The 135,000-nt window shown below is 38.8% G+C and overlaps 2 protein-coding genes across 2 annotated transcripts in view; both read right to left on the reverse strand.

The window, feature by feature from the left end:
* Positions 1-2,659: 2,659 nt before the first annotated feature.
* On the reverse strand, positions 2,660-120,480 carry adcy5 (adenylate cyclase 5). Its single transcript, XM_028435489.1, is given in 22 exon segments — positions 2,660-4,159; positions 7,181-7,305; positions 9,997-10,201; positions 10,658-10,921; positions 19,561-19,693; positions 19,786-19,806; positions 19,886-20,070; positions 21,194-21,352; positions 21,450-21,566; positions 23,332-23,419; positions 24,860-24,957; positions 27,190-27,349; positions 30,877-30,899; positions 32,477-32,614; positions 35,113-35,254; positions 35,354-35,512; positions 37,492-37,619; positions 40,760-40,796; positions 40,798-40,869; positions 51,271-51,392; positions 54,009-54,158; positions 118,806-120,480. Coding segments are annotated over 22 exon segments (3,561 nt in total). The 5' UTR covers positions 119,712-120,480; the 3' UTR covers positions 2,660-4,030.
* Positions 120,481-127,957: 7,477 nt separating this feature from the next.
* Positions 127,958-135,000, reverse strand: part of hacd2 (3-hydroxyacyl-CoA dehydratase 2) — a 10,470-nt gene continuing 3,427 nt past the window's right edge. The window contains exons 3-7 of the mRNA XM_028435517.1: positions 134,584-134,602; positions 131,016-131,104; positions 130,484-130,605; positions 130,084-130,262; positions 127,958-128,372 (exon numbers count right to left, since the gene is read on the reverse strand). Coding sequence (XP_028291318.1) covers positions 128,290-128,372; positions 130,084-130,262; positions 130,484-130,605; positions 131,016-131,104; positions 134,584-134,602 — 492 coding nt within the window. The 3' untranslated portion in view covers positions 127,958-128,289. The remainder of the gene's footprint in view (positions 128,373-130,083; positions 130,263-130,483; positions 130,606-131,015; positions 131,105-134,583; positions 134,603-135,000) is intronic.

Genomic DNA, 135,000 nt, shown 5'->3' on the forward strand with positions numbered 1-135,000 from the left:
TGCAAACACAACACATCAGCCCGGCATAATATTACACAGCAGTGTTACTAATATTTAATCACTGCTGCAAGGATTTAGGCTGGTTTTTGACAAAAAAAAATAAATAAAAAATAGAGAAAAATGATCGTACTTGTTTTTAATAACTGGGATTAAAAACAATATTCATATATTCATTGCAGTTTCTAAATCCACCCAGTAAAGTAAGCCCTTAAAATGGTTTATTTGTAAGTGCTTGATTGGAGAGATATTATAGAATAATTAATGGGTTTTCATTTATAGGGAGGAATAAATACTGACATAATAAATCACTGAGCATCTTAATGAGATATGGCATGTGTGCTGTTTTTTTCCAGCTTGTCAGCAGTATTCCATGATTATTATTATTATTATTATTTAAATCTAAGTATCACGTGACTGAAATACAGAAGCCATTAAGTAGCCTTATGGTAATACAAACATAAACTGGTTTAAAGACAATTACTCTTTCATATTTAGCCGTTTCATTCTAACAAATAAGTGGTTTCAAACGGACTACTTGTTTATGAATGTTTAATTTTTATTTTTCATATCTATTTATCAAACCTGTGGCGTATTTTATCTTAACCTGGGAGGAAGCAATCTTTTTGTCAGAGTGTTCTAGAAACCCAGAGGATGTCTTAACCTTATTCAGAACAATGTTCTAACTCTGTTTAGGCTAACATTTATAAAGTTCTTACAACTAAAATGAAGACTGTTTACAACTTAACATGGTAGCCAGATGATAGAAAACACCACCGTATAAAAATGCAACTAAACTAGTAACTAAAAGTTAAAAGAACCGGTGAACGTTTAGATCCTTTGGTTTTCACCAACACACAGAAAATATAGAGGAATTGTTAAAAAAAAATTAAATAAACCTTATTATTTAAAAATAGGTGTTTAATTTCAGTGGGAGGAATTCTCCTAGCTAATGTTAGCAGCTTAGCTTAGCCTAATATGTGCTCGGGTTTATTTCTTCACTGACCTAAATAATGTTGCAAAAAGCATCAGTTATTGGCTTTAATTTTTTTTTCTTTTTACAATGAACTTCCTAATGCCCATGTTGTCTACTTAAAAAGATATATTTACTAGTTGTATAAACGTTAGCAAAACAGTGCTAGTACGCTAGTTTTGTCCATGTGACTTGGCTAATTTAAGATTAAAGGGTTTATTCCATAACAGGAACATCCTTTAACTAATGTATCATACCTAGATTAGTTTAAAAAAAGATATGTATAGGTTTAAATCAGTTTAAATAAAGATATGTATAGGTTTAAATCAGTTTAAATAAAGGTAAGGTATGTATAGGTTTAAATCAGTTTAAAGAAAGGTATGTATAGGTTTAAATCAGTTTAAAGAAAGGTATGTATAGGTTTAAATCAGTTTAAATAAAGGTATGTATAGGTTTAAATCAGTTTAAAGAAAGGTATGTATAGGTTTAAATCAGTTTAAAGAAAGGTATGTATAGGTTTAAATCAGTTTAAATAAAGGTATGTATAGGTTTAAATCAGTTTAAATAAAGGTATGTATAGGTTTAAATCAGTTTAAATAAAGGTATGTATAGGTTTAAATCAGTTTAAATAAAGGTATGTATAGGTTTAAATCAGTTTAAAGAAAGGTATGTATAGGTTTAAATCAGTTTAAATAAAGGTATGTATAGGTTTAAATCAGTTTAAAGAAAGGTATGTATAGGTTTAAATCAGTTTAAAGAAAGGTATGTATAGGTTTAAATCAGTTCAAAGAAAGGTATGTATAGGTTTAAATCAGTTTAAATAAAGGTAAGGTATGTATAGGATAGTGCTCGCTCTTACATCTAATTTTACGTTATACATATAATTTTATGTACTGATAAATGCTGTAGTATTTGAAATATGTTGTTATATTCCTGGCTCACTATCACTGACGCTTGTTGATTTTTACTTCATATGTTATAACCAATAATAAGTACTACATTTTGACAACCAGTACTTCTTATTGGGTATGTTGTATTGGGTTGAATGCCCTGTTAAATATGCACGCTTTATGTGTGGCAAGAAATTAGCAATTAGCATGAGTTATCAAATTCAAGTTACTTTTTGTAGCCTTTCAAATACATGCTTCATACACACATGACACACAATATTCTTTACATAACATTGTGTTCATGTAAACTGAGATGCGCAAGAATTTGAAGATGCAAGATACTGTTTTGTTATTTCTTGATGTTATTTTACTTTATTTTAAACTGTTTTAAAGTTGCCATTTACATGATCAAATGAAATCAAACATTATTATATATACTTTTAACAGCATAGAATTGAATACACTGTATTGTCTTCATTGAGATTGAGAAAGTATTTTTTTGGCTCCAGGAGGACTTTAATCCAGGTAAGATGAGGCAAAGGTTGCAGACCCATGTTCTAGGCTTATATCGATAATAATAATTTATATCATTAAGATTTGGGAGGACGGAAAAGATTCAATGTAAATTGGCTGTATGGATTGTTTCTCCCAGGGTGCAAATGGAACAGATTGAAGAGATGAAAGAAGGAAATTGAAATAGTAGCGTTTTCATGTCCAAAGTGTATTTCTGCCTTGTACCCAGAAATGTAGAGTAAAAAAAAAAAACAGGAACAACACCATTTTTGGCCTTAATCCCACATGAACACTTTATCCTCTTTGACATCAGTTTCTGGAAATAAAACATATGACTTATTACTGGACTGTGCACCAGAGCCAAGCACTCTGGTTGTGTTTGGTGAAAACGTCACAGAAACAAAACACGCAGGTCAGTTTCTCTTATGTGTGCAAAGTGGTGATGAAATACTGAGGAAACCCGGCTCTGTTGAAAAGACGTTACATTTCAAAGAGGGCTCATCCGTCCTGGTCCACAGGATGAGCACCGTTGCCATTGTCAGTAAGGAGTCGGCGTTAAAGGCCTCGTGGGGGGAAATCACTGGACATTCATTGGGTCGTACCATCTGATTGAGCAAGCAAGGACGGGACTGTGGAGCAGTGCACGACGAGGCGGACGGCGGAGAGCACTGCAGTGCAAAATGGCTTTTTAAGCACCAACCCTGAAGCATCTCCATCACTTGGACGGGATGGTCTCTCCTCATCAGACACTCGCTGAACATCGTAGGTTTCAAACATGTCACAACAAAAGCAAAGCATCGTCGACATCTGATTTTTTACTTCCAGCAGAACAAAGTGGAAAGTTTGAAGTGTTGACCTGCTGAAGCTAAATGGTACATTAGCTGTAGTGCAATGCAAAGACCAGGCAACACCAGTGAAGACGACCGACATCCCAACATGAGACTCACACAGTGTGCACGTCTGAATACACACCGTTTATAGATCACTTTGATATACTAAAATATAGCATCCTAAAATATCTCTTTAGGTCGTCGTCTCAATGTTAAAATACAAAAACCTTTGCAGATTAGAAAAAATCTCTTTGTTTGTGTTGTTGTGTGATTTGAGCCTTTGTGTAAACACTGCAAAGTTTTCACTCTGCTCTTACAAAAATAATCAAATAGTTTCAAAGGGACTTCCTTTAACGTTCAGCAATAAAGCAAACGTTAATGTGACTCCAATGGTTAATTACCAGTGTGGATATTGATCCCGGTGCTGCCTTGGTGTCTACAAGTCAGTCTCGTACCTGTGTCACAATCACGTGGTACATATACAGTACATATATTTCATGCACATAAAACTCGTTTTGTCAGGTTAGGGATATACTTCAGCTGGAGAAAGGCAGAGCGAAAGCGAGGAGGTGACGGAGCTCGTGTTGTCCTCCTGGTTTGTCTAATTGAAGCAAATCAAATGTCCTCCAGAACATTTTCCTTCTCACAGAAATGTTTCTTCATGGTCTGATTGGACTTCTTTGGTCTCGACGGCAGATTCAAGCTTGCGTGGCGTCTCGTGCTCCCCGGCTCCAGGATGAGAGTCTCCTCCATCCTCAGGGAACGTTTCTCAGTGCTTCCAGATGAGTCTGTTAAGCTCAGTGCTGTGCTGCTTAGTGAGTGTTGGGTTAACTGTTCGAGGGTCCACTAGTGAGGAAGTACGTCATCATTTCTCCTTTGCCCTTGACTGTGACCAAACCTCGGTATTCCAGTGTGTAGTTATAGGAGCTCAGGACTTGGTACAGATCTGCTGTCACCTGCAGGGGAGGAGGTTCAAAAACGGTTAGCTCTTTAAGGAAACGTCATCGACACACAACATTTTGTGTGGTGAGATTAAAACATGAAGCTCTCGTTTAATTTTAAAACAATAAAAAGGCCTCTTTTTTGGTTTTTCCGTTTTTCTGTTTCTGGTTTTAAATGAATAAAACAAAAAAAAAAAAAAACAGTTTTTTCAATTTTTCATTTTTGTCGTTAAATGCACATTTACTATTAATTTAACTTCTATCTTTCACCCCTGCTGCACACTGTGCACATAACGCTGAACACTCTAATGCTATTTCACTACATGTCATAAGGTACTAGGGGTGGGAACCTCTGGTTACCTCACAATATGATACGCGATACAAAGCTCACGATAACGATTATATGACGATACTGCGATTATCGATATATTGGTCAGAAATCAATCTACGAAAATCTATGACATAACAAGAAAAAAAAAGATTAAGTGAAAAAATACAATATTTATTTTAGTGCAACATTTTTGTAAATGAGTGTCAGCATACCAATGAAAATGAATGAGTATCTCCAATAGTGCTTTCTGTAAACAAAAAAGAGGATCTTTCTTACCAGTGACACCATTATAGTGCAATATTCCAGTAAACAATATATTGGTTCCTTCAACAAACAGTGACAACATTTCTGTGAAGACGTACTTGCACATTTTAATGAAAAAGCAGAAAAGGTTTTGGAAATTTTTTTTTTTTAAAAAAAACGATACTTAGCGGGAGCATATCGATAATCAATCGTGGTGAAAAATATCGCGATATATGTTTGTATGTGACAAACAAACCTCATGTATCTTTGACTGTCAGGCTAACGTCGTTAGGATGTTTAGCATGTTTGTTTACATTATAGCCGTTACTGCTGAGGAGGTTGTGGACCCACCCACTCACAAAAAAGTTCTATGCCTCCCTACTTTTATACGCTTTCATGTGCTGTAGTAGGGTCATGTTTAAATGTTGAATGGTGTTTATTTATTTGAACTGTTGGTTTAGGCTACAGTGCCAACAAAACAACAAAATACACAATACTAACAATGAGGCTATTAACGTCATAGTAAAATATCCACAATTTAGCCACAAACAAACAGAGTAATGGGGGTCATCTAGAGTTTTAAACACTACATAATAGGTTTCCACATGCTGTGAAATGTATGTAGGTTCCCTGACACTTCAAGTTTGGTGTTTAGTTTGTTCTTTCCTTTTTAGGGAGTGTTTTTGATTTCCTGCATTGATAATCTTTGATTTAATACATTTTGGTATTTATCTATTGGTTTCAATTGTTTTGCTTTAATCCTGGTCTTTATTTCATTATTGTTACGTACCTTAAAACCAGTGTTTGGAATAACGGCGTTTAAAATAACGGCATTAGATTACGGCGTTTTATTTTTCAGTAACGGGGTAATCTAACTAATTACTTTTTACGCCGTTACAACGCTGTTAACGTTACTGAACGTTAAATGCATTGATTGAATAAACTGTGATCTGAAAGCAACCCTGGCTTCATACGCAGCTGTAGTGAGGAGGTGGGTTAAAAACAATGTGAGCGATTATGATTGGCTAAGGCTGCGTCATGTGTCATGGTAGCCAATCAGAGACAGTGTTTTTACACATGTGCCAGCACACGCGTCACACACGCACACACAACCACTACAGATTTGATGGAGCAGCAGTGATGGTGAGCGTGGAGCAGTCTGATGAGAAGATGGCGATACAAACACTACTTTATATTAATTGTGGTCAGAGGCAAAAACGTGTATGTGAAGTGTTCATTATATCCAGGTAGAGATGTAACGATTAATCGTAAGGCAGTTAAAAATCGATTCATAGGTATAACGATTCACATCGATGCTGTGAAAATTGAATCGCAGTACTTTTTTTAACCAGCAGAGGGCGCTACACCAAAGTGTTGGCAGCGAGCGAAATCTGCTAATACTTTCTTTCTGGCCGCCTTCTACTCTTAAACATATTCATAAATGATTCATTACCCCTTTAGCACCGAAAGAATATTTGTAATATTACGTGAATATCTGTAAAAGTCACATTTTTCTATTAGCTCTGTCTGCTAGCATAGCATCTCTTCTTCACTGCAAAATATCTGCATGCCAACCGACCACTGGGTTACCAGCGCCCTCTGCTGGTTCAAACAAATATCTGACCTAAATACAGTAAAAAAAAATTTTTTGTTTTGTTTTTTTAGTCCAATTGTTAAGGCACAAAATACATTTTCAGTTGCACTTTTAAAAAGAAAAATAACTATTATGCAGTTTTGTATTGTTTACTATAGAACCAGAATTTAAATAATAAGCTTCTTCTTCATTTGTATTATTACTTTATTTATTTCATTCAAGATTTATTTTTAGTTAAATTGCATTGTTTTGAATAGTTTATCAAGGAATTCTTTTGACAATGAAAAATAGTATAGTATTTTCCCAAAAAAAATAAAGGAATATTTTTCAGTCATTTATATACAGTCCCATTTTGTAAAATAAATCGTGAGAGAATCGTATCGTGAACCCAGTATCGTGAATCAAATCGTATCGGGAGTTGCGTGAATCGTTACATCCCTATATCCAGGAGTGAAGACTTTGTCAACATCTGTTGTAAATAAGTCCAATTTAATGAAGCACCTCACGACACACACATCTAAAAAATTAGAATTTTTGACATATAGCAACTTTTTTTTTTTTAACAGTAACGCAAATAGTTACTTTCCTTGGTAATGAGTTACTTTTATTATAGAGTAATTCAATTGCTCAGTTTCTTTTTGGATCAAGTAGTGAGTAACTATAACTAATGACTTTTTTAAAGTAACGTTCCCAACACTGCTTTTGACAGCATCTCCTCAACAAGCAATAGGCTGTTACACTACATGGTTTTCTTCCAATATTTTTTCTTTTCTTGATATTTTTTTAAAAATGTATCAGTCATTTTATGATAACTGGAAATGGTAAAAATCAATACTAACAGGTATGTTGACATATGGTTTGACATTACCTGGATCCTCTCTGGCACGCCCGTACTGTCCATGCGACTCGCCACGTTCACCGTGTTCCCCCAGATGTCATACTGAGGCTTCCTGGCTCCAATCACACCTGCAACCACTGGGCCAATGTTTAGACCTATGAGAAAAACACAGGTGTTGGTGGTTATGATTAAGATCACAATAAGAGATGGAAGAAGTGGCATTTTGTTTTGGTCATGGATGCACTGGCACATGTGGGATAAACTCGTACTGGGCTTAACCTTAGACATGTTGATCCCAAATACCAGTTTTAGGCATAACCACTCACTCCTTCCCTCTGTTCACGGCCACCACCATTATACTTAAGCTGGGTGCTGTGTCACCCACTTCAATTTCTCCACACTTGTCACCAGACTGGCTGAACTGATTTCACAACACATTATGCACAATATGCACAACTACAACATCACATTTCACTCTCACTTTAAAGGTGCGTTCACACCAAACGTGACTGAAGTGACTGATGCGACTAGATTACAATATAATCGCAACCTCAAGTTATCTCTCAATCGAAGTGATGTGAGTGAATTGAACGACGAGGTCGCGCTTGACCTCGTCGCTCGGGGTTGAAGAATTTGAACTTTTCAAGTGACAACTCTCCCGTCCTTCACTGTCTGTAGAGCGGAGGCTGCAGCCCATCCCTGCTCCCTCCCACTACAGTGCAGACGGCTGCAGCGGAGGGCTGTGCAACTTCCTCAATCTATCAGAGCAAAAAACACCTTAAAACAGTCAGCTCTTCCTCACCCCTTCCATTTCCTACCCTGACACCCTCTTCCCTGTTAAAAAATTACACTTCTTGTAGTGTTGACCTTAGACAGCGAATGCAGATAAAGTAGAAAAGAAAAAATAAAATAAAGTTCAAAAAATTGAAAATTAACAACAAATCAACCATTTGTGCTACAGATTTGCAACTTTCAACAAAATCTACCAAAACTGAAGAAACTTTTGTACTTTCAACCCAATAGAAAATCATAAAATCCATCACTCTGCTTCCCCCCCCCAAAAACTGTAAAACTTATCAACACAATCTCCTATCACAATTTTTGCTCAATTGAATCCAAACTTGCTAAAGTACATCTTCAGACTGTCCTGTACAAACACTCCACACCTGATTTATCAAAAAAATGTAGCCTACAATGCATCAAAATAGATTAGATTAGATAGACTTGATTAATCCCTTAGGTGGGGTTCCGTCAGGGAAATTACATTTCCACTAGCACTACAGAAAGAAAAGAAAAGCAACACACAAAGTTGAAATAATACATAAATACAGAAACACAAAACATAGAGATTATACGAGAAGAAACCAGAATGTACAGAAATACTGTAAATAATAAATAAACAAACAAGGTTGACTGTAAACGGTAATGTAAACTTGCAAATTCTTGCTAAATACATTTTCAATGTTTTGTAGTTTTTCTTAAATGTATAAAATTTTGGAGTCATGGTAAATATCAGACTTTTATCTCAAAAATGTAAATTTTTTTACATTTTGAATTTTGCTCTTGTGCGAACAACTGGAGTCAATGCACAAATGGCTTTTTCAAACATTAATTTTTCACTTAAAAACATAGTACCAACATCTCCATGCTGTCTAGGTGCAATATGCGTATTTTCAGATTTGAACTACCTTCACACCAGTGACGTGCAGTCAGGGTAGGCAAGGTAGGCAGTGCCTACCCAAGGGTGAATTGATATTTTTATTATTTGTTTTAATTATAATATAATTATAAATTATTTATTTTTCCATTTCCAATAGCCTACAGTACCTATAAGTTTGAGAGTGTCAGCATTTTGTGCGTTTCATTGACCAAATTACTAAACATCGTTATTTCCTGGAACAGCTGCACACACTCTGCTGTAAGGCAGCAGGAGGCCACACCCCCTCCCAAAAGCATGTGCAGTCAGTTCCCCAAGATGAAAACCATTTAAGTAAAAAGGCAGCTGTCTACGCTGCCTTTGGACGTAACCACGCTATGCTAAATGCTATACGAAAGTTCACAGTGCATTAGTGAATTGATACAGCGTGGCCGCTGTTGCTACGTTCTCTAGCTAGAAGCGGGATAATAGTACAGGAAGGATGACAGCGTTAGAGACGATAGAGAAACTTTTTTTTGAGGAAAAACAAGCTTTTAAAAGATGGAGACCAACACCTGAGTTACCAGAGCTTCAGCAAAGGTAAGGTCAGGACATTGTTGGTATTTTCTACAGTGAAAGGTAAGATTGGCTTTGAGGATGCTCCTCACTGAGGCTGTTTTGCGTTGTTGTTGTTGTTGTCTTTTTCTCCGTGTTTCTGTGTTTCCAACACAAACAACAGATGTGCTGCCGTGTCATGAGATATATCTTGTTGGGAGAATTGTTTATGTTTCTTTAATGGTGTTTACGATGTTGATTTTGTTAGATGGCTAAATGTTTGTTCATGTGGATCTTGTTGGGTTTTTTCTTTCTTATTATGATTTATTTATTTTGATAAGAGCATTGAGATGACTTTGTTGGAAATTGCTTTATACAAATAAAATTGAATGGAATTGAATTAACACTTGACAGCAGAAACATATGAAATTGTCATCGGTGGTCTCGAATTGCAACGTGCCTACCCAACCCTAGTGGTCACGGCACGTCACTGCTTCACACGCTAACAGCTGCTGTCTCGTTTTGCCTAAAATTGCCTGGCCCTGACCATTGCTTTGCATCAGCTATAATTAATAACCTTTATTTATCCTGGTAGTGCCATTGAGACGACCATTGCTCATCCGGCGGGGATGCTTCTTGCTTTGCTGCTGCTCACCTATCTTCATCTTGAAGTTGTTGAAGGAGTGCTCATTGATGTACTTCATCTGGTCCATCAGCCTCATGGCATAGTCGGCCAGAGCGCGGATGTGCGAACGTCCGGCCTTGTCGTAGGTGGAGTCGTTCAGGCCGGAGGCCGCCATGTAGGTGGAGCCGATGGTCTTAATCTTCTCCAGCTGGCGAAACTGGTCTTCGCTGATGATCTAGGGATAGCAGACGATAGGACATTTAATCCACAAGGTGATTCATTTAGCAGCGTTCAGGGTAGATTTATAGGATCTGACGCTATCGATGGGTTTCTTGCTAAACACTGGTTTATTGATTTTATCATATTTCTGCTATCTTGCTTCAGACACACAAAATATTCTAGCTTGTTGAAACTTATGATGCAGTTGAAGCTTATGATGTAGTTTAAATGAAATATAACAACTAGAGCAGGGATTGTAAACCCTACATAGTAGGACCAAACCTGGATTTAATGCCACACAAGCCATTTACCAAGGAAAACACTTTTTTTTAACCTCTTATATAAAAAGTAATAAATAGCAGGTTGCCTATCATGTTTCTTTTTTTTTCCCTCCAAATGACAACATTCTTTAAAGATGTTTTATTAAATCCACTTTTTACACAAATTGTGTCTCCCAGCCGACTCACCCTACCTCGTCAAAGTCTGCGATGATTTCGTTGAGCAGCCGCAGACATTCCACCCCTTCATTGTTGCCCTCCAGCTCGATGTAGAACTCTGAGAAGTTGCTGATGGAGGCAAACATCACAGCGACGCACTCACACGACTGGTAGTAGAGCTCATCGTTACGTCGTTCCCGCTGTAGAAAGTGTGCGGCCACGTCTTTGGGCAGAATGTTGTGTAGCAGGCGGCGGTTGTAGGCCTGCAGTTCCTCCATTTCCTCCTTCTCCTCAGTCGCCTGGAGAGGATGGAGTGCCAGGAGTGCATACAGGATGAAACTCAAAGAAACAATAAGTGACAGCCTTGGTGCCAATGTCCACATGTGAAAACTTACAACACGAGAGAGTTTTAGTATTACCTACTCATTAACTCTGAACTTAACCTTTTAAACTAAAACCTTAAATATGGAACAGGTTATAAATGGGTTTTGCATTTGAGACCGAGACCTACAGGATTTAAACTGCCTTCATTATGTTGACCCAGATACAGGAACCTCTAAAAGATTATACAGACTCAAAAATTAGGAAGTGAAATCGTTTAACAACAGATATTATAATTTGCTTAAAGGGCATATATCATGCAAATCAACTTTTTTGAGCTTTTAACCTTGTAACAATGTGAATTCCTTATGAAAAACACCCCCAAAGTAATATCGGGCTTCCTTCCTGCATCTCTGAGAAATCCTCCAAAATCCTGCTCTCTGAGCTGCTTCTCTGCCCTCTTCTAAAAAACGAGCGGTTCAAATGCTAGTGACGTCACTAGAATTATGAACCGCCCCCTCCAGGAAGTGCCTGCTGCCGGTGCCGCACCTCCATGGTGAACCCTCCAGTGTAGGCACCCAGGTAGTAGACATTGTATCGCCTTTGACTTGATCTGACGAGTTTGGGACCCAATGCGATGCAACGGTTGACGTGATAAACAAAAGATTATTACTTTAAATGCACTATTCCTGTATTTAATAAAGATGAGGTGGAGAAGAAAGTGAATTAGCAGCTTAACACTGGTGAGTGTTTGAAGCTGCTCCTGGATGAACACAGCGTGGAGATGGACTCACACAATAGCCGCTTAAATATCCATGTGTTTTACTGTAAAGTCCAGTTTTTGGCTGAAAACAATAACAGTGTGTGGATAGCAAGAGAAAATCACTTTGGTGGTCACTGATCTGCCTCAGAGTGCGTCATGCAGGAGCCTCGCAGGCAAGTCAGTATATAGACACGCCCACTCATGAATATGCATAAGCAGGCAGCAAACAGCCAGTTGGTCAGAAAGTCACTTTTTTGAGGCTAAAACTCTGGAAAAATAAACCTCAAATACTATGTTTTTGGGGTTCTTTGAACAAATGGAGATGGGTGATAAATGCATGATATGGGATCTTTAAGAACTAGCTGTTTTATCTCCTTTGTCAGCTATTGTGTGTTAAAAAATCAACACAAATATATATTTTGGCAGTGTAAAGAGTGTTTTATATGGGGTAAGGTTACTGTCAAAAATGTGTGTGTGCACATGTAAAGTGTGTGCACCCAAATCACGGTTGCATTTGTGGGGCGCCGTTTATAAAGTACCGCATGCTCGCAACATTTAGCAACAAACGACGTTTTAAAAAAAAGATATTTTTAACGTTACTTTTGACCAGAATTACAGAAATATTTGTGAAATTTGTAATATTTACTTTTCTCGTAAAAATATTACGTCAAAATTAAAATTAAATTTAAATCTAAATGTTAAATGTTCACGTCAATGAGCTTTTATTTTAAAATTTGCATATTAGCTAAATATTTAGTTTCAACCGTGACATTTAGGGTCCTTTTACACATACAGTCCAGTGGACTCGATGTGGTTCAGGTGGTGAATCTGCAACATTGTTGCATTTTAATTTAGTCCGGCCCACTTTCACACATGCTCTTTGCACAGCGCACCAAACTTTCTGAACAACAGGCAAAACGGTCAGTCGCCTATTGGATAGAACACTTCAGCAGCCATAGACGAAAAACAACATTTCTGTCAGAAAAATGCATTTTCCAAAGGAAATCTTCAAATAATCCCCCCAGAATTGTAATTAATAATGATTCAAAATAACCCATAAACACAATGAGTGTGGAAATGTTTGTGTCGTGTATGTACGTGTGTTGCTACGAATATTTCGATTTACATTTCATATTTCAAATTAACATTTAATATTTAGATTCAACATTTAGATTTAGATTTCACATATATGTTCTAATGTAACATTTAGATTTAACATTTAGATTGCTGGTTGAAACAAGAAATTAAGTCATTTTACGTGCACACATGAATCTTTTGACAGTAACCTTACGCCATAGTTTTAACAGTCAATGTGTTTATTCACTTTAAGTCACTCCTCTGATGTCATTCAGGGTTTGTGTGTTATAGCTGATGTGTGCTCTGGTGCTTCTGATTGGATGTTCTGTCACTTAATGGTAAAAGTAAAGCTGTAAACATCTGGATGGATGGACTCTATTACTGTGTGAAAAGGATACTTGAGGGCAAAATGGTAAAGAATGTGAGGTCCATTATTACATCTATTTATCACTGATTCACTGAACTGTGGTTTGAGACTCTTTTTGTGATTTTTGTTTTTAACAAATTTGAGAGCTGAAAATAAAAACCTGGGGCAGGTAAAAGTTGCATCTGTCAAACTCTGTCCATTGAACCGAATTATCAACCCAAGGCTTTGTCGTCTGCTCCACTACCTCCATGGAGTCAAGAAAGCCGTGAGCGTCTCTAACAGGAACGTTATATAAAATAATAAATGACACAACCAAAATAGCCTCTGAGAGGTTTGTAGTTGAAGTCCTCACCTTAAAACCAGAAACATGAAAAGTAATTAGATAGCTACACAGAGGAATTTATTTACTAAACATGAACTTTTTCTTCTGAGAAATGATACGATACCTCAACATCAAACTATCATTTACCATCTGACTCTGGCTCTGAGGTAATCATCTACTGCTTTTTTATTTGCTGGCTCAACTGGAAAGCTAAGTAGCAAGCTAGCTAGCTACAAGTAGCAAGCTAACTAGCAGAAGAATGGCTCTTTCCACAACAGAATACAGCAGTCTCCTCCAAAAGATTACTGAACTGGAGACTACAGTGCGAGGAATACAAGTAAACATTGAGGTTAATGGACACTGTGGATATGATAATGATACGACTGTGCCGCTGTTTCAAAACAGCGGAGTGGATAAAGCTAACTCGCTACCAGCCCGTGCTAACAAAGCTATCAGGCCTAGGGAGGATCCTGTTCCCGTTGATAAGCCAACAGGTGCGAGTCCTCCCTGGAATACTCTGGGAGCTAAGCCTAAGAAAAAGTCATATCCACTTCAAAGGCTAACGGGCCGAGCAAAGCGCCCTGATATCAATAATGAGACGGACTGGCCTGCACTGGCTTCGCAGACTGCAGCCTCAACATCAACTCCCTTGTCTGCCCAGGCACAAAAGTGGACATCTGCTAAAGGCAGGAGTATCACCAAGTCACAAACCCAGTTTCATGTAGAACTGGGTAATCGATTCGCCCCACTGCTGAATGACCAAGGATCTGGCTCTAATGAGGTCAACACACAACCTTCTGGAACTGCGAAGACTGAAAGTGCTTCAGGAAAACAAAAGCGACAGGGTAGGCCAAAGCAACAACCTCACACACTGATAGTGGGAGACGTTTCTGTTAAAGATGCTCAGAAGATGTTTAGCAGCAACGTGAAAGTGATCTGCTTACCTAATGACACAGTATCAGACCTGGCTGACAAAATCTTGCATATCGTTGCAGATTACCCACATTTGAAAAATGTTGTGATTCATTGTGGGTTAAATGATTTAGCCAAGGAGGAGTCTGAGGTGTTAAAGCAGGATTTCACCCATCTGCTAAAAACTGTGAGCTGTTTACAGCCTAAAGTGTTCATCAGTGGCCCGATACCTCCAGTCCGCAAAGGAGATCTGAAATTCTCAAGGATTTACTCTTTGAATAAATTTCTGTCTTCGGCTTGTGCTGCCCTTTCACTAAATTTTATAGAAAATTTTCCTATTTTTTGGGAACGTCGTCATCTTTTTAGAGCAGATGGACTGTGTCTAAACAAGGCTGGAGTAAAACTCTTCACATCCAACTTGTTTTACTTCACCAGTCACACTGCTATCAGTTCTGATAAAGACAGAGGACAACATGTACCATCGGAGAACAAAACAACAAGGAAAGAACATGGAGTCAATGAGCTTCCAGCAAGAAATAAAAATCGCCAAAATGAAGAGGTCAACCCAACCCCCGCATCTCAGGACCCACCTGCTTCACCCCAAAATTCACCTACTTCCACCTCATCCAGCTTCTCTCCTACCCCTGCCTTCTTGGATTTAACTGCCCAGATGAACGAGCTGGTTCTGGCTGGCACAAGACTAACACCCCACCCTTTACCCCACCATGGTCAATCTGCACCACCCATCCCTCCTCGACGATACCAGGCTCAGGATCACTCTTCTCCTCAGGCCAGCTGTGTTCAACTTAGAGCGACACAGGCCTGATGTGTGCTGGGTCCGGACTGCAATAGCTCTATTTTTAGGAACAACCAGAAAAAGTCAGGGCCCTATGGAGTTAATGCAGCTTCTTTAATTCCTGTGGTGACAGGTAACACAGGTAAAATTGTGAAATTAAAGAAAAGCAAAAAGCTTTATAGAGATAAAAATTTGACTCCTATAACATGTCATCCAAAAAGTCCACCAGTGTCTCCAGTAAAGTCTTTAAAATTAGCTCTTCTTAATGTTAGATCTCTTGTTAACAAGTCACTACTAATTAATGATATTATTTTGACACATCACTTGGACTTTTTATTTCTCAATGAAACATGGTTGAATGATGGTATCAGTAATACTATTCTCAATGAAAGTTCACCACAAGACTTTATTTATTTAAATAAGTGTCGTACTTGCAGGAAAGGTGGTGGAGTTGCTGCCATTTTTAAATCAATATTTCAGTGCAAAGAAATAACATTTGGTGATTTTATCTCCTTTGAATATATGTCATTCTTACTGAAGGGTGATTCAAGAGTTCTGTTTTTAGTCGTTTATAGGCCCCCAAAATATTCTGGAGAATTCATGGATGAGTTTGCTGAACTGCTGTCAGTTGTATGCACTGAATACAACTTTTTAATAATAACAGGTGACTTAAATATTCATGTAGACAATAACATGGACAATACTGCCAAAGAACTGTATGCTTTAATGGATACTTTTGGTCTTACACAACATGTGACTGGTCCGACACACACTCAAGGTCACACTTTGGATCTGGTTATCTCTAAAGGTGTTGATATCTCTGCTGTTGATGTAAGAGACTTAGCTCTATCTGATCATTTCTGTGTCTTTTTTGACCTAGAGACTGTAACATCTGTTCCCCCTAGTTATGTGTGTTTAAAGAAAAGGTACATAAATGAGAACACAAGTGCACAGTTTATGGAAGCCATAGCAATGACACCAACATTGAGTGCTGAGACAGTTGATGATCTTCTGGATGAGTATAATAGAAACGTCTGTAATGTCATAGATGTGGTGGCTCCAATCAAAACTAAGAGAAAACCAAACACACAGAAAACACCTTGGAGGAGGACTGAGATAATGCAGAATTTGAAATCTGACTGTAGAAGAGCTGAGCGTAAATGGAGATCAACAAAACTCCAAATTCATCTAGAACTGTACAAAATAAGTCTGCGAAAATTCAATGATGGCTTGTTCAAAGCAAGGCAGCAATACTTTTCTGAAATTATTGCCAAAAATGTCAACAACTCTCGCATGTTGTTTTCTGTAATTGAAAAGCTCACAACCCCCCCAGATCAGATAGCCCCTGAATTACTGTCAGCTGGAAAATGCAATGAATTTGCTGTATATTTCAATGAAAAAATACAATCAATAAGGTCAAACATCAGAACAAACCAGCAAAATCACAAAAATCTTGAACAGCTTCAACCACTGAGGGATGAGTCAACTACAATGTTAGAGTTTATTACAGTGAACCCAAAAACAATAGAGGAGACTGTTCAGCAGCTGAATCCATCAACGTGTTGCCTTGACACAATACCCTCAAACTTCTTTAAAACTGTTGTAAAGTCAATTGTCACTGATTTGTGTCAGATAATTAACTGCTCATTCCAATCAGGCACCGTACCAAAATCCCTGAAAGTAGCTGCTGTGAAACCGCTGTTAAAAAAGAGAACACTGGATGCCTCTATACTGGCTAACTATAGACCAATCAGCAACCTTCCATTCATGGCCAAGATCATTGAGAAGGTGGTCTCCAACCAACTGAGTCAATTCTTAACATTCAACAAAATATTTGATAAATTTCAGTCAGGTTTTCGTTCTCATCACAGCACTGAAACTGCTCTTATCAAAGTGATCAATGACATAAGGTTGAACACTGATTCAGGAAAAGTATCTGTTCTCATTCTGTTGGATCTAAGTGCTGCATTTGACACTGTAGATCACACAATTTTGTTGCACAGATTGCAAACATGGGTTGGACTAAATGGAAAAGTAATGCAATGGTTTAAGTCATACTTGGAGGAGCGAAGCTATTTTGTAAGCATTGGAAACTTTGAATCTGACAGATTACCAATGTCCTGTGGGGTTCCTCAGGGATCTGTTCTTGGACCCCTTCTGTTTAACCTTTACATGCTTCCTTTAGGACAAATTTTACAGAACTGTAAGGTTGATTATCAGAGCTATGCAGATGACACACAACTATATCTATCACTGAACCCAGATGACCATGGTCCCATTGAGGTGTTGTGTGACTGTTTAGAAAAAGTAAACTGCTGGATGAGTGAAAACTTCCTTCAACTAAACCATGACAAGACGGAGGTGATTGTCTTTGGTAACAAGGAAAAGAGGACTGCTGTCAGCAATTATCTTGAGTCTCGATCTTTAAAAGCTAAAGACCAAGTCAAAAACCTTGGTGTTCTGATTGACTCAGATCTTACATTCAGCAGTCAGATCAAATCAATCACAAAAACAGCCTTCTACCACCTAAAGAACATCTCCAGAGTGAAAGGTTTAATGGCTCAGAAAGACCAGGAGAAACTGGTCCATGCTTTTATCTCCAGCAGACTGGACTATTGTAATGGTCTTCTGACAGGAATCCCCCAAAAGAGCATCAAACAGCTACAGCTGGTTCAGAACGCTGCAGCTCGGGTCTTAACCAGAACAAAGAGGTCAGAGCACATTACTCCAGTTTTAAAGTCTTTACACTGGCTCCCAGTCAGCCTCAGAATAGACTTTAAAGTTCTGCTGCTGGTGTATAAATCTGTGAATGGGTTTGGTCCAGAATACATCAGTGACATGTTAGTCAGGTATGAACCCAGCAGGTCTCTCAGATCTATGGACACAGATCAGATAGTGGAGCCCAGAGTTCACAGTAAACATGGTGATGCTGCTTTTAGTTGTTATGCTGCAAAGAAGTGGAACAAACTGCCAGCGGAGCTGAAGTCAGCATCCAATGTGAACATTTTTAAATCAAAGTTAAAGGCACTTTTTTTCTCTACTGCATATGATTGAGAGAGAGATTTTTTGTCATGTTGTTGATGTAATGATGATTTTACTGATGATTTTAATTGATTTTACTGATGATTTTAAATGTTCTTATTGATTTAAATGTTCTTATTGATTTTAAACAATTGAATGTTTTATCATGTAAAGCACATTGAGTTGCCTTGAGTATGAAATGCGCTATATAAATAAATTTGCCTTGCCTTGCCTAGCTATTGTTAGGCAATTCTATTTCATGAATTCATTGTGACCTTTTTCCCCCAAGTATCTACAGTTGCTTGAAAAACTATTCATTCACCTACACATTTCGACACACTACAACCACAAATGTGTTTTATTAAGATTGATTTATGTAATCAAACCAACACACAAAAGCTGCATCATTGTAAATTGGAGGGAATATGATACATTTTTACAAGTTATTTTGGGTGGTAAAGCAATGCTGCTCTTAAACTCAAATTCAGTGTGTTTTGAATGCTCCATTTTAATCTGAATGTAGCTCTGCAGAAAAGCTCAAGTGTAATAAAGTCTGTCCTACAGTCGTGTGTCAGAAGATATTAAAAACAAGCTATTGTTGCCCTGTTTAGAAACTGTCTGCACCCTTAAAGTGAGCTTAAAGCAACAACAACAACAAGACAGTCATCAACATCACCCACCAGATTGGTTGTCATTATACAACCTTTCACAACCTTTTCCTATATGTCCCACATCTACGAACTTAGATGTATATGTAAGAAAATATTATCACATCAGAATACGAAATTACTAACTATCTATATATAGAAAAGCTGTCTCCTTGAACAGAGTCCAAAAACGGAACAAAGGCAATAACTCTGGAAAAAATAAACATGTGATTCTCATTTTCAAACTCCATCAAGGTATTGATACCCTGAAGCCACACACCAAATTTGGTTATCTTATCTTCAATGGTTTCTGAGAAAAGCTGTCCACTTTGACTCGGACGGAGCTCAAACCTATAACCCCCTTCTACACTTTGTGGCTAGGGATAATAAGACCACCTAGAGAGTACAAACCTCCACCAAGAAACAAATATCCTCTTTACCAGATATTCACAGTTATCTGGATTAGTGATCCTGATTATGGAACCATGATCATTCACACTTTAAAGGCCTGAAATACATTTCTATCCACATTACTAACAATACACTAGGTTCAAATGTATGCGCGATAAAATGCACGATGCATTTCATAAAGATAGATCAATTACAAACATCTATGACACAATGAAAGGATCAGATCAGGCTGTGCAGCAGGAAGAACACCATTAGTCCACTTCAATATCCCCCCCAACCACACACACGCACACACACTGACCTGCAGCTTCCAGAGGAAGTCCAACCGGGCTGTAGATTCTACCTGCTGGGCATGAAGGTACAGGGCCAGCACAAAGACTGTGATAACCACTGGGGTCATGATCTTCAGAGGAACCTTGGTGTCCACCACACAGCTGGAGGTCACACACACGCGCACACACGTTTTTAAAGTGCTAGTGTTGCATTAAACTGTTGACAGGCTGTGTTCTGCTCCCATCAGTCTCACCTTGTTCCATTCAGCAGCTCCCTGCAAAGCAAAAGAAAAAGGAAATAAAATGAGAAACATGAACACGGCCACACACGCAGCCTGTGTTACTGACACTCACGTAGTGTTGATGGCGTTTGCCATCACCAGCAGGTCCTGGTTGTCGAAGAGGCTCACTTTGGCCACCTCCATGATGAGGAGGTAGAGCAGCTCGATGAAGAGCATGAGGGAGAGTTTCCCGATGCTGCTGATCTGCAGGAAGACGGAGCAGGCCAGGAGGCTGAGCAGCACGCACGATGAGAAGTACTGAGGCCACAGAGACAGACAGTTTGGAGAAGGGACATTAGCTTTTATGTCTGCTAGTCAAGCTTTACATGGTGCAACGGCTCTGAAGAGTCATAAAACGCATGATCGACCGTCTTTGTAACCGTACAGCTGCCACTAAACAAAGATTAGGATTTATTTCTGCAGTTTACTCAATGAGCATCTGGACTTGGCTGTGATTTACAATAAATAAGGATTTCATGGGTGTAAAATACTGAACAATGCACTTTACATTACAGCAGGGGTCACCAATCTTTCTGAAACTGTAAACTACTTCAGAGGTGTTGTATAGACCGAAGGGCTACCAGTTATAAAAGCACTTATTAGAGGGTAAGATAGTAAAAAAGGCTTGCAGTAATTAAAAAGGTGGGAAATGTTGAGGTTTCAACATCAAACATGTTATTTCTCCTCATTTATGCAATTGTTTCATTTTCATTTTATATCATAGAAAATTGACCCTGCATTTTTTAAAAAATATTTCTTATATACAGTTTATATCATATTATATATAACATACCACTGACCATACACCAGATCTGTAACACTTACATACATTTGTCACATAAAGATGTATCAGCAGTACCAACTACATCTCTTATATGTACGGAACAAGGGCAATAACTCCGGAAAAAATAATTGTGCACTTCTCATTTTCGAACTCCATGAAGGTATTTATACCCTGACGCCACACACCTAATTTGGTTATCGTATCTTAAACTGTTTCCAAGAAAAGCCCGTTTGACTCGGAAAGTAAATCAGATTTTAGATGGAGGTCATTGGTGACTAGAGCTCCTGAGGGCCCCTCGCATGGTCCATGCAGGCCACCTGGTACCCTTGCATTAGAGTAACTGCATTTAACCTCACGCATAATTTGCAAGGTTACATTATAAAGACATTACAGTAATAACAACAATATCTTCACGTTTTCAAAACAATATTATTTTTCACACTTTCTTCTTTTATTGTGTTTGTATTGAAGCATGTTTATTAATCATTAAATAAATCAAACCAACAAGAAGCTAAAAACACAACACTGCACCTAATCAGGAAACCATGTGATATTCAACTCTTCATTCAATCTTAAACATGCAGAGCTGAAGCAAACCTCAGGAAAACTGCAGATGAGGGCGTGGCCTCCACATGGGATGTGTTGTGTATCCAGTGTGTAGTTGAGGATGTGAGCGTGACAGGGATTCACATCCTCCACGCTGATGTTCAGCTCTGCTGTGATGCAGCTCCGCAGGTCCAGGCTGCTGCAGGTGAACTGAACATTCCATCAGATATAATAGGATTAGGAAAACTGAGGCTGGAGAACGGACTCATTTGGAGTCTGTAGGAAGTTTGCTTGTTTCTGAACTTACAATGTTGATGAAAGCTGAGAGAAAGACGATGATGATGGTGAAGACTCCCACCAAGGTGCTGTTTAATCTGGACTGCACAATCCTCCTGGACAGAGTCTGCAGTGGGACTGGGAAGAGCTGCAAGCATGAGAGGGAGGATTCAGTTCTGACTCCATAATACACGTGTCAACTCAAGGCCCAGGGGCCAAATCCGGCCCTTTATAACATCCAAATCCGCCCGCAGGGGAAAGTAAAAATGGCTGAGAAAACATGAATCATTGTGAAAATGACTAAATAATTTAGTTGTGGATATCTCAGTAAGATTGCAAAGGGGCGTAAAATTCCTGAGTTTAAGTTCCACAGGAACTTAAAGGGGCAGTATTATGGAAAATTCACTTTAAAATGGTTTTGCTACAGTGATATACTTTCCCTTAGCCTCATTCAGAGGGCCAAAGTTGAAAAAGTTCTGTTTCCTCCCTCCCTTGTTAGTCCACATTTTGTAAAAAGTCAGCTCCAAACGGGCGAGTTGGATTTTTCTCATGTTGTGACGTCACAACATGGAAACTCCTCCTCCTGACAATCCTGGTTCCACCAACCCTATACAAGAATGTGAGCTCCTCCCTCTCAAACTGCCTCCCAGCTAAAACTAACACTGCAGTTTAATATAGAATATATTTTACATTTTATTGTCATATGTAAAGCTACATAAATGAAATGTGTTCTCTGCATTTAACCCCTCCCTGAGGACCAGTGTTTGAAGCAGCTGACTCAGCTGATTGATTCTGCTGCTGCTGCCACACGGCCTACACACCCTGAAACAGTGTTTGCCTGACTCACAATCACAATAGCCACTTAAATAGCCATGAGTTTTACTGTAATGTGCAGTTTTTGGCAGAAAACAATAGCAAGAGTGAGTGGATGGCAAAAAAAAATTGATCAGCTGTTGTGTGGAGTTAGCGTCTACAGACACGCCTTCTCTTGAATATGCATAAGTAGGCCCCAAAACACCCTGTTTTTAGAACTGCTCACTTTTCCGAGGGCGAAAACTCTGGAAAACAGGCGAGTTTGGGAAAATAAACCTTAAATACTATGTTCTTGGGGTTCTTAGAACAAATGGAGATGAATGAAAATACTGGACATTTAAGCTCAGGAATTATGGCAAGATTAAAAAAACTGAAACTTTTAATGGGAATTATTTATTTAAATTTAGCAGAAATTGGGAATAATTTTACATGACTGTATCATATCCAAACGTAAATGTATTCAAAGTGGAGTTTCATTGAATTAGTCACAAATTCAATGAAACTACAATATTTGCAGGGGGTTTACAGTTTTTCCATGCTTGTATAACACAATGGAAGTCATTTTTACTCTCAAAGTGTAAAAAAAAAAAAAAAAAAATTCTAAAATCCTTCTCAATCCTCAAACTATTTGATAACATTTCCCCAAATTAAGTAAATATAGTCACTACCTGTCACCTATTCCTTGGATATTTTCGTTGCCTTATACATACATAGAAATGCAAAATAGCACTAATGTTGGAATTGTTCAATTCCCCATCTCTGCGGCCCACTTGAGATCAAACTTATCCGTATTTGACCCCTGAACTAAAATGAGTTTAACACCCCTGCCATAATATGTTTACAATCCATTTCCTGGTTTTAAAAAACCCAAGATGTTTACAATACTAAAAGTAGTTTAATAAAGCTAAATTAAACACATTATTGTACTTTAAGTACAAATACTGATTCCCACACAATCCAATGGATCAACCAATAACAGTAGCTCCTCATAGGCCGACTGGATTTCCTCTTTTTGCTCATGGACGTCATAACGACACCCACTGACTCTTGATATTTGTTCAAATGTTTATACTCAGAATGATATTTTAAAGGCTTCTCACCCCAAAACAGCAGTACACAGTGGAGACAAACATGACAGCCGTCAGGATGATGAGGCAGGTGACGAAGAAGCCGATCATCATCGTGGAGCTGCAGAAAACACAGCGGTGGTTAAATAAACACATTCTTTAGCTCTGTCCCCATCAAAGGCTTTACTTTGAGATTGTGTCTGTGTTGTGGCTGCAGGCTTCTTATGCTGCTGCTGTAAGTTCTCTGCAGTCTGGTTCTGATGGTAAATAGTCTGTGGGTGTGACAGGAGCTCATTACAGCGAGGAAGGAAAAGGGAAACGGAAAAAATATAGAGGAAATAATGAGAAAACGCAGTGAATAATTAGGATGATAGGTTTGTATCCTGCAGAAACTGAAAGCCCAGACAGACTCACTCACACCCAGTAATATCTGAAATAAATAAGAAGCTTTTTTTAAGCTGTGAACTAGGGTTGGGGTTAATTACAATTTGAAATTACAATTACGTCTTCTATTATCCATGTTCAATTACAACTCAATTACCATTACGTTGACCTGCGGTTTTTCAAATTCCAATTATTATTTCCCCCTGAAAGTCAATTACTAAAGTTCAATTACAATTAATCACAATTACTTAACCTTTAATAAATAAGCTTATAAAACTTAACCTCCTTTTGTGTTAGCTTTCTGTTAGCATCTCTTATTATAACAGGTCAGTTTTTACCCATGTCTTAAATCAGCTGTAAAATATGTCAAAAAATGTCATCTCATTTGTTTTTCATCTCTTGGTTACCTCGTTAGGCATCCTAATCAATGAAAAATATTGGTATTATTAATTTTGGTGTGGGTGTTGCTGAGCCTTTCTTTGTGAGTATACCCCTAAATTTAAATGTTTATAATAATATCAAACATATCCTCAAGAGAACCAACAGTTAAACTTGATATGAAACACATTTAAATAATTAACTACGTCGGCCTATGTGTATGCCATAGAACTGTCACATGGTGTCCCAGTTTTGCATCTAATTACATTGCAAATGAAAGTTTTCATAGAACATTCATGCCAATTATAATTACGTCAATTATCTAAACCCAATTAGAAATACATTACGATTACAACAGCAACATGTTTTTTCAATTACAATTGCCTCTGTGGGTTAAAGCTACAGAGCTCCATTGTCTGCCTCTGTAACTTTGACACTCCGATAAACCAGGAATCCCTCATCTTTGTCTCTACAAACACCCACAGCAACAACAGCGGAGGGAAGCTAAATCTGTAGCCACAGCTACCCTGGAACAATCACACATGAGCAATGCGGTCATGAATTGGTCAGAAAAAATATTGTTTTGAATGCGCTCACAGGAGAATCTGCTGCAATTTTAGTTAAGAGAGCGATAAAGTAAAGATTAAATGAACCCTAAAGTAATGGGATATAGTTAATAATAACTCTTAAGAGTTTCTACAGTGTGTAAATCATCCACAGCTCATTTAGAGAATCAGTTTGATCTAATGTTGATGACGTGAAAATGAATAAACTGTGTGTCTAAGTTGTTTTCACTCACGGTGGCATGATGACAATCTGAATGATACAGATGAAGACAAAGACGAGGGAAGCGCAGGCCACGTACGCTCCGTACCTGGAGTCCACCTGTTTGGAGTACTGCAGACAAAGCAGAACCACAGCGCATGTTTCAATATTCCAGAAAAAAAGACGTCAAATATGCCTTGTTTATTTTACAAGAAAATAATAGGTGCCAAAAAGTAAAGGGACATTTCTTTTTCCATTCAGAACCAGAATGCCTTTATTGTCATTATACAATTGTACAACAAAATGATGTGGCTTAACCTTAAAGTGCATACAGCTAAAAAGAAAAACAACAGAAGAAGAAGAACTCTAATTAAGGTAAGATGGGCTATGTATGGTAGGAGTTATTTACAGGTAGCAGCATAGTCAATTATGAATAGATATTGCAGAAATATAAAATAAATATCTGCACAGTATGAAATGTAAACTAATGCAGAAATGTAAATATTGCACAGTATGAAATGTAAACTGTGTGCGGGTGTGTGTGGTAAGGGTGGGATGGTCAAAGCATGTCCAGGTTCAGTGTGGTTATAGCACTGAGGAAGAAGCTGTCATTGAATCTGTTTGTCCGAGCTCTGACAGACCTGGAGCATCTGCCAGAGGGCAGATAAAAATAAATAATAATATAAATGAAACTTTGAACCTTAAACCAGAGACAAAAGGAAAGAACAAGAAGACCATGCACAAAGTTTGAGGCATCACTTGTTTACATGTGAGAAATAGGATTAAATCTTCTGCTGAAAAGCAAAAATCTAAAGTTGCTCGATGGATGTCAAAGACATGTTTCTCTATCTGACTCCCTCATTCTTCAGAGTTTTTATATATATATATATATAAAAACTCTTCCTCACCCACTCTTTTTTCTTCCAAGCTTGGGTCCTCTACCAGAGGCCTGGGAGCTTGAGGGTTCTACGCAGTATCTTTGCTGTTCCTAGCACTGCACTTTTCTGGACCGAGATGTCTGATGTATTTCCTGGGATCTTCTGTAGCCACTCCTCCAGTTTGGGGGTCACTGCCCCGAGTGCCCCGGGCACTACTGATGCCTTCACCCTCTGGGCCTTCTCAAGCTCTTCTCTGAGTCCCTGGTATTTTTTACAGTTTCTCATGTTCCTTTTTCCTGATGTTGCTGTCACTCGTTATTGCTATGTGGACCACAACGGCTTTCCTCTGCTCTTTGTCCACCACCACAATGTCTGGTTGGTTAGTCATTACCATTCTGTCCGTCTGTATCTGGAAGTCCCACAGGATCTTAGCTCAGTCATTCTCTACCACCTTTGGAGGTGTTTCCCACTTTGACCTTGGGGTTTCCAGCCCATACTCTGCACAGATGTTTCTGTACACTATACCAGTCACTTGGTTATGGCGCTCCATGTAAGCTTTCCCTGCCAGCATCTTACACTCTGCAGTTATGTGCTGGATTGTCTCATTGGCCTCTTTGCACAGTCTACACCTGGGGTCTTGTCTGGTGTGATAGATCTGGGCCTCTATTGCTCTGGTGCTCAAGGCCTGCTCCTGTGCAGCCATGATGAGTGCCTCTATGCTGTCCTTTAGTCCGGCTCTGTCTAGCCATTGGTTGGATTTCCTGATATCCAGTTATGTTTCGGTGGTACATCCCGTGTAGGGGCTTGTCCTCCCATGACGGAACCTCCGGAACCTCATCTTCTGTTCCCCATTGTCTGAGACATTCACTGAGCACATCATCTGTTGGAGCCTTGTCCTTGATGTACTTATGGATCTTGGATATTTCATTCTGGATAGTGGCTCTCACGCTCACTAGACCACGGCCTCCTTCTTTACGGCTAGCGTACAGTCTCAGGGTGCTGGATTTGGGGTGGAACCCCTCCGTGCATGGTTAGGAGCTTTTGTGTCTTAACATCTGTGGTCTGTATCTCATCATTTGGCCAGCTTATTATTCCTGCAGGGTATCTGATTACTGGCAGGGCGTAGCTGTTTATTGCCCGGGACTTGTTCTTGCCATTGAGCTGGCTTCTTAGGACATGCCTTACTCGTTGGAGGTATTTGGCCGTAGTCGCTACTTTAACTCCTGTGACCCTTCCGTCTTCTCTCTGCCTGTCCTTCACTGTCTCACACACTTTACTCTCCCTTTCCTACAACAGCATCCTCATCCCAATCTGAGCCCAGTTCCTCCTTTTCTCTGCTGGGCTTTGTTCTGATGGACTTCTTCCAGGGACAGGAACAGAAAGCTTTTCACGCAGGGAAGATTGCTTGTCAGAGCCAATTATTATCTCTATATCGGCCATTTGTGTGTGTGTGTGTGTGTGTGTGTGTGTGTGTGTGTGGTCTGACCTTTTTCTCCAGGTCGGGCTCTCTGAAGGTGAGCAGGAACTTCTTGACGTGCTCGGAGCGCAGACGGTCGATGCTACGTGCGTCGATGGCTCGTCCCAGGAACTCGTCCACCTCGTCCTCTGGGTTCAGGTTCTCCTGCGTGTTTCTGTAAATGAAATGCCTGAAAAAAAGTGTCGCCATTGAGGTTCCTAATAGCTGAGAAGGTTTTATTTTTAGTTCTTCTAACCCAAATCTAGCCTCACTAATGTTGATTTCCAAGTCAAAGCCAACGTTGCTGCGCATTGACAGTAGTTTATTCCAATTAAAACAAACTTCAGCAGATGAACCGGCTCATTTTTAACTCCTTACTAAATCTGCACGGATTCCGCCAGCATTAATTTGCAGAAGGTGTCACGCTGTGACAAATGCAGTGATTAATCGTGTGTGTGTGTGTGTGCTTGCGTTATCAACCAGAATATTAGCATAAATTATCAATGAGGTATGTACATAGACATCATGTAAAACAAGAAGACAAAGTAATCAACATCCCCCGCCAGATTGGTTCTCATTATAACTCACAACTTTTTCCTAAATGTCCTAAATCTAAGAACTTAGTTGTATACATTAGAAAATATTATCACATCAGAATATAAAATTACTATCTATCTTTAATGTTTTCTAAGAAAAGCTGTGTCATCGAAGAGAGTTAAAAAACGACACATGGGCAATAACTCCAGAAGAAATAATTGCGCACTTCTCATTTTCAAACTCCATCAAGGTATTGATGCCCTAAAGCCACACACTGAATTTGGTTATCTTATCTTAAATGGTTTCTGAGAAAAGCTGTCCTCTTTAACTCGGACGGACGGATCTCAAACCTACATTCCCCTTCTGCACTTTGTGACAGGGGATAATAAACACTTTAGGGAGTTGAGAGTTGGATGAAAAACATATCAATAAGGGTAGAAAAATAAAACCGAAGTAGGGGAAAATGGAAACAAAAAGCAAAACATTGAATAAAATCAAGATTACAGTGTATTATTGTGATTTTGTTGGATATATATATATATTAAGAGATATAACTAAAGTATATAGTTTTTGATTATGGCGTCAACTTCCTGTGTGATAAATCAATTACTTAAAAAAAAGAAAATAAATACATCTGCTTTTTCTATTCCTTAGTAATTAGGTGTATAGCCTTGTATATGCGTTATACACTTGTAATTACACATCTAAACATCCTGTAATAACTTTAAAAAGCTTAATAAATAAGAATTGAAAGATAGAATTGAAATGTTGTTCTAATAGCCACTAATATTGATTAGTTACTAGCTAACTGGAGTAGTAGTGCACCAAGGAATAAGGTGAATGTGTATTTATTTACACAAAACCTGACAGTGACTCAAGTTGCACAAGTTTCTAAAGCTCAGTTTCCTAAAAGTGTGTATATACTGTATCTGTGTATGTGTATAGATCTATTGGACCTTTTTGGTTTGGTAAATGTCATGTGACTCGTGAATATTTTACAATATGATAACAACACACCCACAAAACAGTGTTGTTTCCTCAGTTTCACCCAGGCTTTCCACATGACACACATGTCGTCAAGTGTCCATGTGTATGGTGTGATCAATCAATAACGAGTATTCACTGGTATTGACTATTGGTATTAGTATTAAACTAGTACAGTGCCCGTTGGAAGTATGTATTCATATAGATGGAGGAGCTTAAGTACAGTTATCAATTATGGCCAAATGAGTATGTGTTTGAAGGTTGGATGTACAAAGAGGTGTACATACTCTGTACTCTGTAGTGTTATAAAGGGGTATATTTGTGGGTACAAAGTTAAAATAGCGTGAGCGATTTCCCTGGTTTAATTCTATGGGACATGTCCATGATAAATGTGTTTTTTTTACTCATTTTTATATTTTTTGGAGCCATTATGTGTATTTTTGTATCTTTCTGTTGTGTTTTTGTGCATTTTTTGTATAATTTAGGTTTTTTGTTGCCATTGTAGTGATTCTGGAGTCCTTTTGTGTATTTTTGTATCTTTTTTGGTGTATTGTGCATTTCTGAGATCATTTTGTGCATTTTTGTATAAATATTTAGTTTTGTGTATTTTGAGTCATTTTCATATTTTTGTTGTTGTTTGGTGTATTTTTCTGTAATGTGTGTTTTTCGGAGTCATTTTGTATGGTGGCTGGGAAGTGTCAGGTGAATGCAAAAAGGTCACAACACAAATGCAAAATGGCCACAACGGAAGTGTTTGCGACGGACTGGTTTTATGATATGATAGCCGGTATTATGATATGATAGCCGGTATTATATATGATAGCCTAATATGAAAAATATAAGAGTATCCTAATCAACTTTCACTTACTTTCATACGTGTTTCGATGTCTTCTTCTCTGTTCTTCTCTGTTCTGGCAGGTTAAAAACATCCACCAGAAACGCGTCCGTCTGTAATACCGGTCCGTCGGAAACACTTCCGTTGCAGAAACACTTCCGTTGTGGCAAAATGGCCACAACACAAATGCAAAAAGTGTTTCCGACGGAAGTGTTTCCGACGGACCGGTATTACAGACGGACGCGTTTCTGGTGGATGTTTTTAACCTGCCAGAACAGAGAAGAACAGAGAAGAAGACATCGAAACACGTATGAAAGTAAGTGAAAGTTGATTAGGATACTCTTATATTTTTCATATTAGGCTATCATATCATAATACCGGTCCGTCGCAAACACTTCCGTTGCGGAAACACTTCCGTTGTGACCTTGTTGCATTCGTGTTTTTCTGTAAATGCATTCACCTGACACTTCCCAGCCACCGTAATTTGGTATATTTTTGTGCATTTCTGTTGTCGTTTTGTGTACTTTTTGTCTAAATATTTAGTTTTTTTTGTTTTAGATTACTCATTTAGTATATTTTTTATTACAAATACCTTATGTGTGGTTAAGATAGGTTTCACTTCTGGGTGAACATGAATGTGCCGCTCGGGTGAAATAAAAGAAATAATTAAAATAAACTCCAAAACAACGGATGCACACCTAGGGTGTTTGGAAGCCGTTGACAAAGTTTCAGGTTGAACAGGCACCGTGTTGGGGAGATATTCGCTCCACAACACACACACATACGCACACACACAGACCTTTCTTGCATTGTAGATAGATAGAAGATGACATGATACTCCACAGCTCACAGGTTGGCAATCTCACCCCTTATAGTTTTCCACACATCTATTTCCCCTGCTCCAGATCAAATCTTATGTTTTCAAAAAAAATAAACATTTACACAAAGACACAAGGTCTTTGTGCAAAAACACACCAGTGAATGAGTTAAAGCAATAGATCGGGCTGTGCAAGGGGGAAAACACTGTCTCTACAAGTCCAAACGAGGAACTGTCAATTTTTTAAGAGAGCAACACTGGATCCTATGCACAGATTGAAAAAACGAAAATCTGAAATCAATATAGAGCTGGACTAGAGTGTCCACGTATAATATAAATATAAAAAAACTAGAATAGAAACACTTTGTGTTTGTGTCCCTCAGTGTCACATTTATCTTTCAGCTCATCCTTCTTTGAACTTTTTCTGTTTATTGTCAAAGCAACTTGTGTTCAAATTAGAAATGCACAGGCTGATGGAAAAGAAGGAAAAAAAACAATCAAAGATAAAATCTATAATGGCTGAAAAAGCACAAGGACTACTCACTTGTCCTTGGGGTCTTCAAAGCCCTGTGGGAGAAAACGACAGCAGACCAAAGGAAGAAAGCAGTGAGTCACAATGCATTATTTTATATATATATATATATATATATATATATATATATATATATAATCCAGACTCTTTGTTCTTTACTCACCAAAAAACAAACAATAAGACCGATTTACAGGAAGTTTACACAAACAAGAAGAACACAATAAATGTTTATTTTATAACTACAGTTTCCAGCACTTGTTCAACTTTAACATGTGTGTTTTTTTTATCTTCTTTAAACAATTTACTATGTAAATGTAGTTTTAAATACAAAGTCCACTGAAAATGAAGCGTAAAAATAATAGCAATACTGACCCTTTGAATAACAGTGCACACTAAATAATACGTCACAGGGCAGAGGTTTAAAATCACTCTTATACATGTTGGGTCAAATAAACCAATGTAACTGAACAGGGTGAATGTTTTTAAGGCTGTTAACAGGAACTATTTTATTTGAAAAAATTATGCATATTATCATAATTATTATTATTATTATCATAATTATTATTATTTCATATTAAGAAAATGTGTTGATGTCCACCTCTTTTGGACTTTTCTTTTGTCTGAAATTGTACTAAAAAACGAACTTGTAAAAACAGCCCATTCACTTTTAGAGTAAAAACCATTGATTTAAATAATAGATCATAATAACGATCATTATTATAAGTAGTATGACGTATTTATCCTTATTCCAGTCCTGCAGAGCCAGCTAGTATATCTTATTAGCTCCCTCTTGTGGACAAAAGCATGGAGAGCGCTGACAGAATTAAGTGTTTGTTTTGGTGCCTTAAACTAAAAATACCTTCTGGGAAATAATAAAAAAAAACTAGAAAAAAACGTTTTTTCTCATTGGACCTTGGATTAAAGTGTTGCATGGTTAATAATTTGCTCTCATGCTGTGTGTCCCTTTCTGTGCAGCACTGTTCCAACCAGCGCTGTTATCTCTTGTGTCTGCAGGGTGAGTAATGAGTGGTCCAAAGATAATTATGGAGAACAGGTAGAAGAGGAAGGAGAACGCATGGGTTTTTATCCGAGGCTGAAGCTGAAGGAAAGATAAAATGCACTTAAGCACCATTTTTAGGGAACTAAATACGAGTTTCATATGTATCACCATTAATCATCATTACCTCAAGCAATGCTCTAAAGAGAAGGTCCCCAACTTGTGGGTCGCAACCCAAACGTAGGTTGTAGGCATTTTAAAATGAGGGAAAACACTGCATTTATTTTGAAGGGGATTTCAGACAGGATGATGTCCTGTCACGTGTCCAACACTAGAGGACAGTCAATGGTTGGATTTCTTTGAAAGAAAGGATTTCCAGCATCAACTGAAAAGCTAATAGATAATAGTAGATTTTGATGGATGAATAGAAACTGCTGCTGAATGTCATCCATCGTCTAGTGTTGGCTGTTAAATGAGAGTAAAACCATCATTTGAGCCTTTAAAAGTATTTTAGTGTGTGTGTGTGTGTATATATATATATATATATATATATATATATATATATATATATATATATATATATATACATATATTGCTGGTATTCATTGTGCTCACCATCCTCTTCATCTCTTTGGAGACCTGGTTTCCACCCAGGTGGTTGTAGAAAGGCCGGTCGGTCCAGTGACCACTGTTGTGGGTGACGGAGTTGGTTCTCTGTCGGCTCATTTTAGCAATCATGGCCTTTTCTTCTTTCTGCAGGAGACAGAAAATACCATTGAAATTAGGGATGTGAATCTTTGGGTGTCACACGATTCGATTCGATTCCGATTGTTAGGGTCACGATTCCATTCAAAATCGATTCTCGTTTGAACCAATTTTCGATTCAAACGATTCTCAATTCAAAAATTGATACACTGCATAGTGCGTTAACCGTACCGTGGCCCCCTCGTGTCTGCTGGGTCGGGCCCCTCAGCCTCTTAGGGCGCTGGGGCTGCCGGCTGAGTCAATGTAGAATTTTTATTATTATCATTATTATTATTATATCTTATTTTGTTATTAATATACATTGTTCCTCGCTTCATTGCATTGTTCTCTGGGTGTTTGCTGTCAGGTTATCACAAGGTTAGAGAGGGACCGGAGAGGGTCCCATTCCTCTCTCAAACACTCCCTCTATGTCTGCTTCTTCCCTTGTGTGTTTGCTCCTGTACTCCTTCTGGCTTTTGTCTTGCAGGTCCGTGGGATCCTTAGTGTGGAGTTACAGAGTCTCAACAACTCTGTCTCCACCCTTTCCTCTGCACACACCCAACACAGCATAACGTGGATGGCTGTTCATCATAGGAATGGGATCCACACAAGGTTCCTGCTGCTTAACAGAAGGTTTTCCTTGCCGCCATGATGAATTCATGTTGGGTGTGGGATACATATGTATGTGTATATACGTATATATGCATGTGTGTGTATCCATAAAATGAAGAGTCCGTCCCTAAGACTGCTCTACTGTAAAGTGTCTTGAGATACCATTGGTTATGATTTGACGCTATACAAATAAAGATTGATTGATTGATTGATTGAATGTTGTTTGTCCCTGTTTTTTGTCTTGTGTGTTGCAAAGTAAAACAAATATATATATAGATATTTATTTTATTGATTTTTGAAGTTTATGAATCGATTCAGAATCGTGGAGGAGTAGAATCGCGATTCTTATGTGACTCATTCATTCCCCACCCCTAAGTGAAATACAGAAAAACGAGTCGACAAAAAGAAAAAAGGGCATTTGTTATGAAAGTTGAACAGCTTTGCAAAGTTCAAGATCGTTCAACTGTTCAATCAGTAAAGTGATAAAAACTCTACTGGCCAACATTTTCATGTAATCAAATGCATTAAAGGCAATTTTAAGTCCAGAGACTGAGACAATGAGCTTCATCAATGTCTTATTTTCCTGTTTGAATGGGAAATCTTCTATAGTCTGTGAAAGTGGAGATTAGCCACTTCAGATACATTATAGTTTTAACAAGGCCGTGAAACACCTTTGAATCAACAATAAACTGGTCATAAATAAATCTAAAGATACATGAAAGACAGTTAGAAGAGGATACATTCCTATTTTTTGATTACACCACTTATTAAGGCAAAGCAAATGCTTTATTTGAAGTGTTTCCCAAACTGTATTGCCCCATGTACCCATAACCTTTATTTCTTATCACAAGTACCCCTTAGTTCATATTATACATTATTTATTTGTGTCTGCAGGCTCGTCTGAACTCTTTGCTTTGTCTCACACTGACATTAACCTTGAATTTTTGGTTTTCTATTCATTTATTTCTGATGTTTTGCTTGTTTTAGAATTTGAACTTGACCTTTTGGTGTATTTTAAAGAGTTGTGACAAAAATTATTATTGATGGATTTGCAAGAAAAGTATGTGTGCATATATATAAAAAAAAAATCTATAATGTTAAAAAATAAACTGACAAATGTTTCTGTGTACCTCCTGAGAGGTGTTCAAGTACCCCGTACCCCAGTTTGGGAACAGCTAGTATAGTGCAAATATATACACAAGGGAATTCAATGTGCTTTACAAGATTTAAGGTGCAAAAAAAAAAAAAAACTATTTAATTTAATTAATAAATAAGATTAAAATGCATAAGCCATTGTTGGGTGAATGGGCTTTAAAAGAGCTGTACTAACTAAGATGATTACACAACAGTTTTTAGATCTTCTTAACACACTGTCCACTACTTTACAGCAGAAGGTAAAGCTTTCCCATAATAACAAACAAGTCTGGTTTCAGTCAAAACTAGATTCCAATGATAAGGTCCAACATTACTGTATTATAGAGCAGTGATTCTCAACTGGTGGGTCGCGACCCACTACTGGGTGAGTTGCGGACAGCTGCTCAAAATTAAATAAATGCTTAATGTCTCTCATGTTGTATTTTATTTTGAAAGAAACTTTTCTTTTGATAGGCATGCTGTGAAATGCAATGTTACACAGGAAAATATTTAGATTTTTGTTGGAAAAAATATTATGTATGTGTGTTTTCAACAGCTATTTTTGAAAAACTAAATTTTGTTGGCTGAATTCTAAAAAAAAAAAAAAAAAAGAAAAAAAAAAAAAAATAGTGGGTCGCGATTTAATGTCCGTGGCAATATGTGGGTCCCAGGGTGGGACTGGTTGAGAACCACTGTTATAGAGAGTCAGTCGTACACACTGCTGAAACTAAGGTAAACCCAGGCCTGTCTGGGAGTCGTACCCTTTTCTGGCTGCAGCCCACGATGAGGTAGGTTTCTATGTTGTGTCTCTTTAAGAAGGCGTTTCTCTCTCCACCGGATCCTGCCTCCACATCATAATCCCCATTCAGGTACTTCAGCGTGGCCTTGGTGATATGGATTCGCCTGAAATAACAACACACATGTGTCTGATGATCAGATATTATCCACATGTTATATGTTTAACACTAAAATGCCACTCAGCATTTTTCCACTCAATCATACCCAGCTTGGCCTCCGGCTTCCATCTGGTTTGCTAGAGTGACGTCATTAGACCAGACATCAAACTGCCACTTCCTGAGTCCCAGCACCCCACAGTGCACCCTGCCGCTGTGGATGCCCACTCTCATGTTCACATTGACCCCCGTCACCTCCCGTACCAGCCTGCAGGACACACAGCACAGAGCTCATACCAACGTCAGCTGCAAACGGCTGATTAGAGACAGTTTTGGGTTTGACTTGCTAAATATGATGGGCAGTGGTTGCCTAATGCCTGTAACTGGAGGGTTGCTGGTTTGAAACCATTCAATTTTACAGCCATCACTGTGGGACCATAAGCAAGTCCCTTAATGCTAACTACTTTAACGTCTCTCCTGATGAAGAGATTCTTAACCTCAATGAGACTTGGTCCTGGTTAAATAAAGGTAAAAGATTCTTTAATAATATTATTTTAAGAAGTATTAATACTTTTAATACAATCACTGCTGAAGGGAGAAATGTTTCCTCATGACATCAAATAGCATCGTTGTTAAAAAGTTAATATCAATGGGAATCACAGAACTTCACTGACTGCAAACATGAACTCTTTGCAGGAAGCACTTTATTCTGCTTTTATTCTGCACATTGTTCTCACCATTAAGAGAGAAAACGCTGGTTGTGTTTGACGTCTATACATTTTCTTATCATTTGTTCCACTTATAAGATAAGATAACCTTTATTAGTCTCACAAGACGACATTTACACAATTTCAGCAGCAGATAAATAAAATAAAATTAAACAAAACAGCATAATAGAAAAATAGAAGATATATACACATATGGGCCTGTACACGGTACAGAGAGAAAGAGGGAAGACACGTGGAAAAAAAGGACTTTATACAATAAAAAAATCTGAATATACTGTATACACAGAATATATACATATACATACTAAACTAGCTGACTGATTCCTCTGTGCACAGGTAGTCAGGAACCTTGCCTTTAGCTTTAGAGACTAGCAGGTTTAATGCCATCCTAGAGGAAGACCAAGTTTGTTTACTTTGTGATCTAAATGAAAGTGAAAATGAGATTCACTTTTTGTTTTACTGTTTATTGTATAATAACACAAGATATGTTCTTTTTTTAAAAAAATGTCTTCAATTTACACTGATTTTTTTTTTGGTTAGTTGATGACAAAAAACTTGTTGTGTTTCAAGAAGGAAACCTTTGTTTTATCAGATTTTATTTCAAAAGCCTGGGAAAAAAGACAAAAAATGTTAGATTAAAAAAATAAGACAGAACACATTATTCAAGATTGAACTGTGCCAGGAGCCTGCAACTTTGTAATGTTATGAAATGTTATGGTAAACCACTGCAACTGAACTATCCAGTGCCGTTTAAGCCCATGAGGGTTGGGCACATTGTGTGCATGACACAAAAATAAATTAAATCAATCAATCAATCAATCTTATAAGGGTTTGGATTCCTCTCCACTAAAGGGCAATCTTAATGGTTCAACATACCAAGACATTACTATTAATGCTATGCTTCCAAATTAGTGGGAACAGTTTGGGGAAGGCCTTTGTTATTCCAACATGACGGAATCCCAGTGCACAAAGCCAAGAGGACCCTAAACACCAGCTTTGATCAGCACTAACCCCCATCGAGAACTTTGGAGATAAACCGGAACAGAGATTGCAGTCTAGGCCTTCTTGTCCAACATCAGTGCCTGAACTAATGCTGTACAGCCTGATAAATGCTCTACAAATGAATGGGCTGAAATTCCCATTGAAATCCTCCAACATCTTAAAGAAAACCTTGTCATTACACTTTGCCCAAATACTTTTATCCATCTAGTGTATCCATGTAGAGCAAAAACAGGAAGAAGTCTGTCACACTAATGTGACAACATAATCAGTGTGGTGATTTAGCCACTTAAGCACAGATGGGATGCATTCAAAGCAACAAATACTTCCCACCTGTGCATGAAAAGCATCCACGTGATTTTCAGCAGCGGCAAGTGTTAATATATTCTGACATAGCACAGTCGTACGAGCAGCTGAAGGAGAACATTCAGAAAACGACAGCATAGATCTGGGAATGTTGTTGCATGAGCCTCTGAGTTTTGATACTTGATGACGTTTTGTTGACCTGACGGTAACTTACGAGATAGCTTCGATCATATCTAAACCCATCTCCACACAGCAGTGGGCGTGGTCGGCCCTGGCCTCTGGCAGACCCGACACACAGTAGTAGCAGTCACCCAGGATCTTTATCCGCAGACAGTGGTTCTCCTGTGGTGGAAAACACAAAGGAAAAGGATCATCCAGCATTAAATCAATCAATTCACTGAAATAGATATATATTTTTAACCCTTTTTCCATAAGTCTTTATTATCTATTTACTTGTCTTTAGTTCATGTTTGGATTCCTTGTGTTAACTCTACTTTCTTTGTATTCCCAGGTGTTCCTGCTCATGTCTCCGCCTCCCAGTGATGTCAGTGTGTTTAGGTTGTGAGTGATTATCTCCCTCCTGTTTGACACTCAGGTGTGGCTCATTCCTAATCAAGCCTCCCACACTATTTAGCTGAGTGTTTGGACCACGGACTGTAATGGTACGTTCACACTAAACGCATTTCGGGGGTCACGCCTCTAGTTGGATGCTTGTGCTCATCAAATCAGACGCTCTGGACACGCGTCCAAACAAGTTGGGAAGAGAGCGCGTTTAGGGTGTTACCGGTGGTGTTCATACAATGGATGATATTGTGGCGATCAGTTACGTTCATAATTCACCCAGTGACTGTGAAGTGGTGGGGAATATTATTGTGTTGAGAAGGCTGTGTTTCCGGTCGGATGTATTTTGGTGTGACTCAGAATGTGCACTGTGATGTCAGAGGGCTATAGAGTAGTGTGGTTGAATGAAGAATAAAATTTGGAGTTCCTTGCTGAACACGCCGCCTCCGACCCCTGTTCATCAGCTCTACATTATCCAGAGAGTGGCTTGGCGGGAGGAAGTGATGCTGTTTAGGGCGGGACATCGAGACGTTTCTCAGAAACTCCGGATAGCAGCTTTAAGGTCTTGGTGTAGCTGGGCTGCGTAAATCATCAGGGCAGTACGCTAAATGGGCGGGGCGTGTTACCAGGGCTCCTCCTGCCAAACCCTACTACGCAGACGGAAGAGCCCCTAAGCGCCGTATTTTGGCTTCAAGAACATTGAGTGGGAACAGCTACAGTGCACTCCCACTGGTTTGGACACAGAATGGTTCTGTTCCATTATTGTATCATGTCTCACTCCTGCTCTCATCCACTGGTCTTTTCCCTTTCTCCAGTTTTCCCTGTGCCTGCTTTCTTTTGAACGTATTGGTTTTGTTTTGAGTTTAATTAAATGGACTACTGTAATCCTGCCTCTGCCTACTCGTCTGCAAAAAGAAAAATAAGCTTTAGGAATTTAAATATTTAAGGTGGGATACAGTGCACAATCTTGTTCAGAAACAGTTTTTGTTAAACTGGGTGAAATGTCCTTTCATCTTGAGAATAATCAGTACATTATCTACCAGTAATGGGAAAAAGGAAAAAAGCTTGGACGTCTTGCTAGCTCAAATCTTGCTAGCTTAAGTTTCATTCAGTTTAACATTGCAGACTGAATCTTTAGGCAATAATATTATTACTGGAATATACACATTTGTAATGTCGATGTACAAATAGAGTGTGCAGTTGCAGTTGGTTCGTGTACAACATGTGCACAAATATTGACCAGTCTCCTGTCCATGGTGTGAGGGAGTGTGAGTGCTGTTTGTTCATCAGACTGACTGCTGTTGGACAATAATTATTTCACACTTTAGTATCTCCTGCCAGATGGGAAAAGTGAGAGAAGTTGGTTCTGGATAAAACAGCTGGTTTTCGCTTGAGGATGTCCCGCTGATCTCACTCTTCACTTCCTTCTGTAAGTTCTTAACGATCATGTAAAGCTTTGAAACACCATGGTGATGCAGCTGGTCAAGACTCTCTCTTTAATGCAGCTCTAGAGCTCTAGAAGATCCTGAGGATCTTTGGAAATGCATCCAGCTGCCCCTAAGTTGCTACAGACAGCTCTTGGCCAGCGAGGAGCTGTTTTATTTGAAACCAATTATTCTGTGAAGTGTTTTTAATACAACAATCCTCTCTATGGTTGCACCTGATATCAGCTGGGATAGACACAAGGACAAGTGTTCCTAGTAGTCACAGCATGTCGTTTATATACCAATATAAAAAGTATAGTGTACATATACTTGTGTTTTATATATTTCCAGATGTAGCTATAACCTCTGCTTCTTCTACTATTACTGAGAGCTGAATTGGCAGTGTCTAGGTGCAAACTTTCTTAAAAACCTGTGGAATAAAGCAGGTTCAACCATCTTTACTAGTATCAGTAGTGAAGGAAACATGTAGCAGACACTACCAGCCTTTAAACCTGTGCCCTTGATCATCACACTACCTGCCTGTAGTCAGCTCACCCTGTAAATTATAAATGTCCTGTTATCTAATATTTATTTTACAAGACTCTCAATCTAAAAAGATGAAACTAACCAATCTATCTAATCTGAACAAATCCAAATCAGCTTCAGCATTACAGAGGCCTCATGCTGCTAAAGTGATTAATGTTGTAATCGAATAATTACTAATGTTCCCCTAAAAACAATTAGGTAATACTAATAATACATCAATTTTAGCGCTTTTTTGGACACTGAGTCGCTTTACAGAATGAAGGATTATTCTTTCACTCCACACTTGGATATCATTTATTCATCCTTGATACTATTAGCACTGCTGTCAGAGTTGACAGTTACTAATTTCTAATTAAACTGGTCCCCCTGGTCTCATTTTGGATGTCAGTGGCCAAAGAAACATCTTACATATGTTGTAATCACAGTAAGCTAATAGAGATCCATCTATACACCAAGTCAAAACCAACCAGAACAAGTATCTTGTATATATAACAAAGGTGAAATGTGTCAATGTAACTAATATTGCAAATATATAATAATTGTGCTAAATGTTAGCTGGAGAAAAGTGAACACTATTTACTTGCGTAGAATAAGGATGAATATATATTTATATGGATATATGAACAAAAATATAAACGCAACACTGAGCTGAACTCAAAGATCTAAAACATTTTCTCTATACACAAAAGATCTATTTCTCTCAAATATTGTTCACAATCTGTCTAAATCTGTGTTAGTGAGCACTTCTCTTGCAAAGACAATCCATCCCACCTCACAGGTGTGGCATATCAAGATGCGGACTAGACAGCATGATTATTACACAGGTGTGCCTTAGGCTGGCCACAATAAAAGGCCACTCTAAAAATGTTCAGTTTAATCACACAGCATATATACATATACCTTAAATATGTTCAAACAGTGCAATGTAACAGGATGTGTCTGCAGCCTTACCGCCGCTAGCTTGTCAAAGCGAGCAAACAATTCGTTGAGTCATCACCAACTCCTGCGCCGTGCACTGAGATGCCAGACTGGTGAAACCCTCGATGTCAGCGAATAGGATACTGCAGAAACACAAAGACACGAAACACTAAGATCAACCTCCTAATTCCAATACCTAACCTCAGAAATTTGGTTTAAAAAGAAAAAAAACTACACTCGAAAACTAAATATTTAATGGCAAAAAAAAAGGTTCACGGAAAATTAAATAAGTTAGCAAAAAGTGGAAAGTGTAACAAAATGTACAGAAAAATTTAAAGCCTTTCTTTGCTGCTGTTACTGCTAGATTTATCTGAGCTGCAATTAGACGGATGGATGGATGGATGGATGGATGGTTGGATGGATGGCCTGTGCTCATGAACCTACATTCAATTACCATTTCATTACTATTATTATATAATAAAAAACCTTTTATTTTTGAGGCTCCTGACTGTGCTGCTATACTGTATATAACAGACACATCCAGCATACGTGTGAGAGAGGAGTAGGATTTACCTTTGGCTGGGACGCAGCTTCTTCAAACGCCTTTATAAATGCTGATTATTAAGTATAATTGCATTACAAAAGATTTAAATGAAAAACTATTTCAGAAATGATCTCTCAACTAGAAATATTATTACAAAAAGATGAATTAAATAACAAATAATTGATAGATATTATATAATAGATGAATATAGCAGCTAATATATGATTATATTTATAGATATGTTAGGGATCTTTGAAAAAAAATGCATAAATGTACCATTGATAGCAATGTAAAAAGGACCTGAAGAAAAGAATTTAATGTTACCAGAAAACAAATTGGAAAATCCTATATAACACTAGAATTAATAGTGTTAAGCAGGAGAGCATGAAAAACCAACACAACACACTGGCAAATTACAACTACTAGGGAGAGGTTGACAAATGGCACTTTTCTGGGTCTTCAAAGTTGCTTTACAATGAATGGAGCAGTGTTGGGGATCGGTGTCTTGCTCAAGAGCACCTCTCCAGCTACCAGAACTTCTTGAACCGTTGACCCTCCGGTTCTCATATTTGTCTTCAATAATGTGACTGCTATGAACCAGCTGACAAAGACACTGTTGGGAGTTTAAATGGTGTTAGTTTCCAATTTACCTACAAAACAGTAATAACGAGCACTCAGAGAGCGCAAACCTCCGCCAAGCGCCAAATATGCTCTTTGGCAGATAATGGCAGTTATCTGGATCAGTGATCTTGGTTATGGTAACATAATCATTCACACTTTAAAGAATTATAGGAAATTTACATCTCCATTAATAACAATACAGTAGGTCCAAATGTATGGAAACTCCCAATTTTTACATAGAAATTATGATTAAATGCACAATCTGCATTCAATCTTAATGAAACTGTAGGGTAATGGAGGAACGAACCTGACTTTGTCACAAGACGGAACTGAGGCTCAAGCGCAGACAGCACAACAGGAGGCACAGATACAATTAACTGATTTATTCCACAAAACAGAATTCAACAGAAAACCTACCAGCGCCCTAAGTGGGGTGGTGGAGAAACTAAGGAAGTGCTGAGCAAACTGAGGGAGACCTAATACTAAGATTAAATAAAAAAACGATCAGGAAACTACTGACGAAAAAACCCTCGTCCTAAAGGCATAAAATAAGAATGGGCTAACTAACAGAGGAAAACCTCAAAACCCCAAATGGGCAGGAACCCAGAGACGCTCGAGCTGCAGCCAACGCGGACGAACGAAGGAGCCTGGCACAGGAGTGGGGAAGAACCGGCTGAAGGGTGGAGTGAGCTGAGGGATTCCAGAGGTGATGGTGGTTCCAGGTGGGAAGGAGGCAGGAAGGATCACAGCGGCGGAGAGGGTCAGAGTAAGCAGTGTTTACGGTTTGGCGTCGGTTTGTGGCCTGCCGGTGTCTTATGTAGTGGTGTGAATACTTGCAGGTGGGGAGACCACTCCCCGCCGCAGCTGGAGGCCATCCTGAAGATTAGAGGTGAGTAGTCCGGACAGTGAGGCATGGAGACCACCAGATGGTGCCAATGGACCAATTCAGGAGATGCCAGAGGTAGAGGGCATGACAGTACCCCCCCTCCTGCGTGCGCCTCCAGGCACATGACCAAAACGTTCAGGACGCCGCCGCTTGAGGTCCCTGATCAGGTCAGGGCAAAGGATTCGACTGGAGGGGACCCAGCTCCTCTCCTCAGGCCCGTAACCCTCCCAGTCCACGAGAAACTGGAGGCCGCGACCCCTGCGGCGGACATTCAGTAAGCGCCGAACCGAGTAGGCGGGCGAGTCATCCACCATCCTGGGAGGAGGGGGGGGGGGGGGGGGGGGGGAAACAGGAGGAGCCAGGGGGGAGTCCCTGGCGGGCCTGACCTGCGAGACATGGAACGTGGGGTGGATCTTCAAAGTTCGGGGAAGGGTGAGACGTACCGCTGTCGGACTGATGATCCTCTGCACGGGGAAGGGACCGATGAACCGGGGTGCTAGCTTTCTGGATTCAACCTTCAGAGGGAGGTCCTTGGCCCTCAGCCAGACTCGTTGGCCCACAGAGTAGGTTGGTGCCGGGCAGCGACGGCGGTTGGCCTGCCGCTCCATCCTCTCAGTTGATTGTATCAATCTGGCCCTGGCCCTGTCCCAGACCCTTTTGATCTGGCTGACGAAGGTTTGTACAGAGGGAACGGAGAGTTCTTGTTCCTGGGAGGGGAACAGCGGAGGTTGATAGCCGAGGGAGCACTGAAAAGGAGACATCCCCAGAGAAGAGTTTATCTGTGAATTGTGTGCATACTCCACCCAGGCCAGATGCTCACCCCAGGCAGTGGGGTAAGAGGAGACCAGACACCGGAGGTACGTCTCCAGGGACTGATTGGCCCGCTCCGCTTGGCCATTAGACTGAGGGTGAAAGCCAGAGGTGAGACTGAGAGTGAATAGGGCAGTGCAGAAGGCCTTCCAGACTCCGGAGATGAACTGTGGACCCCGGTCCGAGACAATGTCTGCTGGTATCCCGTGCAACCGGAAGACGTGGTCAACTAGGAGGGATGCCGTCTCCCTGGCTGAGGGGAGTTTGGGAAGGGCGACGAAGTGTGCTGCTTTGGACAAACGATCAACAATGGTGAGGATGGCCGTGTTACCTCCAGAGGGGGGTAGCCCCGTGACGAAATCCACTGCGATGTGTGACCAAGGCCGAGTGGGCACCGGGAGTGGTTGAAGGAGACCCGAGCTGGGTCTGTAAGGGGTCTTGCCTCGGGAGCAGGTGGGGCAAGCGGCGACAAAGTCCCGAGTGTCCCTCTCGAGAGAGGGCCACCAAAACCTCTGCCGAAGGATGGCTGTGGTCCGGAAGCCCCCAGGGTGGCAGGCGAAGCGAGAGGTATGAGCCCACTGGAGCACCTGGGTACGCACAGACTCAGGAACATAGAGAACATTAGGCGGGCAGTTACCTGGGATTGGCTGTTGGGACTGCGCTTGACGGACTTGATCCTCCACTTGCCAGGTTAGAGAGGCGACAAGACGAACAGGGGGAAGGATAGATTCAGGGTCACCAGAGGGTTCGTCGCAGGAGAACTGACGAGACAGGGCATCCGGCTTGATGTTACGAGACCCCGGGCGATACGTGAGGGAAAACTGGAAGCGACCAAAAAACAGCGCCCAGCGGGCCTGCCGAGAGTTCAATCTCCTGGCTGAACGAATGTACTCCAAGTTCTTATGGTCGGTCCAGACAATGAATGGGTGCTCTGCCCCCTCCAGCCAGTGACGCCACTCCTCTAGAGCGAGCTTGACCGCCAGCAGTTCCCGGTTCCCCACATCGTAGTTCCGTTCTGCTGGGGTCAGACGGCGAGAGAAGAAGGCACAGGGATGCAGTTTTTGGTCAGATGGGGTCCTCTGGGAGAGTACGGCCCCAACCCCGGAGTCAGAGGCATCCACCTCGACCACAAACTGAAGGTGGGGATCTGGCTGAACAAGGATAGGAGCAGAGGTAAAGCGTACCTTGAGGGACTGGAATGCTTGCTCGGCCTTGGGGGTCCACTGGAAGGGAATTGAGGTGGAGGTCAGGGCTGTGAGAGGGGCTGCCACCCTACTATAATCACGGATGAAGCGGCGGTAAAAGTTAGCGAAGCCCAAAAAACGCTGTAACTGTTTCCGGGTCTCTGGCTGGGGCCACTCGGAGACAGGCGATAGCTTGGCCGGATCCATCATAACACGTCCTGGGGAGATGACAAAACCTAAGAATGATACAGTAGTATTGTGAAACTCACACTTCTCCGCTTTAGCAAAAAGGCGGTTCTTCCACAGGCGCTCCAAAACCAAGCGGACATGGCTTACGTGTTCCTCCTGGTCTCTGGAATAAATCAGGATATCGTCTAGGTAGACAAACACAAAGCGGTTGATCATATCCCGGAGCACATCGTTAACTAAGTTCTGGAAGACGGCGGGGGCATTCGTGAGCCCAAAGGGCATTACTGCAGCCAACGCGGACGAACGAAGGAGCCTGGCACAGGAGTGGGGAAGAACCGGCTGAAGGGTGGAGTGAGCTGAGGGATTCCAGAGGTGATGGTGGTTCCAGGTGGGAAGGAGGCAGGAAGGATCACAGCGGCGGAGAGGGTCAGAGTAAGCAGTGTTTACGGTTTGGCGTCGGTTTGTGGTCTGCCGGTGTCTTATGTAGTGGTGTGAATACTTGCAGGTGGGGAGACCACTCCCCGCCGCAGCTGGAGGCCATCCTGAAGATTAGAGGTGAGTAGTCCGGACAGTGAGGCATGAAGACCACCAGATGGTGCCAATGGACCAATTCAGGAGATGCCAGAGCATGACAGACTTTCTGAATAAAATTTCTTAAAGATCGGTCAATTACCAACTGAGATAATTTTTAAAATTTTGCCCATGATGCAACGTTCTGTCATAATCCTGCAATCAGTTAGTTAGCTGATTGGTTAGTAACAATCTGATGTTTTAGTGAGAGAATAAACGTAGATCTAGAATCTATTCCAGCTGTACATATTTGTTCATCTATGCATTTGTTTATGTATGGACTTTGTTAGTCTATTATCTGTTCAATCATTCAATACAAACAGTGTGAGAGTAGAACAGATTGGGACTAAAGGAAACGTTGCAAATTGCAATATAATATTTTTCCCTCTCTCTTCAGTCTCTTGTTCAAGTCAGTCATTTTTACTCTTAACTCGTAACACGTAGCCCAACCTGCAACATTTTTCTGATCTGAAGAGAAACCAATAGATAAATTGATGTTTTGGAGCAAACACACTCACATGAATCTCACAGGGTGTGCGCCTGGTCCAGAGCTAAAAGGACATGAGACGACTGCAGGCGGGTGGTCACGCTGCACAGAGGAGCCACTCTGTCCTCTGACTTTGTGACATTCACACAAGTCTGTGAATGGTGCTGCTTTTTCCCCCCTCCCATTTCTGCTCACATGTCAAGAGCACTAACACGCTCTAATGAGGCCGGGTTTTGAAAGGCCAAAATTTACTCAATTTGAGTCTCAGGCTGGAGAGGATTAAGAGTCCCCACTACAGGGTGCGAGTTTCTCAGAAGCATTGATTGCCTTCTGCGAGCTGTTGCACAGGAGGCCAAGCCAAACGAGACACTTGAACGATGAGCTGGAGCTGATTTGAAGAAGCTGTGATGGTTGAGGAGAGAACAGATCCTTCAGAGACTAAAGAAAGAGACCATTGATTTATTAAAATTTCAATTCAACACATACGTGTACACATTGTTTTTAACTTTGCATATACATAGTTGATATTTCAGAAGTATCCTAGCTACTGTATACTAAAAAGGTATTTAATTAATTCATCATCCACTTTTCCTTTCCTGTCTTATTTAGTTATTTTTGGGGCCCATCACAAGATGCCAGCCGGTCTAAATTCCCTCTTTCATTTATTGACAGCAGACTGTGCTTTCTTCCTGTTTATATGCTTGGTTGGCTTTAGATGAGAGAACGGACTGGACAGTCCTTTAATGTCAAGGTCAACAGCTCTATTCCTAACTCCAAAGCCCCTAGACCAGGCCTTGAACCCCCTGTGTGAGCATGAGTCAGTCTGTGAGTGGATGTGGGACTACATGCTGGGCTGTAAGATCACAATTTCATAGTATTTATAGTAAGGTTTTACAGTATATGTATGTATGACCCCCGCCCCCCCACCCCCTGCACAACTGGTTGTTAACTAGGGGTGGGAACCTCTGGGTACCTCACGATATGATACGCAATACAAAGCTCACGATAACGATTTCTGTGAAGACTTACCTGCACATTTTAGTGGAAAAGCAGAAAAGGTTTTGAAAAATTAAAACAAATTTAAAAATAAAATAAAATCGATACTTGGCGCGAGCATATCAATCGATTTTGCGAAAAAAATAAATATTGCAATATATCGCCGTATGGAGATATCGTCACACTCCTATTGTTAACCACATTTTCTAATGATTTGGAGGATTACTGCAGTACATTTGATATAGAATGACCTTTGTAATTGTCATGAAGAGTGAATATTATAGAAAAACATTGTTCACACAAGTATAAATACAGGCTACGACACTGTTTACAATGAGGTGTCACTCATTAATCTACAGATTGATTCATAAATAAATCCATGTGCCTGTGGTTGGTAATTAGTTACAGTTTTAAATCAATGTTTACGTTAACGTATCGTCTCTTTATAATGGCTGTTGAACACAAATACATCAACATGAAACATCTCCCCAGCCTCACACACCATCCGACTTGCAGTTCAGAGCAGCACCATGTTACTAAGCAGCGGCTAACCCCCATGCTAACAGCTGAGAGTGGGCGTGGATAGCGGAAAAAAAAAAGCTGAGCTGGTACACTAATACAGCTGTGTACTCCACATATCAGACCAAAGATTTTTCTTAAAGAATATTTATCTATTCAGACTTAAAAAAAAGACAATATAAAGGAAAAACGACCAATGAGTTGTTGGGATGGAAATGAAAGCTGATAAGCACAAGCTGAACACACACACACAGTGCATGCTAGATGTGGATCATGAGCTGCAATTTCAAAACCATTGAACTACAGTATAACAGAACCTATCCATTCATCCATCCATGCCTCATTTATAAATATCCCTTTTCTTCCATCTTCTTTCTATATGCAGAGTGGTTAAACTACGAGGCTGGTGCATGTTGCTGGTTTTATTCATGTTTGCACATAATAGACTTTAAAATTAAAGACTGAGCCCAGGCTAGTTGATAAAAACCATCTGAGGGACCTCCTCTTTCCTCTGTTTTCCTCCCATACTTTTGCTGAAGCTGTAGGAACCGTCACTCCTCCTCCCGATGTTACTCTGGCTCTCAGTAGAGCCCCAATTACCCAGAGACAAACCAGTGTGGTCACACCTGCTTAGCTTACCATTGGCACATAATTATAACCACAGACAGGGCTTGTTCCAGTTCAGCAGTTGCTACAGACAGACACAAAGAGAAGGTCAGGTGAAAGGAGGGTGAAGATTTGGTTTGTGTTTCTCTTCTTTGGAAGTTAAAAACATATTTTATTAATTGAAATAACAACCTCCTAATTGCCAGATACAGGTCACATGATTTAAAGGCTGATCACATCCTTTGTAAAGACCCTGTGACTTCAGCAGTTGATACGGCCGTGCTTTGATAACCATGAATGCAATGCTTATTCTCGTAGGCAGAGATGTGTGACCCAGTGAAACTTCTACAAAATATATAGACTTTTCCATTAAAAGCTAAAGTTTCTGAAACAATGTGACCTGATGCCACAAACCAAAGGGTTTAACATTCTATACAGTTTTGTTTAAAGCAGGTTTTCTTAACCATAGGGTCTTGAGTGGTGCTCAGGGGCAGTGAAAGTAGGGATGTCCCGATACAGCTTTTTAATTTTCCGATATATCGATATCGCAGCCTTGAGTATCGGCCGATACCGATATTGATCCGATATCAGCATGAATCATACATACATATATATATATATATATATATATATATATATACATTTTTTTTTCTCTCTCTCTCTCTCTCTTTTTTTTTTTTAATTAAAAATGGAATAAAATCAATAAAAAGAACTAATAAAAGAAAAAAAATCAGAAAATTTGAATCCGATATCCGATATTTGTTTCAGGCTCATATTGGACCGATATCCAATATTGATATCGGATCAGGACACCCCTAAGTGAAAGCACATCTGTTTTGCACTTATGTATATATCAGAGGTGCACAATACGTCAATCACAATCTACCAGTCGATCACAGAGGCATTTTGTGTCAAAGAACACAATGAGCTACAAATACTGAAACGCTCTGTGTGCTACTGACTGGCACCACTAAATGTGCTTTTTATTGTGAGTCTTTCTTTGACGAAGTGAGCAGCTGTGTTTGGTGCTTTGCATTTTCAAAATATTTTTCTTCATTGTATTTTTTTGGAATATATTTTAATCAAACTCATTTTTTAAGTGTTACCGTTTCCATATTATTTTTGTATTTTAATACAAAGAAGTGGAACAAACTGCAGCAGAGCTCAAGTCAGCTCTTTAAATCATATTAAAATCCAAGTTAAAGACTCTTTTATTTCTCTACTGCGTATGATTGAGAGGGAGATTTTTAATGTTTTTACTGTTGATTTAATATTCTCATTTATTTTAAAACTGTTGAATGTTTTCTGATGCAATTTTTGATTTGATTTGATATAATTTCATTTCGAACATGAACACAACAGCAGTGTATCTACCACAATGAAGAAAAAAAATAATAATAATTTTTAAAAAAATGAAAATAAATCAAGCAAAGCAAGGAGAGAACAAATGGTGCAAAATCCTGCTCGTGAAACCTGCAAAGGAGTAGGAGAAAGTATAAACGTATATGATCCGACCCCTTGTAATATCTAGTACTATAGATTTTTAATCATGTAAGGCACATTGAGTGCTGCTCACTGTGTGATCTAGACCATAATAGTTTAATACGTGCATCACTGTGCAACGTATACAAATAATATATCTATACATCAAAGGGCGGATTCACAAAGACCTGAAATAAAGGGTCGTAAAACAGGTGTGTTTCTAAATCCTTTGGTGGTGCTGTTTCCTCACCTGCTGTGAGGAATGAACTGACATTGCAGCACTAATAGCTGCATGTATAGACGTCTCGTTCAACATAGAGAGGTGAGTGCACAAAAGCACAAAATTACATTTGAAGAAGTTCAATTGGAGGCTGGTGGATTTCTCTGTCTTTCTGTGCAAACATTTAATAATGTAGAAAACAAATAATGATATTTTTCCCCCCTAATTTAATGTGGCTGTTCGTCAGTTCCTGTAACTTTGCTCTGTTCAGTCCATGAAAAACAGGCAGATTTGGACAGAAGTTTGTCAATCAGTTGATCAGCACCATTTGAAGATGATCTACTGAGCATCATCCAGCAGGTCTGAGGCCCTGAGCAGCACTCAGCTGATTCTGGACTGACGCTCCTGACATCAACGCAACACAAGAGTTTTACGATCAAAACATGGAGAGAAAGACACAGGAGTTCATTGGAGCGGTGCATACGGAGCGACATCCATGGAGCTCCATGCACAGCATCATCTACACCGCAGCCACACCAGACTCCACATCGAGTGTCCAGCTTTTTCTCTCCCTCACACACACTCTGCATTTTCTTATTCAGTGGCTGTTAATATTAACTATTGTTTTATTTAAATAATTTTCTTATCCTAGTTTTTTTTTTCCATCTTCGCTGTATTTTGTGTAAACATTTACTGCAGCTGATCTCTGCGTGTGTGTCTGCATCTGCTTGTCAGTCGTACTATTTTCCGGTGCTAAAACAATCACCGCAAACAGTTCAAGGTTTGTTGAGATACTGTACATTGCGCCCATTGCATTCATTTATTTGCATTTCCTCTGCCCATTTTTTTGCTTCCCTGATGAGATCTGCCTACTTTATATATTCATCAGAGTGAAACGCTAAATGGATTGTAGGCGCATTGTGTGCAGAAGATGCGCAGTCCTGATTCCCTGGGGTTTGTAAACCTTATTAATGCATGGAGTGACATTTGCACACGTTTTAATACCACTAAACCTTTAGTGAGTTTGCCCCCAACTGCCTTAGATCATGTGGTTTGAGATGTTCAAACTACAAAATGCAAGCATCAGTTTATCAGACAAAACATCTTCATCTGCAAGTGCCAAAACAAGCCTTTGCCATTTGTCAAACAAGCAGTGGAATTTAAAGCACCTAAAACTTTGCTCAATGCTTGGTGACACCCGTTACTGACTCACACATACCGTACATTTCTCCCAAAAACTTGGAAAACCTTACAATCACTCAGCAGGATACTGTGAAAACATAATGGATAATTTAATTTTATTTAGTTAAACCTGTGTTTAAAGCATGAGAGGAAGCTGGCAGTTTGGTGAGATGAATTGTTTGACGGATTCTTCATCACTCTTCTGTACACCTTGTTAGCAATAGCAGCAGGAAGCCCTCGGTTATTACCTGACATTGTCGTGCTTCTGGATGTAGATCTTGTGAAACATCATGTCTTCCTGCTTTGCGTTTATGTCAGCCTTCATCTCCATGGCAACATGACGAGGAAGCACAGAGAGCAGGAGACGTTCCTGCAGGAGAGAGCAAGCGGGGGGAAAAGTATGTTTAATGGAAACGTAAGTGAGTTAAGAGCTGCAGACCATCATGGTCAGCGTGACTAACACATGTGAGTAATGGCAGTGACTAAAGACATACATTTCTATACCATTACATTAGCATGCCTTAAATTTGCACAGTTAAAACGACTGAAGCCATTGAAAAGTAATCCACAGGTTTTAATACAATAAGAAAAACTAAGAGGGTGACTCAGACATGACTCAATGAATCCAGTTTGTAATACTGGTGTCACTGTGCGAATTATAAATACCTGGCTCTTTGTGAGACAACTCAATCTCTTGTAACATGTTAAGAGATGAGTGTAGGAGTGAAACATGCCTGCTTTGATGACCCCCCATTAAGTGCCGACACCTGCAGCTAGAATTTTAAAGTGATTTCTATCTCACAGCTGTTTAGAAATTAGTATGAATCACTGATGATGTGAAAGCTCTTTTGGGACAAAATGTACTTAAGTTGGGCCAAAATAATTTTTCTAGTATATTTTGTTGTATTTGTTTTGTACAGGAAATGATCAGTGAAATTGCTAATGCTGAAGTAAAATGAGAGTAAATGAATGAAAAGCTGTCACCACCGTCTCATAAAGATGAGTTTTTACCCTTTACAATGCGACTAGGTCAACATTGGAGGATTCTGACAAACACTTTAGAGGACTAAAATCACTGATGTTGATGAATCCGTGTACCCTTCGTTCTTTGGTTAATCCATTTTAAAACCAAATCAAAATGACAAATAAATGGTGTGGTTATTTCGTTTTACTGATTTAAAACCAAATCAGAAATATAGAAACATCAAAAACCAGATAAGCAGTGTTTTTTCTATTTGTTTTTTGTTTTTATTTATTTAATTTTTTAAAACTTGTTCGGAAAATTAGAGAAAGAGCTGAAGTCCGCTGCACCTCATTTCTCCTCAAACAATAGGACTGTTTAGGATTCATTTCAGCTCCTCTTTTCATGCAGTCTGTGAATGTTTTAAAAAGCTAATCATGCTGTAGTTTTGTTTTATAGTGTTACGATCCAAATATTATCGCCTGTGAGGCTGGTGTGAAGAACAATAAATGTTACAACTTATACATTTTGACACTTTTGCAAAAACAATTACACAGCTTTTTTGAGGGCAGTAAAACTGTTTTTTTTTTTACACGTTATAATGCCGCTAGCCACTAACGGGCAGCCGTCAACACACACGGAAGTTGATCACAAGAAACGAGTAGCACCAGTAGATTCATTACACCACCACTGGTTCCTTTAATCACATATCACGTACATGTTTTACATAACATCCATTTTTTGTTTGATTTATTAATGTATTAATAATGTATCAATTCACCAGTTTATCAGTAATGGATTTTCCAGGAGTAAAAGTCCATCTGTGGGTCCCCTCTGTGTGGTGAGATTTAAACATGAAGCACTCATCAAAGTTTCCCGTAAATATCCAAACATCTCACAAACAGAACAAGATTTAATTTTAAAACGGAAAAACGCTGCTTATCTGATTTTTAGTTTTTCTGTTTTGATTTTAATTCAGGAAAACAAAATAACCACACCGTTCATTCATCATTTTGATTCGGTTTTAAAAGTAAATAAACGAAGGGTACACAAATTTTGATGAACTCAAACTAGACTAAAACTATACCATTACTGTAAAATGACTAAAAAATTAGGAAAAAGTTTAAAAGGTACGTGAATACATTGTATGTGGGAATGCATTCAAAGAAACTTAATTTAAAAAATATATTTCTAAAACATATTACGTTGAATTCCCAATGATTCATAATGGCTCTTTATCCGAATAAACATAAATTTAGTAAAGCAGAAGGTAATTTTATTGATTTCAGCTCATTGAAATGCATGTATTGCTAAAATTGGAAAAATATGAACAAACCTAGCACCTCCCAAAGGTTAAAACAAACGTTGCCTCGCTTACATTTGGAGAAGATAACATCCGTCGAAGCAATGTATTTTCAAAAAGATATGGGGGCCATTTATTGACTTTATTAAGAAATTGGATGTTTATGATGACTTAACTATTTTTTTAATTTCTTGCAGTTATGTACAATATGTAGATATGTATACCTATATATATATACCTATATATTTATATATATATAAATATATACATGTATAAGAGAAGGTATGTTCTTTAAAAAGGCCCTGTGTGTCTTTTTTTAAATTATTATTATTAATGTGTTATTTTTGGGTTATTCAAATTTTGTTATTGCTTTTACTTTTTATATTTCTTTTCTATATTTGTAAAAAAAAAAAACAAGTGATACTGAATTGCTTTGTAAGTATGAGTATAATTGAAAATCTTATCACTTTGAAAAAGCCCATAATAAAAATATTTATGGAAAAAAAATAAATAAGCAAAGACTAAATAAAGATTTGTTGGAAAATTTAATGCCAGTGCAGTGTACGACAGGGACAGACAAAGTCTGTGAATTCATACACACCCACTCCTCCCAGACTGTTTAACTTTAGGTGTAGCCTATCAAAGCTATTTTCTAAACCCATGCAGTATTTAAATCTAAATGAAGCCGTCTTTACACAGAGGAGTCATCAGCTGTGCCTCACCTGCTGCTGGTTTTCTCTCTGTGAGTGGAGGCGAGCCTGGATGCATTCCCTGGTCTCCTGGAAGGCTTGCCTCTGGGAGCCTTCAGCGGGGTAATGGGTGCAAACTCCCACGATGTTCGTGCAGGAGAAGATCAAAACATTGGAAACTATCTGTGGCAGAGGGTATGAAAAAAAGAAGGAAATTGTGAGTAAAAGAATGGAAAGGGTTTCATCCTTGAATTCGTCATTTTTGGAGTTTACTGCAATTATCAGAAAGGTGAGTACATTTTACTAACAAAAAGAAAATGACAGTTTTACCTTTGAAAGGTTTCCATTAAAAAAATGCATTAACGTCAATTCGACAAAACAAAAAAGATTAAATAAAAAAGGAAAGCAGTTTTGTTTATTTATTTTACACATACATTGGCTTAAAAACATTAAAGGTCCTATATCATGCGAATCAACTTTTGTGAGCTTTTAACCTTGTTACAATGTTAATTCTTTATCAAAAACACGCTATATGTTCATGTTTGTGTTTTCAGCAATATTTTGCCTTTGCGCTGACACCTAATTTTTCCTGTTCAGTTGAAGTTCACGTGTGTGGCGTTCTGTAACAGTCTGTGTTCTCCAAATTTAGAACCTTGGACCTTTTTTCCGTTTTCATTACAGCAACTCTCACAGGTGTAGATTCATTATTCAACACATGATCTCATGAACTCAGATCTGCACAGTAAGCCGAGTGCCAATCCCAGTCCATTACCTGATGACACATCACTGAGTAGAATTTAGATGCATGCAGTAAAACCCATTGTGATCCATAGGTGGAGGATCGTCAGCTGATGCTTGTGTAACGAGATGGCGTTTCAGTGAAAGTCAGGTGAAGGTGAGGTCAGAGGATGTTGATGTGATGCTGTCAATATTCGAGTTCAGGACTGATGGTTCTGCTATCGGTCAGGAGAAGTAAATGCATGTACCTGCTGATGTGAGTCACACAAAGGTCAAAGCAAGTTTGTGGAATCTGAACAGCATTGGATGGAAACTCTGTGGGCAACGTAGGTGCTTTTAAAAGACTCAGAGAGGACACCAAAGAATTCCCTACTGGGAACCAGTCCATTCCTTGCTGTTTCTAAAACCTAATCGGTCTGAGGGCAGGTTTTCTTAATTCCTCAATCTAAAATGTGCTTTTTCAGGTTTATGAACCCTATATTCTGTATATACGTGTCTCTGATTGATTGCTTCTGCATTTGACCAACTTATTGTTTTGTACTAATCCACCGGAGCGTCATAAGGGGAAGTAAATAGCTCCTCAATAGCTATGACACGTTGACATGGCACTCTTCTTCTTTACTGCTGAAAATCCGCAACGGTCACAGATTTTTTCGGGTCACAACACCGGCTTCGGTGAAGGAAGCCGAATGTACTGTAAAAACAGTTCAAACAAAGTCTAAAACCCGGCTCTGTGGAAGCCTCAGGAATTAACAGTTACTGTAGACTCATGGTAGGCGAAGCAGCAGTGTTCCTGGGTTTACTTAGCTTCTATAGCATGTCCGGTGTCCCTGTCGATGTCTGTGACCCGAAAAAATCTGTGACCGCTGTGGCTTCTCGGCGGTAGAGAAGAAGAGTGCTATGTCAACTGCGTAAACATCTTCGTAGCTATTAAGGAGCTATTTACTCCTCCTTATACATGACGCTCCGGTGGGTGAAGTAAATGCAGAATGGAGAAGAATTACAAACGTGTTTAAGGAGGAGTAAATGTCCACCGAGAAGCCTCAGGGGTTGGAAATGTTGCCACCTGTGGTCACAGATTTTTTCGGGTCACAGATTTTGACACAACGGCTCGGCTTCAGCTCTTGGTGACGTCATTGACTAGTCGACGTCGACTCGACTAGTATACACATGAAGTCGACCTTTTAAATTATGAAGTTGTTCAATCTCTAGTACATACTGGGTACAGATTTTCCTGTACACTATCCCAGACACTTGGTTGTGCTTCTCTATGCCATCTGATACTGCCTTCATCATACACCCTGTTACTATGTGCTGGACCGTCTCAGAGGCATCTTTACACATGCTGCACCTTGAGCCTGATCTGCTGTGATAAAGGCAGGCCTCTACGGCTTTAGAGCTGCAATATTTAGTACTTCTATGCTGTCTGTTAGTCCAGCCTTTTCAAGCCACTGGTAGGTCTTCCTGATATCAACCACTTCCTCTATCTGACAGTGGTGTACTCCATGTAGGGGCTTGCTGAACCATGTTGCTTGCTCTTCTACCATGTTGCCCTCGTCTGGTGATAATCTGAGGCATTCACTGATGATGTCCTCCTGGAGTTTGGATGTTTCATTTCGGATAGTGGATCTGATGCTCACTCTTTCTGCTTTAGTGTATAATCACAGGGTGCTGGTGCTTCTCTGGATATCTGTGGCTTTAATCTCCTCCTTTGGCCAGCTTATGATCTTGTCGCGAAAGATATCATCCGACCTCAAAAAAATAGATGTATTTTTTTACAAAACTCTGGTGGTTTATAGCCACAGATCAGACATCTTGACATGAAAACAATCCCACAAGTGCATCAGAGTACAAAGACACCTTTGGGGTAAATTAAGCTGAAGACTTCTTGTCCGACTTAAATACGCCTGCCCAGAAGAACTGAAAGATGAGCAGTTGATTGAGTATATACTGTATAAGCACATTGAGTGTGTATCATTTAATGGATATCCACTGATAGTTGAATGTAGAGCTGGAGCTTTAAAATAAATAACATGTACAGTAGCTGGCGATATGTACCTATTAAAGTTGGTTGCAACATTAATAACCAAGAAGAAGAAGAAGAGTTGAAAGTTTCAAAAGATGCCACACTAAACTATAAGGTTCAGAATTAACGCTTACTTAAAGCTGCGGTATGAAAAATCCTCTCTCTGCTCCCTGTTTCGAATCCAAAACTTAACTTCCCTTATTTTACAGACTCTGACATGAATACACGTATCACTTTCTAGTTACTGCCCTGAACAGCAGCTGCTGGCATCAGGTCGTCCCCCCACACAGCTCACATAAGCGGCTGTGAGCCCAGTGACAACCACCACACAGCATCCTGACTGTAAAATGAATTGCATCTGGTCTCTCTGCCAAGGATAAGCTTCTCTTAGGTTTACATACGAAGTATCCCGTCTGTTCTTACTCTTTCTCACTCTGACACCAGTGTGTGGGGCAGACCCTGCGCAGTCACGGTGGTCCTTTCCTCCCGAACACGTTTGTGTCTTTAAGTTTTCGCCACATTGGTCTTCCTTGCTTTGCTGTGTATCATTACACTTTCCCTTCTCAGATCATGAATGCGGGTAGACTTGACGAACAGCTCACAGATCACTGTGTTTGTAGAAAGATCTCTGATTGGCTGACATCCGGCGTCACGCTCCTGGATTTCTAAACCTTTTATACAGGACCAAGAGAAGGAGAAGCGATTGTCTGAAGGCCGTTATATAAATGTAAATGCCCAGCGTATACTTACATTACACTAGACACTGCATTCCTACCCTTTAAGCAATACTTTTCATACTTCTGGTACTGATGTCAAACTCCCTAAGAAACCAGCTCCTTTTTCCTCAATTTACTTTAAGTCCCCAAAAAAAACCAAAAGCATCCTATCTTTGAATAGAGGTTTACCTATATATTAATTTAGGTCAGTTGTTTAAAAACCAAAAAGTCTTGGACTGTTTTCATATAGAGAGTCAAGATGAAGTGAGCCTTTACCCTTTTGCTCCATGGGAGGTTTCTGTCCACTCTGATCTCCTCTCAGGACATCCATTTCACTGGTCAAACTAGACACCTGAAACTGTCCCCAGAGCGAGTAGTTTTAGTGATTAACAATTAGGTGCAAAGTCAGAAGCTCTGGATATGTGTTTACATTATTGCTAAATGTTGGAGACAGGTAGGTAGATAGGCTGAGATTCCTGAAGTTTAGTAGCTTAAGCCATCGATTGGGTGCATCAACAGAGTTTCACTGATAAGGGCAGAAACTACTCTGCCCTGTTCATGGATATAACCAGGGGCGGATCTACTGGGGTGGCATAGGGTGGCAGATGCCACCCCAAAACAAAGCCTCGCCACCCTAATTTGTACACACGGGCACGGAACTATACATCAGCGGTCCGCAGACCGGTAATGCCGCGCTGCCACTTCCTGACTGCAGAGCGAACCTTCTAAAACGCCAACTAAAAAGATGCGGAAGTATCAGTATCTGTATCAGAAACAAAGTCGTTCCAAAATGGAGGAACAACCCTGAACACTCTCTCCCCTCCCTCCCTCCCTCCCTCCGTGAGTGACGTTCCACTGCCTTGGGACATCGGTGAGTGTTTGTGCACAGGTTTTGCTCGTTTGAGTGTGTTTGGTTCGCTGCAGCTTGTGTTCACAGAGTGTGTAGGTTTGAGTGCGTGTGAGGCAATGTGCACTGACGTGAGTGTGTTCGGTGTGTGCTGAATGTTCACACGTTTGGGGAGCATATGTATATGTAGCATCATGATCCATGTACCCTTCGTTATTTGGTTATTCCATTTTAAAACCAAATCAAAATAACAAATAAACGGTGTGGTTATTTTTTATTTTACACAAATTCATCATATGCCCCTTAAAATACGTTTTTATACTTAGTTATATAACAGTGTGGCATCAAACATAATAATAGTAATAACAACATGGCAGTGACACTTTTTCCCCATCTGGTTACAGTTTGTTCCAGTGAAAACAACTGTTTTAAAGCCATATTTTTGTAAAATTAAAAACATATTGCACCGTAATAATTTAAATAAAACTACTAGACACTTTTAATCACTCACACAATTCCAAGTCTTACACTTTGTTATATGTTACAGAATGGCTCTTCAATGTGATGGATGTGACAATTGTCCTGTTCATTTTCATGGACAGAAGCTGTTTTTCTGTGTGGATGTTAGTCTCCACTACAGTAAATATTAACAGTGTCCAGCTATTGGCTAGTCTAGGGGTCCGCAACCTGCGGCTCTGGAGCCTCATGTGGCTCTTTTTTGTGATGGCTCCCTATAGTTTTCAAAAATATATTAAAATAAAGAATTGTTATTTCTTACAGTGGGTATTGATGATTAATGACATTAACTTCACATATAATTATGATAAAACCATTTGTTAACCTAAAGATAAATCATATTGTGCAATAACTCAGCCACCTTCCTACTTCACCTCCTGCAACATCTACAGACCGTCAATTTTTCTTGCACCTGTGGCTAACCTTAAAGGGGGCATATCATGCTAAATCCACTTTTTTAGTCCTTAAATGCATTTTGTTGTATATTTAGAGTGCTTAGAAGTACAGAAAAAATCAAATTAGTCTCTTCAGGTGCTCCGTAGATATCGTTATATTCTGTTTTGCTCATATTTTTTAATCTGTTTCGATTTTTCTATTCTCTATTACGTTTTTTGAACTATTACGTCACAGTATTTGCAGCGGAACTGCCAAATTAGGACATCAACTCCAGGTCCAACACTTCGAGCAATCCGCCATTTTTATTTCTCGCTTTTATTTTATAGTCCAAGCTCAAGGATGCCGAAGTTACGAGAGGTGAAATCAAAATGTTTGGTTGTTGGATGTAGTAACCCACACACTTCATTACACCGTCTCCCAGCATCAGAACCTTTTCGAAGTGCCTGGTTGAGTTTTATTTTTCGCGGAAATGTACCCACATCTGTGGGTAAGGTCATTTTTGTGTGCGTAAAGCACTTCAAGGATGACTGCTTCTGCAACCTCCACCAGTATAAAGAAGGATTTGCCAAAGACTTTGTCTGATTGAGGGTTAAATTCCTTCTATCTTTGAACAGAGCACTTCAGTAAGCTGTAAATAACGCTAAAAAGTGTGATGATACGACGTCCCTGTCATTATTTTGTTAGCATTAGCAGTTGCACCGTCTTCATATGTTAGCGCTGTGTGCTCGTTTTAGATCCTTGATGATATGGCCTACGTGATTTAATTTAAGTCTAAAGTTTTCATTAGTCATTTCTTTTTGCCGTTTTTGAATATCGTGGATACATTTTCCTGCAGTAAATTGATTATCGCGATAATATCGTTATCGCAGGCAAAAAATAAATAAATATTGTGATATATCGCATCGTGAGGTACCTGGCAATACCTGGCCCTATAATTCAGTATGCTTTATGTACGTCTGCTATATGTTGTCTCCTCTAAAAAATTCCTAACCCCCTCTTGCCACCCCATTGATTTTTTTCTAGATCCACCCCTGGATATAACCATAGTAGAGAGAAACAATAATAGACTTTTCTCTTTGACACGAGTCTCACTGTCATAAAGGAACATTGATTGATATTATAGAATCGAAGAAGAACGGTAGAGACCCTGCTGTAAAGTGGTGTGTGTGCACGTGTGTGTGTGTGTGTGTCTCTGACCTAACAAAGAGTGCTTCAGTTTCAAGAAGTGGGAAAAACAGCTGCAGGCCTGAAAAAAACAACATAAAACATCTTGCCTAGCTTTTTCCTTTTTTGTAAAGCTATTCATATCTCTTCTTAATGTGCACCTAGTATATAGTATACATTATTCATTATTTTTTTTACTGTAGCGACCTTGCTGGAACAAAGAAAGACACACAAAAGCAACAGTGAAAATCAGAGGCAAGGCAAAGTGCTTTAAGAAAACTAATTCTTCACAGCCTCCTTTAATCAATGTTTACGAACAGATAGCTCGCTATCTTGTAATTAAAACCAACAAATACAAACAGATCTGCATCACCAACATGTTTCGCAAATCCTGCAAGTGTACACTTTGAACAGGTTTTCTCGATCTTCCACGTTTGAATTCAAACAAATACATCTGAAAGGGTGTTGAGTATTGAAGTGGTTGTTAAGCAGAAGAAACAAAAATCTGGAAGATTTGAAACGCTTTGCACCATCTTTATACATTATATCACTGTGTCAACAGCTTGATGGCATAAAAGAAAAAATTACACATACAGATGAACGTCTCAATATTAAACTGAATTACAGTTGCTTTTTGATGTCACACAGACACAGATCCTTAGGTTGTGACAAAGTAAGAGGGTAATGCCTTTAAAATAAGGTACAAATCAAGGAGAAAACTGATCGCTGACCTGCTCCATATTCACAGGCTGAAGACATAACACAATTTGCTGAGTAACTTGGGTCCATGTGTGCATGCACCCATTACATAAATCAAAAACATCAAGGGGGATGATGATTTATGGGAAATGTTGAATCAGGGTACCCTTAAAGATATCATTTCACTTGTTGAAAAGCCTTAACACGGTAATGTGACCAATGTACAAGTGCAACAAAACATTGTTTCTATAATTCCAGTAGTAGTCAAGAACAATCAGCAGCAGAACCAAGCCAGCAGCTCATTGTTCTCAAGGAGTCATTAAATGGACCAAATCAGCAAATTGAATCACATTAACACCATGGGTCACACTGTTGCCAGAACAAATTGAACAGACACATGACACATCTTCATCAAGTCAAAAACTCCTTGGCACGCTCAGGGGACGCAGCTGGCAAAGGACCAACGTGCAAGTGATGCACGACCAACACAGAAAAAGGAAAGGAGGTGTCAGACAGGGAGAACAGAGGCCAGAATTAACTATTTTTGAACAAAGCTGAAGCATATCTATGTTTTTACAGTTACAGATGGGCACCAGCATGCTACAGTAGAGTCAGTGTGACAGCTACAGCTGCACTTTAAGCCCTCATACCGTCCCGCCTCCACACTGCCATAGAAACAGCATGCATCAGATAATGTCTTTCAGCCAGTCAATACAAATATTCCCAGGCAGCAGTCTTGTTCTATTATTATTGCCACACACGGGTCTTTCCAGGAAACCATTGTGCATCATTCCGCACCAAAGGCAAATACAGCTAGAAGTCAAGACTACATCTCAAGGGTATGAATTCATGTTTACAATTAAATATCTACAGAGGTATAAAGATAAGGTCTGTGCTTGTCATCGGTAGGCCGTTTCCTTTAAGCGGTTTGGAGGAACAGAGTAGAGCTAAGGCCACGTTTTCAGGTGCAGACCAAAGTGTATTTATTAATGACTTCCATGTAGAAAAAGTATTTACAAAGAAATAGGCAAAAAACAAGGTTAAAACATGTGCAGAGCTCCAAACATAGCTCCCATCATGCAGCACTCTTCTCCAACAATGCAGCTGAGCAGCTTTTATAGGCCGACAGCTGATTAAGTCCCAGCCTATTCTGCAGCACAGGAAAGTTCTTAAAAACAATAATTTTATTCTTCAACACTATACATTACAAATCTAACAATGTAAAAACATTTCATTACCTCTACCAAATATATATATTTTATTAAGTTAACAATATCTATATTAAAAACAAACAACTAATTTATCACAACATTTAAATCAAACACCCCTCCTGCTCCTCACACAATGGTCCCTCCTGGAACCTTCTTAAGGTGCTCCGGCTCTCTGGGGAATCTTTTAGCCGGAACACCTGGGACCAGACCAGAGATACAAAGTAACTTCATTTGTCAGACAATTATACATTTTATATTTAGTTTCACTCATACTTTACTCTCTGTTGCAGGTCCACAACCATGGGAAAAGACAATCAATAAACATCTGTTTTACAAAGATAATATGCATGCGTCTTTTGTATACAAGTAATGGACTTGCTTCATTACATTTCCTCCCCCCTCTCCTAGGTCACAGTACCTCTAGTCTTCATGAACCCTGGACAGACAGTCAGCCACAGTATTGGTTTTCCCTGCTTTGTAGCAGACAGTAAAGTCGTATGGTTGTAGGGCCAGGTACCAACCAGCGATTCTGGTATTGGCATCTTTCATCTTGTGAAGCCATTGGAGAGCGCGATGGTCAGTCTCGAGATCAAAGTGCCGACCCAACAGGTAGTACCGTAGAGACTCTATCGCCCACTTCATAGCCAAGCATTCTTTTTCTACTGTAGAATACCTGGTCTCTCTGTCCAGTAGTTTTCTGCTCAAAAAGGCGACCGGCCTCCTCTCACCGTCCATCTCCTGCAGCAGTACTCCACCTAGGCCCACTCCAGATGCATCAGTTTGTAAAATGAACGGTTTGTTGAAGTCAGGCGTCTGCAGCAGCGTGTGTTGGTTCATTGCCTTCTTTAGATCTCTGAAAGCAAGGTCACATTGATCCGTCCATTTTACCTTTTTAGGGGCTGAGGATTTAGTAAGGTCATTGAGCACTGCTGAGCGGTCTGCAAAGTGAGGAATGAATTTCCTATACCAGCCAATCAGACCTAGGAAACTCCTAACCCTCTTCTTTGTAGTCGGAATAGGGTAGGAATGAATGGCCTCCATTTTCCCCACCTGAGGCCTGAGTTTGCCATGCCCAATCACAAACCCCAGGTATGCCACCTCTCTTTGAGCCAGACAGCACTTTTTCGGGTTGATGGTTAGGCCAGCTGAGTGGATGCACTGTAGGGTTTTTCCCAAATGAGCCATGTGTTCCTCCCATGTTCGGCTGTAGATCACCACATCATCCAAATATGCAGCCGAGAAATCTGAAACATCTCTCAGAACGTAGTCCATCAGTCTTTGAAAAGTGGCTGGTGCCCCCTGGAGTCCGAACGGCATAACTCGAAATTGGTACATACCAAATGGAGTCTTAAATGCTGTCAACTCCTGAGCGTCTGGAGCAAGTGCCACTTGCCAATAACCTTTGCTCAGGTCGAGGGTGGTGATGTATCTGGCTTGTCCCACTCTCTCCACCAGCTCGTCAATCCTGGGCATTGGATAAGGGTCACACAATGAAACAGCATTCAAATAACGAAAGTCAATGCAAAATCGTAGTGAGCCATCCTTCTTTGGTACCAGAACCACCGGACTGCACCATTCACTGCTGGAAACCTCAATTATGCCCAATTCCAACATTAGTTTTATTTCCTCTTTCAAAGTTGGCACCAACCGCTCTGGTATTCTGTAGCTCTTTTGACGTGGAGGTGCCTCGTTTTTCAGCCGTATACGGTGCTGTACCCAGTCCGTATAGCCAGGAGTGTCCTTAAAAAGCTCTGGGTTTATGAGAGCATCCACCTGCTTCTGCTCAGAGATAGACAGACGTGACATGACCACAACAGATGACTCACCCCGACTTCCAGGAATGAATTTCTCTTTGGTTTCTTCATCCTGTACAGCACGGATCAACAGCTGAGGGACAGATTCCTGGCGAGACTGAAAATCCTTCAACGGGTTAACGTGAAACGTCTGGTGCTTTCTGGTTCTGTCGGGCATAAATAGTTCATATGTGAGCTTACCCACTCTCCTGGTGATTTCATAGGGACCATTCCACTTTGAGAGAAGTTTGCTGTCTGAGGTGGGAAGAAGTAATAGCACCTTTTGGCCTGGTTCAAAACTCCTTTCTCTTGCCTTGCGATCGTACCACATCTTTTGATTCTTTTGTGCAGTTTTCATGGATTCCTGAGCCAGTGCAGACATTTCCTCAAGCCTTTCCCTCATCTTTACAACATAGGCCACTACATTGTCTCCTGATGGGGATGGATTCTCCCAATAATCTTTGAGGAGATCAAGCGGCCCTCTTACTTGCCGTCCATAGAGTAACTCAAAAGGTGAGAACCCCGTAGAGGCTTGTGGCACTTCACGATAGGCAAACAGTAGATACAGCAACCACTAGTCCCAGTCTGCTCCTGTGTGCGACACAAACTTCCGCAGCATGTTTTTTAATGTTTGATTATATCTTTCCACTAGCCCGTCCGTCTGGGGGTGGTATGGGGTGGTCTTAATACCCCTAATTCCCAACAGCTTGTAAACCTGCTTTAATAACTTTGACATAAAGTTGGTCCCACAGTCTTGTTAACACCTCCTTTGGTATTCCCACCCTGGAGAAAAGCTGTAATAGACAGTTGGCTATATTTCTGGCTTTTATTGTCTTTAGGGGGAAAGCTTCCGGATACCTTGTTGCGTAGTCACACAGCACTAAGATGTATCTATAGCCTGAGCTGCTTCGTTCTAATGGCCCTACTATGTCCATACCAATTCTATCAAATGGTGTTCCAATAATAGGTAGGGGTTGCAACATAGCGCGTGGAACTTGACGCGATGAGGTAAGTTGACATGTTTCACATGAACTACAAAATTTTGAGATTTGATTGTACATGCCTGGCCAAACAAATCGGCTCGCAATTCTGCACAAGGTCTTTTGGAAAGCCATATGCCCTGCCCATGGCACTGAGTGTCCAAGCTCCATTACTTTTGATCTAAATTGCTGGGGTAATACTAGTGCTTCTACAGTTCCTTTGCATTGGTAAAGAATACCCCCTTTAATGATATACCTGGCTCCCTCCAGACACCCTGGGTTTCCCTGTTTAACCCCATCAACTTCTGTCACTTTCTGAAACCAGGATTGAAGAGTTGGATCATTCTTTTGTAAATTTGTAACATCTGATGGGATTTCAAAGTCTATTGGTTGAGTAGGTTGAGTTGTTTTTTCCTCAAATCTACTTAGAGTAACTCTGAATTTCTCCCTTCTTTTCTGAGCTTTAGATTTAAAAGCTTTTACGTTTACAGGTTCAAGATCTTCCCCAAAGAATGGCAACTGTTTTAGGGCCTCTTTTGAACTCTGGGCCCTAGTCATAACCATGCTATACGCTGTAGGTGGGGCATTTTGTATCTCAGTTTCATCAGGTAAATTAACAGGTATATTTTGAGATAGATTTGTTGACAAGTTTTCAGGTAAACTTTCACTTTCTTGTACCAAATCTAACAGAATGGGCAAATCATTTCCAAGGATTACATCAAACGGTAACTTTGGAGCTAAAGCCACTTGCATTAAAAATGTCTGCCCTCCCACAGTTAAATACACCTCTGCTGTAGGATACAGATGTTCATCACCATGGACACAGCTAATGCTGGCCTTATCCTCACTCCACTTATCTCTGGATACTAAGCTGGACAAAACTACAGACTGAAATCCCCCCGTATCTAAAAGTGCTGTTGTACGCTGGACATTTACCAAAACAGGTGAAGTGCAGGCACCCCAAGTTTGAATAGTATGATTGGGTATAGCAGGTCTTGGCACTACACAGTAAAGAGAGGGTTTTGTCTTATTGTTTAAAGGACAAGAATACTGGGTGTGACCTATCCCATTACACAGGTAACATCTAACTTCTTTACCCGAGTTAAATGAACTGTTAGCTGGGTTTGACTGTTGAAACCGGCTAGATGTAAACTGTCTATTTTTAAAAGGAGCCCTATCTTGACCAAAACCCCATTCACCCCCATTGGACTTACTTTGGGTTTTGTCTCTATGTCCATGCTCTTTGTCCCGGCTTCTCTGGACATGGAATGTGTCATGTCCAAATGTGGGGTACTCGGATCCTTTCCTGGCTGTGATGAAAACCTCCGCCAGCTGCGCTGCATGCTCTGCGGTGTGGGGGTCATGCTCCCGAATCCAAACTTCCAGTTCTGGATGAACCATCCTCAAAAACTGTTCCAAAATCATTTTCTCTGTGATTTCTTGTTTTGTTGATTTTTCAGGTTTCACCCATTTCGAAAAATAGTCTTTTAGTCGCACATAGAGCTCCTTTGGGGTTTCATCTGGCAGGATATCTGTGGATCTGAATCTTCAACGGTAAGTCTCTGATGTTATTTCATATTTTGTAAGTATCGCGGCTTTCACTTTCTCATAATCTTCAGAATCAGCAATGTCCATGAGAACATAAGCACTACGAGCTTTCCCAGTGAGCAACGTTACTCGGCGGAGAGCCCACTCATCTCTTGGCCACCTACATATTTGAGCCATTCTTTCAAATGTAGTCAGAAAATGTTCAATGTCATCATCTGGTGCCAAAGGTAGAAGCTTTGGTTCTCTGTAACTCACATGCTCTCTGTAAACTCTAGCATGGCCACGAGGATTTGGATCCTCCTCTTCATCCCCATCTTGGTCTACAGAGGGAGCAGTGTCCTGCTCTTGCTGCTGCTTACTTTGTACTATTTGATTGACTTGTAACTGTATTTGTTGAAATTGGTGCTGCATGTTTTTCCATCTAATTTCTTGTTGACTTGCCTCTTTTTCCAGACGCTGGTCTCTTACTGCTTGAGACTTTGCGAGTGACTTCACCAATCCAGCCAGCTCATCAAACTTGTCCCCAACGTTGCTGGATGTCATGGTCTCCTGCTTCCCGGATGCACATGTCCCCTCGTCTGGCTCTTCCTGGCACACCTGCAGTCGCTCTGTTTTTCTTGTATTCATCCTTCTCAGTTACTCTGTGACATGGGGCCCAGCTTCTGACACCACTTGTCATCGGTAGGCCGTTTCCTTTAAGCGGTTTGGAGGAACAGAGTAGAGCTAAGGCCACGTTTTCAGGTGCAGACCAAAGTGTATTTATTAATGACTTCCATGTAGAAAAAGTATTTACAAAGAAATAGGCAAAAAGCAAGGTTAAAACATGTGCAGAGCTCCAAACATAGCTCCCATCATGCAGCACTCTTCTCCAACAATGCAGCTGAGCAGCTTTTATAGGCCGACAGCTGATTAAGTCCCAGCCTATTCTGCAGCACAGGAAAGTTCTTAAAAACAATAATTTTATTCTTCAACACTATACATTACAAATCTAACAATGTAAAAACATTTCATTACCTCTACCAAATATATATATTTTATTAAGTTAACAATATCTATATTAAAAACAAACAACTAATTTATCACAACATTTAAATCAAACACCCCTCCTGCTCCTCACACAATGGTCCCTCCTGGAACCTTCTTAAGGTGCTCCGGCTCTCTGGGGAATCTTTTAGCCGGAACACCTGGGACCAGACCAGAGATACAAAGTAACTTCATTTGTCAGACAATTATACATTTTATATTTAGTTTCACTCATACTTTACTCTCTGTTGCAGGTCCACAACCATGGGAAAAGACAATCAATAAACATCTGTTTTACAAAGATAATATGCATGCGTCTTTTGTATACAAGTAATGGACTTGCTTCATTACAGTGCTGAATATCAGTGTAAATGAATGAGTATGAATCATAAGCTTTTCAAAAGCAACAACAGGTACAGAAGGACATTTGTGTTTGTAATTATTTTAAGTGACTCATGCATGATAATCAGGTTGTGTCTTTCTTTTAAAATAGTTTGAGGTATTATGCTGCATCTGTTGGTTTGATAAATGGTTTACACCAGGGGAACATTATGATGCAGAAATGCTTAGCGGTAGTGTAGGAAATGTAAGTAAGGTTTTTTCGGGATTGCAGGACACTGTAAGCTATCAATAGCTTATATAATGAGTCTGACTTTCACTGGAAAACTCAACAAAACTTGACAGCCAACTTCTTCATATTTACACCACAGTCTTTTTACATCTTCCTACATCTCCTTCACACTTCATTTGTCACACTTTATGAAATGAGTGTTTTGTTGGAAGGTGCCATCACTCCGCTTTACTCCACAGCTCAAACTACACTTTTCTATACCATTTTTTAGACCAATATGCAGTTTCCTCACATTTGCAATATTGCCATGCTTTTTTATTTAAAGCCAATGTCCTAACAGGATGCCATTCAGATATTTCATGTTTACAGCATCTGGTGCCCCCGCAGGGTGATTAGGATTAGGAATTTATTCATGTGCAGAGGTATAAAGCCTGTGAGGAAAGGTATTATAAGTATGCTACAGAGTCAGAGTTACTAAGTTCTCTCCGGTTCACATGGTGAAACAAAAATAGTCAGACTTGTGCAGGTATATCTAGGAATATCTAAAATATCTAGGAATACACATCAGTGGGTGCTAGCTACATCAGCTTGTGCATTGATACCACCAAGTACTGCAAAACATACACCAATCCCCAGACGCCTTGGATGAACTGTGATGTTAGATCCATGCAGCATGCGCATTCTACTGCATTTGCCTCTGATGATGCAGAGATCTACAAAAAGGCCAGATATGACTTACGTAGGTCTATCAAGGCAACCAATAGGCAGTGCATTTCAGACTCCCATAGCATGATGCAGAGCCTGCAACCCATCACCCTCTTTCATCAAAGGAGCAGCAGGGTCATGGACTGCAACAAAGCCCTACCTGATGAGCTGAATGAATTCCACGCTCAATTCAATGCCCTCAACACCAACCAACACAGAGGAACTCCACCACAGGGCCGCACAGAGCTCTTCAGTAACCATAACTTCAACTGAGGCAAGGTTCTGAGGAAGTCTAATACCCAAAAAGCACCTGTCCCTGACACCATCCCTAGCCATGCTCTTCTGAGCTGGCCAAGGTTCTCATGGACATCTTCAACCTTGAAGCATGTAGGTGCAAGGTTGGACTTCGGGTACTTCAAGTCCACCACAATAGTTTGCCTAAGGCCCAAACAAACTCGGGTCAAATGTACGCGGAACGGATTCCACGCAGAAGGTCCGTAGTCAGAGCTTTCACAGTTGAGCACACTTGGAGTGCACTGCCACTGGGAAATTTCCTTGAAATCCTACATTTTTCACAATCCTTCCCCACAAACCTACAGTTAAGATTTAAGTAATTTCCCTCTGGTATTATTCAAGTATTTCTGATTCTGATTCCCACAATCCTTTGTGTTGTTTATATTTTTCAGTCTTTTTGGGACATGTTTTTGGTGCTTTCGATCGTCGTCAGCCAGTCTTTACTCAAAGCTCATCTCCATCTCTCCTGCTCTGACGTGGGTGAAATGCAGGTCGGTGTTATATTTAATACAGGTCAATGTGAAAAATACATGCCAAGCACTGTGTTTTGGGTGACAACAGGTATGCGGCGGTACGTTTTGCCTGAGTATGTTTGGGCCTTAAGAAAAACTAAATAATCAGTATGAATAACTATCGTCCCATCGCAGTCACTTCTATTGTAAGGAAGAGCCTTGAGTGGATGACCATGTCCCGCATAAAAGATACAATCCTGGACACTTAAGACCCCCTGCTATTTTGACACAAAGAAAAAGCCTATAGAAAACAGGTGGCTCAGCTGGTGTCCTGGTGCCAAAAAATCTCTCTTTAAATAATGAAAAGACTAAGGAGATGATTATCAAGCAAAGAAAGAGGATGCCAGCATGACAAACTGCACATCAACAGGACTCAGGTGGAGAGGGTGATGAAGACCTTCAAATTCCTCAGCATCAGCAATGATCTCATGAGCACATGGTCAAGAAGGCTCACCAGAGACTCTTCTTCCTAAGAAAGTTGATGACATTTGGATTATCCCCAAAACTCCTCAGCAACTTCTACAGATGCACAGTGGAGAGCATCCTGACACCCTGACACATGCTATTATGTTGTGGTATGTAAGATGCACGATCCAGATTAGGAATGCTCTCTCCAGAGCATTATTAAAACAGCACAGTACTTCTGTGGAGCAGTCTTCCCACCACTACAGGACATCTACACCAGCCGGGGCACAAAACATCATTAAGGACCATTCCCACCCACAGCACACACTGTTTACCCTCCTGCCGTCTGGTCCACGCAGCAGGAGTCTGAAAGGAAAGCAAAGATAACCGGACTGAAGAATAGCTTTAATCCACAGGCTCCTGAACCACTGACTGACTGGAACCGGATGTGTAGATTTATTGCACGTAATGACACATTACCACCGACTGACTGACTAGCTGACTTAGACTATATTTATACTTGTATATTCATTGAATGACATATTGACACAATCCTTGTGCTATTTTATTACATTTTAGTGTATTTATTTTTAGTTTAACTTGTTTGTTATTGTTACAGTTGTCAAGTGTCTTCTTCGCAATGTAAGATTTTTTTTGTAACTTACAATTTTATTGGGTATATCTGAAACACTACTACACAAGCAAATAAAAAGAACAAAATAATATATACTGTTTGAGAGTTTGTCTCAGTTCCTGCAATCTGCCAGTTTTCACACGGTTCCTTTCCAGTTTCTTCTTTCAGTCTTTAAGTTCTTCTTCAGTGTTTAGCCTTTAATAGCATCCACCTCTCCCATTTAATTTTCATCTGTGCTTCTTTTAGTCTCGCATAGTGTACCCACAGGCACTGTCACATCCAGGAAGGTGATCTGACGGGCTGGGGTGGGGTTCACGAGGGCTGGTCTGTGAGGGACTGCTGGAATGCGGACCTCCAGCGCCCTCACATAAATTATTTGGAGCTCTCAGCGGTGTTCCTGGTGTACATGGGACATCATGTCCTGGTGAGGACGGACATTACCACGACTGTGGCGTTCGTCAACCGCCAGGGTGGGTTGTGTTCCTGTCGGTGGCATATGCTGGCACACAAACTGATCCTGTGGAGCTGTGGTCGTCTCCTCTCACTGAGGGCGAGACACATCCCGGGGGTCCTGAACACGGGCGCAGACCTGGTGTACGGGGAATAGATGTTACACCCAGGGATGGTGGAACAGTTGTGAGCCCGTTATGGAAGGGTTGAGGTGGACCTGTTCACCGTGGGGGAAAACACGCAGTGCACAATGTTTTACTCCCTGCACAGCACGGATGCTCCCCTCGGCGTAGACGTACTAGCGCATGATTGGGCACGCATGCTTCTTTACGCATTCTGCCCATTGGCCCTGACACCCTCCACTTTGTCCAGGGTGAGGGAGCATGGCCATTCAGTGATCCTGGTGGCTCCGCATTGGCCTGCCATGCACTGGCTTTATCAGTTGCCATACGCTTGTCCCTGGCAGCTCCTGCTGCGCAGGAACCTGCTGTCGCAGGCGAGATGCTCGATTTTCCACCTGCACCTGGAGCGCCCGGTGCTGAGGGCCTGGCCCCTGAGTGGCTCAAACTGTCAGCCGTGGGACTCTCACAGAGTGTGATTTCCACTATACATACTGTAGTGCTCGAGTCCCCTCCACTAGATCTCTTTATGATTGCAAGTGGAGGGTATATGAGGGTCTGGAGAGGGAATACATCCCCTTTCAGTGCCCAATGGCAGTGATTTTTTCATTCCTGCAGGATCTGATTGACAAGAGCAAAGCCTTTTCCATTGTGAAAGTGTATTTGGCTGCGATCGCCGCCAGTCATGTAGGCTTTAGGGAGAAAGCAGCGAGTCAGCACCCACTGATCTGCAGGTTTATGAAGGGAGCACAAAGGCTCCTCCCCGTGTCCAGACCACTGGTGCCACCATTAGATCTGGCTGTGGTCTGGAGGGACTTAATCATCCTCTCTTCGAACCCCTGGGGGTGACAGGCCTAAAGTTTGCCTCTCTGAAGGCTGTTTTGTTACTGGCTCTGGCATCAGCTAAGAGGGTCAGTGACATCCATGTCCTCTTGGTGCACCCGTCATGCGCTCAGCTCTTCCCGGGCGATGTGAGGATGATTCTGAAGCCCAATCTGGCCTTTGTGCTGAAGGTGGTGGGCTCATGTTCTCCTATTGACCTGTTTGCCTTTTCTGCCTCACAAGGTGAGCAGCGCCCTCATGTCCTGTGTCCGATTCGTGTGATACGCACATACATGGACATGACAAGGAGCCTCAGGAGGAGCGATCAGCTGTTCCTCTCCTGGGATAATCACCATAAGGGGAAGCCTGTTACAAAGCAATGCTTGTCAAACTGGGTTGTGGAGGCAATTGCTTTGGCTTTTGGCCACAAATCAGGGTCTGTGTGCACACTCTACTCTGGGTCTCACCACAATCTTGGCTTTGTTCATGGGAGTGTCTGTTCAGGTCGTCTGCGGTGTCGAGTTGGACCTCGTCTCTCACGTTGGTCTGCTTTTACATGCTGAACGTCTCCACTTTGTGAGTGTCACATTCGGTTTTACTGTCCTGATGTGTACAGACTTCTGCCCTGCGGACTGGTGTACGCTTGATAAGCATGTATGCAATATGGGAGCTACCATATCCCATAGTGAGACATCTCACAAAATATTACAAAATAGAATATAATAATATTAATATATAGAACATAACCCCGGTTCTATGAGTAATATGAGTGAGATGTCTCACCAGACAACCCTTCTTGCTTGGGAAAGCGAGAAGAGGTTCTTATTTTGAATGATGTGTATCGTCCGCCTCCTCCTCTTATAGGAGGTGAGAGTGTCCCTGGCGGATGGACAAGTTTCACCAGCCAATCAGGATTGGCAGATTGAGAAAAATGTTTCTGAGGGCTGCAGATGGAGCGTGTATCCCATAGTGAGACATCTCACTCATATTACTCATAGAACCGGAGTTATGTAAATTACCTAAAGTTTTTCCATGATGTAGATTTCCTCTATTGTGTCTAACCATTGATCCTGAATAGGAAGATCCACTCTACGCCACTTCCTCGTGATAGATTTCTTTGCCGCTATCATAAGGATTTATACCAAATACCTGTCTCTTATTCCGATATGTCCATGAGGATAATTAAAATGACCAAGATAAAGAGTCATGAAGCTCAATGGAATATCATATCCCAGAATTGTTTGCATGCTACAGAGCCCAGTTTAAAAAAAAAAAAAAAACTTTTTTTGACACTTCCAGAAAATGTGTGAATGATCTGCGTCTTGAACCCCACATTCTCTCCAACATGGTAGACTCTTATTGAGATATTTACTCTTAACCTTGGGTGTAATACAAAAACGGACCAAATTCTTCCAAGAGAATTCCCTCCAAATCAGAGAGTTAGTGGATGTTTGCAATTTAAGATTTTAATTGCTCAGCACTGCTTTGCACATGACGATAAACTTCTTGAACCCTGAATCTACTGAAAAATTACAACAAACATGCATGTGAATTTAACACAATCCCACAAAACTCCAAATAATAAAAGTCAACTGAGCAAGTGCTTTAAAATGTAAAATACAGTGGCGTTTTTTTCAGATTACAGCCCCAAAGGAAACAATGTTTTGGAGTTACATATATAATCATTTAAGGTAACAAACATGCAAGGTTAGGTGACTAATTAGGAAATAAAAGACTTATTAATCTTAATCACAAAAAGTGTGTAGTTCATTTTACACTAAATATAGAGCATGGAAAATAGTTTGAACAGTTTTCAGGGGCAAAAACTAACCCTATATCATTGAAGTTGGTTTGTACTCATCATATAAAAGTAGTAAATTTGACTTTTCCAATTTTTTTTTCACACAATGCGCCCACAATCTATTTATGCAGGGGACGCAATGTAATTCATCAACCCAGGAACTGTTTGCGGTGACTGTTTTATGAGCCGAAACTAGTACAACCCACAGATCATCGCTGCACTGAATGTTGACACAAAACATAGCGGAAGTGGAAAAAAAGACTCCAGTTAACCTTTCTAGTATAAGAAAATAATTTGAAAAAAACAATAGTCAATAATAACAGCCACTGAATAAGAAAATGCAGAGTAAAGTGTGAGGGAGAGAAAAAGCTGAACACCCAAGGTGGCACGAGTGGAGTCTGGTGTGGCTGCGGTATAGAGGATGCTGTGCGCGGAGATCCATGAATGTCGCTTCGGACACTAGTGTCGCGTTATTGACAGGAGCATCAGGCCAGAATCAGCTGCTCAGCTGCGTAATTTACAATGTTCACAAATGACAGTGTGCGTAAGCTGTTCGGGAGCTCAGACCTGTTGGATGATGCTCAGTAGATTTTTATTTGTTTTCTACATTATTCAATGTTTGTGCAGAAAGACAGAGAAATCCACCAGACTCCAATTGAACTTCTTCAAATGTAATTTTGTGCTTCTGTGCACTCACCTCTCCATGTTCAACGAGCAAAATGTTCATTTAAATAGGGCGGTCTCAAAGACGTCTATACACGCACCAATTTGCGCCGCAGCAGGTGAGGAAACAGCGCCATCAAAGGATTGTGTGACGCACCTGGTTTACCACCCATTATTTCAGATCTTAGTGAATCTGCTCCTGAGAGCATTGAGGTCATCCCTGTCTAGCCTACACAGAGCACTGGGTCCTAATTGTATTGACACATAATCACCAACAGAAGCTTAAAGTATTTTATATACAAGAGGAAACCTAAGGTAATGGTCATTTTACGAGTAAATGTAAAACCACCTTTTAAAATGTTCCATAGGAATGATGGACTTAATACACATGCACCAAATGGAAAGAAAAATACTGAACAACTGACAAAAATGATCAATTCTTTCAATCCCTTATTCACATGCTGTGATAGTGGCTTCACTGTGAATAAAGAAATCCAGACTTTAAAGTCCCGAGTACCTCGCTTAATCTAATCATGAGAAATAACAAGTTATTCCCAGATGCCAATGTCAAAATGTGTCGGGTGATTTTTCAGCAAGTCTGAGTAGGTCTGGCTAGCTAGCCTCCATACAAAGACAATTGCGAGAATCTAAACCACTTGAATTGGTTCCACTTGATGTCAAGGTGTAGCAGCTTCACATTGAGCTCCTCCATATTCTCTGTATTCCTTAAATTGGCTTTTTTTATTGTCTCTTTTACTACTGATACCAGGGTGCTCCAAAAACTTTGCCAAAGAGACCTTTCTGGTGTTTTTACAGATTGAAAGTTGTTGACAAAACAATGGCGGATGTTGATATTTAGGCTTTCCACGTAAACACCCAAAGACGGCCAAAATCAGAGAGATTGACCACATGGGGAACACTATAAAAACAGCACAGAAACGACAGTAAATCATTGTCTTGTCTGGCTAAGAAACGCAAGAAATCACGAAAAGAATTTAGTAAAAACACTTTGTAAAGAAAGTTTTTCGCTTCTGCAGCATCTTTGCATTATAATGCGGGACTCAAAAATCCCACAATGCATAGCGCAAATCTTTTCTAAAGGTAAGGTCACATGACTATTTGTCAACAAACCGATTGTTAAGAATGGAGTCAACATTAATCTTTCGAACCGCAATTTCCACCTTTGTGAGTAAATTCTTCCAGTTTTCGGAAGAAATACCTTTGATTTTTTAATTTACAACACATATACTTAGTTTTTATCTGCATTATAAGAATGTTTTTTTGTAACAGATTTAAAATGTAAAACTATTCTGAAAAAAGGTTGAAAGAACAGACTTTTGCAAAGGCAGCTTGTCATTTCTTGGACAATCATAGAAAATAAATATTTAAGTACATCTAAGAAATAAAAGATTACATGAGCATTTGACAACCCACAGGACAGTAGTGCACATTGTAATAACAGCCAAACACTCTAAATTCTGGTGAAGTGCTCAATTTAGTCAACACTACATTTACCCAAAAAAAGACCTCAAAATACCATATTCCATGAAAAAGTGCCTGAATATAAGATTTTTTTTTAAGGGGACAAATTATACCCTTTTTAAACACTTCCCTGTGGTCTAAATGACATATCTGTGCTGAGGTTTGGTCAAAACATAACACAAATCAAGCAACAGAGGAGGTTTAAGACCCGGTATAAAACAGCTCCGTTTTCCCCCTCCCCATCGCCCTCTCTTCCGCGGGGTGTCCCGAAACGAGTTATGAGGTTATGGAAACAGTCGGGAGTGAAGTGATTGGCACACACAAACAAGTATTGTGTGGAAAATTGCCATTAAGAATGAAATCCAGCCACTTCCTTCTTGTGTCTTCGGCAGCTGGAGTTCAAAGCAAAGCCTGATTCAACTTGTGACGTCACAAACTCAGAAAATTTGAAATGGAGCACTTTTCTCTGTGTTGTAAGACTTAAACAGACCACAAACAAAGGACTGGATGGATATATTTCACATTGTGTGCGCCGGTGGACACTAGTTACCTCATATGTGTTCAAAGACACTGCAAAAGTGTTTTTTTCATAATATATCCCCTTTAACAACAAAAAAGAATGATTAAAAAAACAACATATAGCCTTCTCAGACTACCAGCTTTAATTGAAGCAACAATTTTATGTATGAACTTTGTGGTGCTTTCCAGCAAACGGCCTATATGAAGACCCTAATGAGTGACACCAAATGCAAATAATTGGTACAAAAAAAGACAACGAAAAGCCTTCCTTATTAGTGTTTGTCTCCATCTGTTAATGATTGTCGTCCTACTTTCATTACGTTGCCATGGCACCCCTACACTGACTTTGCTATGGCTCAATTGTAAGGAAGTAAACTTCTTTCCAAACTAAGATGACTTCTGTGGTTCTGAACCAATCATTTTTAGCCCAGTCTAAAAACGCTGGTCAAATCAAAGTTTGGTTCCCTCCCTGTCAGCATGAAATCACATATAGAAGCTTCTAGCAACTGAAATCCCATGTCAATGCCTTTTTTTTTTTTTTTTTTTTTAAAGCAAAAAAAAAAGCTTTTAGTTCCAACTCGGATTATATTATTTAATCAATCACCAGTCACATGTCCTCAGCGAACACAGTGAGGCACATTGTGCACTTGAGCTATGAATAGAGGTCATGTGCAGCATGAATGGGGCCGAGTATAGCCTTGTTCTGCAGAGCAGTGTACGACAGCATGCGTTTCTCTCACGTGAAGGTCTGCAGTTATTTGCTGCCAGATTTTACGTTAAAAGCCATCAGCTGCATTAAATCTTATCCAGAAAACAAATATGCTCAAAATAAAGGCAAACTTTATTTTAAAAGTTCTTAAAGTGTTCATCATATAAATTCATCATTAGAATTTCCAATATCTTTGATTTCTTAACTTGCAATGTGTAAACAGGAACAGATGTACAGAGACTATACAGAAATATTTAATAGTGAAGTAATAAAGTGTAACAAATCAAGTGCCTCTATTGGTAGCAAAGAAAGGGAAATGGCAATGTTTAGTTAATAAGCTATTTAACCTGTCAAAATTATTATTTCTGTCTTTTAATGAATTAAACATTATTGATACAGCTATGTCCAATGTTACCAAATTTGCTTTAAAGCTGTCCCTGAAGCCTTGCAGGAAATGTTAAAGCTCTGAAAACTAAAAGGTCATTTGATGGTTCATTGCTTTGAAGAAGAAAGCCAAGCCCCCTCCTAATTTCTGGGTCCAGGCTTCAAAAGAAAAGAGACGAAGAGGTGGATACACTAACCGGAAACTCCCTCAAATATGGAGCTATTTGCGGAAAATGAGAAATTCCCATTTTGAAATGGAATTCACCTTCTGAAACGAAAAAAGCAATCAGAGCCTTTTTTGTGAATCTAAAATCAGGCTCCAAATATCACTAAAATAGCTCACATACACGTTTTGGGACAATATCACACATTTATAAGCTATTTTTCTTCGGAAAACAAATAACTGAATGTCTAGTAAACGTACCAAGTCATCCGTAAGTCATCCAAAGCATATAAATATGAAACTAATACCAGTAGTTTACAACATTAATCATACATATCATGTTTAGTACAAAGTTGGAAAGTTTAATAACCAGTACAGTCATCTAAAGAGGGAAAGACGATCAAACGATAACGAAACAAAAAAGGGTAAACTGATGCAGACATGACGCTGAAATGGGTAAACTCTGAAATGTCTTTGGACCCATAAAGTCATATTACATGTCACGCCTGATGATTTGTCAAGGATAAACATTTAATCAACACTTCATACACCAGTTTATTCTGATAGATTTATAACCCGGTCTTTGTGTGTGGTGATCAGCATCTTTGAGTCCTTGATTTTACTCCCACAGTCCAAAAACCATGACTTGTATGTTGGATCAAAGTAAATAAAAGAGTGTTAGACCACATGTTTACTGTGTGACCTAAATGATAGTGGTATTTTGGTCCTGCAATAGTGGTATTAGGGCAGGTCCATTCAGTGGAATCAAAGAGATGAACAGTACTGCAGCACATACACACCAGTCATGGCTTTACCATGTGAAATGTGTATGTTTTACTTACACAAGTAGGAATTTTCTTCTTGTACTTAGGGTTTTTCCCCAGAGTACAAAGATATGTAAGTAACATTGACTGTAATCAATCACTAGACCTCATGTATCAAACATGAGGGCCGTGGGCAAAACTCTGTTCTTTTTTAGTTACCAATATGGTCAACAGCATGACTTTTCACAGGGAAAAAAATATCACATGAAAATCATTGATAGGCTATAATTCATTCCTTATGTCCTGTAGTATTTTAGAACTATTATCTTATTCCCATACAAAAAGGCTGGATTTGTTTCTGGTCTGGACTGCTTAAAATAAAAGGTGCTGGACTGGTGACCTTTCTAGGTTGGTACTGCCAACAGTGAGCAACAGTGAGCAACAGTAAGTAACAGTGAGCAACAGTAAGCAACAGTGAACAACAGTAAGCAACAGTAAGTAACAGTGAGCAACAGTAAGCAACAGTGAGCAACAGTAAGCAACAGTGAGCAACAGTAAGGAACAGTGAGCAACAGTAAGGAACAGTGAGCAACAGTAAGGAACAGTGAGCAACAGTAAGCAACAGTGAACAACAGTGAGCAACAGTAAGCAACAGTGAGCAACAGTAAGCAACACTGAACAACAGTAAGCAACAGTAAACAACAGTGAGTAACAGTGAGCAACAGTGAGCAACAGTAAGCAACAGTGAACAACAGTAAGCAACAGTAAACAACAGTAAACAACAGTGAGCAACAGTGAGCAACAGTAAGCAACAGTGAACAACAGTAAGTAACAGTGAGCAACAGTAAGCAACAGTGAGCAACAGTAAGGAACAGTGAGCAACAGTAAGCAACAGTGAACAACAGTGAGCAACAGTAAGCAACACTGAACAACAGTAAGCAACAGTAAACAACAGTAAACAACAGTGAGTAACAGTGAGCAACAGTGAGCAACAGTAAGCAACAGTGAACAACAGTAAGCAACAGTAAACAACAGTAAACAACAGTAAACAACAGTGAGCAACAGTGAGCAACAGTGAACAACAGTAAGCAACAGTGAACAACAGTAAGGAACAGTGAGCAACAGTAAGCAGCAGTGAACAACAGTAAGCAACAGTGAGCAACAGTAAGCAGCAGTGAACAACAGTAAGCAACAGTGAGCAACAGTAAGCAACAGTAAGCAACAGTGAACAACAGTAAGCAACAGTGAACAACAGTAAGCAACAGCAAGCAACAGTAAGCAACAGTGAACAACCGTAAGCAGCAGTGAACAACAGTAAGCAACAGTGAACAACAGTGAACAACAGTAAGCAACAGTAAGCAACAGTAAGCAACAGTGAACAACAGTAAGTAACAGTGAGCAACAGTGAGCAACAGTAAGCAACAGTAAACAACAGTGAACAACAGTAAGTAACAGTGAGCAACAGTAAGCAACAGTGAGCAACAGTAAGCAACAGTGAACAACAGTAAGCAGCAGTGAACAACAGTAAGCAACAGTGAGCAACAGTAAGCAACAGTGAACAACAGTAAGCAACAGTAAGCAACAGTAAGCAACAGTAAGCAACAGTGAACAACCGTAAGCAGCAGTGAACAACAGTAAGCAACAGTGAACAACAGTGAACAACAGTAAGCAACAGTGAGCAACAGTAAGCAACAGTGAACAACAGTAAGCAACAGTGAACAACAGTAAGTAACAGTGAGCAACAGTAAGCAACAGTGAACAACAGTAAGCAACAGTGAACAACAGTAAGTAACAGTGAGCAACAGTGAGCAACAGTAAGCAACAGTAAGCAACAGTAAGCAACAGTGAACAACAGTGAACAACAGTAAGGAACAGTGAGCAACAGTAAGCAGCAGTGAACAACCGTAAGCAGCAGTGAACAACAGTAAGCAACAGTGAACAACAGTAAGCAACAGTGAGCAACAGTAAGCAACAGTGAACAACAGTAAGCAACAGTGAACAACAGTGAGCAACAGTAAGCAACAGTGAACAACAGTAAGCAGCAGTGAACAACAGTAAGCAGCAGTGAACAACAGTAAGCAACAGTGAGCAACAGTAAGCAACAGTGAACAACAGTAAGCAACAGTGAACAACAGTAAGCAACAGTGAGCAACAGTAAGCAACAGTGAACAATAATGAACAACAGTGAACAATAATGAACAACAGTAAGCAACAGTGGACAACAGTGAACAATAGTGAGCAACAGTAAACAATAGTGAGCAACAGTGAGCAATAGTGAACAACAGTAAGTAACAGTAAGCAACAGTGAACAATAATGAACAACAGTGAACAATAATGAACAACAGTAAACAACAGTGAACAATAGTGAACAACAGTAAACATCAGTAAACAACAGTGAACATCAGTGAACAACAGTGAGCAACAGTGAGCAACAGTAAACAACAGTGAGCAACAGTGAGCAACAGTAAACCACAGTGAGCAACAGTAAACCACAGTGAGCAACAGTAAACAATAGTGAGCAACAGTGAGCAATAGTGAACAACAGTAAGTAACAGTAAGCAACAGTGAACAATAATGAACAACAGTGAACAATAATGAACAACAGTAAACATCAGTAAACAACAGTAAACAACAGTGAACATCAGTGAACAACAGTGAGCAACAGTAAACAACAGTGAACAATAGTGAACAACAGTAAACATCAGTAAACAACAGTAAACAACAGTGAACATCAGTGAACAACAGTGAGCAACAGTAAACAACAGTGAGCAACAGTAAACAACAGTGAGCAACAGTGAGCAACAGTAAACCACAGTGAGCAACAGTGAGCCAAAGTAGCTACGGTGTCACCACAAAGGAGGTTGGGTGTAGAAGCTGGATATGTGTATGTCTAGTTTAAGCAGCGATGTTCACACAAAATGAAAACAAAGACATACTAAATGAGAGAAAAACACACAAGATCACTACAAAATACAAAAAAAAAAAAACAGAGAAACATATAAAATGACAGAAACCACCACATGACACCAAAAACACACACAGAGAAAGAATAATTTAAATAATACCAATAACACAAAAAACAAAAACAAAAAACACAAAATAAGAGAAAAATATACTGAATAATAAACAGAACAGATAAACAACAAAAATTGACATGAAATGACAAAAAACACACAAAGTAATGATAGAAATGATCTTGATGAGAACATGAACTGAAAATACAATGGTCAGTCTCTTGGTCGAACATCAGGAGGGAGGTGACCGTAAAATATGAAAACTATAGAAATAATTATATTCAGGAGGCACTCAATACTTTCATTCCACTTATTTAAAAAATGAAATTATTTAAAATGTGTGTTATCACTCATTCAGTCCATCATTATACTCCATAGTTGCTTTTAAATAGTTTTCTGAGCAAAGTGCATTAGTTGGACATAAGGGGTACTTGCATTCAAAACTAAGAGAAAAGAGGTACTTGAGCCAAAACGTTTAAGAACCACTGGTGTAAATTGTACTGATGTATCTACTAAAGTAGAAGTACTGTTACTTGATAGAAATTGTACTCAAGTACAAGTACAAGTAAATAAGTCATACGTAAAATACTCAAGTAAAAAGTAGCTCAATTAAATAGTACTCAAAGTATAAGTTACTAGTTACTTCCACCCCAATGTTTAATGTTGGTAATAACTCTTGCCACAGTTCCCTTGTATACAGTAAACATTTCATGTGTAAACTTAAAGAGAAAGGCGAAGTTTACATTGCATTGTGTTTAAATGCAATTATGTCAGAAAGATGTGGCCAGGTATTTGCATTATCACCATCCTTACTTAGAAATGGTCTGGTGTAGAAATGTAACAAATTACTTCTTTTAAAATGCACTTAAGTACAAGTAAAATTACATATTTAGAAATATTGCTAAAATAGTACAAGTACACATCAAAACAACTCAATTACAGTAACGTGAGTACTCTACTCTGTTACTTTCATTTCTAAGTTTCAGTGAGAAGATTAAGGTGGTTTCTGCAGCTCAACTTAAAGTGTGGAAACGTCAAATTCATGACAGTCTAACAGGTGATAAAAGACTGAATAAAGTGTGTGATTTAAGTGAGAAAGTCGAACATACCAATTTGGCGAATCCACCTTCATGCGTATTTTTTCCTGGTATATACCAGTTTATACTTTTACTTTTGAATCCAAGTACTCACTTTGTTCAATTATTACATTTAGCTAAGAATTATGTGGAAAAACAACTATAGAGCATGATGATGATGAATGAGTGATAACACATTTTAAATAATCTCATTTTGTAAATAAGTGGAATAGTTATTTCTTCAATTTTTATCATTTTTATTTTGTATGTTCTAATCAAGATAATTTCTGTCATCATTTTGTGTGTGTGTCATTTTGCATATTTTTTTGTCGTTTGCCTGTTCTTTTTATTATTCAGTATATTTTTCTCTTATTTTGTGTGTTTTTGTTGTTGTTTTTGTGTGTTGTTGGTATTATTTTAAATATGCTCTGTGTGTGTGTGTGTTTTTGGTGTCGTGCGGTTGTTTCTTATGTCGTTTTATACGTTTCGCTGTCATTTTTGTATATTTTGTAGTGATCTGTGTATATGTGTATTTTTCACTCATTTAGCGTGTCTTTTTAATGCGTTTATTTGTTAATTTCTCTCTCTCTCTCTCTCTCTCTCAAGTATCCCCTATAGTGCCATCACGTACTCCCATTTGAGAAACACTGGTATACAGTATATTATCAATACGATCACCATGGGTTCATGGCAAAAAATATAAACTGAACCAATTTAATAAATAATAAATGTGTCCAATCAGTGGATTATTTTGAGGTAGAGAGTTAGTGTGAATCGGAAGTACTGTAGTCTCTGTATGGGGGGGTCAAGACCTGTAAAATACTATAGACCAGGGGTCGCCATCCTTTTTGAAACTGTGAGCTACTTCGGTTTGAAAAGCACTTTCTAAAAACCAAATTTTTTTTTAAAAGAAAGGCTAGCAGTAACTTTAAAAAGGTAGGAAATGTTTAAGTTTCAACACTTTATTTCTCCTAATTTATGCAATTATTTAATTTTCATTACAGTTCATAGAAAATTATCATCTTCCCATTTTCCTAGCAATTGGTTTACATAATATGATTGTAAAATGGAACAAATGTTTCATAATTTATGAAAATCCACCTTGGATTTAAAAATATATCTTATATATCATATATAACATACCACAACCCATACACCCAATGCAGCACTTAAAAACATTTGTCACAGTGTTTCAGTGAAAATAAACATTTAAAGATGGTTAATTTTGACCGCGTTGGTGACCCCTGTTATAGGCAACAGTGACGTGCCGTGAGCACTAGGGTTGGGTGGGCAGGCCATTGCAAATCGAGACCACCAATGTCAACACCATTGGCAACTCCATATGTTTCTGCTGGCAAGTGTTAATTCAATCCAATAGCCTCCGTACTCTTCCAACAAAATATATCTCATGACACAGCAGCAGATTCATTGTCTGTGTTGGAAACACAGAAACATGAAGAAAATGACAACAACAACAACAACAACACAGAACAGCCTCAGTGAGGCGCATCCACAAAGTCAATCCTTCCATTCACTGTAGAAAATACGAACAATTTTCTAACCTTACCTTTGCTGAAGCTCTGGTAGCTCAGCTGTTGGTCTCCCATCTTTTAAAAGCTGTTGCTTTTCCTCAAAAAAAAGTTTCTTTATTGTCTCTAACGCTTTCATCCTTTCTGTAATGTTATCCCGCCCACTAGCTAGAGAACGTAGCAGCAGCGGTCACGCTGCATCAATTTACTAATGCACTGTGAACTTACGTAAAGCATTTAGCATTGCACGGTTACGTCCAAAGGCAGCGTAGAGAGCTGCCTTTTTACGTAAATGGTTTTCATCTTGGGGAATTGACTGCACATGCGCAAACACATAAAAACCCGTTATGGGAACAGAGGCAAAGCAGTAATGTGCTTTTGGGAGGGGGTGTGGCCTCCAGCGGAGTGAGACTGCGCAGCGTCTCTGCCGTACCAGGAAATAGCGATGTTTAGTCATTTGGGCTATGAAAAGCACAAAATGCTGACACTTTCAAACTTATAGGTATCGTAGGCCATTGGAAATGGAAAAATAATTTATAATTATAGTATAATTAAAACAAATAATCAGAATATCAGTTCACCATTGGGTAGGCACTGCCTACCCTGACTGCACATCACTGATAGGCAATAATAACTTTTTTCAACTAGATCAGTAGTTCTTAACCTTGTTGGAGGTAATGAACACTGAAAGCTTCATTGGTGCATTCACAGAACCCTTCGTAATTGGAAAAATGGAATGTGTATTCTTTAAAACAGGTATTGTATTTGGACACACAAGCCTGGGCCCATTTTTTTGCTTTGTTCAAAATGCTTTTCTTTTTTTATGAATTGAACGTCTGCCTAACAGCAAGAAGGTCCTGGGTTCAAGCCCTGGGGTGGACACTTGGGTCCTTTCTGTGTGGAGTTTGCATGTTCTCCCTGTGCTCCGTGGGTTTTCTCCAGGTACTTCCTCTCACTTTCCAAAAACACAATTGTTAGGTTGAATGGAGTTTTTAAATTGCCCGTAGGATGAAATGTGACTGTGAGTGGTTGTCTGCCTAGGGCCTAGTGCCCAGTGTGACCTGGAGTGAGGCACCGGCAGACCCCCCCCCAACCCTGATATAGGACAAAGGCGGGTCTGAAAATGAATGGATGGTTTTTTATTGATATTTATTTTGTGAGAGACTGACTCAACGATACCCTGGGGTTTGATTGAAGCACTGAACTAGATCCTGTGCAGAATTCTATGACTAAAGTCATTTTTAATCATGAATAAAACCAGACAAACCCAAAAATAAATCTTTCAGAATAACATTAACCATTAGAATGAACTATTTGAGTTTATTCAAATCTAAACAGCTTCCACTCTCCTGACAGTTTTATCCACACGGGCCGAGTGATGTTCAGCGTCTGTCCATCTGTTGTGTTTGGTCACGGTCTGAGAACTGGCAGACGGTTCTGTCTGGGTGATCAAACACGCCCACGTTGTGATCTCCACAGCAGTGAGCTAAAACAGGCAAGAGACCCTCAAAGAATATCTTCTTCAAAAGGCACTTTACCACAAGGTGTGAGTTTCTGTGTTTCCAAAACACACAGAGCTCACCCAGAGTCAACGCAAAGAATGTAACAACTTGACCAAAATGACCTGAAGAAGCCTTTGGATCAGTGATGAAACAAGCTCAAGTTCAGTCGCCCTTGCTTCGCCTGATTTAAATTTGTGACACAAATAGTGCAAATAAAGTTAGGTTTGTGGACAGTGGGTTTCATGAGTTCTTGTCTGCTCACAAGAAAAATGCTATTAAGGTCTGTTCAGATACTGTAAAAATGAGTTATTCTCTTGCAAACTTGAGATATCATATCTTTTTTTTTTTTTTTTTTTTTTTTTTTTTTAAGGATTTTTTTGGCTCTAGTGGCCTTTATATGACAGTTGCTTGACAGGAAAGGGGGTCAGAGAGAGCAGGGAATGACACGCAGGAAAGGGTCCCAGGCCGGGAATCGAACCTGGACCCGCTGCAGGTGAGGAGCTGTAGCCTCTGTACATGGGGCGGGCGCTCTACCCACTGAGCTAAACACCGCCCCGAGATATCATATCTTTGAGCCTTTTCCTAGACTAGGAGTGCCAGGTCTAATGTAATTGTTACAATTATTACAATATACATGTACATTTTGCATCCCATCATATAATAGTTCAGGCCTATTCTTCTCTACTGCAAGTTTGGAGGAGATGTAGGAAATCACTGCATCCTGGGCCTGTCCAACATTGTTGTTTGTGCCTAAACTGCTTAAAGTTTTCAGATAACCACCTGTAGTCTTTGCTAGTGTGATAACCAAAAAATAATCAAATAAATTGTCAATGTAGGGCTGGGCAAAAAAAAAAAAAAAAAATCGATTTATCGAATTTGTAGATAAAAACAATTTAAATTTTGCAAATTTGAGCTAAATTATTACAATTTTTTTTTTTAAAGAAAATAATAAAAAAATAAAAAAATAAATCCCACCACAGTTTTTTTCAGACTTTTTTGCATTTCGTCCTTGCGGGTTACCGTAGCGCAATGTGAGCCAGCCCCCTCTTTGTTTACCTTTTGAGTAGGCTATATGTGTGCATGTTTAATTTTTTATTCACTCTATGCTGAGATGCTAAGAGAAGAGTTTATTATTTTTTTAATTGTAATGTTATATGTTATAAAATATGTAGTTATTTGATTTCTTAATCAGAAAATTGAAGCTACTGTGAAGTTGTTGTTGCAGTTTTGCTTAAACCTGGGTTAAAGTTTGAAATAGATGAATGACAGAGCAACATTTACTTTTTTATGGGATTGTTTTATTCATTGTAACTCTTGAGGACTATCACAGTAATAAAGTTGCACTTTTGACAATATATCTGATGTCTGCAGTCATTTTTAAGTGCATTGAAAAAATAAAAATAAAAAATCGAATCAAAACTCAAATTTTTCTTTAAAAAAATCTGAGATTTTGTTTTTAGGCAAAATCACCCAGCCCTATGTCAAAGACACACAAAATTAACACATCAAATACTAAGAACTTTACCATTACTGGGCATCTCAAACTGAGGAACTAATGCAAATATCGTTCAGTCTCACTTTACTTAGTATTTGGATAATCCTGCAGTCTATCTAGGGCTGCGAGCAATATATTGAGATTTAAGATATATCGAGATTTCTATTTTGGCGATATAGAAAATTATAATACAATTCTGATTTCATATATCTTATTTTGTATTAAAATACTCCTCTTAGGAGTCACTGTTTTTACTACTTCTCAGAACAGCATTATAAGCCCCTAAATAAGCCACACAACAGATTTCACTCACATGTGCTGTCTCTTCCAGGAGAAAAAGCCAAAACTTGCACATATTGTGCAGCAGTTTGTTAATAAATGTGCCTGTGTGGCACTTTTTATCATAACCTAGAAATGTCTTCCTGGTAAGATTTTATTAAGTTAAAAATATTGAGATTTATATCGAATATCAAGTTTTGAGAAAAAATGTCGAGATATGAATCTTGGTCCATATCACCCAGCACTACTTCTATCCATTAAAACTTTCTTTTTCATTGGAGAAACTGCAACAGAGATCAAACCTTAAAAATGCAGCGTTTAGATGCCTGATTGAAACCTCTGCACTTTTCTATAAATGCATCTGAATAAACAGCATCTTAAACCGTGGGTGAATATCTATCCACCTACTTATCAGTGATCATCTTCCCCATGTTACATTTTTTAGCTTTACATTGACATTGTTCCTTTTCCTGTTGCATTGTGATGTTTTATTCCCCAATCCCTGATCTGCTGCTGAATGCAGACGTGCTTGTGAAGCAGCCAAGGTTCAAACGCCATCCTTATAAGGCCGGGTGGGGAGCTGACGCTGGGCCTTATCACACTCTGTGTTGCCTTTATTCCTCCGCCTTGCAGTCATAACACGTGTGTGAAGCATCGCTGGAGAAGGATGTGAGGAGCATGGCTTTAGGTTTGGCTCTGAGCCACAGAATAATGATAGCCTAAAGGCCCAAAAATGGCTCCATCTGTAATTATGAGAGCCAATTTTAGAACAACCGTGAACCATTTAGAACAAACACCAATGTTCTTGTTTATTTGTAATGGATCAGCAAAAATCTAAACATCAGAAAATTCCATTTAAAATAGAAACTTGTACAGGGCAACTTAATTAGAATTTAAGAAATATCTAAATTTAATGTCTTTTTTGACGCCACATGTTTTCAACACCATTTTATTCTACGAAGGGAATCATGTTGACATGCGGTAATAAAAGTGAATAGCAGTGAAGGAAACAGTGCAAACATTTTACATTAAGAGGGACAAAATATGATGTAGAACACTTTGTGAAAACACTATTTAGGGCTCATATGTCAGAGAAAACATGAATCATTGTGTAAATGAAACTCAACAATATCTGCAGGAGCTCGCAGTTTTCCAGGTGCTTATATCACATGATGGCAGTCACTTTTTAATGTTAAACTTTTGAAAAAACCTAAAAATTCTTACAAAATTTCTCAATTTTTATGTTGGAAATCTAAAGACCCTGCAGACCCTGTTGAGACTGATATTTATCACTTATTGCTTTGATATTGTCGGTTTCTTATATACATTGTATTTCATGTATACGTACGAGTGCAAACTAGGGAACAATGATGTTGAAATTACTCGTTTTCTCGCATTACCATGAAAAATGGTGACAGGGACTTCAAGAAAATCTGTAATATGTTTTGGCAAAATCTTGCAAATAATCCCCAAAAACTGTCAGCGAATTAAATCGAAACCATTAATAAAATTAGCAACAAATGTACAAACTTTTTTGCTCTAAGTCATATTTAAATTATTTGCAGTCCTACAGTCAATTTCACCTTTTTCCAAACATTGTTAAATCCCATTTTTTAATTGTCTGAAACATTTGGTTTTGACTGCAATCTGTTGATGTCAGTTTATTTTTCCCCCCCAATGAATAATCATCAGTGTAACCATCACAGACACAGTGTACACAGATAAATAAAGAGCGTTACGTGCCATAATGGATGATCATGACAGCAACATGCTTGTTTTCTATATGGGAACTATGAGCTCCTAATGGATGTGCTCCCAATGCAACAGCAGTAATTGGCAATGGGCACGCTGCCCTACATCCAGCCTCTGTCATGCACTCTCACCCTGCTTTTATGAGTCTCTCACAATGGTGCCTCTATAAAGCTATGAAGGGATCTGTGGGAGCTTGAGTGACTGAAGTAGAACGGTTCTGTCTCCTGTGTTACAGTAGGAAGCTTTAATAGTGCTGTTTAATATGTTTCTCAGGTAATGCACTTTAACTTCAATATTTCCCTGCACAAACATTTAAACAGGACAATAAACTGAAGCAGAATGGTTGGAGCTGAAGTGTTATCTATTCCTATGCTTACATTTTATAAATCACTCATCTATAAAAGTGCAGGAACTGGTGGGGAAAAAAATCCCATTTATCCATAAACAAACACAAAGAGGGAAAATAGTTATATTTCAATATATGATTAAATGACTTTCCCCATCCATCTAATAACTGATCCTTCGTGCTACTTTTTCTGTGTTTGCATGTCAGCCACATGAATGATATGAACAATCTGTGGTCCACAAACATGGTTCACGTAGATCAGTGCTGGAAAAACCACGACAAGGATAGCACAACAACCAAAACAACAAACAACAAAATGAGCAAAAACAATTTATATTTTGATTAGAAATTCATCAAATATTGTGATTTTGTTTATTGTTTAAAGCACTTGAGGATGTTAGTTAGACGCTTCCACAGTAGTAGGGTCAGTGTTACAATAATCTCCATTTGAGGTTTTCACACATTTCTTTCAGTATCTGCCAGAAGCAGATTGTGCAACACCTTTACATCCGATTCCTCACCCAACTCACTTCTGAACCCCTTCATCCTAAATACAGTCATACATTCGCCTTCAGGGGGGATTGGAAGCCCACTGGTAAAACACAGGGGGAAGGCCACACAAACCCAGGAGGAGAGGTGGTCCGGTATTTTATTATGGTTAATAAGAGACAGGTATTCACAGTGTTTCACCATCTGCCAAATAAAGAGACATCAACTCATCTGGCCTATCTGTTCTACAGCTGCAGGAAAAACACGAAAAATGTAAACCATTTTTTGTTTAAAATTGGCAGTGGCTACCCGTACGGTTGCCGTATCAATATACCAACATTCTATCCGTACGCAGCGCCCGTATTTGGTCAGGTTAGTTGAGACTAAACCTTAGCCTAACTCTACCCTTAACCCAAAAAACTGTTGAGGTATTGGGTTATAACCTAACCATAACCATAACCCCAATCCTAATGCTAACCCTAACCCAGAAACGCTACATACTTGTACTTCGGTAACCGTACCAATAGCACCGGTTGTTGTCCGTACGGCAGCTGTACAAATAGACACTTTCTTTAAAATTTCCCCAATTCCATTTCCGCATCACGTTACACTTTTTGGTTATGTTTCTATTTCATATTCTTACCCTTTTTAGATTTAGGGGCTATTAAACTTAAAAAAATCATACCGAACAGGCAAAATAAGGTTAAAGGCCTAAAATCTTTGGAATGTACTTATTAGCCCCATTTTTAAAAGTTAATAAAATGAATATGGTACAAAATAACGCGTTTTGTTAGGCAGAAATCTTCTAATAAGGACAATTCAAAGATTTTAGACCATATTTGTAAAAACCGTGGAAGACCCCTTTAAGAGAGCCAACTACTGTTATCAATTCTACTTTTTATATGCTTTAAAAGATTTAAGACAAAGATCACGCTGCAAGTATGTCTGTTAGTTACACTGCTAGACCACATATGTTAACAAAAAAGTACCATGAAAATGCATGATATGGTCCCAAAACATTATTTTATGAAACCTTAAAATGACTGCCTACCAGTGAATAAGCATCACGTTTTGCATAAAATCCCACATACATAATACACCGTCAGCTAAATCTGTCTTTGGGGATTTAAACTGAACCACTTGTTTATCACAACATATTAACTTGTATTACCACATATTGAGTACTTAATATTGGAAATTTGACCTAATTAAGTAACAAAGCTCTCTGTAGATAATCTTGTGTCGAAACAGAAACTCTGGCTGCCACATACGCCCATGTGATAAAAGAAAAACACAGTTAATCCAGCAAAGAGAAGAAGACCTACAGTTTCCCTGGATAACATGTACCCTGATGGTTTTAGACATGAGGCTCAATATGCGCACGCACGCATGCACGCACGCACGCACAGTATTCAAAAGGTTGGGCCTGAGATCTGGGTGATCTTCCAGCAACAGCTGTGACCGATGCAGAGATTTAGTGTCTCTCTTAATGGAGTGTCTCTAATTTATTGATTATGAGACATGGCTGCAGGATGAGAGGAAAACATCCATTGAGCAAGAAGAGATGGGGACGCTGCACAAAGCACCATACACCCAACCTCCATGTTTAGTCAAAAGGATTACATTTTCGGTACAGAAGTTTGGCTTTATGGTCGCACCAGCAAGTAGACAGGAGAGGACAACACAAGCATAAATCAGCAACTACACGATGTCGATCACTGGAACAGGATCTAACAGGTTCTTATTTTGCCTCATGTGCTGCCACCCGTGAAAAAGATGCAGAAATAATGAGCTTTTCTCAGCATTCCATCTATCATGGCAGATCAGTGTACATGAGAAAAACACACAAATGTAGCAGGTACACCTGCTTATTTGTACCTCAAACAGTAGAGACTCAGGTTTTTTTAAACATACATACATTGTCCACGGGTTTTCAATGGGCAGTCTGGACCTAAAAGTGGGGTTGTAAAACCATCTTTCAGGTTCCATACGTTATTCCTGGGGACAACATTATAATATTGTAGGCTAATAATAAAATACTTAGATCTTGTACTTGTATTTGCAAGAAAATAACAGCTATGTATGGCTGGGCAATATGAACCAAAAGTCATATCTTAATATTTTTTTCTCAAAATAGCGAGATATGATATGATATAAATCTCAATTTTATTTCAGATGAAGTCTGACTTGAAAAACAATTCTCAGTTAAAATGTGATGATCCAAATGCCACAAAGGGACATTTACTAACAAACAGCTATACTGTACAAGATGTGCCACGTTAGTCTTTTTCTCCTTTAAGGGACAGCACGTGTGAGTGAGTGAGTTCTGTAGTCTGGCTTGTTTAGGGGAAGGTCTGCATTAGGACGCACTCAGATATCCATCCAACTGTGCTTTTCATGCTGTTCTGAGAAGTAGTGAAAGGAGCAACTCCTAAAACCAGTATTTTAAAACAAAATAAGCTATAAAAATATATATTGGTATCGGCAATATTGTAATTTTTCATATCCCGAAAATATAAAACTTGATGTTGGTATAACATGAAATCTGCTGTGTCAGCATCGTGACGTATATAGAGAGAATAAAAAGGGGAAAGATCCCACTGCTGAGACACACTGAGAATGACCATTAACAGAGGGAGGGAGTGAGTGCTTGCACGTGTTACGGTCATTTGTTGGAAAACCAATATTTCTGAAGTTATTTCATAAAAAGGACTTTCCCGACGGCCCAGATATGCCTGTGCGTCCACAATCGATGTGTGTGTGCTGCTATTGGAAGCCATCGTGCCGTCCCGGACCCGTGAGACTAGTCAGGTAGAGTTAGGAACGGATTTTGATGAAATGTTCAGGAAATGTTGATAATGGGACAAGGAACAGCTGATGAAATTTTGGTGATGTTCTGCCCCCCAAAAGAAAATATATAGATATATATCCCATGTTTTAGAACATTTAGAACATTGTTTTATAACACTGATGATGTCATCAGTGTTCCAATTAGAATGTTCTAACTGATGATGTCATCAATAGTGATATCGTCGGTGTTCCAAGAATGTTCAAACTGATGATGTCATCATCAGTGTTCTATTCTATGCTAATGCTAATGCTAAGCTAATGCAGTGCGACACTGTCTGTACACGATAACTTGAAAAGTGATGAACGAATTTTGATGAAATTTTCAAAAAATTATGATAATGGGACAAGGAACAGCTGATTACATTTTTGGTGATGTTCTGGCTACCAAAATGAAATATATAAAGATATATATCCCATTCATTTCCCCTTCCACACTGTGGAACTCCTGTTAAATGTTGTTTTTAAAACACTGATGTCATCAACAGTGATGTCATCGGTGTACAATCATGTACACACACACAGAGAGAGAGAGAGAGAGAGAGAGAGAGAGAGAGAGAGAGAGAGAGAGAGAGAGAGAGAGAGAGAGAGAGAGAGAGAATGACCAACATACTTCTGAAAACCGTTTTCGTACGGATCCGATGGGCCATTTTCAAAAGTCTGTGCTAAAAGAGCGCAGGTTCATTTACATAGTGCTTTATAACCACTGAAGAAGTCTCAAAGGGCTTCACAATATCAGCTCATTCACCCATTCACACAGAGCTGCCATGCAAGGTGCTAATCAACCATTGGGAGCAGCAACTTAGGGTTCAGTGTCTTGCCCAAGGACACATAAACAAATATAGACTGGGATCGAAACTCCAAGACAACCCTTCTATCACCTGAGCCACAGTCGCCCTAAGTCCCTTAGTTCTTGTACTTCTTCTAGAAAAAGAGGCATTGGGACATTCCAATTTTATATGGTACATCTGTATTTACATTATTAGCAAAGAGTAATAAGACATGTTAATCTGGAAGAAAATAAACTGATGAGAAACCAAGAAGCAGATGCTTTAAGGTTGGGTGTGACCAATTTAGAAAAGATTGTTGAAGCAAAACAAATATTAAGATTTAATGCTTTACAATGAAACCTTTTTTCATTTCTTCAGCTGGCAATAAAATATGGGTTGACATCAGCCTACGGAATAGTCAATGTGGAGCTCATGAGACTGTGTTAACATTCAAAGCCCAAATGTGCCTTTGGCCATGAGAACATCCATGCCACAGTCTTCCAAGCGAGCCCAGTGGGAGGCGGACACAGAGCATGTCCTGACATCTCGTCCTGTAAGTGTCTCAGTTTGTCACAATCCACAAAGCATCCGGTAACAAACCCATTCCACACACTCATCCACTCACTGCCAAGTCCAGCACTGAGGATAGAAACTATGAAAAGAGAAACCATTTAGTCCTGCTTGGCAGACAATGGTTATTATTTGGATGAAAAAGAAGAATACATGCTTGGTATAATTCACATCAGATGATGGCCGTGGCTGACGAATCTACTTTCATGCCTCTTTTTTTGTACTGTTGGTGTGTTTATGATCAAGCATAAGGTCAAATATGAGGAGATAATATGGGCCGAAGTTATTAAGTGTGTTCTGGATCAATGTATTTCCTCTTGAACAGGAATTATTGCTTCTACAATCAATGGAAATCAGAAACCATGGGGTTGTTTTTGATCAGTCCATGTCTTTGGAGGGACATTGTCGTCATTTGACTAAAAACTGTTTTTATCACCTGAGAAATATTTCTAAAGTGAGGCATCTATTATCAAAATCAGATCTGGAACTGGTCATACACGCATTTATATCATCTCGTATTGACTACTGTAATTCTGTTTTCACTTGTTTTAATAAGTCGACCCTAAACAGACTCCAGATCATTCAGAACGCTGCTGCCAGACTTTTAACTGGTGCTTCTAGAACATCCCATATTACCCCCATTCTTGCTACTCTGCACTGGCTTCCAGTTAAGTTTCGCATAGAATATAAAATATTAGTTCTCACTTTCAGAGCATTACATGGTCAGGCCCCTAAATATATCTCTGACTTGTTGTGCCCCTACTCATCAGGGCGATGCCTTCGGTCTTCAGGTCAGGGTCTCCTAAAGACCCCAAAAACTAAATCTAAAACCAGAGGAGACCTGGCGTTCCAGGCTGTAGCTCCCAGACTCTGGAATAACCTGCACCAGTCTCTCAGGGAGCTCAACTGTGTGGACACTTTTAAAAAACTGCTGAAGACTACACTTTACAGAAAAGCTTTTAGTTAACTGGATTTTAATTTTTATTTATCCTTTAATGTTGCTGTTCTTATGATGTTTATGCACTCTTGTTTTATTATTCTATTGTGTTGCACTTGTACTTTTACCACAACTCTGTACAGCACTTTGTGATTTTATCTGCAAAAAGCACTTTATAAATAAACTACTTACTTACAATGGGACTTGTCTGCCATCAGGTTTTTGGTCACTGAACTAACCAGTTCATTCTTGATTCTTTCTCAGTTTCTCTCTAAAAGATTTATTTAAAAAGGCTCAAATCTTATCAATAATGCATTCATTCAAACACCATAAACAGATGCAACACTAATGTGTTGCAACAACAGTTCACTGTTTTGGTTATTTTAATGAAATACAGGCTTTTTATTTTTTTTCTAATGTTTACATCATTTGCCTGATTTGAATGCTAAATTTGACCAATTCATTTTAACAGTAGATACTTGCCTCACACCAAGACATAGATAACATAGATGGCAGTAAAAAATTATCAATAATTTTGAATAATTTGATTCCATGCCGTGTTTAATTCTAATTCAGATTCACCGTCTCCACCAAAAGCTCTGAATGTATGAATTAAAAGTAACTAGTAACTTTGAATTTGAGTACTATTTAAAGATACACCACTGACTTTTTGACCTAAAGAGTTGACCCATAAGAGTTATTTTAAAAGATTCCTCAGGCCAAATAAACAATGCTCTGAGTGGGGCTTCCCTCTTGAAATACCGACCTTGTAAGTTTGGAGAGACGGACCGTCTTTGGTCAGGTCATGTGACCTGGAGAATGCCTGGAAAACGTATCACTTTACGGCACTTATTGGGCTGAAGGCTTTTGCTAGTATTTTTCCGCCTGTTGGACTCCTGATCATGGCCGAGGCAAGAAAAAAGTTTAAAACTGCTTCTGAGGAGGCTAAAAAGACGGTGGGTTGCCCGACCCCCTGTCCGCCCCGACCTCGGCAGCAACGCCAACCCCCGGCAAAGGGGGCCGACAACGCCGGCGAGGCCAGGGAGCGGGGGGGGGCATGACATGGCGAGTAGGGCCGAGCGCCGGGCGGCGAGGAGAGGAGGACGACGGCAGCGGCTGCTCCTCCAGCCACGGCGCAAGCCCCGCTTCGCACTCCAGCCCGACCGACCCAGCCCTTAGAGCCAATCCTGTCTGCATACACAATCAAAAGACAAGGAAGGCTGGCCCGACTGACTGTTTGTTGATTTTTGTGACAGTGCTGTGGCACTTTAATTTAGCTATCTTAGCATGTTAATGCTACCACTTCTACCTTACAGCTAGAGAACCCTGGGTTTCATTCCTGCAGTGGAGACCTGGGACCATTCTGGGTGTAGATTGCGTGCTGTCCTCATGCCTGTGTGGCTTTTTTAGTTTTCTTTTATTCTTCTGGCCTCCTCCCTATCAGGGTGTATTCTGCCTAAGGCATGAATGACTCCATTATCCCTCTTTGACAGCTGTTAACCGCCTGTTCATCTACAGTAAACTGTGTGAAGTTTACAGGATCAGTACTAGCTAAAGATAGCGAAGACGTCGACCTCAATGCTACCACACGTGAAATAAACATGTAGTTTTAGCATCAGGAAGAATGTGCAGAGAGATGCAATATTTGCCTATTTGGCTTCCTTCCAACCATCCTTCATCAACCACTGGTGATTACAGACTTATTAAAAAAAATACAAAAAATTGTATTCCTCCATTTCAGGGGTGTGAAATTCAATTTATTGCATATACAGAGCAATTAATTCTCAAAATAGCTGTATTGAAAAATTAAACCAATCAATTTTACTTTTAATTTCACAGTTATAAATCTGTTTGGTTTTTTTTTACAATTGTGAATGATTTTACTTTGACACTTTATTGAACAATGATCAGAATCAGAACACAATAAAAAAATATTGATAACTAAGCAATTCAGTGTTTGTTTTAAGTTGGTTTTATTTTCTACCATGCAAAATAACTCTGCAGGCCTGTTAAAACATTGTAATGGGCTGGATTTGACCTTGAGTTTGGCACTTGTACTCCATTTATTATTTACAAAATACGGTTTTTATAATTGTTGATAGTTTAATTTTTAATCAATACAAACAAACACTGGTAGTATGTGTTATTAGATAGATATGTCACGCATTCATGTATTCATAGAGCTGGGCGGTATGGACAAAAACTCATATCTTGATATTTTCCCTCATAATGGTGATATACAATATAAATCTAATTTGAATTCAAATGAAGTCTAACCAGTTAGACGATTCTGGGTTAAATTTGCTGATGCAAAATGACACATGGGCACATTTATTAACAAACAGTTGCACAAAATGCTCCACTTTTGTCTTTTTCTTCTATAAAGGACAGCATGTGTGAGTAGGGATGTCCCGATACAACTTTTTCATTTCCGATACGGCCTATACCGATATTGATCCGACATTAATCATACAAACTTTTATTACTTCTTTTTTTTTTTTTTTTTTTTAAGAAAATAATAATTATTTATTTTGTAGTGTGTAATGTTAGAAAAGGTTTGATCAACTGCTGTTACTCAAACAGAGAACAATAGTCAGCAACAGTAGGTATGAGACCTATTTATTATTAACCAATTGGTTACATACATTTTAACCTTCAATATAATATCTACAGTATTCTACAATTGAATAAAACACACATTTTCTGCTTTTTCACTAAAATGTGCAGGTATGTCTGCACATGAATGTTGTCACAGTTTGTTGAAGGAACCAATATATTGTTTACTGGAATATTGCACTATAATGGTGTCACTGGTAAGAAAGACTCTATTTTTTGTTTACAGAAAGCACTATTGGAGATACTTATTCATTTACATTGGTATGTTCACACAGGACACTTTTTCAATTTATTGTCTTTCAGAGATAAAAAATAGAAATTGTATTTTTTCACTTAATCTTTTTTTTTCTTATGTCATAGATGATCGTAGATTGATTTCTGACCAATATATCGCTAATCGCAGTATCGTCATATCATGAGATAATCATTATCGTGAGCTTTGTATCATGTGTTGTATCGTATTGTGAGGTACCCAGAGGTTCCCACCCCGAGTTGTAACGATACACAAAAAAATCACGGTTTAGTTCATTTTTGGTACAGTATGGAACAAAATGCAAAACATAAATTTGCTTGTTGTTTATTTGAAACTTTAGTAAATTAACAATGTATTTAACATTATACAGAATATGAAAATAAAGTTATTTTAAAAAATACTATACTGTTGTAAAGTTCTGCCCGGTAATAATAAAATTCTCAAACAAAAAATACATAAAATATTATTTAAAAAAGTAAGCTGGTCCTGAACAATGTCGGCACACTGCCCTCGTTTCATCTACTTCTCTTTCTCCATTGCAGTATTTCACCCGGAAGCCGAAGTGTTCTCAAGCATAAGACTTCGCTAGTGTTAGCCATGGCGTACGGGCTTCCACTTGTAGCTGCAAGCGGAAGTAAACACACGCAACTTCCGTTCCGTTCCGGAAACTCACCCATGGCACAACCCTGTTCCCGAACCGAACGTCCTGTACCGAAACGGTTCAATACAAATACATGTATTGTTACACCCTTATTGGACCGATATCCAATATCGGATCGGGACACCTCTATGTGTGAGTGAGTTCTGTAGTGTGACTCAGAAATCAATCTGAGTTTTTAATGCTGTTCTGAGAAATAGCGAAAGCAGCGACAAAAATTTTAAAACAAAGTAATATTCATTGATATAGGCGAAATTGTCATTTTCAATAACACCAAAATAGAAAACTCGATATATCTTGAATCTCGATATATCGCCCAGCCCTAGTTGTTATTGGATTAAATGGGGGATTTTTCCCTTCATATACTACCGTAGATATGGTACATTACTACGACTTGTAAAAACACAATTGAAACTGTTGCAGAACACGACAAATTTTGAATATTATTTATAACAGAACAATGTAAATAAATCTTAACAACCCATTATGTTGTTAAGGAGACAAAATCAGGCCATCTGTAGAAACAGACTCTTGGCTTCTGACCGAGATCAAAAGTGGTCCTCCTGACCAGGCACATGGACCGTCTCCAATTAAGAACACACATTGCTCTCAAGGGCTCCGACTATAAAAAGCTTTCTTACTTCAAAGGACGTACTGTATTTGGCAAGCTAACTGCTTTTAGCCACTTCAAACACACAGGTCAGACAGCAGACTGAAAACAGGAAGCCTCTGTGAGCATTTTGTGATGGCACTTGTATCAAAATATCATGTGAGAAATGGGATTATCTATTCACATAAAAAACAGAAGCATGGACAGAAATCCTCTGGTCAACATGAAGTAGTGACCTGCCACCACTTCATTATAGTGCACACAGCACACAGTGAGCAACACCCTCACTGGACCAAAATGACCATTTCATATATGCACTGTTCATCACTATTACTCATCATTTCACCAAGAAATAACTGCACGAGTGTGGTTTGCAACATAGCAGACATGCCAATTCAAACAAACAAATGTCGGATGTGATGCAATAAAGTTCCCAGAGCAATATCGAAACGCACAAAACAGAAATTCATCAGAGGTGTAAAAAGTAATGATACAGTATATCCTACGAGAGGTGCATCGATTGCAATTTTCTGGCCGATCATCGATTTTAAAAAAGCCTGACCTGCCGATACCGATTTTGGCCGATACCGGTTTTTTTTCTCATAACTAACATTAAACACCTTGAATGTTCCAATCTGTGAAACAAGATGAAACAAGACCTGTGAAACAATACAAATGTGTTGTTTTAACTGCACATGAAGTCTTTTTTTCAAATATAAATTAAAAGTTTAGAACATTGCTGTCCAAAATACTAAAATATATCACTTCCTTTAGTGTTTCATTTTTCACTAATTTAAAAACTAAATAAATGTGTCCAACAGGTTACACTGCAGACCTGTTTGGAGCTCTTTAACTAAAATAAAGTGTAGAGCAGTATTTTGGTTTTACAAATAAAGAAAATCAAAGGGTTTGGAGTAGGTGATAGTGAAAATAAGAACCTATAAAACATCTTAAACCACTAATAAAGTGTCCTGAGTTTTAAGTTTCCTTGTAGTGCAAAAATTAAAAAAAATGTCCAAATGCAACAGCTTTGTAGTTATTCAAATATAAAAATATTATTCTAAAAATAACTTGCAACAGCTGACAGAACACAAGCTAAAAGTCAAACATTCTACAGAAATAATAAAGTGCAGCATGTTTAACATTTTCATAAGTCAACGTGTAATCACAGAATGAACATGACACAGGTTATTTGTTCTCACACTTATTACAGTCACTTGTTCATTAGTGGAAGCTTTTTATTCATGTACAAAGCCATGAACGCCATCATTTTCCTCGCAGTAGCTTTTCTCTTTTCACTGATAAGCGCTCTCAGTGGACCCCTGGCTCTGTTTACCACTAGTTGTAGCTTTAGCAATAGCTTGATTTCTAGCTTCAAATGCTCCACACTGATCGATGTCATGGTTTCTTAAATAGTGAATGAGGTAACGTTTTGTTTGCAGCTCCAACAAGGCTTATTTCCATATTACAGGAATAACAAATTGCAATCCTTTTTTTTTTTTTTTTTTTTTTTTTTTTTTTTTTTGGTCGACTAATCGCTACGTGTGTCATAGTCTTGGTCGACCAATCATTTCCTTGGTTGACTACAGCCCTATAAAAAAAGTAGCTTAAATCACAAACAGCAAGCATTGATGAATAAAAAAGACTAAATGTAACTGTAACAGTGCTGTTTAATTTCTAAACATTACTACCGATTCAAAAGTGGCAGATTATATTGCAGAAAGCAAATTGGCAGCAAAAAGTGAATACATCAGTAATTTACATATTAGAGTCCAACCGATTAATCAGCCAAGATATGGAGCTAAAATCAGACCCTTCCATGAGCATCCTGGATCCTGACTCTATCTATTAGTTTGTTCATCACAACTGCAAACAAGAAAGAGCTCAGTGCTTACTCTGAAAGCCACTGTCACACTGGCAGCACACCTCACTGCTGTCTGACATCACTTATACTGTACATGTACGTATCAGTTGCACTCGACTTGCTCATACAATACCAATACTAGGGGTGAATCGATTCACCGATATATTGTGATATTACTCTTGGATTGATTCAAAATGCATCTATATCAATTTTCTTCTTTCTTTTTTTCCTTTATTTAACCAGGAAAGTCTTTTCCACTGCAGGAGATATTGTAACTGGACAAACAAAATCCACTGAAACCTGGGCATGTTGACCAGCTTGTGTTTTTTCAATAAAATCTAAAAAGAAAGTACTAACTTTCTGCATTTATTTGTTGTTCTAGGCATATACATCAGTTAAGTTGCACTAAAGTCAAAGTTGGTTTAAAAGCCACAGGCAGATTTTATGTTATATTTTTATTTTAAGTTGTTGGCACATGGCAGGTTAAAGCCAATGTTTTGAGTGTAAAACATGCCAATAAAATATATTTCATACATAATGTTCTCATGAAGGTGTAGACATTTACAGACTAGTTGTTTCTTAAGTCATATATTTAAAAAGAAATTGCAATAATTGCCTTATACTTTAATATTCAATCAATCAATCAATCTTTATTTGTATAGCGCCAAATCATAACCAATGGTATCTCAAGGCACTTTACAGTAGAGCAGTCTTAAGGACGGACTCTTCATTTTATGGATACACACATATGCATATATACGTATATACACATACATATGTATCCCACACCCAACATGAATTCATCATGGCGGCAAGGAAAACCTTCTGTTAAGCAGCAGGAACCTTGTGTGGATCCCATTCCTATGATGAACAGCCATCCACGTTATGCTGTGTTGGGTGTGTGCAGAGAAAAGGGTGGAGACAGAGCCGCTGAGTCTCTGTAACTCCACACTGAGGATCCCACGGACCTGCAAGACAAAAGCCAGAAGGAGTACAGGAGCAAACACACAAGGGAGTAAGCAGACATAGAGGGAGTGTTTGAAAGAGGAATGGGACCCTCTCCGGTCCCTCTCTAACCTAAATGACCTCTCTCTTAACGCCCTCTCCAACCTCTCTCCAACCGAGCATGCCAGACCCCCCCCCCCCCCCCCCCCCCCCCCCGGCAGTCTATGCCTATTGCATCTTAATTATGAGCTATGAGCTGGTTCCTAACTAAAAGCTTTATCAAAGAGGAATGTTTTGAGCCTAACCTTAAAGGTAGAGAGGGTGTCTGCCCCCCGAACCGTGGTTGGTAGATGGTTCCAGAGAAGTGGGGCCTGATAACTGAAAGCTCTTCCTCCTATACTACTTTTAGAGATGAATGGAACAACGAGTAGTCCAGCATTTTGAGAGCGTAGTGTTCTGGGGGGATTGTATGGCACTACAAGCTCCTTGAGATAGACTGGTGCCTGTCCATTTAGGGCTTTATAAGTGAGAAGAAGAATCTTGAATTCTATTCTATATTTTATGGGAAGCCAATGCAGAGAGGCTAATACAGGAGTAATGTGATCTCTTCTCCTAGTTTTAGTCAGTACACGTGCTGCAGCATTTTGAACCAGCTGAAGTGTCTTAAGCGACTTGCTCGGGCAGCCTGCTAAAAGAGAATTACAATAATCCAGTCTAGAGGTAACAAAAGCATGGACTAGTTTTTCGGCATCGCCCTGAGACAGGATAGATCTGATTTTAGCAATGTTACGGAGATGAAAGAAGGCAGTTCTTGAAGTTTGTTTTATGTGAGAGTTGAAGGATAAATCCTGATCAAATAGAACCCCAAGGTTTCTAACAGTTGTGCTTTGTGCCAGAGTAATGCCATCTAGGGCAGTTAGGCTAGCATAGGTTTCTCTAAGGTGTCGCGGGCCCAGTACAATGACCTCAGTCTTGTCTGAGTTGAGAAGAAGAAAATTTTGGTCCATCCAGGCCCTAATGTCCTTTAGACAGGCCTCAAGTTTAGATAGCTGATTTGTCTCACCTGACTTCATTGATACATACAGTTGGGTATCATCAGCATAGCAGTGAAAGTTAACAGAGTATTTTCTCATAACATTACCAAGGGGGATCATATAGATACAGAAGAGGATTGGACCTAGCACAGAGCCCTGAGGAACCCCGTAGCTTACTTTAGTGTACACAGAAGACTTATTATTCACGTGTACAAACTGGTACCTATCAGATAGGTAGGACTTAAACCAGTTTAGGGCAGTCCCTGTGATTCCAAGTAATTTCTCTAATCTCTCTAGTAGAATATAGTGATCTATAGTGTCAAAAGCTGCACTAAGATCTAATAAAACCAGCACTGAGAGTCGTCCTTCATCTGAAGCCCAGAGTAGATCATTAGTTACTTTAACTAAAGCAGTCTCTGTGCTGTGTTGAGCTCTAAAGCCTGACTGGAAGTCCTCGAACAGGCTGTTGTTTTGAAGAAATTCACAGAGCTGAGCTGCCACAACTTTCTCAAGAATCTTTGAAATAAAAGGAAGATTAGATATAGGCCTGTAGTTTGCTAAAGTGCTGGAATCAAGAGTAGGTTTTTTGAGAAGGGGTTTGATTACAGCTACTTTAAAGGACTGTGGCACGTAGCCTATTGATAGGGATATATTTATTGTCTCCAACAAAGATGGGCAGACTAGGGGAACAACTTCTTTAAACAGCTTAGTTGGGATCGGATCTGAAAGGCAGGTCGATGGTTTGGAGGATGAAATAATAGAGTTAAGTTCCTGAAGTCCTATATGTGTGAAACAGTTTAGGTTAGGCCTATTTACATTTAATGGTACAGCAGGCCCAGGTGAAGGCAGGGAGTGGCTAATTTTATCTCTAATCTTGTGAATTTTATCGTTAAAAAATGTCATAAAGTCCTCACAGCTGAGGGCTAGAGGAATCATGGGCTCAATAGAGCTCTGACTTTGTGTTAGCCTGGCTACAGTGCTGAAAAGGTACCTCGGATTATTTTTATTTTCTTCAATTAGTGAGGAGTAGTATGTAGATCGACTATGTCGTAAGGCTGTCATGTATTTACTATGGCTTTCTTGCCAAAGTATTCGTGACTCCTCTGTTTTATTGGAGCGCCACATTCTCTCTAATTTACGGGTTGTTTGTTTGAGTGTGTGAGTTTCAGAGCTAAACCACGGAGCTTTCCTCTGACGTTTAATAGTTTTTTCCCTCAATGGGGCAATTGAGTCCAAGGTGGATTTTAGTAGACTAGCAGAGCTATCGACAAGCAGATCCAGTTGAGAGGGGTTATAATTAATATCATAGTTATTTATTGGATGGTGCACTGAGTTTAAGGCAGCAGGAATGGCCTCTTTAAATTTAGCCACAGCACTGTTGGATAGATTTCTACTTGTAACTATTTTATTGCACAGTGCGAGATCCTCTAGGATAATGTTAAAAGATATTAAAAAGTGATCTGATAGCAGAGGATTTTCAGGGTAGACTTTTAGTTCATTAATATCAAGGCCATATGTTAGAACAAGATCAAGAGTATGATTTAAACGATGAGTAGCTTCATTAATAGTTTGAAAAAAGCCAACTGAGTCTATTAGGGACATAAAGGCTGAGCTCAGGCTATCACTATCTTTGTCCACATGGATATTAAAATCTCCTACTATCAGTATTTTATCAGAACTGAGGACTAAGTTTGATATAAACTCAGAGAATTCTCATAGAAATTCAGAATAAGGGCCTGGAGGACGGTAAATTATCGCAAATAAGACTGGCTGGCAGGTTTTTGATTCGATATGAGATAAATTTAGAACCAGGCTTTCAAAGGAAGTGTAACTGGCCTTTGGTTTAGGATAGATTAGGAGAGAGGAATGATAAATAGCTGCTACACCACCTCCACGGCCTATGTCTCGTGGCATATGAGTATTTAAATGACTGGGAGGAGTGGCTTCATTTAAACTAACATATTCATCTTGATACAGCCATGTTTCAGTTAAACAGAATAAATCAAAGTTATTTTCTGAGATAAGGTCATTTACTAGTAGAGATTTGGATCTCAGTGATCTAATATTTAATAGAGCACATCTAATGGTTTTATGTTTTGGTGTTTCTAGATTTGAGATTTTAATTTTTTTCAGATTTTTATAATTGATAGCTCTTTTATTTGATTTTATGTTAAAATCATTGTGAAATATGGGTCGGGGGACTGACACCGTCTCCATAAAATAATATTCATCACCATCACAACAGTTGTCATGGCGATGAACACAGCTATCCTGATAGCAATGGGAGGGAATATTGGGATATATTGTGTTGTATCGTGACCTATGTATCGGGATACAAATCGTATTGCCAGATGCATGCAATACACACCCCTAACCAATACTATAGGTGTTTTGTCATCACCCTCACATATGATTATGAGTAAGGGTTCAGGTTTAAACAAATGTTTCCTTTCAGATTATGATTTCAGAGCTGAAAACACAAAAAAGGGTTTTTTTTTTAACAACATTTAGCAGCGAGTTAATAAAGTACCTGTATTTCGTCTTTGCTTTCTTGATGAACCCTGAGCAACCTAAGACATAATAATACCGGCCAATATTTCAATAGCCCTGGACAAAAAGATCTAAAGCAGTGTTTCTCAAAAGAGGGTACGTGTACCCCTAAGGGTACCCGATGGCACTACAGGGGGCACTTGAGAGAGACAGAGGAAAATTAAGAAATGAAAGCATTAAAACTATGGGGTTTTATAATGTTTATTTTTTAGATAAACATGATAATCACACTGAATATTACCAGAAATCGACAAAACAAAAACAAAAAACACACTCAGAGAGAAAAATGCACAACATCACAAAATATTACACAGAAAAACATACAAAAAGACATAAGAAACAACCAAACGACACCAAAAACACACACACAGAGATAGAATAATTTAAATAATGCCAACAACACACAAAAACTACAACAAAAACACACAAAATGAGAAAAATATACTCTCTTATTATTATTATTAAATAAATATTATCATTAAATAAATATTATTTATTTATTAGTAATAATAAAACAAAACAAAAAATGACACCAAAAACACTAAATTGTTAGAAATGATCTTGATTAGAACGTGATGACCGTAAATAATAAAAACTATAGAAATAAATCTATTCAGGAGACACTATACACTGTTTTTTTCCACTTATTTACAAAATGAGATTATTAAAAATGAGTGTTATCACACATTCATCCATCATTATGATCTATAATTGTTTTTAAATAGTTTTTTAAGCAAAATGTTGTAGTCGGACAAAGTACTCAGAAATAAAAGAAAGGGGGTACTAAGTTTGAGGACCACTGATCTAAAGTAGACATAAAAACAACACATTTCTGGGTTAAAGTTGCATTGTGTGACCTCGCAAACCAAATAATGTCCTCATAGAATGTGGTTGAAGGTAAAAACACAGGTGCTCCATGTGTAGCTCAGTGAGAGAAGTTGGTGGATGTTTGTGAAAAAGACTGTTGCTAAGTGACAGCAGTACTCTCGGCGCAGCTTGCTGGACCTGTAATGCGTCAGCAGTGGTCTTTAAAAGTGGTCCCTGGTTTGCTCTGCTTCCATTTAAGGATCAGGTAGTCTCTAAAATAGTAGCATCCTCTAACATATCCGTCCTCTGTCTCACGCTGTTCCCTAAAGAACTACCGTATTTACTGAAGGAAACGTCATCCAACATGTAATTAATAAATAATGCAACAAGGACCAAGAACAAGATGAGAACCTCTTTCATGGAAGGTTTGTGTTCCTTTCCATCACATTTACGAAACATTTCAGCTTTAGGAAAATGGTTGAATGAAGTTTAAAAGAGGTTGAGTTTTTTGCAAGAAAAATAAATGTCTAGAAACTTCAAGCACAAGCGAAATGGTTGCATCGAGGCAGGTAATGGGAGGACAGATAATGTGAACATCTGTTTTGAGTTTGCACACATTACAAGCAACGGGTGATTCAATTAGATAGGCAGAATTCCCTGTTATCACTGGAATCCTGCCAACCGAGACTGGGCTGCTCGCCTGCCCTCTTCTGCAATCGTGGAGAAGCAAGAGAAAAGAAAAAGAAACAGGGATTTCCATCACAAAAGCACCAAAAAGCGAGATAGCGAACAAAGAAAACAAACTCAGGAAGCGACTGTGAAGCCGAGAAGTCCCTGGACTTCTCTCAAGAATTGCGAGTTAAACCAGCGTTAGCTCGAATTTGATGGACGTTTTTTGTTTCCCGCCAACAGATTGAGAGCATTGTTTCTAAAAAGTGACGCACTTTTACACTTTAATTTGTGTTTAATGCATCTCTCTGTCCCTGAGGAGCTATGTAAAGTCTGACTGCTGAGAATGGCGCCAGCTGGGGCTCAAAAGCTACAAGTTGGAAAATGAAGAAAAACCAGAGGTGGCCAATTAGATGGAAATGCGGTCAACAGACGAACTTCTGAGCATTTAATCATAGGCTACTATCTACTGCTACCTGTGTAGAATGTTCATTTGTCCATTCAAGCTGTGGAGGGTTGAGGATAGTTTAAAAAACAAAAGTTATCGGAAAACACGAAACGTAAATGTATATCTATGTCACGTACCAAATTAAACCCAATGTCTTCAACATGATACAAGTAGCTCTGAACGATTTTGGAAAATAATCTAATTGCAATTTTTTTTCCTCAATATTGCGATTTAATATGCGATTGTTTTTTCAAGGGCCTCTTGTCATGTATTTTTCAATGAACACAAGAAATACATCAATCTGTTTCATAATAAACAATTTCAGATTTATTTAAATTTTAAACAAATATAAATTATATATTTTATATTATATTTTAATGAAGCAAACAAATCTGTGGCTTTACCTCTTCAACATATCTAACTCACTTCACGTTTCATGAAACATGTAACCATGTAGACTGCACTTCTGAAAAACACTCTCTGAACATAAAAAGATATTAAAAAATAAAATAAAGCTGACTAATATTCAGTCAGTAACATCACACATAGTAAAGTGCAGGAAAAGTAAGTAGAAGTAATATCTGCTTTAACCAATCTGACGTTTTGTAGGTAAATAAAACTCCCAACAACCTTTGACAGCATGTGCAGACAAAGAAAAGAAAATAATAAATAAATGAACAAAATTTAAAAATCGCAGCCTTTGCGTTTAGAAAATCGCGATAATATCGCAAATGCAAATAATCGTTCAGCCTTACTTTTAAGCCGCGCACGAATGCAACACATGAAAGAAAACATGACACGGTTGAGTTGATACCACAGCAACTCAAAGGAACTCATCAGACCACTGCATTATCCAAGGACCTTACATAAACAGCATTAGTCCAACACAGCAATGAGCCGGATCCTACGTGAAGGACAGAATGCAGATATGCTTAAAACAACAGCATGGTGAGGAAAGGACAACAAATACATCAGCCTGTTCCCACACACTCACATCAGCACATCGGATGATAATGTGGCTTTTTGTAGAAAATACAAACAGATGCAGGGTCACATGCCATTCACTCAACAAAAAAAACAAAAAATCAGCAGCGTGTTAGTTTGCATAAGCAAACATGGGAGAGCTAGGAGTAAAACAAACGGATGAGATGTGAAATACTAAACTCTTTCCGGTGTTTGTCACATTCTTTTTGCAGTTTCTTCTAACTCTTGCACTTCATAAGAAGTGTGACCATTTAAAGGTTTGAAAAGAAATAGAAAACTAAACATATTATAATTCATTTTGTCTTTTTTTTGAATAGTATGTTAAGTTGAGTTTTTGTTTATTCAAAAGAATAAACGATAATGAATCTCGTTGAAACTATTACATGGAAGTCAAGTGAAACTTCAAAGGAACCATCAAAGGCAATCAGCAGAACTCCTCTGGCAAAGACTGGCAGCTGAAACAGTCGCGAATAAAGAAAACCTCCACTTAACCAAACATATTGCCTGGTTGAAAGGTTTTTATCTATATTAGGGATTTTGGCGTGTAAACGTGTACCTGTCGACAGTATTCTAGTCCACTGCCAAAACACTAGTCGTGTTTTCATTGGTTATTATGTTACTATTATGTTTTTCCCGACTCCCTGGAACTATTACATGAAAATCAAGTGAAATTTCAAAGGAACCATCAAAGGCCATCAGCAGAACTCTGACAAAGACTGACTGTTGAAAGTCAAAAGATGTCGGGAGATAAAAATTTCCTGAAAAACCTCGTCTGAATAAACAAAACCTCAACTTAACATACTATTCAAAAAGAAAACAAAATGAAACTCACTGGAACCATTACGGGGATGTTGACCGTAAGTGAGACGACAACTGCTAGAGAGAAAACTCGCGCTGTTGGGAAATAATTTCGCACAAAATAAGATAAGGTTTTATCATGCAAACTGCACATCACAAAACCTTATGATAAATAATCTGGGTTAAGGAGGAACATGACTCCCAAAATAAAATATCCTCTGTTCAAGGCGGATCGTATTTTCATCCATTTTCCGACCCCTTTTCAGGGTCACGAGGGTCTGCTGGTGCCTGCATCCAGCTTTCTTTAGGCACTAGGTGGAAGTGGATCATATTTCACAAATAAAGATCGACCGTATGATGTTGGGCTGTGAGTACGGAACCAGCTCTAAACTCATGTTATCCGTACAGGACACGTTACTGTATTCATTACTCTCATTCTAGATAAAATATTGTACATTATAAATGTCCACAAATCCTTTATCAAAACCTGCTATTTAGCAACGATAAACACAACTACAGTATGAGACATGTCTCTGCAGGGAAGTTTATTTTACCAAAAGCCAAATCGAAATGTCTACAATGAACGTTCACTTAGAGGATGACTCATGCATGGAACACACTGCCAAATGAAATATTACAGGTGGAAAATGTATTTAAAATATTATTAAAACAGTTCCTTCTAGGCATACATGTATGAAAGTGTTCTATTTGTGTCATTAAGAAACCTATCTGAACTATGAAAATAGCAGAGATTTGAGAATGTATAACGGTATTATATTATGGTTGAAATTAGGGGTGCTCCGATTCTTTAAAAGCCTGACCGGCCGATACCAATTTTGGCTGATCCCAATTTTTTTTTTCATAACTGACATTAAACACCTTGAATGTTCCAAAACCTGTGAAACAATACAAACGTGTTGTTTTAACTGCAGTTATCACAAATATTAAATTAAAAGTTTAGATCATTGCTGTCCAAAATACTAAATTATATCACTTCTTTTAGTCTTTCATTTTTCACATTTTAAAAACTAAATAAATGTGTCCAACAGGTTACACTGCAGACCTGTTTGGAGATCTTTAACTAAAATAAAGTGTAGAGCAGTATTTTGGTTTTACAAATAAAGAAAATCACAGCGTTTGGGGTAGATGATAAAAAATAAATAATAATAATAATAATAATCTACTAGACAAACTAACAAAACATCTTAAACTACCAATAAAGTGTCCTGCAACAGCTTTGTGGATATTTAAATGTAAAAATATTATTCTAAAAATAACTTGCAACAGCTGACAGGACAAAAGCTAAAAGTCAAACATTCTACAGAAATAATAAAGTGCAGCATGTTTAACATTTTCATAAGTCAACGTGTAATCACAGAATGAACATGACAAAGGTTATTTGTTCTCACACTTATTACAGTCACTTGTTCATTAGTGGAAGCTTTTTATTCATGTACAAAGCCAGAAACTCCATCATTTTCCTCGTAGTAGCTTTGCTCTTTTCTCTGATCATAAGCACTCAGCGGACCCCTGGCCCTTGAAAAAATAATCACATATTAATTTGCAATATTGAGGAAAAAAAAATTGCAATTAAATGATTTTCCAAGTTTGTTCAGCGCTAGCGTTCACCACACAGAATTATGTCTTGCACCGTTGCTAAGCCATGGTTGACCAACAACAGGATGATCAGGTGACCTGCATACCCCAAAGGCTATCATTTAGTAAGAAACAGAGGATATTTTGTCATACGTATTGTTGTCAAAGAATTCACCAATAACCTTTTATTTTCTGTTTTGTTGCACAAGTTTGTGCTAAATTTGTTTTGTTGATCATTTCAAGGTCGTTCAGTGGCTTCTGTCCCTGTTGAGATATTAAATGTTGACAGAGAATGTTAAAAAGACTATCCAGTTTAGCAGTAGTAATCTGGGACAATATGTCGAACTGATGTCAGAAGAGAATGTTACAGCCCCAAAACCTGCTTATTGAAGTCTCGGTTCAATTACAAACCGATTATTAGTGATTATCGATTCACTGTATTACTGATCATAGAGCTTCCATTCACCATCAGTCAGCTGCTGAATTATTTAACTTGTCTTTTTAATAAAACCTCTCAGTACGAGTAAAAATGTAAATAAAAATCCATCTTCGCAAATTTAAGAATCGATCCATATTTGTCAATACTGAGATCGCAATTAATCTATTATCCATTTTTTTCCCACCATCCCTACTTCAAAGATGGTAACCATTAAATGGATTCAGAATTTGACATAAACAAAATAAAAATATGGATCTATTGTGGCTTATTCAACAGTTTGGACTGAGGAAAGTTTATAGAACCTATTTGAGTCTTTATTGTAAATAATTATTTTAGTTCTAACACTGCACTGTCTACAAGCTGGTGTATGTAGCTGCATTTCCATTACCCTTGAAAATGCGTAAAATCTAAATGGTGCAATAAAAACTGATAATGGAAACACCTGAATTTTGACGTTTTGATATTGAAATGTGTAGCAAAAGCGCTATGGAAACACTTGACTTTTCCCGCAAATAAACGTCACAGAACCTGACGTACGTACATGGTCACATGATGTGATGTACCTGATCACATGATCACTTCTCTCCGAGAAAACATGGCGCGGTATATGTAAACAGAGGAGACCGGGACATTTCTAAGCATTATACTTGAGAGAGTTTCATAAATAGGTTCTGAGCGTCCGTCTTCCTGCAGCAAAGTCTCGTGGGATGAGATTTCATGAGAGTTACGAGGCTCCAAAACAACCTTCAATGGAAACGTGTTCAAAGTGTGATTATACTTTGTCAACATTTAGAAATATCGGTTTTATTATGAGAAATTCTGTAATGAAAACACAGCTTGTGTGAGTGTATTGTCTACGTTTTTGCATTTATCATTTACATTGACTTGTAAAAACATGCTTAGCATTGAAAATAATTAGAAGTGTCTCCTAGTACGTAATACATGTCTATATACTGGCAGTCTATCCGTACGAAAGATTACGTTGCCAGACCTTTTCTACGTAATGTGCCTTGACATATTTATTTTTTCATTTTAACATATATAACACAGCAAATTCCACCTTTAAAAATACATATATGAACATTTTAGAGTATTTCCTGGGTTAGGGTTCAAATAAAAGGGTTAGCGGGGTAGCTAAAAATAAATATGAGCTAAAATAACAGGAACAGTAAGTCATATGGTACACCTGTCACGTGACCTAAACTGGCCAATGAGGGACGCGGATAGACTGCCGGTCTTTTGACACATATTACGTACTGATAGCCACTGCCAAAATAATTCCTCAATTCTAGAGCGCACAAAATACAGTTAAGAAACAAAAAATGTAAAGGTCTATTGGTTGGCAGAATCTGGCACAAAAATCACATAGAAGCTATAATCTAGAGACCTTCATAACAAGGAGTACTACAGTGTGTCTACTGTGCTGTTACAGAAAATGTTTACGAGCAACAAGAGGCTTAATAAAAACTGTAAATTGAGTCAACTGCCACAGCACTTAAGCCAGAAAGACATCTTGTGCAAGAAGTAGCAAAGGCTCCGACATGGAACCACACGACTAGTGCTTATTAACCCAGAGCTATTAAGTGTTCAACTAAATAATGGTGGAAAATTAAAGTCTTTTTGGCACCTTTATTACAGACAAAAGCCAGCAGCAGTGGAGCATAGTTTGGACTGTAACAATGATGATGTACAGATCCAGGAACGTGCACACTCAGCAGGACGTGACATTATAAACTCATGAGCGTGAGAGAAGCACTAATCCAAATTAAGCTAAACAAACTTCTTCCAAACTTCAGCAGTAGCTTGGAGTTCAAATTTTAAATATTTAGCACAATGTGAGAGATTCATTGGATAAAAAAAACAACAACAAACCCTCCAACATGTGATGGTCAGAAGAGCATAATGAAGCATTGTGACATAAGGAGATGCTACAGGGAACAAGATAGGAAGACATGTGACTGCATGTGAAAGCGTCCTAAACATTCTAATCACAGCAGATCCACTTAATGAAATCTCCTCCATCATGTGAAAGGTTTCACCACCCATTGCCCCTGGTGAGTGGAATGTGTCGGAGAGAATGAACTGAAATCTGGCAGCTGGTGACACCATTAGAAGCAACACTTTAAAGAACTTTTCCTATTGGATGGATGCATAATCTTTACTAATCAATGGTTTTTGTTCATTTATGGCATATATTATTAAACTGTAGGCCTGGGCAATAAGACTGGGTGATATATCGAGATTCAAGATATGTCGAGATTTCAGTTTAGGCCAAGGGTCTGCAACCTGCGACTCTGGAGCCTCATGTGGCTCTTTGACTCATTTGCAATGGCTCCCGATAGCTTCATAAATAATATTAAAATAATTAATTAGGGATGCACTGAACATTCGGTGGCCAAATATATTCAGCCGAATATTGCAAAAAAAGCCTCATTCGGCCTTTGGTTTAGTGATGTGTGTAAACAATGGGTCCGTGGCTCCAAGCAGTGACTCCCAACACGATCAGCAGCAGAAAAAGTAGTTCAGTTTGGGCTTCCAGTAGTGCAGTTTGCATTTACATATATGGCAATAAAGTATAATATACATTTTATATTAAACCGCAGTGTTGTTTTAGCTGTTGGATAGTTGGAGAGGGAGGAGCTCACATTCTAGGAGGCGTGTTAGGTGACGTCACCTGCCAACGTGGGCAAAATCCAACTCGTCCGTTTAAAGCGGACTTTTTACAAAATATGGAATCACAAGGAATGCATGTTTTGTTTTATTTGAAGGGCTCATATGAATGAAAAACTTTGTTGTGCTTTTTTTGAAAAGCAAATGCTACTGGAATATTTAAAAAATGTCAGAATATTCAATAAACATTTAGTTTCTTTAAAAAAAAGTCTAAAAATTTATTCTACGCTATTTATGCACTATTAAAAAAATAGTGAAAAACTTAAAAACCGCATTCAATATTCGGCCAAGCATTTATATTTGATTCGGCTTCGGTCACAAATTTTCATATCGGTGCATCCCTATAATTAATTGTTATTTCTTACAGAGGGCATTGATGACTAATAACAGGAACTTCAAATAGAATTATGATAAAACAATTTGTTAACCTAAAAATAAATCAAATACATCACCTCCTGAAACCTCTACAGATCATCAACGTATCAGGTTTTAAATCCCTTGTAAGATAACTAACAAAAAGAATATTCTGGAAGAAAATAGATATTTTTATTTGTGTGGGGAAAGTTTTTTGTTTTTTTTAATTTAGTTTATTATCCATGCTTGATATGTTGCAAGAAATGATCACTTATCATGTGTTGACCGACATGATCATGTGTTGTAGCCCTTCAAATACATTAACTTAAAAATATATCTTTTCACATGAAATGATTCGATATAGTTTGAACTGTATAGCATTTCATACACTATTGTCTTTATTGACAAAGTGTTTTTTTGGCTCCAGAATGACTTTAATCCAGGTGAGATTAGGCAAAATGGCTCCTTTGAGAGTAAAGGTTGCAGACCCCTGGTTTAGACAATATAGAAAAATTACAATATTGCCTATAATGATATATTTTTATTTTAGAGCTTTTTTGTACTAAAAAAACTCATTTTAGAATTTGCTTTCACTACTTCTCAGAAAAGCATTAAAAGCAGTCAGATGAATTTTCGAGTGCGTCCTAACCCAGACCTTCCCCTAAATAAGCCACACTACACAACTCACTCACACATGCTGTCCGTTACAAGAAAAAAAGCCAAAAATGGCGCACATTGTGCAGCTATTTGGTACTAAATGTGCCTGTGTGGCAGACTTCATTAGTTAAGTAGTAAAAGTAGTTAAAGAAATATTGAGATTCATATTGTATATCGCCATTTTAAGGGAAAAACTATTGATTTTTTTCATTTCATTTTATTTGCTCTTTTATGATGTAATGTACAATATACATTCACATAAAGAGCAGAAGTAGGATGAAGACAAAGTCCATTGAGATATGAGTTTTGATCAATACCACCTAGCCCTACTATACTGCATGAATATTTATATATTTAAAGAAAAGTAATTTAATATTCCAACTGAAGTACAAATCTCAAATTTTATTATTTAAATGGAGGAATTTATTTAATCTATGATAAAAAAAAATACTATATTGAAAATATTAGGATGTAAAAATATAGAATAACCAATGTGATATTTTTCTGCATTATTATGTCATTATTTATCTATAGTACTCCCCTTTAAAGGCTTTTATCCATTGTTATTATGATACACTGAAGATAGAATTTCTCTCCAAATGTCCCCAAATCACCTTTTTTCAGTTCCAGTCCAAAGCCTTTTTAATTAGGCCTAATGGCTCCAAGGTAATGATTAACCCAGTGCAGTTTGGATAGCGCAGAAAACAACAGGCAAGACTCAAATCATTGGACAAGTTTTGTATAGAGAGATTGATCAAACCTCTTTTAAATTTAACATTTTGGGATGAAAAATATGAGGGGATCTCACACTTGTTTATGGGGGAAGTGAGAGGGGAGCCCCAGCTTCACTTTCTCCTTTGCTCCACAGTGAGACCTGGTCTACTAGAGGCTGCATTATGTCCAACACTTTCAGCACCCACAGCCACCAGCTGCTGATTAACATGCTGTGCCTGACAAAAGGTAATAAATAGTCCCATTTCAAATTGGAGCAAACAACCTGAGCACTGTACCAGATATTTCTAAAAACCATTCAAACCCATAGTTAATAATAACAAATGCGACAAATTGGTAGGAAAATAAGTGAAGAGTTATTGCCATGAGGCATCTTTAAAATAACTTAGTGATTTCTAAAGCTGGTGAGGACTTGTTTGGATATATATTTTTAAACTAAAGGTGTCCCAATCCAATATCGATATCGGTCCAATATCAGCCAGAAAATGAATATCGCATTTTATAATAATAATGCATCAGTTTTATATAGCGCTTTATCATAGACACTCAAAGTCGTTTTACAGAATTAAGGCATTATTCTTTCACTCCACACTTGGTGGTAAGCTACTGTTGTAGCCACAGCTGCCCTGGGGAAGACTGCATCTAAAATCTTCGATATATATTATATTTATTCAATTGTAGAATACTGTAGATATTATTTAGAAGGTTAAAATGTATCTAACCAATTGGTTAATAACAAATGGGTCAGTTTTTCTCATACCTACTGTTGCTGACTATTGTTCTCTGTTTGAGCAACATCACTTGATCAAGCCTTTTCTAACATTCCACACTACAAAATAATTAATATAAGTATGTATGTTTCATGCTGTTATTGCATTGGATCAACATCGGTATCAAACGATACACAAGGCTGCAATTTCGGCATTGAAAAAGTTGTATCGGGACATTCCTATTTGGAACATCTCCAGATCTGAACTGAAGTAGGGCTGGGCGACATATCGAGATTCAAGATATGAGTTTTCTATTCTGGAAAAAAAATAAATAAATATATATACACATATTTTTTAGAGCTTGTTTTGTTTTAAAACATTAGTTTTAGGAGTTGCTGCTCTCACTACTTCTCAGGACAGCATTAAAACCTCAGTTAGATGGATTTCAAAATGCGTCTCCTAACCCAGACCTTCACTTGAAAAAAGCCACACTACAAAACTCACTCACACATGCTGTCCTATATAGGAGAAAAAGCCAAAAGTGGCACATACTGTCTAACTGTTTGTTAATAAATGTGCCTGTGCGGCATTTTGCATTCAGCACATTTAACAATGAATTGGCTTTCTAGTCAGACTTCATTTGAATTAAAGTTATCAAAAATGTTCACCATTTTGACAAGAAATATCGCCCAGCCCTAAACTGAGGTACAGTTTACAGATACAATTCATTATAGATCTGCTCATGATGGCTACACTTGATTGAAGGTTTCCAATCTTAATCGAGAGACACATTTGAGTCTGATCTGAATAGATGAAATCTCCTGAATGAGGATAAATGGTAAGATATGGTAGAATGGTAAGATAATTAAACCAACAAAAACACTATTCTGGAAGAAAATAGATATTTTAATTGTGTGGGAACAGATTCATTTAACCACCAATGTGCAGGTTAAATATGCATATGCTTTATGTGTGGCAAGAAATTAGCAATTAGCATGTGTTGACCACATGATCATGTGTTCTCAAATTCAGGTTACTTTTTGTAGCCTTTCAAATACATTAACTAAAAAAAAAAATCTTTATATAACATTGTGTTCATGTAAACTGAGATGTGTAAGAATTTGAAGATGAAAGACTGTTTTATTTCTTGATGTCAATTTATTTTATTTTAAACTGTTTTTAAGTTGCCCTTTACATGATCAATACAAATCAAATAAAATGAAATCAAACAATATTCTATATCATTTTAACTGTATATAATTTAATACACTATCTTCATTGAGAAGGTATTTTTTTTTGGCTCCAGGAAGACTTTAATCCAGGTGAGATGAGGTTAAATGGTTCCTTGTAGAGTAAAGGTTGCAGACCCCTGACCAGGGGAAGAGGGTGAGGAGACCCCACTATAAGAGCTGGACCCTCTGAATTTAATTCCATGGGGTGAAACTATGTAGATGCTAAGTTGGTTATGCTACTGTTAAGTTAATTCAAGTACAGCCTTTCTGCAAAATAAATAACAGAACACATGTAACCTGCTGTTATTCTTTGCTGTTATTTAAAAGAAAAAATTGTTACGTCTCCTTTTAAAATGATATTAAATAAATGACCTGTTATTTCAGCCACTGCTTGTTGCAGAAAAACTTAATATTGTCACTAAAACATTAAGACATTTAGCAAATATATCTCAAGTCATTGTCAATCTTTACTTCATACAAAACTACAGCCACTACTGGAAAAGTTAGTGTAGAGCCCTGAAATATAGCCCTTTATAACACTACAGAGTACAGTAAGTACATCTCTGTACATCCAACCTTCAAACACATACTCATTTGGACATAATTGACTTCTCTACTTAAGCTCCTACATGAGTACATACTTCAGACGGGCACTGTACTAGTCTTAAAATTGTAGATAATGACACTGTTTGACTGTACTCTATGAATAATATTAAATACTTGTATGATGTGTTTTGTACTGTGTGATTGTATAAATAAAAACAAGTTTATATATATATATATATATATATATATATATATATATATATATATATATATATATATATATATATATATATATATATATAGGTGATATTGTCATTTTCTATATATCGCCAAAATGGGAAAGCTCGATATATCTTGACTCACGATATATTGCCCAGCGCTATTATGAGGTTATTTACCTGTTTCCACAGAAATTCATCCACTCCGTTCAGCAGCCAGGAGATGGTGACATGGATGGTAGAGAGAATAAGTCCAGTGATGACTGCAGCTCTCATCCTCACAGGTAGCAGTGTGTAGATGACATGGATGAAGAACACGGTCCACCAGATCCCCTCTGAGGCACTTCTGGGCTGCACTAGCAGAACCCCAGTAACCTGGACCAGCAGCACCATGAGGATGACCCCATAGCACACCAGCCACATGTGGTCCTGGTGGAAGCCGTTCCTGTTGCACACCAGCATGAGGACCAGTGTGAGGAAGATGGCAAAGGACAGCACCAGCACGGAGGTGATGCTGGGCCTGGAGGTCCCACACATGAAGCCCAGCATGACAGTGAAGACCAGGACCAGCACCGCCATCAGCATGGTCAGGCTGCTCTGGTTAAGGCGGAAAAAGTAGCGCTGGTAGAGCCGCTCCAACTTCTCCGACTGGAACTTCTTGGACTTGAAAACGTGCATGACGCTGGCACAGCATGCCACCAGAGAAAAGTTCACCTCAGGCATCACCACCTCCTCCTCCTGGTCGCCGCTCGTCGCTTTGCCTCCTCTCCGCTCGTCCAGACCCAGCTCCACGGACTTAGGTCTCACCTCCCCGTCAAGAGGACGCTTAGCACACTTGTTGTCTCGGCTCTCCTCGCCATGGTCCTGCCAAGCCGACCTGGACCTGAAGCTGACTGTGGTGGAAGCTCGACCCGGGTCATCGTCCTCCCTCCATCGGCTGCCGGTGCGACTGAGCTTTGACCTGGCGGTGCAGGGACCTCCGTTGGCCACGGAGTCACACTCAACCCAGGCTGCTCTCAGCTCGGTCCCTCCCCTTACCCCTGGAGCTCCGACACCAGGAGGACTCACACTGTTGGATCTGGACATGGTGGGGTTTATCTACTTCTGCTTAGGGGACGCATTTAAATACATGTTGTTTTCCTATTTTGGGCTTTATTTACGATCCCAAGCGAGTTTTATTCGTGTAATGTGGCAGGAGAGGAGAGCGATCTGGGAATTTAAAAAAAAACAATTCCACTAAAGTCACAGGGATGTGAGTTCTGTATTGGGATGAAGGTGGACGTGGGTCTTCATCTTCATCACAAGGGGCCCAATTAAGTGTAATCCACAGAGAGGACGCATGGCACTGAGCACTGATGGATTAAAACACCACACAATCATTTACAGTCCCAGGGGTGCTCCACAGCACCGTCCATTACATCATGAGGCCGTCAGACCTGCACACATGCCCGGGGAGGAGGAGGTGGGTGGACGCACTAAAGGGCATTTCACACGGTGGTTCCAGTAGGTGGGAATCATGGACCACGCGTGTCCGCATTAACGTGAAACGCAACATCACGATCCTGATGGGAGCGAAGGAGACTCCTTCTTCTTCCTCACCACGGTGAGAGAGAACACTATAATAACCGTGCACTCAGTTTATCCAAATCACCTGTCTTCCTTCCCATCACTGCTCAGAACCGCAGAGGATCGGATCCCTCCTGGTGGGGGTTTCCTCCACGCTCCTGCAGCTTTTCACCAATCCTCCACCGCCGCCTTTGCCAAAGAGCACTCAGGCAGACTCGGACCAGCCGCTCCGTGTCCGATACTAAGGGGGCATCAGCACATCTTCACCGCTGTTTGCAGGTTCTGTGGACCATTCAACCAAGTGTGCTCTCTGCGGTCCGCCCCCCGCCCCAGCCTTATTGGAAAAGGGAAGAGGGTGAGTCACGCTTTGACGAGCGTTCATTGGACGTCGGGCTTGTCAATCACAGAGCCCGCGACCCCCGGGTTGCTTTCGATGAATAGGGCGGGGCCTGGGCGCACAGCTGGAGAGCCCTGGCACACAGACGGACACAGGGGGAATCCTCTCCTCTCCCCAGGAGCATTCTTTGTAAACTGATGCTTTAATCTCATCCCACATATTCCTATGTTAAATAAACAGCAGAATAATTTAACACCACAGCTATTCATTCCATTCTACTTCACTTTCACCTATAGTCACCAATCCATCACATCTACCTGTACAAATACATAACAAAGAAACAACATTTTAGATAAACATGTTTGCCTCATGGATTCTCTATTGTCTAAATCAGGGGTTCTCATCCTTGGGGTCGGGACTTCATTTGGGGTCGTGAGACACTGGGAGGGGGTCGCCAGATGCCTTCAAGAAACTAGGTATAATTTTTTGAACAATTTCAACCCATTTTTGCTCATTTTTACCTTTTTTCTGCAACTACACCAAACTTGCCATTATTGAACCTAATTTCATTACTTTTTCTTGCCATATTTTTCCTACTTTTAGTGCATTACTCCTATTTCTGACACATCTATATTAGGGCCGGGACAACGCGTCGACATAATCGATGACGTCCACGCAAAAAATAAGTCTACGCAAAATATGCTCGCCGATGCGTCGTCTGACCAAAACAAAGATGGCGGTGCTGGAGAATAACTAACTCGAGTGGCTCCTTCGAGTTTCAAAAGTGCAAGGCAGTGAAGGCACGCACTCGTTCATTGAAACTGGCTGTTCCTCGTAACCCTCGTCCTTTATTCTGGGTTGTGACCGGATGGCAGCGCATCGATGCGACAAGGGGAAAACACCCGCCATGACACCAGCGGCGGCAGCAGCACCGCACGCACATACACACACACACACACACACTTCTTAAGGTTTTTTTTTTTTGTTCGTTTTGTTTTAATGCTACTTCTGACTCTGAGTGCATTATTTTGTACATTTATATTCTTACTTGAACTTTATTTTGGAATTTTGAGTTGAAGACCAATAAACATATTTTGCAATGTTAAAAAATTCATGTTTTTTTTTTATTTTAATATTTTTTCATCATTTTAGATATGTAAATCAACCTGTATAAATTACTTTTAGTCAATTAGTGATGAAATCATTGATAATGGAATCGAACCGAACTGGAAAACTGAATTGACAGATTAATCAATGCATCGAAAAAATAATCACTAGATTAATCGTTTAAAAAATAATCGTTCATCCCAGCCAAAATCTACATCAAATTTCAATAGATTTTCTGCACATTTTTTCCACTTTCAAGTTATTTTCGGCATAAACCCTTTAAACCACTTTTCCCACCTAATGTCACATACTGTATGTTGACCCATTATTGTCACTTTTATCCTCATTTCACCATATTTCATGCCTATTTGCCAGTTTAAACTAATTTTTCCTACTTTTTCCTGCCACTTTTAAGTCAATATTGACACTTTGAACAATTTTTACCACTTTGTCTGTGTTTTATTTCTGAATAAAACAAGGATTTACATCTTTAAGTCAGATGACTATATACTTTGGCCCAAATAATAATAAACTTCCTGGATAACAGTGAATAATTATTCAGATAAATAAATACCGTAAATGTGGTTATCACAGATTTATAGAACAATGGACCATTATTTTGCTGACTTTATGGATGAGGCCACAAAAAGCTCTTGTCTTTATTCCCCCTTATAGATGGTCCTGTCTCCACATGACTGTTCTTCAATGTTCATGTCTGTGTTCAACCACCTTCAGGTACACTGGGGGTTCCCGGCCTCTGGCACCTTTATTTTGGGGGTCGCTGGCTGAATACTGGTCTAAATGCAGGTAAGGTGGAAAAGCAAGCAATAAGTAATAAAAATATGATCTATATGTAACTCCACTGGCTTTTAACATTCAGATACATTTCTCCAACATTGCTTTTAATTGGAAACAGGCCTCTTTGATAAATAATTAATGAAACAGACACAAAAAAAAGTTACTGAAAAATGTTATTTGTAATATTTAAAGAAAAGCAAATGCCAATTGAAATCATATGCAAATGTTGATAATTCATAGTAATAAGTATACACAAGTAAACCCAAGAGAAAGAAATCCTCTTATAAGAAGCATTGTTTTATCGTATACTGAATAATATATGATCTATTATTTAATATCCATCATCCATGGGAATTTATTACCCATGATTTGAATTGGATACAAGTGAGAAAAAAATAAATATATATATCATAGTCCAAGAACAACATGTTTTACCACCAATGCTCGTGACAAGTCCTCACCGGAAAGACTTTAATATAAGACAGGGAAAAAATGTCAAATACCGTACTGTTTCAACAGGGTAATAAACTCCCTTTAGTAACTCGGGGGCCACATAGTTAATCTCACTGGACCAGTATAACCATATTGCTTTACTTTTTAAAGAAAACAAATGTCCATTGAACAACAGCCTTAAATAAACTTACATATTGATTCTTTCAGTAATGGTCAATGTTTTCCCTGTGGTTTTACTCTGTGGCAAATCATTAATGTCAAATAGAATAAAACAGACCTTTATTCATCCTCAGAGGGAAAATTCAACTGTTGTAGCAACACGATCAAGAGCAAAAATAAATACCAACATAAATTTGTAAAAACTGAATCAAAATTAAAAACATAAAAGTGAGTCCAGCAGCAATCAGGGATTCCTTCAGACAACTTGAAAAATTCAACTATTTGTTTATAAAAAAAACAAAACAAAACATTTTTTTTACCACAATATGTATCATTTTCTAGATGTAATTTGGTATTTACAACAATTAATCTGCAATTCATTGAGTATATGATTTCTACAGCGTAATGATATATCCTACTCAAGTAGAAATTGTACACAAGTACCAGTAAGTCATACAGTACATAAAATACTCAGGTACAAGTAAAAATTAGCTCATTTAAATAGTACTCAAAGTAAAAGTCACGAGTTACTTTCACCAGCACGTTTATTTTTGGTAATAAATCTTGCCACAGTTTCCTTCCATACAGTAAATATCTCATGTATAAACTTAAATATGAATGGACCAAACCTTGCACGATTGGAACTTCAAAATGAACAATTTTTTTTTTTTTTTTTTTTAAATTACACCAATTGATTTAATTCAAAATTTAAAAAAAAGTTATCAGGCTCTATAAGTATAGCTACATTTATGAAAAATAACCTCCATTCAATGCTGTTTTGGCTCGGTGCATTACGTTAAACCTGGTTGGTCGGCTATGATGTGATGCAGTTGATTGTTGTCTTGTTATTTCATTTTTTTGTCGTTTCACAATGTCCGTTGGTCATTTTTAAACAACAAATAATAATCTGCTCAGTAACGGTTGGGTGTAGAAATGTAATGAATTACTTTACTTCTTTTAGAAAAGTGAAATACTCAAAAAAACAGTACAATTACCCATAAAAACAACTCAATTACAGTAATGTAAGTACTTGTAATCCATCACTTTCACCTCTGCTGGTCAGTATTCTGTCAGGGCGGTGGACAGACCTTTGGAGGTGAAAGGTCCGTCCAAAGGTCGGACAACCCTTCTATCTTGTGCTTACAAGATAGAAGGGTAATTTCATACTTTTTCAAATAGTGATTCACAGTTTTATCAACCTGTTATCAGTATCGGCAATACCGGGCTTAAAATTAAGTATTTAATATCGGCCATTCCACTGATATATTGGTTTCCTTCCTTGATCAATAAACGACATATATATGTAGACGCCTAATTGCCTGTGGAGAGGCATGACTAAGCGCCACACATCTTGTGTGTGTGAGAAGCAGACTGCAGGGGTGCTAAAAGAAAAGGCACTCAACAATCTCAAAGTACAATTATTCACTAATGTGACACATAAGGCTTGGATCTTGTAAAAATGCTGTTTTTACTACTCAAATACAACATTTAAGTACAGACACGCAGGTTGTAACTGCATAAAGTACAGGCTGGACTGCACGTATGTTTAAATCATGGCGTGCGAGTTGAAGTATTTTTTGTTATTTTATACAAGGGATAATTACTGATGTTACATCATTTTCAGCTTTGTCTTACATCAGCATCTGCCAGCAGGACAACATGATATAAAGTATAAAAATGTGTTTGTTAATTCCATTACAGAAACTACATCATCTCTGCAAATTGGTGCAAAGAGAAAATATTGATATCGGCCAAATGCAGGGCCGGCTCTGGGCATAGGCAAACCAGGCGGTCTCAAAGTGAAATTAAAAAGGCAAAAAATAAATAAATGAAAGATATGAATGATAAATTTCAACCCATCCTTCACATCTACTTGACAAACCTCTAATACAAGTCCTAAAAAATAATCTTGTGTTAAAGTAAATTAATAAACATGAATAAAATGAATGGTTTGTGTTTAAAAAAGATATAGGTAGTTTTAGTCAATGAAGTGAGATAAAGGCTCCTTCAAGCGTTTTCCTCTCAGTTCTGTTTCCTCTGAAAAGGGCATAGTGGTGTTAGTTTACTGATCCAAGGGCCACAATAACAACATACATGTCAGAATGATGACCAATCTGAGCATCTATAACAGGAAAGAATAAAGAGTTTGTGTGTTTTTGTTATGTGTATTTTTGTTGGGTTTTTGAAGTCATTTTTGTGTGTTTTTTGGGTGTCAAAGTCTACTCTCCCCTGAAGCACCATATTACCTGGCCAAATGAGCTGTAAAATATTGGCATATTGAATATCGTCCTTCGCTATTTACAAGCTGTATAGCCACAAATTTGCATCGTGGTGCTGATACATTACCTGCCATATACAGTATGTGTATGTATATATATATATATACTGTATAAATGTAGTTTTGTTTTTATTTAGTTAGGGTTAGGAACTATCCACTATCCACAGCTATAACTTATGAGAAGTACGTGCAGGGTTAAACGCACTCACAATTGACATAAATTATTCATTAAATTGAAGAGAATTAATAAATAAATAAAGTGGCTGCTTCACAGCAGTATCTTCTTTGGTGGATGACCCTGTGGAAACAAAGAGGTGTTGAGGTGAAGATGATGGAAAATTGTGGAAGGTGGTCTGTCTCATAGTGGTTTTCATGTCATGGGACCATATGGGACTGGGAAGGACTTATTCATTATCATTATGTAGTTAAAGAAGAAGAAACGCCCACACACCTCGCCCAAATGGAAAAGGTGTTGTTCACATTCCCCCCATTTCAAGTCAGTATTTTTAATTATTCTACAATATATGGTTGGGTAAAAATACATACAACATGGGTAAATTGGTATATACTGTATATTTGGGGGGGGGGGGGTATAATATCCCTCTTCAACTCCCTTGTCACACCACTGGTACCATAATCAATAGAACTTGTGTTGTTTTAATATTGAAATAAATCATTGCACTATTTGTCGTCTCACTTTCCTTTTTACTAGTTACCAAAACACAGAGGAACAAAATAAAACATGTCTGTAGAAGATGCAACAACACAAAGAGGAAAGACAAACACTGCAAAACCTGTGTTGCCAGGTTGGGTTTATTACGTCTGAAGAGGGACGTATTGCGGATGTTTTTACACATTTTTTTTTACAATTTCTGTGCAAAATCATCAGCAGCATTTAGCAAAAAAAATAAATAAATCAAACACACATGGAGCTCTGTGCGCTTTCACGTTATTTTTAGATTAAAATAATGCAATTGGTCGGATGTTTGAATGTTTATCATTCTTGTTGCAAAAGGACAGGCCAATCAAGACACTAATAATGCTGATTTTCAGAAAATGGGTAACAAATCCACAAATATTTAACAATTTCTATTTATCAACAGGACTCAAACCACACAAACAAGATGCTGCAGTTTCAACTTGGTTTAGAAGTAAGACTTCAAACTATAACATTATCTTAATTAGTTTTAATCAACCTTTTAATACTAGAGTTCTGATGATCAAACACCTGCACCATATTTCCCCCCCAAATACTGTACATGACAGATCTGTAAAAAAGGTGATTATTCTGAGAAAAAAAATTCCACTAGTAAGAAAATATTTTTTTTCATATTATCAGGTGATGAGCTGCCTCTGAGTTGCGCATTATGATGTATATAATTGTATACAACATTTCTTGTGTATTTAAAATCACTTTCACACAAATTGAGTAAAACATTTGTATTTCCATTGAAATTTACAAAAATGGTTTGTTAGAAATATTTATGGTTTTCACAGTGAAACAAGTCAAACTTCATGTTTCTAGTGTGATTTTAGCTCTTGTGTGCTAAGGCAGTATACATAATGGGGAAAAAAACCACAATAGTTTAGATACAAAGTTGTGCTTAAAGAAATGAGACTAAACATAGCAAGCCAGAATAGCTTTTAGGATCAAATATGAGGAAGATAATAATCTATATCTGTTAAACACACTGTAGATCAATATTCTCAATAATGCTATGAGCGAAAGGAAAAATGATGGAGGAGGAGTCAGTGTAATATGAATTAAACAGTGTAAAATCATTAAATATTCCCTGATGGCCATGAGTTAGAACATATAACAATATTAAATAAAAATTGATTTATGTTGTATGATGAAACCAAGAGGGTTGTGGATTATTCCTGAACATGGGATTAGGAATGTGTGTTTATCTCCTCTCACAGTGCTACTTTTGCTACATGGATCTGCTGCAATGAATTAATCTCTGAGCAGCTCTACAGATGATAAAAAGAAGCTGGACCTGGGTCCAAAACCATATTTTAGCATGAATGAATCCTTCAAATTTAAAAAAAAAAAAAAAAGAATTTAGATTTTAAAGATCAAGGTTTACCAAACTTCATATTTCAAAGTAAGTTAATAAACAAACTATGCAAAAGACATATCTTTTTAGGAATCAGATCTCCTTTAATCTGTTGCTACAACATGTGGACAGTATACACCTTGCATAAATTGCACTGAACATAAAACCATGAGCCATGACATTATGACCACCAGCCTTATACTGTATAGTGCAGGCCAAAGTAGGCCAAGCCCATTGTGACTATAGAGCTCTAAATGTCAGCCATTTTCCCAGCTCATCTCACCCATAGAAGGCTGATAAACATCTCTCACTACTTTGTTTCATAACTAACTTCAGACGTTTTCTGCTTCCCAACAATCCATTTAGAGAGGAACATGTTGACCTGCTGCCTACCCATAACACACGCTGTTATAAAGGGGTCATAAATAATACTATAGTGGTCCAGTGCATGTAATAAACATGTAACTGTTCTTTTGTATTTGAAGATGGAATGTTACCTTTAAGGTGATCACAAGGACTATAGTAGCATGAATGACTGTGTTAGTATAAAACTTACATTAGGAACAATAACAACTGCCATATTAATGCTTTTATTAAAAGAAAAGGAAGAAATGGATTCTCTATCCCAGCATCCTTCAGCTGGAGCTGCACCGTGAGCTCTGCACTTACAGCTGTGAGCTCTCTAACTCAGTCATTTCACTTTGTTGACAAATAAAAACTAAAACTAAAAACCTGTTCATTAAACGTGTGTGACCACTTGTAGATCCTACAAAAGGCTGAAGGGATAAAGTGTCTGCTTAATGTAGTCATCATTCTGATCAGCACTGGGGGATTTCTGTTCAGAAGCAGATGTGGTGTTGGGTCCTCGGAGAGTTTGCTTTGCTTTGGTATCATTGTGAATGGAGATCACTCCACTTTGCTATAGTCCTCTGTGTGGCCCAGAACCTTCTTCCTCTGTCGTACCATGTGGAAGTAAAGTTGGGGAAACACTGGAGGAGAGCAAGAAGATATATTTACACCTCATTATGTTGTTTCTGTTGTTCATTAGCTAAAGAAAAACACCAAGGAAAGGGTTATTCAGCGCCCTCTGCTGGTATCACACAACCAGATTCTTTGGATGAAGAAAATAAAATATGTAATCACTGTCTGCACAAGATAAGTATGGAGGATGAGGAGTGCCACATTTAAATAAATAAGGCAGTGGTTATCCGTACGGTTGCTGTATCAATATACAGGCATTCTATCCGTACGCAGCGCCCCTCATTGGTCAGTTTAGGTCACGTGATAGGTCAGTCATTGGCCAGTTTAGGTCACATAACTAAGACTAAACTTAACCGTAATTTATTTATTTATTTCATGATCTGGTGTTGCAGCACTTTATTAATTAATTTTATTGTCAAATTCGCTCGTCAAAGTCTGTGGGGGCGGTTTCCTAACACTTGATTGGTTACCTGCTCATCAAGTCAAGCTGGGTAACACAGACTTTCAACTCCCTCCAAAGATTTTCTATGGGGTTGAGATCCGGACACTGGCTAGGCCACTCCATGACCTTGAAATGCTTCTTACGAAGCCACTCCTTCGTTGCCCGGGCGGTGTGTTTGGGATCATTGTTGTGCTGAAAAACCCAGCCATGTTTCATCTTCAATGCTCTTGCTGATGGAAGGAGGTTTTCACTCAAAGTCTCACGATGCATGGCCCCATTCATTCTTTCCTTTACACAGATCAGTCGTCCTGGTCCCTTTGCAGAGAAACAGCCCCAAAGCATGATGTTACCACCCCCATGCTTTACAGTAGGTATGGTGTTCTTTCTCCTCCAAACACGACGAGTTGAGTTTTTACCAAAAAGTTCTATTTTGGTTTCATCTGACCATATGACATTCGCCCAATCCTCTTCTGGATCATCCATATGCTCTCTAGCAAACTTCAGACGGGCCTGGACATGCACTGGTTTAAGCAGGGAGACACGTCTGGCACTGCAGGATTTAAGACCCTGGCGGCGTAGTGTGTTACTGATGGTAGCCGTTGTTACTTTGGTCCCAGCTCTCTGCAGGTCATTCACTAGGTCCCCTCGTGTGGTTCTGGGATTTTTGCTCACCATTCTTGTGATCATTTTGACCCCACGGGTGAGATCTTGCATGGAGCCCCAGATCGAGGAAGATTATCAGTGGTCTTGTATGTTTTCCATTTTCTAATAATTGCTCCCACAGTTGATTTCTTCACACCAAGCTGCTCTCCTAATGCAGATTCAATCTTCCCAGCCTGGTGCAGGCCTACAATTTTGTTTCTGGGGTCTTTTGACAGCTCTTTGGTCTTGGCCATAGTGGAGTTTGGAGTGTGACTGTCTGAAGTTGTGAACAGGTGTCTTTTATACTGATAACGAGTTCTAACAGGTGCCATTAATACAGGTAACGAGTGGAGGACAGAGGAGCCTCTTAAAGAAGAAGCTTCAGGTCTGTGACCAAATACTTATTTTACTGAGGGATTTACCAATTAATTCATTAAAAATCCTACAATGTGATTTTCTGGAATTTTTTTTTCTCATTTTGTCTCTCATAGTTGAGGTATACCTATAATGAAAATTACAGGCCTCATCTTTTTAAGTGTCAGTACTTGCACAATTGGTAGCTGACAATACTTTTTTGCCCCACTGTAATAAATAAACTCATTATTTAATGTCACTAGAAAAGCAGGTGAACTCACAGGGAATGTAGGAAACCATAACGATGATGAGGAAGGAGTGGTAGTCAAAGGAGAAGTTGTACTTGTTGGGCAGCGTGACGGAGTATAGGCCAGTCTTCTGTGCATGAGGCAGTGCTGCATAGATGGTCAGCAGTTCCCCAGTTACTCCCATAGGATACAGCACGAAGAAGAACGTGTACCTAAATAAAATATGGCATAAAACTTAAAAAGAAATAGGAAAGTATAAAACGTACGATGGACTGCTGGACTGATCCTGTAAAATTGCTTTAGTGACGCATATATGAGAATAAATAAAGTTCTTGTGACATTAAAGTGGCCTGAGACTCACTGTGATTTACAGAAATGAAGAGGAATTGAAATAAAGATTGAAGTGAATCTGATGAATGGTCTTCTGTCCTACCTTGCCCATTTGATGAGATAGGGCAGGTGATTGAGCAGACTGAAGGTGTAGAAAGAGTAGCGGATGATCTCTGTGACGGTCCAGGCTGTGACAAACAGAAGCACGCTGTCTTCACTCTGGACCTGTAGAGACACAGAAACAAGACAGAAGACACACAAAGAAGCATCAGTCCACTGGCCTCCAACGGAAAGTCTTCATGGTAGAATCATGCTGTTTCACATCACACTGCGGGCACAAGTCGCTACCCTAATCAGGTTAAACACTAAGCAAACAGTGTTAAAGGATAACACAGCAACAGTACAGTATGCATTGCTAATTCTAAATTAATTCATGAAACAAGGCCGAGATAAGACGGTCATTTAGAAGAAGTAGACGAACTTTTAAAACCTTCACTAAAAGAGCGTCTAATTCTACTTACATATTTATTCGTCTCCGATCTACAAACAGGGCAAACACTGTGTCAGCTGTGAACCCTTTATATGATGTGTCCACCACTCTGCACTGTTGCAGTGAAACATAACGTCTGTTGTACCTCTTTGACGCTGTGTGTGACGGCCCAGGTCAGGAAGACCCGCGACATCACCTGAAATCCAGTCAGCACCACAGAGGACGGCACAATTCCTAAGTCACCAAAGCAGAAGACAAACATGACTCAGCTCATTTCTCTATGTTCACAACGTTTTCACTCATTGATTGTAATTCTGCACCTGTTTTCAGAGGCTCATTGGCCTGGACAGAATTTGATTTTTTTTTTCGGTAGTCTTCAAAAAACAGAACAAACAGACAGTTGTCTAACTAATCAGCACAAAGTGTGAAGATTGACGCAAAAGCTTATACACACCTACCCCCATCACAAACACAAAACAAGGCACTCTAGATAATATCACAAAAAAAATATTAGGAAACTAATCTTACTATTTTCACAATACCCATTCAATATATATTCTATACAAAGTTGTATTTATACAGTTTATACATGCACATCAAACATATTAAATACATTTTAAATACAAAATATGGTGTAGCAATATTTAATTAAAATAAATATTATCTATCACATTATATATACCTTTTATTATGTTTATTGAGTAAGTAATATATTTTATACCATTATATATTATTGCTGTCTAAGGTAAAATTGTTGCTCTTTTTTCTTATAGAAAAAAAGGAATCCAATTGTTTTTAATTATATTAATATTGAACAGAGTTTATTTACAGAGAACAGAGTGCGGTCTATTCAGACTTTAACCACTAGATGGTGGTAATACATTATTTACATACTCGGGCTTCATTGCTGAGATCATAGGTTGTATATACCAGTAGGATTTATCCATAAAGGAAGCCTGGCTCAAGCTTAACACTTTGACTTCAAATCCTAAATAAAGAAGATGAATGTGAGGGCTGGTCTCTCCTCCTCACATTAACGTCTTGACATTGGACAGCTTGTATAAACCATCTCAATGTAACCAGTGTGTGACACACGGTATGATGATCTTAATTACACCAGACACAAAACCAGACTTTCTCAATCTGGTTGGGCTCTCCAAACACACATGAAGGCTGTTTAGGTTCAAAGAATGATGTCGCTTTCAAAAGTTTAGCCGCACTAAAGTTAAAAAAAAGGATTTTCTCAGGTTAAAGTAGTGGTTTTTATAGGGCAAAGGTGACCAATTAGTTAAATGCTTTAAACCTGGGGTCTGTTCTAGAGCTCTGGTCACCAATGAGCTCCATCTAAAATCTGATTTACTTGTCAGGCTTCAAACCCACACAAATAAATACATATGTCAGATGTAGTCATTGCCTTAGTAGAGTTACATACTGCTGCACTTTATACGTTTTTGTATTCATTTAACCATCTTTGGGGCGACCGTGGCTCAGGTGGTAGTGGGTCATCTTCTGATCGAGAGGATGGGGGTTCGATCCCAGTACCTGACTATGTGTCGAAGTGTCCTTGGGCAAGACACTGAACCCTAAGTTGCTCCCAATGGTTGACTCGCGCCTTGCATGGCAGTCCTGTCCCATTGGTGTGTGAATGTGAGAGTGATTGGGTGAATGAGCTGATATGTAAAGCGCTTTGAGACTGCTTCAGTGTGGGCATAAAGCACTATATAAAATCAAGTCTATTTACCAAGTCCATTTGGTTCATCAATGTTTGTTAGGGGTGTGAAAAAAAATCAATTTCAGGATATATTGCGATTTTTTTTGGATGCCGATTTTAAATACATTTTTTTATTTGAACATTTTTTTTTGTTTTTTGGAAATGTAATCAATATTTTTGTGTATTTGTGCAATATTTCAATGGTGGTTACAATGCTTTCAATGTGTTCAGATCAGTGCTTAAACTGATACAAAAGGATAAATTATTTTTTTCTTATTTTTGTGCATTATCAGTAACTCAGGGTGATTTATCCTTAATGTTCTCACTTACAGTGTTGTCATGGTTACTTTGAATCTTCTACACAGTAGTTTCAGTGAAAAGAAACTTGTTGCACTTTATTTTATGATGACAGTGTGTAACACTGTATTTTCTTTTTTTCAATGAAAATGTGCAAAAAAAACTAACAATAAATAATAAATAGGATGTTTTGAAGCAAATAGTTTTGACTCAATTTGTCCTCTGAATGATCAATATCTTCTGATGAACATATACAGCAACTTGATTTTTCATATCTACGGTTATTTTGATGTTAACTGGGTCGAATATCGCAATATCGTACCGTGACAAATGTATCGCGATTCATATCGTATTGCAACATCGTTGACAATACTCACCCCTAATGTTTGTTTGCATTGAAAAATTGTGACAAATGGTTTTAGGTGTCACAGAGTTGGTATTATGGCTTGTGATAAGATATGTTTAAAAAAACACACACACAAAGTAGATTTTCATAAAATATTACATAAATGATTAAATTGTAAAAACATGTTACATATTTTATGATTAGTGGCTAGTGAAATGGGAACATGATGATTTCCTGTGGAATGCAATGAAAATAAAACGATTGCATAAATTAGGAGAAATAAAGTGTTGCATGTTAAAACTTAAACAGAAAACATGAAAATGTAGTGCTTTTTAAACTGGTAGCCCTTTGGACTATTGACTAACATTGATGTAGCACAGTTTCAGAAAGGTTGTTGACCCCTGCTTTAAACTCTGAATCAATAAACACTGACAATAATAATAGTGTGAAGAATTCCTGCTTTTGAGTGATTCCCCTCTGATAATCTAATGCTTCTTGTAAAAGAAATATTCATTTAAAAAAAATTACTTTGTACAGATAAATAGTGGTGGGAACCTCTGGGTATCTCACGATATGATACGTGATACAAAGCTCAAGATAACTAAATATATTGGTCAGAAATCAATCTACGATAATCTATGACATAAGAAAAAAAAAGATTAAGTGAAAAAAAAAAACATGTTATTTTATATCTCTGAAAGACAATAAATTGAAAAAGTGTCCTATGAACAGTGACACTATTTTAGTGCAACATTTCTGTAAATAAGTGTCAGCATACCAATGTAAACAAATAAGTATCTCCAATAGTGCTTTCTGTAAACAAAAAATAGGGTCTTTCTTAACAGTGACACCAATACATTGGTTCCTTCAACAAACAGTGACAAAATTTCTGTGAAGACATACTGTAACTGTACATTTTAGTGAAAAAGCAGAAAAGGTTTTTTAAAAAAAAAAAAAAGAAAAAAAAAAAAAAAAAAAAATCAATACTTAGCGGGAGCATATCGATAATCAATCGTGCGAAAAAATACTGTGATACATCGCCGTATCGAGATAGCGACACACTCATATATACACAATACATTTGCTGAAAGTTGATAATCTTAAATATTGTCACAACACAATCCCCAGTTACAGCAAAAACAAAAACAAAAAAAATCTCAATTAACTCAGTAAAATCATGTGATTAAAAATCATAATTGTTTGACAGCACTAAATGTATTGTATATAAACTGAAACCTTTGTCAAGTCAACCTGTAGTCTTTTGTCTGTTATAAATAGTTCATTTTCATCACTGTCTAATGCATTTTGCTTGTTGTGCAGAGGAGTTGATGTGAGGGTAGAAACTGAAAGCACACTCACCTACAGCACAGTGCAGTATCTGAGAAACATGGAGAAAACAGAGAATTAGTCACTAAAACATCTGGAAAGAGATAACGCCATTTAATTCAACTGTGACATTTTTACAGATGAGCACAGACTCATGATCAACTAGAAACAGACACAAGATATTTATCTTAGTTCCTGTTACTGATGCACAATAAATGATATAATATAATGTGGACTGGGGTTGGGTTTAAAGGTTGCAGGTAGACAACTCCTCTCTTTGTGATATTCATAGTTATGGATGCAAAAAGTACGTCAGCTCTAGTGTGTTACATTGTTAATGATGATGATAACAAACAAGTGTAAATAACCCAAATTACGTTTTAGGAATTTTGATACCTTATCTAATTTCATTTTATTCCTTGTGTTTTGCTTTCAGGGGTTTAAAATCTG

Source organism: Gouania willdenowi, chromosome 21 (genome assembly GCF_900634775.1).
Source record: "Gouania willdenowi chromosome 21, fGouWil2.1, whole genome shotgun sequence".
NCBI classification, from domain to species: Eukaryota; Metazoa; Chordata; class Actinopteri; order Blenniiformes; family Gobiesocidae; genus Gouania; species Gouania willdenowi.